A 122,310-nucleotide genomic window follows, 5' to 3' on the forward strand; every position below is an offset into this window, starting at 1 on the left:
TTAGTTTTGTCAGGTAGTCATCAGGAGTTTCAATATAATTTTTGCTCCAAGAACTTATCTTATTGTGAGCTGTTGGCTGTTAAACCGGTTCTTGTGGCGTGGTGACACTGACTAGAGGGGACTAAGGCTCAATTCTTAGTTTGGATCGATCATTAAAATCTTCAATTCAAGATAATTCAAGGAGCTTTATTGTCATTTCACACACGTACGAAATTAGTTTCCCCGGTCCCAGTATAAGCCCAATTGCCTAACAATCTTGCATATATTCAGTCAGCCAGGATACTCTATTTCTGACAGGCCAGATGGTCCTTGTTCTCAGCACGTTCAACATCACTCTCACTTACTGACCCGGATCCGGAAATGTCAAATGCTCTTTCCCAACAGTTCACTGCTGAAGAGAAAGAGCCCACTCCTGAACCAATCCCCCCTGCAGATTTTGTGATAGCTCCTATCTCCTTGGAGATTGAGTGTAGGGAAAGGCAGGCCCAGCACCACCAACCTGACCCAGGTAACAGTACTCTCCACCTGACAGAGTGAGTAAATCAGGATTTGAAGTCTGCACTGCGTTGTCTGGCCTCTATGAATCCTGCTTCCTTGAGCTGTCACTTGGCATGGGTGGAGTATGCCCACCTCACCTGCTCTGCCACCGGCCCGGCTACATCTGAAGACACACTGGGGCATCTTCCTCCTCTGTTTCCTTCACAGGAACAGGAGTTGGTAGTACCTTCTGTGCAACATAATCTCTGGACATGCCAAAAGTTGTGAAAGGAGACGTGTTACATCTGAGAAGAATAAGAAGCTGGCCTATTGTCACTGGGTCCCTGCTCCAGATTACCAAATAGTTCAAGAAATATGGCTATCCTCTGAATTAAACATAACAGTACATAACAGTACATACCAAACATACGTACCTTCTGCTGATAGACAACTTATTTATTTGTAATTAATTATTTTGAATTGCACTGAACAAAAAACACAACAAAACAACATCAATTATAAAAACAGAAATAAAAATCCATATAGAATGGAGCACTTCTCCACATTTGCAATCTTTGATCCATTCTTTTTAGACCAGCCAAGCACACAATCCACAATCTGCTTTCCCCATGCTTTCCCCAGCATTGTTCGTACATCACTGTTTCCATCCTTAGATAATGAGCTATTAATAAGTTAACAATAATAACAACTCATTATCATAAAGAGTTTTTCATGTAATATATTTCAAGTACAGTACTTTCACTTTAGGTTACCAACTGAATTACATTGGTGCTATTAAGTACATACTCACGTTAAGTCAATTGGTGCCAAATTTCAGTACCTGAGAGCACATTTGGGTGAGAACAGTCCACTGCTGTGCTGATGTTCCATGAGTTTCTTCATTATAGTCCAGTTACCCAGGATAAATGATGTGTACAGAATAAAAGCTCTGCTATACTGTATTTTCCTTATTTTTTACAAATGAAATTACACTTTTTAATAATTAATACTTAATAGTACCCAATCAATATAATGTCCAGCCATTGTCAGACGGATGTCCATTTGAATTATCTCACTGGGTATCAATCCCATGTGCACTATCCAGGAGTCCCTGGGGATCTTGTAGCATAAAATGTCAAGAATCTGAACAACCCCATGGCACAACTCTACACAATGAAATTTTTTCTTTGCTTTCCACTGTGAACTAAAGGTAGGAAATTAAAGTGAGAATACAATAACAATAAAAGATGGGGCGACACAGTGGTGCAGTGGTTAGCTCTGTCGCCTCCCAAAAACATGCACATTAGGTTAATTGGCAACTCTTTATGGTCTTATGGAGTCTGTGTAAGACAGACATTGGATGTAGTTTGTTTGTAGCAGTAATTGGAGTGTGTGTGTGTGTGGAGCAGGCTCTTCTGTGGACTCTGCAGTGGTAGATGTCCTGCAGAGAGGGTAGTGGTGTCCTGGTAATCCTGTCAGCAGTGTTAACCACTCTTGTGATCCACAGCACACTTTTGGTCATTTATTTTGGTTATAAACTGTTCTTGTTGACAACACTCAGCTGAAATGATACTGCATCAAGAGTAGTTTGACATCATTTGATACATTGTCAATGTTGTCACAAAAAAAAACTGCAATTAATTTACACAAACTACAGCTGCCTGAAAATTTCACCATGTGAAGCCAGTTTAAGTGATTGCTGGGTTAGATGTGCAAATTTAAGGTTTGTGTCCTTGATTGTCCATTACAGGGAGCTAAGCCACAAATGTCCATGAATCTTACAGTTGCTCCATTTTGTCCATTTTCACAGGGTATGGGGAGATCTATCCAGTTACCCTGCTTGGTAAGGTGGTGTGTGTCTTGTATGCCATGGTAGGCATCCCTCTTATGCTTCTGGTCATCCTCGATGTGGGAGACTTCCTCGCTATGCTGATGTCCAGATGCTACATACACATTCACACCTTCTGCAAAATTCTCCGCTCCCATACCTGGTCACCATGGAAGACTAAGAAGCATGGAGGGAATTCTAGCCACTGGGCCTTGGAGGACGGTAACTTTGTTTTCAGCCATGACATTTTGGTCCGTGAACCCCTTGACATCCGGCAGGTGCTACACAGTCAGGCAGATGTACGGCACAAGTCTATCCAACTGCAAAACAATAAAGAGATCTTTGAGAAGATTCTCACGAGGGAGAACTTACTCAGAAAGGGCCCACTAATGAGAACTTTCTCCTGCCCAGAGCTAGACCAGCTACCACCACCACCCAAAGGATATGCCATATGGGACTTTACAGGGTTGGGAGATGGAATGGAAATGTTGGATGTTCCTTTTGTACTGATTATCTTCATTGTTTTCGCCTACATTTTCTTAGGTGGTTTAATTCTACCTTTGTGGGAAACTGAATTCAAGGGCTTTGACCCTTACTACTTCTGCTTCATCACACTCACTACCATTGGTTTTGGTGACATTGTACCCAATCACCCCAAGTATTTCATGCTTACATCACTCTTCATCATTGTCGGCATGGCCATCATGTCCATGGCTTTCAAACTGAGCCAAGCACGAATAGTGTTCTTCTATCGCCATTTCATCAAGTTTATCAGCAGAGCAAATGTGGAGAGTTATGAAAAATGAAGATCAACATGAGAATCTCTGCCTCATATCCAAGTGTTGTACAAGTTAATAGCTCTGCTTTTGACACAGACCCAAAACTCAAGTCTGGGGGAACTTGTGCTGGCTGTTCATTTATAAGCATGAGAAAAATGAAAAGTGTGCATGTGCCAAAAGCTTTTGCCCTTTGATGGAGGATGATATTCAAAATAATTCTTATCAAAAACTTCAAAGCCTGCATATCTACATACAATATCTTGCCACGAAATGTCTATTAATTGTACTGCAGTATTGTGTGGTACTGTAGCAGTTGTACTGCTTTACAGGTCAGAAATTTGGATTTCTTACTTCCTTCGAGAGAAATCAAATAAAATGCCTTTTAAATTCAGGTTATTTATTCTTCATTATGAACTTCTGTTAATAATATGACCTGCCCACACACTCACCACATAAAGTACTATGATTTCCAGACTGTTGTATACTATTAAAACACCATTCTGATGCCTTATATTTTATTAAACCAGTCTAGTCAATGGTTTCTAGTGTTTGTGACCAGCCCACTGTGGACTGTGGATGGCTGACCATCTTCTCTACCTTGATAACTTATAACCAAGGATGTGTTTCCTAATATAAGTTTGGAATCTAAACAGGTTGCTGGACAATGCACACAAGATGGGAGGCTCCCTGTCTCTGCACTGAGATCATCTAGATTATTTTAACATTTTTATTCATTTCAAGCCCATTTTAGTCTTAATCTTTTTTAATGAGCATAGATCAGAGTAAGACAAATTCTGAGCTACTGAAAGCAACCCTTTGCAGCTACTTGGCGATCTACAAAGGATCCAGGTTTTCAAGTCACCAGGCAGAAATACTGAATCAGATGGAATTTCATTGAACTCACTGGGCCCAGTTTTTGGGCCCATACTGGTATATTAATGTTGTTGTGGGGTCCTCACATGACTGAAGGCTTTCCCTTGTTGGGGAACTACTTATTTTTCAGTCTTAATATTAGTGTAACTGATCACAAAGATTCTCCAAAATAGAAAACTGATCAACAGGTCTGGATATGCATGTAGTGTATATTTATGCTTCATCTTATTTGCTATTATTAATCAAATAAAAATGTATATTAAAATTTTAATGTGCTGTACATGTACATTAACAACATACATGTCTTACTATTGTCATGGGCTTTCCATCATGTGTTTCATGAGCCATCCACTCATCTTGTTGTATTTCTGGTAGCCAATGAAAATGAACAGGATTATAGCAGGTGGTGGTCTTCTCCACTACTGCTCTCAGGTATGATGGCTTTCCACACCCTGACAAAGATAAAGTCTGAAAAAGGTCAAAACCATGTTTATATTCAATATTATGACACTGATATACAGCACATTACAGACAGCAGTGATTGTTCAGTTAAATAATAAATGGCAAGTAAAGTCAATATGATTTCATTAATTTGACATAGTGATGCATATGATAATAATATATATGGGAACAGTGTACATCTATACGTGTGTATTATCATTTTCTTCACCTCACTCTTGACTTCATCTGGTGCAAGGACATCTTGCTGTAATCAAAAGAGAATGAATGATAGGTTTACACTGTGTGCACAATTATCAGGCCAGCTGTATTTTTGAGGATTAATTTTATTATTGTACAACTTGCTCTCAGTCAATCCAAAATGTTCATAAACCTCAAACCTACATACTTAAGGAAGTAAAAGAAAGGTTTTGGATTTCTTGTGTGTGCACAATTGTTGGGTAACTATTAGAGTGCAGAATTATTGCATTGAAAAGCAAAAATAAAAAAAGGACATTTCTTGATCTGTTGATGATCAGCTTTTTTTTCAGCAACCAAAGCCTCCCAGACACTGTTCAGAGAGGTGTACAGTTTTCCTTCACCGTAAACCTCCCATTTAAGAAGGGCCCACAGTAAGGTTTAGGTCAGGTGAGGAAGGGGGGCATGTCATTATTCTTTCATCTTAAGGCGTACTTCGATGCATGAGATGGGGTATTGTCCTGCATAAAAATCATGGTCTTCTTGAAAGATGCAGACTTTTTCTTGTTCTATTGCTTGAAGAAAGCGTCTTCTCAAAACTGGTAGTATGTTTGGGAGTTGATTTTGAGTCCATCTTCAAACCAAAAAGCTCCAACTAGCTCATCTGCTCATCTTTAATAATACCAGTACTCCACCTCCACCTTGCTGCCGTCTGAGTGGAGCTCTGTGCCTGTTACAGACCCTGCAGGTATGGATGGGCCTGCACCACAGGCATCCATCTTGTCCGTCAGAGAGTCACTCTCATCTCATCCGTCCGTAAAAAAAAAAAAAAAAAAAAATCTGTTTTAGATACACTATATTGCCAAAAATATTCACTCACCCATCCATCACTGAAGAGCAACAGATTACAAAGGAAAACAGCGACAAAACAACATCCAAGAAAACAACAAAAAAAAGAAATAATAAGAAAACCAAATTCAGAAAAGCTATTCAATAATAAAACAACAAATACACACTAATAATCAAAGAACAAAAGAAATAAGTCCCGCTGTGAGGGAGTACCGCGGGACTTATTTCTTCTTTGATTATTAGTTTATCATTTTTTTTGTGGCGAAAAGATAAGACTCTAAAACCATGCATTGATTATTGGGGGCTAAATAATATGGTAGTAAAGAACAAACACACCCTTATGCTTATCAGTTAAGTATTTGAGCAATTACATTACTGCAAAATGCCCTCAGTTTGCCGGGCGATGAGTGGGAGATGGGATTTAACACTCCTTTAGGCCACTTCGAATACCTGGTCATGCCTTTTAGTTTAACTGATGCTCATGACTTTCTAATGGCTTATTGTTACTAGCTGTTCATCAATTTAGAACATATCCCGATCTACTCCAGGACTTTAGATGAACACGTAGCCCATGTTCAGCACGTTTTGCAGAGGCTGTTAGAGAGTGTTAACTGTTTGCTAAAGCCAAAAAATGTAAGTTTCACTCTTCTTCGGTTTGCTTCTTAGACTATATTATTGAGCAGGGACAGGTGAAAACTGATCCAGAAATGATCCAAGTGGTGGGAGACAGGCAGCTTCAAAGGTTTTTGTGGTTTGTTAACTTTTATCAGAGACTTTAGCTGAGTTTCTGCCCCTGTGGCTAGGCTAATGTCCTCCAAGTTAGCTTTTGTTTGGGACTCCAAGGCTGAGGCCTCCTTTCAGAAACTCACTTCAGCTCCCATTTTGGTTCAACCGAATCCCACTAAACAGTTTATTATGGAAGTTGATGCCTCTGATTTTGGTGTGGGAGGGGCCCTGTCTCAGTGCTCCAATGAAGACCGGAAGTTGCACCCCTGCGCTTTCTTCTCACACTTCTTATCCCCAATAGAGAGAAACTATGACGTGGCAAACCATGAGCCCCTGGTGGTGAAGCTGGCACTTGAGGAGTGGCAATAGTGGCTGGGGGAAAATGGGGTACCATTAGTCATTTGGTCATATCATAAAAATGTGGCTCATTTACAGTCTGCTAAGAGGCTAAATTCTAGGCAAGCCAGGACATTTAACTTAACTTTCACCTTAGCAATCAGGATCCAGAAATGTTAAGCCTGATGCTTTAACTAATGGGTTACGGCATCCTGCTCAAGGTTTCTTCCTGTTAAAAGGGCGTTTTTCCCTTCCACTGTCTGCTTGCTTGGGGGTTCAGGCTCTGGTTTTCTGTAAAGCACCTAGAGACAATTTTGATTCTAAAAGGTGCTATATAAATAAAATAAACTTGAACTGAATTGAAATCCTGCCACCTGTTTGTTGGATTTCCTTGGTTTCCGGCATTCTGATCTCCCAGACTCAGTGCCACTACTTGAGCATTACTTTAGCCATGTTACCTGCTTTTTCTTGGTTTACTGTCAGCAACAGATGGTGGCAGCAAAACATGAAAGATTAAATTACTTGACCATCAGTGAAGTGCAGCAAGCAAACAAATAATAGCTCTATTTTTTCCCAAAATATTCAGTAAATGTCAATCTAATTAAGTTTACTGTTATTAGTTACAAAGCTATTTGCAAACTAATGTTAAATGGCAGATGTTGAGCTGAACATGCTTGCTAATCATCTATAGGTGCTAATTTTAACAGTTTGTTAATGTTAAAGTTAACTATTTGATAAAGTTTAATGTGCTCCATCTAGCAGCCAATATTTTGTTACCTCAATTATTTTGTTTGGACCTCTTGTGAAGTGAATTTTGTTTCATTTCTAAACTTGTCTTTCTGTGCCACAGTATCCACACACATTTCTCTACCCCTCTGTCCCTTACCTTATTGCAGTCGTTTGCATGTGAACTGTGTGTTTGGTGAGCAGAGAACTGACTGTATCACTGCAACATGCATTATGTTTTATGGCTGTAACTGGCAAGACAGGCGCAACTGCTGAAGCCAGTTCATATGAATATTTGAAAGAGTTTTATAGACAAATCAGTCTGGATTCCAATGGGGAAAAAAGGACACATTTTATGCACCTTGCACTTACTGTGTCAGAATGTCAGTCACTGATTATATGTTTATTCTGAATTTGATGCTGGCAAAAAGTTTCACTTGAGTTTGAAAAGAGGCAACAAAAGACTGGGAAAGTCGTTGAAGTAGTGATGTCTCATGATTGTGTATGAAAGGAGCATTCTCTTACGGCTCAGTCATTAACAAACAAGGGTTTACCACTTTGTCAAAACATTCAGTGTCTTGCTCAATGGCACTTCGGCATGCAGACCAAAGGAGTCAGAGATCAAACTAGCAACCTAATAAGTGAACAACCCGGTATACCCCCTGAGCCACAGGAGCCCAAGATGTACCAATATCTTTTTATGCTGTATTCTTCCATTACGATTAAGTAGGTTGTATGTGATGTTTTCACGTGTTAGAGCAATTCTACTTCTACTTAAAATCCCTGCATGTAACTTGTGAAATGAAGGTAATTGTCCCTGCAAATGCTCTCAGCACTTGATCATAATATTACTGCCAACCACAAGAATTACAATATTTTGGTAGAATAGAAGTAGATGCTAAAACAGCTTATGTGATTATACTGATATTTATTATTATACTTTTATTTCTGTCTTAAAACTATGCATTATTGAATTATTCAGGGAAGTTTGGGGTCAGACACCAGAGATCCATGCAAGGGGCACTTTCATGCATTTGATGGGGATTTTCACAATGGTTATAATTTTACAGATACCAACATCTGTGTAGACTATGCTTTAAATAGCCTATATTTATTGTCATTAATTGTTCATTGTGTTTTTATTGTTCCTTTAAACACTACAGTTTATTTAGTTTAAACCCGTCACAGCTGTGTCACCTGGCACTTGGACGAGCAGTTGATGGTGATTTTCACTGTCTTTTGGCAAAGGCCACGAGGGACACTACAAAGCAAGATGGACACAGCAATGTTTTCTTTGCATGAGTTGGTCTCACAAAACCTAAAACCTCAATCACAGATAATGTCTATTTGGGATTATCAACTTTTTTTAATCCAGGTTTTCACCAGGCTATGTGCGTGTTCAGATAAAATAAAAGAGGAACAGATTGTTGTAATAAAGAAAAAAATTCAGAGGAAAACAACACTTGTGTTTCCAATAATTAATTCCATTTTATTATATAGTATTGTTATTAAATGTGTGTGTGCGTGTGTGTGTGTCGGGGGTGCACACTGTTCTGTAGAAAATTTTCAGAACTTTCTCTGTCTCTGTCCTTTGAGACCTGACTAATCAGTGTTGCTGTTAGTTTCTTCTTAAATGCCTATCATTTATGTCATCAATATAGTACAGTATACAGTATAGTATAGTATAATATAGTATAGTATAGTATATTGTGCCAGTGCTTCTAGCAATTGATACCTTTCCACCTGGTCTCCTGGACACAGAATATCAACTTTCCTCCTCCAGCACCGATGGCGGTCGATGTTAATCTGGGCCCCAACCGATCCAGTATAAACGTCATGTTTGTGATTCACATGTTTAATTTGGCAAAGGTTTTACGTTGGATGCCATTCCTGACACAACCCTCTCCATTTATATGGGCTTAGGAGCGGCACAAGAAGTACACTGTCTTATGACCACCTCAGGCTGTGTTAGGATAGACAGATAAGAAAAAAATAACATAAGATAATCCTTTACTGATTCCCAACGGAGCAATTCAAGTGTTGAATCAGTATAGTAAGAAGTACTTAAGGTAAAATATACAATAGAAACAAAATATTCACACATACATAGAGTAGGCTGTGATGTATTAAATACTAAAGGCCATGTCTTAATCTATTCCTACACTCCTTGATGTCCTTTTGCTGCCTGAATTCACTTCATTTTCCTTTCCTTTAGAAGCATAGAGGAAAGACCAGAAGGAAAGATTTGTTGAAGCTGCTCTAATCAGTAATAGTGCAATAGAACAAACCTGTAATGTATAATGTGTTGCGAGCAACCAACAGAGAATTGTCACCAAACTCTTTCCTTCAACATTAAAATCTGTTGAAACTAATTGTATTGGTTTTCCAATCTGCAGCTTCACTCATCAGCCTCAGTATCAACCTTTCAAAGCTCATGTATCAATACAAGATGTATCAGCAAGTGTGTTTCCAGCCAGTGGTTCTTATATTTTATTTTGTTTGACACAGAAAAAAACTAAGAATGACAGAAGATTTTACACTTGGCTGAATTGGAAAAGTTGGTTTATCTATACAAAAAAAATATGACAAAAAGTAATACAAGTAACCTTCCTCAAATAAACACATAAAACCAACTGAAATGTCGTATTTCCAGCATGATTTTTGCATGGTTTCATTGGAAATGAATTACTTTTGAAATGAATTGCTTTTTTCCCCTTATCTTCTGTAAATTATGGTCAAATTTGTGCTAAAATTGGATGGAAACTTGACTAATTACAGATGTTAGGTACATGTTTAAGCTAACCTTTAATACCAATTCTTCAAGCTGAATTGACTGCACTGAATCATGGGACCAAGCTGCCACTGTAACTACACAAATCCATAGTGGAGCCCCACTCTATGGTAATGCCATGATGCACAGCACACTGCTTCCTGGTTAAATAAAAGCTTACTGAAATCAAAAAAAGCACAGAAGCAGTGACAATGTGATTAATCTTGTGACTGCTGTATGTGTCAAGATAATCAGCAACTGTACAACATTAGTGTGAGGAAGGATGATGTGATTTCCTGCTGATGTTCACTGATATGACAACTTATGTAACCATCTTGCAAATACGCATACACAAATAATAAAAGTAATAATAAACACAAAAATAACTAAGTCATATTTTAACATTTTTATGACTTTTTTGTATATTATTATTTTTGTATTTAAACCTGCAATAGCATGGTATGAGCTACACAGTATCAGTGTTATTGTGGGTTGTTTCCTGTCTTATCGTCTTATTTTTATGCTATTGATTTGTATAGTTGTTTATGTGGCAGTAGTATGGGTGAAGACAATAAAGTTTATCTTATATTATATTATCTTATCTTGTCTCATCATGTCTTATTGCTTAATTAGAAAAAGATGAACGATCTGCATAGCTGGTGAGTTTTGAACTGAACTCAACAATTAACTTTGAAACATCCATGTTACTCATAATTTCTACCACATGGGTCAATGCCTCTTTCCTGCCATGCTGGTTCTGAGAACAAAAAAAAGTGACGTTATGTTATGGTCTAAGTCACATAGACCATGAAAGAGGTCTTGAGTTGAATCTTTCCACAGAGATGTCATACCACATGTTGTCCAGGAGATGTCACCATTTGGTGGTATTAAACTTTCAGTGTTTACAGATCAACTGCTTTTTATTGGTTCAATGCTTCAGAAATCTTTGTCTCCTTCATCACTAATGCATCTCATGTCGCCTGCTATGAACTGAAGTCCGAGTCAGAGACTGAAATAACTGACTGAGACAAACAGACAAAAGATGGACACATATGTACTTACTTACTGAACACAAAAAAAGGGGGATACGGGATTTTATATTATAATATACTGAAATAATGGGGTTTGGGATGGAACTTAATCCTCTATATTCATTTACTCTCTTAGCTTTGAGTTCCATTATAAAGCCTGATGAGATAGTTCTGACAAGAGACAAGACAAGACAAGACAATATATCACCTTAAGACAAAGCAAAGGTAAAATTAAATGGTTTTGCAACAGCTAAACCTCTCCAGAATAAAGCCATAACTGTCTCATGTTTAAACTCAACCCAGTTTCACTTCATGCATGTAAAACATACACTACAGGTAAAAAGTTTTGGAACACCCCAATTTTTTATTGAAATTCAAGCAGTTCAAGTCCAATGAATAGCTTGAAATGGTACAAAGGTAAGTGGTGAACTGCCAGAGGTTAAAAAAAAGGTAATAAAGTAATGAAAAATAATGTTTTTAATTTAAATTGTATTTCAGAATTATACAAAAAGGCCTATTTCAGGGAACAAGCTGTTCTGCAGCCATAGAGGTTGATCAAGCCTTGAAAGTTGGTGCTACCGATTCCTACAGGTGTCCCAAACTTTCCTGATTGCTTCCAACCACCTCTGTGTGCATAAAAGTAGTGTTGGAACACACTGTGGTACCATACCCTCATAAGCATTATTTGAACAGCATTGTACTGCAGAAAGTAGTGTGTTGCTATAGAAATTGTTAGAAAAAGGCAATTAACAATGGAACTTCAAAATGTAAGTCTTTCTTGCAGAGAAATTGCGAAGAAAGTCAAGGTGTCAGTGAGTGCAGTTTCCTTCACCATCAAAAGCACTATGCTACTGGGGGAAACTCTGACAGGAAGAGGTCTGGCAGACCCAAAGCCACAACAGAATCAGAAGACAAGTTACTGAGAGTCAACAGCTTGTGTGATAGGCAGCTCACAGGACAGCAACAACTTCAAGCACAGCTTAATAGTGATTGTAGTAAGCAAGTCTCAGTTTCAACTGTGAAGAGAAGACTTCGAGTTGCAGGTTTGACAGGTCAATTTGCAACAAGAAAGCCATTGCTAATATGTCAGAATAAGAAAAAGAGGCCTGCCCGGGCCATGAAACACCACCAATGGACTGCTGAAGACCAGAAGAAAGTGTTGTGGACTGATGAATCAAAATTCGAAATTTTCGGTTCATCAAGGAGGATTTTTGTATGCTGTCAAGTAGGCGAAAGGATGGTTCCTCGGTGTGTGACATCAACTGTCAAACATGGAGGAGGAAGCGTGATGGTCTGGGGCTGTTTTGCTGGATCCAGAGTCAGTGACTTGTACAGAGTGAGAAGCACCCGGAACCAAAACGGCTGCCATCTGGTTCTGCAGTGCCATGCAGTACCCTCTGGTTTGTGTCTAGTTGAGCAGGGGTTCATCTTACAGCAAGATAATGACCCAAAACATAAGTCCAAGCTATGCCAAAACTACCTTAGGAAAAAGAACTAGATGGTCATCTTGAAAACATGGAGTGGCCAGCACAATGTCCAGACCTAAAACCCATCAAGCTGGTTTGGGATGAGCTGGACAAAAGAGTGAAAGCAACACATTTATGAGAACTTCTGCAACACAGTTGGGAAGAATTTTCTGAAGATTATTTGATTTCCATTGTAGAAAGAATGCCACGAGTGTGTTCAGCTGTTATATAAGCCAAAGGTGCCTACTTTGATGAGCCAAAAGTTTATTCAATTTTCAATTCAGTTGATTTATATAGTGCCAATTCACAACAAAAGGTTAACGCATGACACTTTCCAGTTTAGAATACATTTTGGTTTATAAATTGATTCCATGATTTCCTTTTTAATTTCAGTTGTTTATTTGTTCTGCGCTTTCATTTAAGAGTACAACAAGACATTAAGCTGATAATTTTCAATAAAAAACTGGAAAAATTGGGGTGTTCTAAAACTTTTGACTGGTAGTGTACATCATTTCTTGTTGTTTTTGAACTTAGCTATATTTTTATGGAAGATAATGAATTCTTGCAGTACTTGCTTTTATAGGGTTCCTTTGGCTTTGGCTTTTTAGGGTTCCTTTTTATCCGTCCTTGTCAGTCAGCAAAGAAGCAGGAAAATTTGCCTTTGGTACTATAATTAATGTTAAAGCAGCAAAGGTCAGACCCTCAGAATTAATACCTCTGTGCACATATCCATGGTAACCTGTACTTGTGTATGGAGTGAGATTATCTGGCTTTGCATCCAAGGTTGCATTAGGTCAACACCGATCTTTCCATCCTCATTAAAGTTCTAGAGTGCGTTCTTCGTTATCCTGCTGTGTGCTGTATCACTGTGGTCCTAAATGTTTGAAGGTACAGTAGGTGTGACAGGAACCTGCACGGAAAGGTTGAATGACGTCAGCAGTGGTGCGGTCAGTAGAAAGGCAGCTTCTCCTTCTCCCAGCACTCTGCTGCTGCTGCTGCTGCTGCTGTTGGCCCTTGTGCACTCCAGGTAAGATTTCTACACTGAAGCCCTCACTTCCACGCATTATTTCTGACTCTTCAACTGTTTCCTATAGACCCCGAAGATTTTTTTTTTTTTTTGTCTAAGCTACTGACCCACCACGGCCACTTGTCTTTGTCCAGGAGGACTGTTTTGTGTTGTCTTGCTCTTTTCGGGACTAACACCATGGGAAGATTAGATGCGCTTCGGCAGCTTAATTTGTTGAAATGGCTCAGAGAGGAGAGACAGTCGAGGAAACTGATTCTCTTCATTGTTTTCGTCGCCCTGCTCCTGGATAACATGCTGCTTACTGTAGTCGGTAGGTGTTTTGCTCTCCTTTTACATCTTTACAAAGTTGCTTTTCTTCCCTTTTTGTCTGCATAGCAGGTAGTCTAATTCATCATGTCAGTTCACATCCGGCAGATCCAGCTGATTTTTATGTTATTCCAGCGGAGCCTGTCTGCGTAACACTCTGATCTCTGTGGACTAAACCTTCAGGTGTCCGCATCGAATCCGAATCTGTGCCACAATTAGTCGACTGGAAACATATAATGATGTGTTCAGTGCGCAGTGCAAATGGCAGGTCACCAAATTAGAACGTTCTTGATGGACTTTTTCATTTATTAGATTTAGATTTTTCAAATCTAATAATATAACATTGACCCCCCATTAGAATGGCGGATCGGATGAGAGTTTAGGTCATTTATTAACGTTTGCACAGAGATATTAAAAATCCTTTAATATGCTACTATATTCTAATGCTAACACTTAAGTAAAATCAGTATTTTCTGAAACTCAGTCTGGAGTCTACCATCTATCATCACCCCACACCATAAAACAACAGGTGTTTTAATCCAACAACAATACTTCAAAACATCTTTAATCATTTTTTTAAATACCTCTGAAAACGCATCAAACGCCTTCATCTAAAACGAAAAGTTTGCCAGACACCCATTAATTAATTGTATTAAGGGATGTATTGTATTAATTGTATTTGAAGGGATACATGAGTTTCCCTTTCATTTAAATATCAACTTAAGGTATTTTTTTGATTAGGGATTTTGGTTATCATTTGGGTTGTGAAAATATTTCAGGTACAAATTAAAGATAAGGATGTCTCAAATTTGCTAATGATAATCCAGCTAATTGATTGACTGGAATATATTGATAAGCTTTCAAAAGATTATCTGCACAGAATTCCTTGCTCCATTAAAATAACTCAGTATTTAATTATTCATTCATCAGTTATTCCTTTTAAAATGTTTTCCATCATTATTAATGGGTAAATTAATAGCATTTCAATTTGCAAAATGAATGGTCTCTGTTTTCTTTACTATGAGAGGAGCTGCTAACTGAGACTGTTTTCTTATAGGCACATATTGTCAGAGTGTGTTGCATCTGTTATGCACTCAGGTAGGAAGTCTTTGCTGGATCACATAGAACACATAGAACATACAACACACTGCCAATCACTGCACAGCCGTGCTACCCATGGATCCCCAGCTTTCTGGCTGCCAGAGCAGACTGTCTTTCTCTGACAGAGACCAGATCCTGAATTAAGGCTGTGTAAACCATTAATATAAAAAAGACCTTCATGTAGAATTATTAAAAACAAAGCAAGAACTAAATCATTAAATATAACCTATAAAGAGGAAATAAGGGTGGTTTCTTATACGCAGCCTTTAAAATATAACCCACATCAGTATTCAGTTTTGTGAATCATACATAATATGCAGTATTACAGTTATTTATTTAAATATTATTTAAACTTTTTTTAAAACTTTTTTTTTCCTTAAGTGATTAATTACAACCAGAACACATTTGTTTGACTTTGGCTGTTTTTGTTTTGTTTTTTTGTGACATAAACCACAACCTGCCTGGTTTAAATCCAATTCAGGACCGTTGTTGTCCAGTCCACATAAAAACTCCATAATAAAGCCCAAAATACCTCAAAAATTCTAATTAAAAAATGTGAGCTTTTCAGACTAATACTGAAACATTCTGGTACAAAGCGCAGAATGATCATCCTAAATGATGCCACTGCTTCCAACACTTAACTAAAGCTGTACGTTGTGTACAAAAAAGAAATAAACCCTCCACGTCCTCTGCTGACATGTGTTTCAGCGACATGCCAGCTTGCTAGCAACATGCCAGTGAGCATCAGTCAGTGGTTGTGAGATATTTCATTGTATCAATCTCCTCTTGCCTCTTTATGTCTGCCAGTTCCCATCATTCCCAGCTACCTGTACAACCTGGATGAGTCCACAGATGTAGTGCTGCAGAACAACACCCTGTCTCAGCAGGGTCCTCCAGGAGCTTTCCACAGCATTGTGTCCTTATATGACAACACCGTGAGGTCTTTGAGCTCCAACGCCACAGTCAGGTCTACGCCTACCACCCCCACTATTACAGAGCTGCCACAGAACTCCTCCAAGTGCCCCCAGTCCAACAGCAAGCTGCTCAATGAGAATGTTAAAGTGGGAATGCTGTTTGCCTCCAAAGCCACTGTGCAGCTGATTACCAACCCTTTCATAGGGCCGCTCACAAACAGGTAGGATTTTTTAGTTATCTCTTTTGTGAGGAATTGCTATGTGTAGTATTCACACCTGGGAGAGTTAGGTCGTTTACCATCTTCACAGGACACCTAGAACATACCTTTTGCTTTTGCAATAACGTGCTTCAACATTTTAAAAATGTTAAAAATTTTCTTCTAGCATATAAATCAGTTTACATTCTAATTTTTTAAGTCACAGCCTACACACAGAGGACAACATAAGAATAGATAACAGCACTGAATTGTGATGTAACTGTCCATCTTGGGCAGTATGGTGGTGCAGTGGCTAGCACTGTCGCCTCATAGCAAGAGGGTTCTGGGTTCGAATCCCGGTCTGGGCCCTTCTATGTGGAGTTTGCATGTTCTTCCTGTGCCTGCGTGGGTTTTCTCCTCTTCCCGATCCCAAAAACATGCACATTAGGTTAATTGGCTACTCTACATTGTCCCTAGGTGTGCATGTGTGAGGGTGTGGTTGTTTGTCTTTGTGTGTCAGCCCCGTCTGGCCCCCGCCTCTCGCCCGTAGTCAGCTGGGATAGGCTCCAGCTCGCCTTGCAACCCTGATGGATAAGCGGTATAGAAAATGAATGAATGAATGTCCATCTTGTTTTCCCCTCTACACACCATTAGATATATTCAGTATATACACTCAGATATTCAGTTCACCATCACATAAGTCAAAGTAGAAGCAGCAAATTCTAAATTTTGAGGCTTGGAATTTTTTCTTGAAAAAAAATAGTTTCAGATTGTACATCTGCCAGTTGATTAATCAACCAAACATTTAGCTCTATATTCCATCAAATCACATGCAATTTAAACATAAATACCAAAAACAAATCTGTTAAAAAGTAAAGTAATGTTTTTAGGGGGAATAAACATAGATTCATGCATAGCCGCACTTTGAATTAAGAATGGTTCAAATGCATGTTGTCATCGTCATGAATGTTAAAGATGCGGTAGCAACAAACTTGCAATCAGTTGTGCAGCCTGCAGTGCTAAGTCTTTCAGCTTCTTTGTCCTTATGTCATTGTTTTGATTATCTTAGCTAGCAAACTCACTGATTTTGCTATTTCAGTGAAAGAACTTTTATAAACCCACTGTACAGTACCTACTATATGTTATTGTTTCCCAACTGTTGACTTCAACAGCTTTGTAAGATATATGCTAGCTGTTGTGTGCTTGTTTCACTGCAGAAAATGTGTTGATACAAATTTAATGTGCCTGCGAATTAACAAGACATCAGTCAGATTAATTTGACTATTTTAACACCATAATTCAAACACAAAGAAGTCTAACAATCTGAGTGAGTAACATTGAATTTGTGTTTAAAAATGAAAAAAACAACACAAATGCAGCTTTTTTTCATGAGTCTGATCATTTTCTACACAGGTGTTTTAAGAAGTCTGAACATTTGTGCATGATGATGATGGGTGAAAACTGCCTGATATAATATATATATATATCTACATAACTACATGTCAAAAACCTCAGTGTTTCATCTTGCTCGTTTTGTTTTGTTTTTGATTATGCGTATACTTCACATTTTCAGTCACCTACATCATGTTCTTTCCTACTGGTTTCTTCACAGTGCATAACAAATACACTGTCTCTTCAGTATGTCACTTCAATGTATCCATGCGAGGAACATATTTAGAACGATGGTTTGATCTGTCATTTGATCCAACTCCAACAACACTGGACAGGAAATGATTTCATTTAAAGAAGAATGACAAAGGACAGAGCAAGATTATCACAGTATGGCATGTTTCTTTTCAGGCGACACAAGCTTCCTGCTAGTCCAGTATGCAACGTGGTTCAAATTTTCCAGCCAGCCAAAGATCAATACATAATAATATTTAAGGCAACATCCAACTCATATTGAAAAGAAAGACCAGCAACAGACTCATTTCATGTACAGTAGGAGAATCAAATGCTGCATATGTCAGGTTAATGTAGTTTTGAGGGCGTAATGTCAACTGCATCAGATCTAATTCAAGTGAGTTAAATGGAGCACAATTCCTGATTGTCAGAATCAGAATCAGAATCAGAATCAGAAGCCTTTATTGTCATTGTACAATGAATTTGTAACAGCCTTGAAGTGGTGTTATTCTAAATCTAAATTTAAATATATATAAATTGTCAAGATAAAATAAGAATAAAATAAAATAAGGTGCAAATAAGTAGAAAAATAGTGCAAAACAGAGCTTAATATGAATATAAATAATGCCTATGGATGGATGCAGAGCTGTATTGCACATTGCCGTAGTGCACACATGTCAGGTCAGAGTGGTGTGTGGTTAGTGTATGTGTGTGTTCAGTATGGTGACTGCTTGTGGAAAAAAGCTGTTCCTGAGTGTGTTTGTCCTGGTTCTGATGGACCTGTATCTCCAGCCAGAGGGCAGCAGGTCAAACAGAGGGAAGGCAGGATGGGTGTGTTGTGTGTTTGAAAGTGTGTGCATAGTTAATGTAATGTTATCAGTTCATTTTTACATATAGAAAAGGTCCGAGCCAGTGTTTTAAGTCTGAGCCCCTTCCTGAACTCTTAACACTACTGAAGGTGAAAAATTATTGTAGTCTCAAAAATGAATTAGAGTCAATAACTGTGCTGGAGACAGTGGGAATTTGAAGTAGTAGAGTTTTACACAAAGACTGAAAACAGATCAGCCGTGCGTCCCATTTTATACGAAACTGACGTCTTGGAGAAACTGCTGACTTGCAAATTTCCTCTATCCATATAAGTCATGGTGTGCGCCTGATACCCATGTGTGGAGTTGTCATGCACTGGGCACGCACATATAGCATCCAATGGTATCAGACTAGGCGTGTTATACCTTATATAGATTTTATTTATGTATAATTTGAGTTGTATACTGATGTCACAAGGTGGGCCAGCTGCAGCTCGGTCAACTCTCGGTCATATCTTGGTCAAAGCTATCATGCACATGCCCCATTGAGTCACCAGTTTCTCAGAGAGGCTGCAGTAACAGTAACCTACCTCACTGTTATTCTTTTATATATGTAACATATTGACTAAATAAGGTAATATCTAAAATATTGAGTATAAAAGGTGGTACATGATACGTGTTGGAATGTAATGTACCATAGAGTAAATTTTTGGAGTACATGTTAATACAGTTCATAATGTAAAGCTTTATTACTGAATACATTCTGGGATGTTCAGGATATTGAGTACATTACCAAATACGTTCCAATATAGCTTATGATGACACAGTGTTGTATTGCGTAGTAATATAGTAATAATATTGGAATATAGTAAGTATATTAAAATCTACCACTACGTTGCCTTTACTAGATCTAATTTTTGAATGAAGGCTTGACAATAGGGCATACAATCAACTTAATGAATGTTGTATTCTACTAAGGCTGTGCTGCTGACCATCCCGGTTCACTATGACTGTTACATAGATGATTGATGGAATTGTTTTTCTTGTGACAAGACAACATTTTCTGACTAGTTCACTGGTGGCTGCACATTGTAAAGCTGTATTAATCTATAATTTTATATTAACAGTGGGTTAATTGAATATATGAAAGTTGTTGCTTGTAGTGATAAGCTCATAGAGAACCAGATGGGTACATAGAGAGTACAGACCTATGCCAAGGCACTCTTCTGTATATGCAAATCTGCAAGTGCAAGTGTATTTATTACAGACAATTCACACTTGGTTATGAGTAAGAGTATAATTAGTCATATGATATGTGCATATTTACATTTCCATAGCCGCAAGTTAGTTTGAGAAAAAAAGGGTGTTGTTACAGTAGTGACGATGTCAGTTCAGTTCAATTCAATTTATTTATGTAGCACCAATTCACAACAAATGTTATCTCATGACACTCATGAGAGAGAGATGAGCACTCACGTATGGTGTAATTGAGGCAAAAAACACAGTCCCATCACTGGTTCTTAGTCACCTTCTCTCTTAACAGAGGACAGTATAAGGCAAGTCAAGCATGTCAGGTATCTACAAGAGAATAAAACAATACTGATGTGCATGGCAGCTTTTAGCCTTTTAATGAAAAGATGTTGTCATCCTCTTCTAATGTTCTGGTTAAAATGCCAGGCTGACTCTTGTAACAGGCAAGAATGTGTCATGCAAATGCATAAGTTCCACCACTGCTTTTGTGTTTATGGTGTCACACCACACTTCTTGTCATGCAATTTATTTTCATTGCGTTGGATTTCAGGCGATGAATTCACACGACTGCCATTTTGATGTATCACACAGAGTTGGAGAATATCTACTGCACCCCTAATATCTGTCCTGGGATTTGACTCATGTTGTTATGCATGTTCATAACAATATAATCCCTTTGTGTCTGAAGCATTTTTCATTTCCATCACCAGCAGTCCTTTGCAATTATTTCCTTTTAGATGTCACTGAAACAATATGCTGAGAACAATGCATTTTAGCTGAAATGAAGCCTTTTATTTCATACTTATTTGGATCTCAATCTAATGACACACTTACTGTATAATAATGTCTGCATTTTTTGTCTTTTTGTCCCTTTAGAATAGGATACCAACTTCCCATATTCGCTGGCTTCTGTATCATGTTTATCTCTACCATCAGTAAGTTCAGCCAATGCGTCTTCATTGTCAGAAATTCAGAATGCTTGCATCATGTCTGATGTTTCTTTGTCCATATTTCTGCTTTTGTGAAGTGTTTGCCTTCTCATCGAGCTACGCTCTGCTGTTTCTGGCCAGATCCCTTCAAGGTGTGGGCTCGTCCTGCTCATCTGTGGCTGGTAAGACCTCGTTCTTTATGTTGTGATGTGGTGCTCATACCCAGTCAGTGTATTCAACTATTCACTATTCAGCTCCTCTGAATACATTAACATAAATTTACAATAGACATTGAATGAGTACTATCTGTTGTGTGACAGACTGAGCCTGTTCATTTAAATTAGTGCTGCATTATGACTTGTTTAAAATTTGCCTGCCTTTTTTAAAGTGCCTGTCACAAGGTATTATGTTATAACACTGAATTATTAAAAAACTTGAAAAAAATACAATAAATTTTTCTTACATAAACAGCACTTTGTGAACTGAAATATAAACACAATATGTACTAAATTTCCTAGCATTTTGTGATAAATGATTACATATTGTGATGGTTATTACAAAAAGCACTTTGTTTTGATGAAAATGTAATAATATGGCTTCACCTCACAAATGAATGGGCAAAAACTCCAACATCTTGTGGAAAGCCTTCCCAGAAGAGTGAAAGCTGTTACAGCTGCACATCTCTCTATGTATTTAGAATGCAATATCATTAAAGTCCCTGTGGGTGTAACGGTCAGGTGCTCCAATACATTTGTATATATAGTGTAAAAACATGAATTCCTGGATTTTTTGTACAGGTAATGATGTGGTAATCCTATGTTTGAGAATAAAAGGTTACAAATGCAGAACAATGTTTCACCAGCTTTGGCTCTGGGACAGTGGACACTATAAGTAGTTTACTCCCAGTTGGCCTGACAGGCTTGGCTGGCGGGTACTCCTTAAACATGCCTGTAATGTATTTTGATCTCTTTATTGATTCATAAACAAATAATAATCCCTTAAATTCACTTCTGTGACTGATACAACGCCAATTTAATAATTTGAGGGTGATATGGTCTGGTCTGTGGCGTTTTGGTCAGTTGAATTGCTCAAGAATTCTAGCAACTGCTTTTGGTCTTTTGTGGAATCCTGTCAAAAGACCACTGCAGTAGCCAACTGTGAAATAAAAACATTTTGGCTTGGGAATACGTTATATCTGTCTATTTGTCTATATCTGCTTTGGACGTGAAGTCCCTGAATCTGACTATATTTACAAGATGATAAAAAGATTATCGTCTTATTGCTTTATGAAGTCAGACTAAAATCCAAGTCAACTATAAGGTCATGAGTAAGGGAGCCATCACAGGTCATGGTGGTGTAGTTTAATGTTTTGGAAGTGTAATTTATCTTAATTGTTAAAAACATAACATGTAAAGATGAAGACATCCATTTGACTGGATACTACATAATTAGCTTTATTACATTTTGTTTAGATTAAGCCCTCATTTTGTAGTAATACTTTATTGCAAATGTGAAGAAATGTGTTACATATTGTGTTCAGTCTGTACAAACACAAGCACCAGGTGATGTCATACATAATGTTGTTTGCACATATATTTAAAGTAAAATTAAAATCTGCTAGAGGGAAAAGATCAAATGAACTGTTTAAATATTTACAAGATCAAATGAAGATATTTTACATATATTTACATATTTTAAACTTGTCTCTTGGTAGAGTGCTAAGTGCTAAATAAACCACTAACTATTAAAACACAATGTTGTTCAGCAAAATGCAAGCTGTGGTTCTTTAAATGCACAAAAAGCCCCAGAAGACAATTGTTCGTGCTGAAAAGTGAAGGATAACATCAGGTTTCTCACAGCCTGAGGAAAGAAGCTGCTCTGTAGCCTGGTGCTACAGCAGCAGAGACTTCTGTGTCCTTAACCAGTTAGCGAAGTGAACAGGTTTTGAGGTGGGTGTTGCCTTTTAGTGTCCTTTGGGCACTGGGTAGGCACCTCACCTCACTGATACCGCTGATTTTTTTATTGCTGATATGAACATTCTTGTGGAGAGGAGTAGAGATGGCATCCTATGTGGATCTATTGGTTCTCAATTGGAATTGGTGATAGTGCAGACTGGCTGGGATGTTGTTTTTGCTGGAGAACAAGTTGTTCACTTCATTAGAATGGAGGTGAGTGCCATAGGGTGGTAGCTGCTTAGATTAGATGTGCACTTTTTTGGTAGAGGGAAAATGGTGGCTGTCTTGAAGCAGGTGGGAACAATCTACTATACACAGAACCACTATAGTTTCATCTGTGCACACTTTTTAACTGTTGATTTGACATTTAGCAGAAAGCTGGCAGGAGAAGCAGGGAAATATTATCTGACTGACCAAAATGAGGATGGGGATCACTTTGTAGCTGCCAGGAAAGTTTATATAAACATGGTATGTGGCTCAGGGTATTTTCCCCTCTAACAGGGATGTGGATATTTTTCAATTCAGTTCAATTCAGTTTATTTATATTGCGCCAATTCACAACAAAAGTTTTCTCATGACACTTTCCAATTAGAGCAGGTCTGCACCAAACTCTTTAATTAAATTGTAAATTGAGAGAGCCCAACATTCCCCCTTGAGCAAGCACTTGGCGACAGTGGTGAGGAAAAACTTTTAGAAGGCAGAAACCTCGGAGCAGACCCCGGCTCAAGATGGACGGCCATCTGCCTTGACCGGTTGGGTTGAGAGAGAGAGAGGGAGAGAGAGAGAGAGAGAGAGAGAGAGAGAGAGAGAGACAGATAGACAGACAGACAAGGAGAGGATATGTTAGTGGAAATTATGTAAAACAGGTATGAGGTCTGTTTGATTAAGATTACCAACCACAGTAAAAATACCAGTTGTTCAGTTGTTTTTGTCATGTGACTACTTGTTGTATACACAGAGTCAGCCTTCCCTCCTTACTATAGTCTAGTGTTCTGTACATGGTACTGAGTGCAAGTGATTTGAGATTAATGTAACTGATTAACCAAGACTGCACAACAGAACTTGATGTGAGTGGTTGTGATGGAGCCAGGTCTTTACACAGATGTGGAATTACTGTATTTGATTGTTTTTTGCACATCTGCACGAACAAGTGGTTTTTCTATTGAATCTGTGTGTTTTCAGGGATGGGAATGCTTGCCAGTGTGTACACAGATGATGAAGAGAGAGGTCACGCTATTGGGATTGCCCTGGGAGGTCTGGCATTGGGTGTATTGGGTATGTATGGATACATACAGCACATATGTAGAAGAACAGGAGAAAAAAGGTATTGATTAAAAATGTTAGCTTCCACCTATTTGCATAAATACCTAATCAAAACAATTTTAATATACAAATGACGAAGGTATTCCATAGCTTTAAGCAAATATCTCATTTTATAACATGGCAAGCTTTTCAGAACAAACCTGACATAACTTTTGCAATGTAAGCAGCCTTATGGGGCAAAAGGGAAAATTAACTGTAATGATTACAGTTGATCTCTGTGTCCTCCACAGTTGGACCCCCATTCGGCAGTGTGATGTATGACTATGTCGGGAAGACTGCTCCTTTCCTTATTCTGGCTTTTCTTGCTGTGTTTGATGGAGGTACAGTTTCGCTGTTTCACAAATAGGATCTAGTGTTTCAGATAACGAAGGCTTACATTTGACTTACATTGTGCCTTCCCAGCTCTGCAGCTCGTTGTTCTTCAGCCCACTAAGGTGGAACCAGAGGTGAGTTTGTTTGCCTTCATAATTAATTTCCTGAATGTTTTCTCACTTCATTAAGGTGACCTTTACAGCAGCACAACATTTGAAAGAAATTTTTACAGCATTTTTTTTCTTAATTGTATAGTAAATACAAGATGTATAGAGAGAAATAGTTAAGGTGGATGACATGCATCAAAGCATGCATATCTTTTAGTAAATGGTCGCATAGTGAATTTTCACTTGTTTAGCATGTATTTACTGATATCTATGCTATCTCTTATTTTACCTCCAGTGGCTTTTTTATGTGAGAACCATACATCTATTCTATTGTTTTATAAAACATTAGTGAAAACTGCAATTTGAACATGTAAATGTCTGTATTTGTGATAGAAAGACAGTTGGGGCAGGTAATTGTCTGGGGCCATTATAGACTTAGAGAGAGTGAAATGGGCTTGACAGTGGCTTCAGTGAACTCATTTTTAACACTTATTAATGACTCTTTAAAGAGAGAAAGAATACTGTGTTTATTCTTTACAGGGTGACACATGATCTAATAAATATGTGATGAAAATAACCGAGCAGAACTGCTAATGCAAAGAATGATGACATGAAAATCTGTTTCTGGTTGTTAGCAGCTTCTTTCACCTTTTAAGAATCTTTTATCTCAGGCATTCTAATACTGGCCGGGGCTCTGCTCAGACACTTCCTTAGAGGTCTAAGTCTCTAGTGGTCCTTAGAGACGTGCAGTAAGACACAGTAGTTCTTTTCAAACCACATTAGGCTCACATGGTTTTATTCTGCTTGCATTGAGCAGGAAGTCTGATTCTCAGTTTCATATCTGTAATGTGCTTGATTTTTCATTTGCAACAAATGACATGATAATCCTTTAAGGACGTTTGACTTTGATTTTAGAAATGTTCCGGGGGGTTGCATCTGTCTACAGAATACAAAACTGACCAGTACATAAAAGCAGTACTGTAAGCTAGTTCCGATTCATTTATTCCCATTCATTCATTATCATTACATAGCTGCTTACCAGAAAAGATTGATATTGTGACTGGACAGTTTATGTCTTTGACCAAATTACTATATTAAATATTCTAGATATTTTCTATAATTGAATGCCATCAGTGCTATGACACCCAAAGCATAGATCGATTCTGAAAGGTTATATTTCACTAAGAACACATACTACACGTACAAAAGAAGCTTTAGTTGAGCTACAGTATATGCTGATTTGCATTTGACATGGACATTTGTTACTGTGCCTTTGTCCTTCACAGAGTCAGAAGGGGACTCCATTGTTGACACTGATGAAGGACCCATACATTCTAATCGCAGCTGGTAAGAAAATAATATCAGCACATGTCAAAGTCTTTCCCCTCTGAAGAAGCTTCTGTGGGATATTGCCTTTGGGGAAAAAAAGACACAGAGAAATTTACTCAGATATTGCTTTTTGTGTGGCAGATGTTATGGCTAAACACAAAGCCTACAACTGATTTGCTGGTTCCAGAGCAGAAATATAACTCGAAATTGTGTTGTGAAATGAGTGCTGCATGTGAGAGAGACACAGACAAAACAAAAAGGGTTTTAGAAACAGTATATGGCCATGCTGGCTATCCAGTGGAACCCCTCCTTATCACTGTTCAGATGTTTGGAAGTTCAATAACAGCTATTTGTGCTGGAAGACAAACTACTGGGCAAAAAAGGCAGCCACAGCAGTTATTTTTATTATTTGCAGCAGGTTCTTCTTAAAGTGAGACCACAAATGATGTAAATCATTCCATGATCACAGAATCATCACTAGCACGAAATGATCATGTCCACCTATTCAAAGCTTACTCACCTGGTTACTGATTTTTAAACCAGTCCAGACTGACAGTCAGGGGTGGTTTGGGGACTTAGACATCCATGTCTGCTGCCCCGATGACCCTCTGGCCTTGGTGCTTAATGTCTGAGCTGCAATTTCTGTTTAACATAGTGTTCTCAGTATAAGATAAGATGAACTTTACTGATCCCGCAGTGGGGAAATTCACTAGTATGTTATCAATAGTCCTGTTCCCAACACACGATGTATCATTTTAACTCAACCAAATTTAATGCTGCCTTCAATTTTCCTGCTAGTTTGCTTGCTGTATAATTTTAAAAACATGTTTTCCTCCATCTTAAATTAAATCACTTCTGTAATAACCAAAACATGCAGTCACCTTTTAATGCTTTCGGTAAAGTAAAATATTTGGCTTCTGAAGCTAAAATGTTGCAAGGTGGAGTGTTAGTGAAAGGCAACAAAACTCACAGTTCAACTGGAACTTCTCAGGTTGCAAGAGGTCTTTTAAAATTTATAGAGGTACATATTTTGCTGTTCTACAGTAACTGACGATTTTCGGTCCATCCCAAGAATGGTGTTTAACATTATGAACTTCATCAGTGATCTGCTAACTTTTTTCACATAAGTAATGCCCTGAAGAAATTCAAACCAATTTTACCAAAACATAGGCTCTATAGAAGATAAGACAGAATTTGATGTCAGCAATGGTTTTGAGGCTTGGTATGTTTCGACACCCTTGGCTACTATCTTCATCAGAGCTTATTCGATTTTTGTTGGATGAGTTGTAGGGAAGACCCTTAGTAAGAACATGGAAAGGCTTATGACTTAACGTTATATGAGACTGTGTGTGATGGGGACGACTGTATGGCGTTGAGCTGACTGCATACGTGGTGTGATAAGAAGAATAAATGCTTGATGATGAACAGCCATCTGTAACTAGTGTTTCTCCTCATTTGCCTCCTTTGACCAGCCAGTTAACAGGACATAGTACTGGGTTCAGCATCTCAACCTCTAGTGTGCAAACTTTCCTGTGGGTTTGGATGTTAAACCACCTGTTGTTAGAGAGACAAACAACCACTCTTCTTGCCTGAGTAAATGGTTCAGACTGTATGATGAAAAAAATGATAGATTGACTTCAGAATCAAGGTTGGTCTAAAGGCCTGATAATACAGGCATCCCTGAAAAATGATTGCACGAGGTAACTGGCATGCAGTAAATCCATTTTATTCCGAATGGTATGGTGTGCCCATCTTGAATACACAAGGCCCTCCATCATCACTGAAAACTATGCAGTCCGTCATTTAAATATAAGAAATGTTGACTTGCTCTTGATAAATGATGGGTTAAAAATGAAAACCAGTGCAATGACATGGCTACTGTGATCTAACTTAGATTGCCCACATAAACTGTTTCTTCTCATCTTTATTTATCAGAACATAAATGAACAGAGATTTTGCTCCTCACAAGCAGGGTAATACAAATGTGTGTGACAGTGAAATTGCTGAAGTGTGAGCAAGCCTTCCCCACCATGTCAATTACTCTGAAAACGTAGTAACAAGGAGAGCTGGCAGTTGGCAATGGAAGAGTAAAAAATAAGAGCCAAAGAACAGAAATAGACCATAATTGTCACAGCTTTCACTTATCCTCAATCTTCCTCCCCAGGTGCCATTTGTTTTGGAAATATGGCCATTGCTATGATGGAGCCAACACTGCCAATCTGGATGATGGAGACCATGTGTGCCAGGAAATGGCAGCTAGGTACTCACAAAGCTCTGTACTCACGCAAAAATACACATCAGGCATATTGTATATGTCCTTGCAGCACAAAGCATTTGTAAAATTTTCAGTTCTTCAAAATGTACACACAAATAAGACACATAAAAACATACAAAATGTATGATACAGTGCCAATTAAAAATGCTTTCGTGTGTTAAGGCGCAGATACATACCCAGTGGTCACTTTGTTAGGTCCACTTGTACAATGTGATGGATACAACAGCCCTACCATAAATTCTATCTTTGAGAAACTGATTGTGCTCAGTTTTGTTTATGTTTATATTGATGTTTGTACTGGACTGATGTTTCTAATTTTTTTGTCATAAAAATTTACACAGACGCGAAACATGAGCGTGAAACGCATGAACGCTTTTCAAGCCCAGTCAGTAATTCTCTGCTGAACTGAGACGTGAGCTTTGACTCAGCCGTTCCAGCACTTTCACCCTGTCGCCTTTAAACCATTTCTCTGTAGCTTTCACTGTGTGCTTCAGGTCATTGTCTTGCTGGAAAGTAAATCCTCTCCGAAGTCGTAGTTCTCTTGCACACTGAATCAGGTTGTCCTCCAGGGTTTCGCAGTATTTTTCTGCATTCATTTTACCCTCTACCTTTACAGGCCTACCAGGGCCTGCAGCTGAGAAGCATGCTGCCACCACCATGCTACACAGAGGGGATGGTGTGTTTGTGGTGATGTGCAATGTTTTGCGTCTGCCAAACATAGCATCTAGTCTCACAGGCAAAAAAGCTCCAGGGGATATTCAGCGACTTGGAAATTTTATTTGTATCCATCCCCTGACTTATACTTTTCAATAACCTTTTCTCAGAAATGCCTGCAGTGTTCCTTTGTCTCTGTGGTGTAATTGTAGCCAGAAATACTGATTAACCAGGGACTGGACCTTCCAGAGATAGGTGATCTTTATCCTGTAGTCACTTAAAACACATTCACTGAAATCGTCTTGTGAGACGACTACCACCAGCTGACTGGGCCTCTGCTGAACGAGTACAGTCACTTAAAAGGGGTGAATATTTATAGGATCACTTATATTACATAATATATTTTTAATTAAGTGACATTACTTTGTCACTTTGACATTAAAGATTTTTAACTTTTTTTTCATTTATGTCAGAACTAAAAGCTGGGTTTAATTCTTGTTTTAATTTTTTTTTGTCCTGGAATTGGCACCTGTCAGGCAACCACAACATCCTTTTTCCACTTGCCTACAAGCGAGGTTGAAGCACAAAAGATAGTGCTGTCATGCTTGTTCATCTCATATCAATACCTTTTTTTTTGTTGATATAATTACATTTCAGCTGTTTTCTCACAAATAGTATACATCTAGAAAATGCAAATGACCTTCATCTCCAGTCAGGACTAATATTTGAGCACCTGAAGGCTTTATTAACTCACTTCTGTTGTTGATACTGTTGATTCTACAGTGTTTTTAAAATACTCTGATGATTCTAACTTACTCTCTGCTGACTGTCAGCAATGAATGTGTGTACCATTGTAATGCTGAATAGCCACATTATATGGACAAAAGCATTCAGGTGTGGTATGGGGGCTGTTTTTCCAGGTTTGGGCTGGGCCCCTTAAGTCCAGTGATGGGAAATCACGGCTTCAGCATACCAAGACATTTTGGACAAGTGCCTGACCTCACAAATGCTCTACTGCTTGAATAGGCAAAAGTTCCCACAGAAACACTCTTTCTGTGGAAGGCCTTTCCAGGAGAATGGAAGCTGTTATAGCTGCAAAGCTGTCTAAGTATTCAGAATGCAATCGCATTAAAATCCCTGTTGGTGTAATGGTCAGGTGTCCCAATACTTTTGTCTATATAGTGTAGTTGAATGGTGTGACAAAAAACCCTCTTAACATCAATACTGATAAAAGAGAGAAGATTATTTTTGACCTTCTACCTGATTGTCAGCTGAGTCAGTCTCTTCATACAAATACCTGGGTATTATGATAGATGGCATTCTGTCATGGTCCAGCAGCAGCTGTGAAACCAAACTATGTAATGCAATCCAAAATCGTGCACATACTATTGTCCGGCATGTGGTACACTTCTTTCAGGAAAACTCACAAGAGCAAATTCAGACTTGTTTAACAATATTTCCTCAGACTCTTCTTTTTTCAGCTCCACTCTGAACAAATGAACAGACCCTCCCACTCTGCTCTAAATTCAAACTTGAACATCCCTCTGGATTCCCTTTGCACAATCTGCTTTCTCATTTACAGCCATCAAACACTGAATGTGATTCCAGTTGATCTAAAACGTGCTCACATTTCCATTCTTTTACCCGTGGTGCAAAAAAAAGGAGATTAAAAAAGCAGTCATGCCAACATTAAATTGACTGTGATTCAGATTTTATTCTTAATGAATGATAATTTTATCACCGTCACTGGATGGATGAATGTGATGGTATGTAAATGTTGATGTGTGTTTGTAGATGTACCTGTATACTTATGTATCAGTGTTGTATGTAAGTAGATGTTTTTAGTTTCTGGTGACTGTGTCTTGTGTGTACCTGCCTGGGGACTGCAGATGGAACTTCTGGCATAAATAATCTTTTCTCACTTTGACATTAGTGCTTGGTCAATTCAATTCAGTTCAATTTATTTATATAGCTCCTTATACAATCAAAATTGTCTCTAGATACTTTACAGAGACACAAAGCCTGAACCCCCGAGCAAGCAGACAGTGGCAAGGAAAAACTCCCCTTTAACAGGAAGAAACCTTGAGCAGGACCCGACTCACAAGGGAGAACCATCCTGCTGATAGTCAGCTGGGTGAAGGGGGGAAGAAGAGGTAGACAGGACAGAGAGGATGAAAGAGAGAGAGAGAGAGAGAGAGAGAGAAACAATGGTCATGGTCCTTGCTCAAAAAAGACAACAAAGAAAAACAACAACAAAACAATAACAACAAAAAATGAAGATAAAGACAAATGTGAGCTGTATGGAGCTATTTTCTTGCTCCACAAACAAATAAAACATTTCAACTGGGCATCTGCAGCAGCAGCATCTCTGACAGTGTCAAAGCAACTTTCCAAAGAGGCGTTATGTGGCTAAATTATTTGTCACTTGAAAATATTAAAACTTTAAAAGGACACATAAGAATCCCACAATGACAATTACAGCAGCTTTGTCACCGTCACTGCTGGTGTTCTATACATGCTTTACATGCTACCTATCAAGCTGTGCTTAACCTCCTGGCTCATTTATATTGATTCATATAACCGCCTGCTGTTGCAGAGGTTGAAGTAGCCTACTCGTGACATTTGTGAAAAAATCCCTGAAAAGATTGTGGCAAACGTTCGGTGATTCTGATATTTTCTTTCTGAGCTTTATTTAACAGGGTGGAGATGCCTTAAAGGCAACATATATATCAGAATGCTGTTGATTTCAGAGTAGCATTTAGTTCAAACTCCCCTATGAAAGTGATTGGAAAATGTAACACTCTGAGTGCCATGCTCTGCAGTTGGATGCTTGACTTCCTCACAAACAGGCCTCAGACAGTTTGGATTAGTGGTTAAACTCCTCCACTCTAGAGCTGAACACCGGAGCCCATTATGCTCTATCCTCAGCCCCCTCCTGTTCTCAGAAGAACTCTGTCGTGAAGTATGTGACAACACCACCATCACAGGCCAGATTACAAACAATGTTAAGAGTTCATATCGGAAGGAAATCAGCAGTCTTGCAGACTGGTGCACAGACAACAACTTATTGCTCAGTTTCAACAAAACTGGGAGGGTTATTAGTGATTTTAGAAAAAAAGAAAGCAAAGACTCACACCCATGTCTACATCAGAGGAGCTGAGGGAGAGCAGGTGAACAGTTTGAGCTTCCTAGAAATCAACATCACAGAGAACCTGTCATGGACATAACACATGTCCACCCTGGTAAAGAAAGCTCCAAAAAGTTTCATTAATTTAAGGAAAATGATTTGAAATTGAGTTGAATTTGAAGTTGAAATTTCAATTTTGAACTATGAAAAATACAACACTGTACTCGAACTAAAAATAAGTGTAGGAAAAGTTTCCTCAGCCTTCTTTGTTATGCTGTCACATGATTCCATGCACCTCTAAGCTTATGCCATGTCCCCCATGCCAGATCCGGTCCAAACGTTTCAAAATAAAAAAAATGAGACCTGAAAGTGAAAAAAAGATCTGAAAGCAAAAAAAAAAAAAAAAAAATCTAAAACTGATTTTTAGTTTGAGTACAATGTTGTATTTTTCACATTTCAAAATCGAAATTTCAACTTTCAATTTCAAATCCCTTTTTTAAAATAATGAAACTTTTGGCCCTGATTAACCTCCGTACAGCTCTGCCTTGGGTGATAAAGAACAGGACATTATGAGTACTTCTACACAGCCCCAGTGATATTGGTCAGGTGACGTCCCCGGTGTCGGATGCTCTTTTTTCCTCAGGCTGTGAGACTCTTGAACTGATCCTCCACATTCTACAGTAAAATATAGTATTGTTTTTTATGACTTATTATTTATTTATCCATTAATAGAATTTTCTTTTTGTGGGTAGAATATGAAGTTGCATACAAGGCCTATAACTAGCATTTTGTTGCACAACCCTGTAAAATAATAAATAAATGAACCTTGTATCTTGACAGCTCCAATATATACAGCTCATGCAAACTGATATCCTGAGGGCCAATGATCTAAGTGATTACCAGTTTTGCAAAATATCATCATTGGTCCACATTTTCCCTCGTCTACATGAGCACACTATTTATTTTGTGACTTATTTTATTCAAAAGTGTCACTTTTGCTAGCTACTTTATATACAGAGGTGTCCTGCAGTCTTTGATGTTATTAGTTTGTTCCTCCAGTCTGTTGTATATGAAGTCTAAGTCAGATTAAAAAAAAGGGGCGGGAAAATGAGTGGGGAACAGGATATTAGAGTGTCATATGCTGGCAGGTAGAAGGCACAAGATTTCATTACAGACAATTTAAGATGTACAGCAGCTCTGTGATGAGACACTGATAGAGATCTACTTATCTTGGAAAACTGCCCACACCTTCACTCTCTCTGTCTGTCTGTGGTCCAGGCGTCGCCTTCTTACCAGCGTCCATCTCATACCTTATTGGAACCAACATCTTTGGCACGTTGGCACACAAGATGGGGAGGTAGGGAGGAAAATTATCCTTATCTGCTCTCTGTCTCTCTCCCACTGTGATGTGATATCTGCTTCCGCTCCTTGAAATGAGTTTTCAGTGTTTTTTAGGGTTTGTGAGGCTGCCTTTATTGAAGCCTGGATAATACAGAGCATCCATAATTTCTGTGTGTACATGTCTACCAGTGAAATGATATCTGGGTTTGTCCATTCAAAATGTTCTTTAGTTGTTGAGTATTGCCAATAATATTTTCAGGATCAATCAGATATTGATCCTCGTTAATGTTAAAACAGGATTTTTTAATTTTCCAACAGACCATATTAAACTACTGGTATACTAGTGCTTCTTATGCTACTGCCACTTCAAACCACGTCCACGGATTTGGTGTTACTTACTCATGTTTGTGCCACTTCTGCCATCTCTATTCCTATTGCCAGTGTAACCATTGTCACTACTACTATTACTGCTTTATCTTTTATTTTATTTTAAGTTCAGTATCACATGGAATGTAGTACAAATTTAAAGCAATTCACATTTTTACATCAGTTCTATCTATTTAGATTAGGTCCAGTGAAGGGAAATCTTAATGCTTCAGCATACCAAGACATTTTGGACAATGCTATGCTTCCAACTTTGTGGCAACACTTCTGGGAAGGCCCTTTTCTATTCCACCATGACACTGCCCAAATACACAAAGCAAGGTCCATAATGACATGATTGGATGAGTTTGGTGTGGAATAACTTGACTGGCCCATCCTGACCTCAACCTCATCAAACAAATTTGGGATGAACTGAAACAGAGACTGCAAGCCAGGGCTTTCTGTCCAACATCAGTGTCTGACCTCACAAATGCTCTACTGCATGGATCAATGAATGAAACACTCCAAAATCTTGTGGAAAGCCTCTAGATTAGTGGAAGCTGTTGTAGATGCAAATGGGGGGAATCAACATCACATTAATGTCTATGTATTTGGCATGTAATGTCTTATTGGTGTAATGGTCAGGGGTCCCAATACTTTTGTCCATACAGTGGTTACACTGGCAAGTTCTTTGAGGATTCAGGGTACACTACCTATTATCTTGACTTGCTCCAGAGATTATTAGGACTGCAGTTCTAACTGGCAGTTCTTACACAGAATTAAGTAATGTCTAACACTAAATAATAATGTACTTTACAATATGAAGCTATGTAGATGAATATAATTTATGTTATACACAAGTAAAACAAACTTCTTCATCTTACTGTAGTTAGAGTAAAAATGGTTTCCATTAGATTACACTGATGTTTTCTCTTCTTTACAGATGGCTTTGTGCTCTCATTGGAATAATGGTGGTTGGAATCAGTGTAATCTGTGTAAGTATGAGGAAAAACTTGCAATGTTATAGTGAATTCAGTCTATGATATAACTGATCAGAACAGGTGGATCACAAATGTTTAAAATGGTGCAGAAATCCATCCATCCGCCCATCTTTGTCCACTGGCAGCAGGCTAAATAAAGAATTCCAATCATCCCTCTCCCTTTCAACATTTTCCAGCTCCTCCTGGGGGATCCCCAGCCTTTCCCAGGCCAGATGGAGCTGCAGTAATTTCACACTCACACACATTTTCCCATCACTCCTGAATAAGACCTAAAGGTAGTTTAACTTTGGCAGAAAACCATGGCGTTGGACTTGTAGGTGCTGATTCTAATCCCAGACACCTCTCAGCTCTCTCTTTGGCTATATAGGGACTGGACGGCTCTTGGCTATGGCCCTGGTACCCCATACCTAGCCTATAGGTACCTTACCTGGTCTGTCTGGCAGCCTCTCCTGCTATCCTATTCAGTTCACCACCAGGTGGTGATCAGTTGACAGCCCTGCTCTTCTCTTCAATCATGTGTCGAAGACATATGGCCACAGGTTATCACTACTCAGATATCACCATCATATTTTCGATCAACATTTTGGCCTTAGGTGGTCTGGGACCAGCTATTCTTATGGACCTCCTTATGTTAAAACATGGTGTTTGTTATAGCCAGTCCTAGCACAGAAGTCCAATAACAAAGCATCACTTCAGATCAGACAAGTGTTCCTCCCAGTGAGTGCTTTCCAGGTTTCTCCATCATTGCCCATGGGAGTGTTGAACTACAGAGTCCCCAGGCAGAAACCTTTCCAGGATACCACCTAGAGACTTCAAGAAGGCCAAATATGCTGAGCTGCTGTTCAGTACACAGGCACCCCCCGCAGTCGGAGACTTCTCTTCAGCAGATATGCCTGTTTGACGCCTCTCACGCTAGACAACTCTAGAACAGGAGAATTCAACACCACTAAAGGAGTTTGGTTGCAGAACCTGTGCTGTGTGTGGAGGTGAGCACAACTATATCTAATTGGTACCGCTCCACCTCCCACACCAGCTCAGGCTTCTTCCCCACCAGAGAGGTGACATTCCACAACCCTGGGACCTGTCTGCAATGTCAGGTGTCAGCACTCATAGGTCTATGCTTTTGACTGCCACCCAGCATGCAATGCACCTGGCCCCAATGCCTTTCCTTGGAGGTGATGAGCCCACAGGGCTGTGACACCACCATGTTGCTTTTTGGGGCTTTGCCTGCCGCCAGAAACTTGCTGGCAGCCTTCACTTCCCAGTTTAGCCCCAGAAGTAGTCCCCGGTTTTCCCATTCTGGGCAAGGCTCTATCCCTCAGTTGTGTCATTAGGGTCTTTTCCTGGCCCCTACCCTAAGACCAATCTGCCTTGAGAAACCCTAGTAGGGTCTGCTGCCCCAGACAACATAGCTCCAAGGTTCACAGGGACACACAGACCTCTCTACCATGTTGAAGTCGCAATTCTTTGGGTGTTGGAGCAGAAATGTAACTGTTTAAAATGCGCATAAATTCTGAATTCTAAATAGTGAGATGTGTAAATAGATGTAATTGGAACCACTGTTATAACACGTAACACAGGTATAAATTAAAACTGAATAAATAAATAAATAAATAAATATTTTTTCTGATATTTGTCTTTTTGTCCTAGGTTCCATTTGCCACAAATATCTATGGTCTCATTCTTCCAAACTTTGGTGTTGGTTTTGCTATTGGTAAGTTTGCCAAATGAAATACTGTGTTAAACAAGTACGTGCTCTGCTGAACGTCAAAGATCTATTGTGTGTGATGTGTTACAGGCATGGTTGACTCATCAATGATGCCTATAATGGGTTACCTTGTGGACCTACGTCATGTGTCTGTTTATGGAAGTGTATATGCCATTGCTGATGTGGCCTTCTGCATGGGATTTGCTTTAGGTAAGCAGTATGAAACACAACACTTTAGCAACACTACAGATGCAACTACAGGTTATGATACCTTCAAAGTGAATATCAACAGTAATAGAAAGTGTTCAACCATAGAAATCTATGGCTTGTATTTTTTATCTAAATAAAATTCTGGCCATTGCAGAACCCTAATTCTTGGTTATTACAAAGAAATTAGCCCATGTGTTTCCAAGTAATCTCCCTGACTTTAAGTGTTTCATTAAAATACTCTTGTACAAATGAATTTTCCAGCCCTGATTGACTGTCAATACATTTAAAGTCCCATATTGCCTTTGATATTTGCTTAACTCAACAAAACCACAAGATTAAAGGGAAAGTTTTGGGTCTATGTGTGGTTTGATGAGGCACTTATTCATATCCATATCACATACAGTTGATTGCGGTCAGTACAATTCCAGTTTGGAGAAGGAGAAAGAGTAGATGAGTCTTTTTTATGTGACTAAAATAGCTTTGCAACTGCACCATCCACAGCAGTAGCTGCCAAGCTGGCATTATTGACTTCTTCTCAAAGGCCATGGCATGGCAACCACCATCTACTTTTGGTAATACACTATGGATAAGTATCTCATACAAACATGCTTCAAAAACGTGAATCATCTTTTTAAATAATATTTGGATTTTCCAGCCCTGATTCATTATTGTATTTACAGTGTTTTGGCTTTTTTGACAAAATTTACAAAACACTCTTTAATATCACAGTGCAAACATATTTCTACAAAGTAATGTCAATTAATTAAAAATATATCATGTAAAATAAGTGACTGCATAAATATTCACCCACTTTAAAGTAACTGACCTAATTACCTGAGTGCAGTGAATGTGTCTCAAGTAATTGTAGTACAAAGACAACTGTGTCTGAAAATTCCAGTCACTGGTTAAACAGTATTCCTGGCTACAAATACACCATGCCCTCCAGGCATTTCTGAGAAAAGGTTATTGAAAAGTATAATTCCAGATGGATACAAAAAAAATTCCAAGTCACTGAACATTCCATAGAGTTCAGTTAAATTCATCATTAAGACATGGAAGGAATATGGCACATGTGTAAATCTGCCTAAAGTGAACTGTCCTGACAAACTATATGACCATGCAAGAAGGAGACTAGTGAGGGAGGCCACCAAGACATTTGAGTGACCACTCTGAAGGAGTTAAAAGCTTCAGCAGCTGATATGGGAAAGACTCATACAGCAACTGTTACCCTGGTTCACCAGTCAAAGCTTTATGGGAGAAGGCTACTGCTGAAGAAAGCACATATTAAATCTCGACTAGAGTTCGCACAAAGGCATTTGTGAGACTCCAAGGTCAAGTGGAAGGAGGTTCTTTGGTCTGATGAGACCAAAATGGAGCTTTTTGGCCATCAGACTAGACACTATATTTGGCAGACACCAAACACTGCACATCACCACAAACACACCATCTCCAGTATGAAGCATGGTGGTGGTGGCATCATGCTGTGGGGATGCTTCTCAGCAGTCAGCCTCCTAAGGCTTGTACAGGTAGAGGGTAAAATGAATGCAGCAAAATACAGAGAAATCCTGGGGGACATTCTGATGTAGTCTGAAAGAGAACTAGAGAGGATTTATTTTCCAGCAAGACAATGACCCAAAGCATACAGGAAGCTACAGAAATGATATAAAGACAATCTGTGGCAGGTCTTGAAAAGGGCTGTTCATGCCCATTCTGGGAGCAGCCTCAGACAGAACTTCACCAGATTTGCAAAGACGAATGGAATACAATTGCAGTGCAAGCCTGACTGAGACCTATCCACATAGACTCAGTGCCGTGATTGCAGCCAAAGGTTCATCTAACTAAATACTGACTTAAAGGGGGTTAATATTCATGCGGTCACTTATTTTACATTATATATTTTTAATCAATTACTTTGTAGAAATCTGTGTTCACTTTGACATTAAGAGTTTTTTTTTTAATAATTTTTTGTCAAAAAGCACAATTATATTTACTATTATTCCATTTATAAAAGCAATAAAGGGGGAACTTCCAAGGGGGCGAAGTCTTTTTATAGGCACTGTATGTAGCACTGTATGCTTTGTAAAGTATTATTACCAAAAGAAGAAAGATGGGTTTTTTTCATTTTCCAGCACACATTTTACAACTGCCATACCATATTTGTTTCCAGTTACTGTTTTATTGGCTTTGACATTAAGTGTAAAATAACATACTGTACACACAGATGTTTTTTATGGACCTAATTCATGGTTATTATTCAAAAATTATCAGATGCGTTTCCAACTAATGGTTCTGATATTTGATGGCTAGGTTGAAGTGACGTAATTATAATATTCACTGTTAACAGGTGGTTATCAATCTTGTAGCACTGATTGGTGATTATTGCACAGGAAGCACTGCATGTGTTTCCAGGGAAAAAAAATCATCATCAAATCAACATCATACTAGAACAGAAGTAGAATACTGATTAAGAATATTTTGAATGCTTCTAGTAAATAATAATCTTTATGTCCTGTTACTAAATTACATTATTATCACTTTGCTATTTTTATTTTTTAACACAATATTACCCAACATCAGTATAAACCTGCAGTGACTTGAAAATGTCATTATTCCATTTTTGTTTACCCTGATATAACATTATTACTCTGAACAGGTCAGCCTTTTGTTAGCTCATTATTACCATTTTAGTGAGACTATAACAGACTTGAGGTGTTTTTATCATTATTATTATTACCCTGTTGCAGGTATTACATTTCAGTAATACTAATACTAACTCATGCTTACCAAAATTTTCTAGGTTACTACCTTTGTTTACCCTAATATTGCCCTGCTGTTATGAATGTACACTATAGAGACAGAAGTATTGGGATAGGCCCCTTACTTCTAGTTAAGGGAAGTAAGGGGGATACTAAGACATTTTGGACAATGCTATTCTTTCAAATTTGTGGCAACAGTTTCGGGAACGCCCTTTTCTGTTCCAGCATGACTGTGCTCCAGTGCACAAAGCAAGCTCCATAAAGGCATGGTTGGTGTGGAAGAACTTAACTGGCTGACCTCAAAACCCACCAAACACCTTTGGGATGAATGAAGAATGGAGATTGTGAGCCAGGCTTTATCGTCCAACACCAGTGCCTGACCTCACAAATGTTCTTCTGCATGAATGGGCAAACATTCTGACAGAAACACTCCAAAATCTTCTTCTGCTTACCAAAAGAATGGAAGCTGTTATAGCGACCTTAGAATGCAATGCCATTAAAGTCCCTGTTAGTGTAATGGTCAGGTGTGCCAATACTTTTGTCCTATTAGTGTATCTTGTCAGTGCAGAGCTGCAATGCAAAGTGCTGCCCTCAGCCAAAACAAATTAAACCAGTTTGTGACCTGTCCTCTTCTGATGTAGGTCCATCTATCGGAGGATCCATTGCTGAGAGTATTGGCTTCCCCTGGGTGATGACCATAATTGGAATAGTAGATATTTTATTTGCACCTCTTTGCCTGTTCCTCAGGAATCCACCGGGACAAGAAGAAAAAATTGTAAGATTCAAAATACACTGAAATACAGTCAACCAAATCCCACATGTACACACAGAAATATGAAAACCCTGCAAGGCAAGATCAACAGACTTAACTTTGAAACTTTTACATCTTGAATGCCTTCGCTGTATGAATGTATTAACTTCCAACACTATTTCTTGTATTGCGTTCAAGTATGAATGACATTGTTCTAACATGTGGTTCCATTAAGTCTGAAAGAGACATGATAAAAATCCCAAAGTCAGGTTCTACAGAAGATTTTTCAAACTGCAAATGTCGCTGTGTGAGCCAAAGTGTCCTGTTCACCCCATGACCACTTACAGACAATGAACGTGTCTGTACTGATATTTTTGGGAAACACATGTTAATTATGTATTTTACTTTTAAAGTCTTAAATTTTAATAACATTTTCCAAACAAATGAATAGACACCCCAACCTGCAATAAGGTTAAGGGACAAAAGGAAAAAGGAAGTCTTTAAATAGAAACTAAACTACCTTTTTCAACCATGGAAAAATGTAACACCTCTTTCCAAAAAATAAAAAGGAAGAATACAATAGAACATGCCTCAACTTCCTCCCACTGTACAAAAGTGAAGCCAAAATATACCAAAATATACCAACACCATCTTGCAAATATGGAGCCAGTAATTGCGCAGTACTTATTGGGCAGTGGAGCCGCGGGATCAAGTTCCTGCCCTGAATCATGAGGTTTCACCCTCTTTTTATAATATCAAAAAACTAAATAAAACCAAACTTATCTGAAAAATGAATATATAAATATACATCAGTGTGATAAGAAGGACCTAAAATGATAGAAAACCTATTTGACGTGTAATTTGAGTTTTTAGTTTGGTCAAAGTCCCCTTTGTTAACATTGAGGTTTATAACCTATACTGTAGCCTGGTGGCAACTGAAATGATTTGTCTTCACAACAGCGGAGCTTTCACGTCACCCGGCTTCACGGTTAGGGACATATATACTGGAACAAGAATACGTTTTTTGGCATTTGGCCTCTGCACACCGCCACATTGAATTTGAAATGAAACACTCAAGATGTGAGCAAAGTGACTTTCATCTTTAATTCAAGGGGTTTGAGTGTGGCATTAACCATTTAGGAAGTACAGCCATTTTTATAGATCCAGCTTCATTTTTGGTGGCTCATAAATGATGGGACAAACTAACATAATTACAAATATAAAGATTGTTTTTAATACTTGGATGAAAATCCTTTGCAGTCAATGGCTGCCTGAAGTCTGAAACCCATGGACATGAGCAAATGCTGAGTTTCTTGATTGGAGATGATTTGCTAGGCCTTTTGCTGCAGCTGCCTTCAGCTGTTGCTTGTTTGTTGTTCTTTCTGCCTTCAGTCTTGTCTTCAGTTAGTGAAAAGCTTGCTCTACTGGGATGAGATCAGATGACTAACTTGGCCAGTGAAGAATATCCCATTTCTTTACCTTGAGAAAGTCTAGGGTTCCCTTTGCTGTATGTTTTGGGTCGTTATCCATCTGCAATATGAAGAAGCATCATATCAGTTCTCAGCATTTAGCGGAATCCGAGCACAGAGTCATAACACTAAACATTTCAGAATTCATAGTACTACTTTTATCATTAGTCAGGTCACCTTAACACCAGTGATCCGGTTCCATTGGCATCTATACATGCCAATAAGACTGCTCCACTGTGTGTGACAGATGATGTAGTATACTTCAGATCATGAGCTGTTCCTTTCCCTCTTCATACTTTTCTGTTCCCATCATTCTTGTACAACTTAATCTTGGTTTCATCGTCTTTTCTGGCAAAGTCTAATCTGGTCTTTCTGTTGTTGAGCTTTACGAGTGGTTTTTGCACCTTGTTGTGATGCCTCTGTATTTACATTTATGAAGCCATCTTTTGACTGTAGACTTTGACAATGACACATCGGCCTCTGTCAAGACTTTTTGGTATTGCTGAGGTTTCCAGTTAATTCCTTCTTCTTAAGAATGTTCCAAACTGTTGTTTTGGCCAATCCCAGTGTTTTTGCTATCTCTCTAATGGGTTTTCTCTCAGACCTTTATCTGCTTGATTTGTCATTGGCTGACGAGGGAACAGGTCATATATGGTCATGAAACTGCTTGTCAGCCATTTATCCTGTCATTTATGGGCCACAAAAATGTGGATGGGTCTATAAAAATGGTTATAATTCCTATATAGTTAATGCCACACTTCTGTCAAACTCCCTAAATTAAATTCTTCCCTTCGCTCAGATCTTGAGTTTTTCATTTCAAATTCAATGTGGTGATAGGTGCAGAGGTCAAATGCCAAAAAACTTATACTTGTCCCAATATACAATTGTATGTACCTACCTGTATATACAGTCAATGGTCAGTCCTATTTGGGCCACATTAAATCTCTCTACTCATTTCTTGATTTGACGACACATGGAGGCGTTAACAGCACAAAACATAACTGCATTAAATGTATTATTTCAACATGACATTAAATTACTCTTAACATTGTCACACAGTAGAATTATGGAATTATGTAGACTGAGGACACAATACCAGAATATTAACTCTGATAAAATACTAGTATAATAAAATGATACCCCTTTCAATACCATTAGGTACACAGATAATAGCCTTAGGTTTCAAAATCTGATTGTAAATCTGTTTTGATTGTTTGTCTGTCCGTCTGTCTGTTTGTTTTTTGTTGAACTGAAGTTTACTGAGCAACAAAAAGGAATTTTACTCAGAGACCTTTTACATATGTTGTGGCAGAAACAACACTTTCTAATTTTTGTCATTTCAGGCCATTTTAATGGACACCAACTGTTCAATGAAGACAAGGTCCTACTCCACACAGGGGATGTACTACCAGGGTGAAAACATGGATCCAGAATATGACGATTATGATTAACAGGACACCAGTCATGCAGGTTAACCGTTCAGAGGATCTATTTTGTTGTACAGAAAAAGGAAGAGAAAAGAAAAAAACAGCAAAGAAATTTTAATGTGAATGTCCTGTGTTCAGTCTTCACCGTTCACTGTACTCTTAGCGGTTTTACTTCCGTAAACCAAAGTTGTTCTTGACCTGTGGTTGCTTTGTGTGAGAGATATTTTTTAGCCAACAGCCTTATTCAGGAAAAATGTCAAAAATCACTCTTTGGGTAGTAGTAGGGTGCTGAGCACCATGTTCGCTTTGCTGTTTAATTTGGAATACACGTCTGTCTTAATTCTGATGTCAGCCATTAAAAATTTCCTTTTAATCTGTTGTTCCTGTGACTGTTTAGAGTATTGTCACCAGATCTTGGTGTGCAAGTTAACATTTTAACTGTGATGGATGGACACACAATTATTATGTCAAGCAACTGTTCTTTGTTGGAGAATTTGTTGACTAGGTCTGTGGTCCTTGTTTGCACTGACAGAGTTACAGAAGCTCAACTGTTCAGGCTGAACTGTGTGGGGAAGTTTATATGTACCCACAAAAGACATAAATAATTGGGATGAACTTTTTTTTTCTTTTTTTGTTTTTACAATAATAACGATGGTTAGTTCAACAACAGTTTACTGAATTAGATTGCTCAGACGTAAGGGATGAATGAAATACAACAATTGTTATCATATAAAAGAAAACGTATGCATTGCTATAAGTCCAGATATTGTGGCCAAGGTTTCGCAAATTGAATTATTTATTTAATGTCAGTTTAGTTACATTAACTATAGCTATGATATGATTAAATTAGCTAATTATTTTAGGTGGGAGTGCGTGGTCGACTGTTGCATAGCACTTTTTCTTTATTATTAATATGTTTTTTATATCATCGCATTCTGAAGAAATTTTGAGCATATATGAATATGTGTAGAACGTAATATATCATTTTAATAAGAAAGAACCTTCATGTTTTGTTTTTACATTTTGTCAACTTCAGTGAGGAACTTTCTGTTCTTACTGTTTTGATTTAATAAATCATTAATACTGTGCATTCTCAGATAATGGCCTTCTTTACTTCAATGGCAAGGAGAGGATCAGTGGACTCAATCACAGGGCCAACACACAAAGACAGACAATCACACACACCCACATCTAGTGGCGAGTTAACCTAATGTGCATGTTTTTGGGACTGTGGGAGGAATCCAGAGCATCCAGAGAAAACCCATGCCGGAACCAAAGGGCCCAGACCCAGACTCGATCCCAGAAGCCTCTTGCTGTGAGTCAAAAGTGCTAACCACCGCACAACTGTGCCATCTTTTCAGAAACCATGACCTGGTTATTCAAGGTGGTCCTAAGAACTTGTGAGCAGTTTCATATAGGAACTATTTTCTTTTGGTGTCACCTTGTACAAGGAAGTGTGCATCTACTCATTAACGGTGTATTAGCTAGTTTATATAGCCAGCCTCTTATCAATGAGCAGATGGTAATACTGAAAGAGCACAGAAATTGAAACTCATGTTTTCAGTAGCAGGTACTGCCTGTAGGTTTGAAAAAATGGCTCTGAAAAGGTTATAGTTTTGTCTGTCAGATCAGACACTATAGTATACATAGTGTAAACACTATATACTGTCCATTCACACTGGGTTTTAGTAATCAATATTAAAGGAACAGTTTTGGCATTTTGTTTGACTTTACTAACCAGCTGGTCCCAGCTACATATTTACGATACACATTCCTTTAAGTAATGGTACCATTATGAGATGCTCTATAAAAAACATTTATATTAAAAATGCTGACATTTACATATCTTTGCAAAAAATGAAAAATATAAAAATACTATAAATATTGTTTCCACCACAAATATGTTCTCTGTTGAAGTGGAAAACTTCAACAATATTTTGAGACTTAAATGAGACACTGAGAATAATTCTAATCATAATTTACTTAACTGTGGGTCATTTTCAAATGCCTCACTAGAAACATTCATATTAAGGGTTTTTACACTATCATTTGTACAATAATGATTTAATCATATTGCTGTATAATAAGTATATACTTAGTATATACTAGTATACTAGTATAGTATATACTATACTTTTGTTAATCATGCCTTAAATTGCCGTTGCAATTACTGTACAATAACTGGACAATTAAGTGTTTGCTTGACTCAAATGGACAGTTAAAGGGTACTCAGTGCTATTGAGTCTCTATTTTGAAGAGTCGTACAAAATCCCAATCGTTAATATAAATTTTAAAAATGTTTATCATGTAAAGTGTATGTCTTTAATTAATTTCAGCGGTTAAACTCAATGGACAAAGTCATTGACGACACCAGAGTCAGCAGAGAAAATTGAAAATAAACCAAGAATCTACACTTATAAATGAAACCAGAATTTCCAGGCAAATGACTCACAATCCAGCCTTAGGTCATATCATTATGTTGTGTGTTTTCTCTGCATGTCCAGATGATGACAAAGTTTTAAAATTTCATTTACTTTTTTTTTTTTTCTCTCATGGAGGCTTTTCTGTTTGTGATTTTCCAACTCGCCTGATACCTTTGCAGCTGAAAAGTTGAAAAAATGACATCTGAACAGACTATGCTGGCTAACAGAGGAGCCACTGGTTACAATGACAGTGTAGTTTTGGGTTTGTTTGTTTTTTTTACATGTTCATACATTTCTTACATGTTTACATTTTACATTGGTGGAACTGCTGGCCTCATGAGTGGAGTTCTCAGTTATAGTTACAGCCCTGTAGATCCGGGTCTGTATGGTGCTGTGAGCCCAGCACACTCACTTGACTCAGCCTGATCCAACTGACCCAGATCGGCTTTGTTTCTGGCCATGTTGGAAGTGTTCAAACCCAACTCAGTGGGATCCCTGAGTCCCCTGATGATGAATAAGGTAGCAACCACTGCTAGTACATGCAATTTATGCTATTTGTTGTAACAGTTTTTTGCTAACAACTACAAAGAACAAATGGAGTAGATTATAAAGAAATTATTTTATAATTTGTATTTATATGGGTTGTTAGCAGCAACTGTAGCCAACAGATCCCAGTTTAATAAAGAGTGGTATTCATGAAACTATGGTTATTTTTAGGAATTCAAAACAATTCTTCAAAACAATGTCAGTGTGTCATTAATTTTGTTAGTTTGGTTACATTTTGTAAAGGCTGACAGGATTCTTTTTATGTGGAGAGCTTTTTGCATTCCACCTCAGACTGGTGTTGTGATATAATTTACTGAGTTCTACTTATTAAGTTCTCCTATTCATCTACAATCTCCACAGATAGATAGATATTTTTTAGCTGAAAGAAGCTACAAAAGCTTAGAAAGTGCATCTTTTTCAGTTTGATAACAGAAATACTGACTTGATTGCCTGCATAGTTTGGTGGACGACAGCAGAATAAATTGCCATGATGGGGAAATGTGGGAGAAGACACACTGTAATCAGCCTGTCCATCTCATCACTGGGCTTCTATTACTTTGCAGATGCTCACACAATACCGCCCCTCCTTTCTGTCTTGACTAAGAACCCAGGCAACTGCAGTTCTTACAACAACATACATACAGGGAGGCTTCATCAAATGTTCTTTTTTTTCATCTCTGAAGGCATATTATGCCCTTCTGATGCAATGAAGGCCCTGATCAAATATATAAAGAAGAAAACAGTTAAGAAAGCTGTGAAAAAATGGGAATGTGTTCATAGCATCAGACAGGTTAGGGAAGTCTGACAGCAGTTGATTCAAACTATATACAGGTTTAAATATGGTAATATGTCAAATAAAACCTGAACATTGTCGTCACGTTTGCTGCATGTTTGGTATGAGTTTCAGAAATAATATAAATAAATAATATAAATAAGTTTTAAGTTTTATAAATAATTTGTGATGTATTTTATTGTGACACCTGATTGTGTTGTGAATAATTGTAAATAGCTCTACAAAAAAACACCTGAGGCATTTACTGAATTTTAAGGTTAATAGTTCTTGTTTGCTAAATTTGTACATAATTTTTTGAAATTTACAATTTATATTTGCATCCTAAGTTATAATGGTTTGTTGAATCAGTCATGCAATAAAGACGCGCTGGCACATCCCTGGACTCCAGGGGGTAAGACATCCCGAGGGCCCCTGTTCTTTTGTTGTTGCCCACACTGATTCATTCTTTTGCCCCTCTTAAAGCTCTGGTTAAATATATTCACCTCAGACCCCGCTCTGATTCACCAACACCTGTCTTTTTAACTCAAGGAAATAATCATGTGCGAAAGTCCTGGTTTAACCGTCATTTTAAAAAAGGTTCTCCTCAAGTGCAAATTGTCACATCTGCAATATGCAGGTCATTCATTCAGAATAGGAGCAGCTGACCTCAGCTGCAATGCTAGGAATCTTTTCATCTTCTTTCCAGCAATTGGGCTGCTGGTCTTCTGCCTTCTATTACATCCATCTCTGTTTTCATTCTGGTTGCTCACAGATCTCTGAAACCCTAAAATTCCCATAAATTATGCATATAACTGGTGGTAGTGGCTCAAGCCTAGCTTTTTCTCTTGCATTTGCCTCTATCCTTCTCCTTTTATGATGTTTTTTCTTGCATTTCAACCTCTGCATCATTGTTAGCCATTATACCCTGCATATTAAGAGTTAACAGGCCCATTTCGTGCCTGTTTTTTCCCTGCATCAGCATTTTCCCCAGCATCATATGGCTATTGCCCTGCATTTGTTCAGCAATTTTCCTTGTTGTATTTCCTCCGCATCATTTGCCCTCTTTGTATATAATGGCTTATCCCAGTGTCTTCCATTTGGCATTTTCCTAGTTTCTCTGTATTTCCATTCTCTCATCTTTCCTCTGACACTTGGACTTATTCCCTGGTATTGCTTTCATTCTTACTCATTGTTATTATAGCCTGATAACGTGTCTCTCTTTTTGAATGCTTTAAACTATGCTTTCCCCCCTTGCTGGAAGAAAATCTCATTGTGCATGCTCTTTAAGTCATAGGCAATGTCCCACAATCCTTAACCTCCACTATCTCATCCTCCTCTTCTTCCAATTACAACCTGTTACAGTCTCATTCAGCCAATCACTTGCAAGCTGTCAAATTTTAAAAGTGCTCTGTCTTTTCACTGCCATTTCAGCCCCTTGACACTTTGCAACCCACCTCTACCCCTTCATCACCGTTACCGTGGATGTCTGGCCATCTCCAATCAAACCTTCCTGTTAAAAGTTTCCCTTCCATGAAGTCTGCGTCACTGCTCATCACCACCATCAGTGTCTAGGCGGGGGGGTGGCTCTCGTTCGTATGGAAGCACTTCATTTGGCTGAGTTTCCCATGGTGATCTACTTCCTGCAGGGATGCTTGTATTATCTCTAGTCTTTTTTGACTGAGGTTGTAATAAGTGAGCAAATTTCTGCTGAAGACCTTGACATTATTACAAAATAACATCAGCTTATTTTGACTGAAAATATAGACTTGCTTTCCTTGTGTGTTGATGAACATTTTTGTTGTGAATGAATCTTTAACTTAGATCGAGTGGTTGCTTACTGTTGAGGTTTCAAATGTGTTTTGATTTGCTGATATGTAAGACCACAAATTGTGCCTACAAAGCCCTCTTGTATGAGCTGATTAAACCACAAAGCAGACTGATGGGAGTTCATTTGAGCTTGTTTATTTAGGTTATGTACAATAAAGCTTCTCCACATGAACCTTCTCTAAAACTGTATTCAACACCCCTCACATACATCATGCTGAGCTGCTGAAAGCTGTGGTGGGCACTCATATTGTAACTGCTGTTTCAATAGTCAGGACTGGGTGGGGGTGGGGGGGGCAGAGGCATGTCATTATGAGTTCTGTAGAAGAGCACACTATAACACCAACAGCAGCAGCAAAAGCATTGCTTCTCAGGCCAGAAGAGGGCTTTACAGGGCAAATGCCATCAGGTTCTCTCATTGGCCCCCCAAACACCCTCAGGTTATACGACCAAACATATCAGCACACAGAATACACATTTTTAAAAAGAAATCACGGATTCATTCCTGACAACTGGACTCATTTTCTACAAAAATATGGCACAAAAATACACAAAAACTGAGAAAGACTGACAAGTATAGCAGTCAGTAAGCCAATATCTAAGCCAACTGGTGTTAAATTCATTTTGGATGATTTCGGATATTTGTTGAATTTACCATCAGCTTTTTGTACTTTATTAAAGAATATCTGAAGACATCTCGAGAAAACTGCAGTCCTAGACATAAAGTGGTGGGTCCCACTTCCTGGTAATGGTACCAGGCCATAATTCACCATTCTAATGGGTAAAAAACAAATCATATTTATAAAACATTAGAGGCTACTTTGCAGGTACTTTGATTTTGATGCATCTTTCCCAATCATTCCCTCTTACACTTGCAATTCCATAGGGATTTTGAATGTAGGTCATCATTATGCAAGCACATCAACCACAGAATCACTACCCTATCTGAAAGTGTTGTATTGATGACTGCTGCAACAGCAACTAGCTAGTTAAAAAAGCAAAAACAGTGAGTTTAAAAAAGCTTGAAAGTTTCTTTAGTAAGATAAAAGGTACAATGTTTGTGATAGCCTACTTAATGTTAGGGTTAGGGTTGGATGGTCCACAGCGCCACAAAAGAAAAAATGCTCTCTGGTACTAAGACAATTGCAAAAACCTGCAGTTTAGCCTTCAGTATCCCTCAACTAGTTTGTACAATGCATCATTCAACAGGTCTAGGCAAGAGTGCTTATACTCAACGGTCTCAATGGTTCAGCATTGTCTGTTGTCACAGACTCTCCTCTCCTCAGGGATTCTCTGATTTTTCTCCATGATCCTGACATCTCAATGTCATGAATTGCACAGAGCAGGGCATACACGGTTTCAGTATTTGTACTTCTTTGAACAAAAGCACCTGCATACTGCATTAAGTGGGTGATCGAATTGTCTGGCGGCAGGGAAGTGGATGAACACAGACCCTCAATCAGACAGAAGGTTTTGTTTGTAGGTCTTATCCCTATTTTTCCAAAATGTTGTTTAACAACCCACAGAAAAAGTATATAAAGGTCTTCAGCTATGTTCAGGGCACAATCAGCACTGTGTGAAATGAATGAGGCTGTTTTGGAGGTGCAGCAGGACTGCCTATGGGTCTCTGTCACAAGAAAGAAAAGTTGGGTCAACTTTCGCCTCAACACAATGAAGCACCATAAATCAAAGTGGCGGCCAAACAAATACTTTCAAGTGCCCATTCTTGGTAGACTACTTTAAAAATTAACAATATTTTTCAACTGTTTGCATCAGAAGTATTTCAATCCATGGAGTGTTTTAGTGTTTGATAAACCTCCAAACTTATTGATCTTTTATCCCAAATGGATTCTGGATTGTGTTTCATCTTTTTTTGTTTTTCCTGTGCAGGGATGTTTTCTGTCTCAATACTTCCATTCAATCGAACTGCATGCTTTTTGAAAGTCACAATTCAGATGGACTGTTACCAAAACCTGCTGATTGCTGTTAATATTTTAGAAGACTATAAAACTCAACCTCAGAGATTCTCAGCCATCCAGGTCACCTTGCATAAAATAGCTTAAGTTGGGGCAACTGGAATTTAATTTTCAATTTAGCGAAAAGACGTTTCACCTCTCATAAAGATTTCTTTAGTTCTGATTAACTGGTTGGGAGTTCCAGGTATTAAACTTAGATGGTAGACCTGTCCAGCCAACATGTGACTGCAAGGGGGTTGAATGGATTGTTGTCGCACACAGCCATCATGTGACTCGTGAAGAGTCTCATGTCCAGGTGTGAATGACTGGGGAGGTATCTCAAGGTTGCACAGCAGGTGGTTGATAGGTGGTGGCCTGTGCCTGTTGAGGGGAGGTTGTTCCAGGTAGGCATAGATGGGTTCCTTTACCCCTCTCTCAAACCATCTGTCTTCCCTGTCCAGGATGTGAACATTATTGTTCTGAAATGAATGTCCCTTGTCCTTAAGATGTACATAGACTGCAGAATCCTGGCCAGTGGGGTTGGCCCTCCTGTGCTGAACAATGCACTTGTGAGGCGGTTGTTTGGTCTATCCAATGTACAGGTCATTGAAGCCCTCACTACACTGGATCGTCATGTCTGGAGAAAATGCTCCATAGCCTTTCAAATACTTCAGCCACACATTGGACAGTGATGTTTTTGTCCTTCTTATCTGTGTCTTAACTAATGGTAGTGATCTTGTTATTTCTCTGGCCTTTTGAACTGAAGAAGCCTTTTGGATGAGAGGTGATACATCTTCCCTTTTAAGATGAAATCCAGTTGTCCCAGCTAAAGCTCTTCTACTCAACCTCACTAAGTATCTACAAATAAACTCAACTGTGTTTGAGCTGGAAAACCGAACTGTTCAAAATAACCATCAAAATAAAGAAAGAGAAGGACATCAAAGAAGGTTGCTTTTTGTTTGCTGTTTCTCTTCACAAAAAATAATTTCCCAGTGACTCACTAAGGGTGCAAAAGATAAACAGCATAGCATTATGAAATTGTAGCTGGTTATGATAGAATCACTATAATAGGCTACATGAATTATGATTGATGTTGTGCAAGGAAATGGGGAAAGCAATCGGTTATACACAAAAGCAACTCATCAAGACAAATGATCTGCACTAGAACGCATACGTTTTGAACCATGGAAAACATTTTTATAGACACACCTTAAAGAAAATAACTAACTACTGCAAATTTTACTAAAGAGATGTTCTGTGTAACATTCATTCACAGATCAATCAAACAAGTCGGTTACATGCTTTTCTCACATTCTCAGAAAGTTTTAATCAGTTAGCAATGTGCCATAGTTGAGTTTCAGAAGTTGGGGTGGGATGTTCTAAGCAAAACATGACAGAGAAAGACAAACAAATAGAAACAGTTGATTCAAAATTACAACACAGGCCAATTACCTCCTTGCACCCCCCTAAGAGAAAGAAAATATGGGTTATATATGACATATTTGGCTTTATCAACACAAAAAAGAAAGAGGAAATTTATACATAAAATTTCACAAATAATTATGAAGTTGCTGAAATGAAAGAGTTTTGTGAGGAGGGTAAATAACTTCTAAAATCTAAATATATTACAGTAAAAAGTGCTCAGAATAAAACATATTTATGACCACTCACTGGGTCCTTAGACAACTTACATGTTCCACTCAGATGGATGTCTAAACCTGCTTTTCCTTAGTAAGATTCACACTTCTAAACACAAATATTTCACCTTCATCTAGGCTTTTTACTTACAAAAAAACAATTTAGAACTTTCTGGTAGTTGATGATTCTGACTAGTACACCTCAGAAATGTGCACTCAAGTCCCATTACAGCAGTTGCAGACAAAATAGCAAACTGAATTAAATGCTTACAATAACATTTAGGGACCACAGAAAAACAAAACTGGAGTATACACATGCATCACTACTGAGGGCAAATAATAATGTACCTCTTAAGCGTCCCTTTAAAAAGAGCATGAAAATGGCATCACGTGTGCAAATCTAACAGGTTTACCATGAATCGACTGGAAGAAAATTCCTTTCATCATTCCTGTTTCACATAAATAAAAAAAAAAGAAAAAAAAGTGTTTTAACCAAAAACTGGACCTCAATATCCCCAATATTTAAAACAAACGTTTGACTTCTGGAATTTCAGAATCTCGATAAGCAAATTGGACATAAATTTGCTGAGTGGCCTGTTCCTCTCTCTTCTCTCCTAGTATCAATTAGTGGAGTGCCTCCACACAGATTTGCTCCTCTGTAATGTCATCCAGCAGCTGCACCTCTACAGGGCTGCATATGTCACTGTCATAGACCTCCGCCCCAATCAGGGCCTCTTCCTCCATCGCTTCTCCTTTGCCTTTAAAGCCTTGTTGCTCTGAAGGAGAGGTGCTCTCCACTGACTCCAGGTCTTCAATTCCTGCCCGGTAGTGGATCATTAGTAGAGTAAGGGCCTGGAGTCTTTCCCCAGACTTGGCTAGGGCAGTACTAATTAGGGCCTTACGCCGAGCATCTGTGGCCTCCCTCTCCTCCAGCAGAAGAGCGTTATTGTGCTCCAGCTCCTGGTCAATTTCCTGCTGCAGCTTGTCCAGCATCAACTCCAGCTTTTGGGAGCGCTCGTCTGTGGGCAGTCCTCGGTACAGGTCGCGGCCTATCTCCTTCACAGCAATGAACACACTATCATCCAACCCGCCTTCCTTGCGTACAAGTTTACTGCTGCAACCACTGCCTGCAGGCTGTTTTGAGGGGCTGGCACCACTGGTGTATGTCTCAGTATCACTGCTCTCATTGTCTGAAGTGTTGGGAGTATGCTTGGGTGAGGGTTCCACCATTCCAGGGCCCGCATCAGCCACCTGTTCAACCAGCCGAGTCTTGGGCACCTGACGGAGGTTAAGCAGTCGGGAGCTGGTGTTGATGATATGACGTGTCAGACCAGTGGTGGCCCGGTTTATGGTGGATTTGGCTTCAGGGTCAGCTCCACGACGTTCAGTCGCTGCCACACAGAAGGGATTTTCAGTGAGGCACTTGTCCTGACACTTCTTGTGACAAACGTAGGCACAGACCATACACTGAGATGCTGCCTTGGTCCAAACCTTTTTTTTGCAGTATTCACACCAGGTGGGGTTCTGGAACTGGGTGTCCTGGAAGTTGTGACGCACCTCCACCAACTGCATGGCCAAGTCATCACGTGATGCTGAGGGGACATGCTCTCTCTCTCTCTCCCTTAGATCCTCATCATGGAGACTCCCCTCTCTCTCCCTTTCTGCCAGACCGCCTGGATACTCTAACTCACCCTCAGCTAAGTAACGGAAGTTCAGTGTAACATCTCCATAACACAGCTTCTCATTAAAGCCCTTGTGGGTACTGAGGCTGCGTAGCGCAGTGCGACTAACGTTAGCTCTGGGTTCTGGAGGCCCCAGCCTAAAGGTGCTCTGGTACTCTGCTGAATTTGTGGCCATACATTCCAAGGCTAAATGCTCCAACTGGAGGGTAACATGACCCAGGCACAACAAACTGCCCAGCTTAAAGGGATCTTTGCACCACAGAGCCACATTTAGGTACTTATGGTTGCTCTCTACTTCAAACACCACAGATGCCTTGGGCCAGCATGCTGTCTGATTCCGAAACATGCTTTCAGGAGATTCCCAGAGGCAATGGTCCTCTAGACTTTCCCGTGTGCTGCAGCAGCTCTCTGAAGATTTCTCCTTTGCTTGATCTGCCTTGTTGCTATTGGTCGCAGTGAGAGGGACTGACAGCTCGTCACTGGACTCTGCTGGCCTAGACTGTTTCACCTCAGCATGTCTGACACCTATCTTTTCAGTACCAGCCTTGTCCTCATTGGTTCCTGTGAGAGGAGCTTTTTCTGGAGATCTGTCAGAAGCGCTGATGGTGGTAGTCATGGTAGGAGCAACAGTAGCACTTGTAGTTATAACAGAATCAATGCTTTCCAAATGACTGTTTTCTGCAGAAGCTGACGTTAACCTTATCTGAGGTCTTGGTGGTACTGGGGGTCGTGAAGGTGGAGGTGGAGGAGGGACAGTGGGGCGTTGCAGACCCTCCCCTGGATCACTACTAGTCTTATGTGGTGAGGGCTTTGGTGATTCTTTGGGCTGGGGCTTTAGTGGTGACTGGAGACCCACCAGGTTTAACTTGCGGTTGAGGATAGGTGAGATGGTACCAAGGGGCTTAGAGGCCAAGTTGGCCACAGTCCTTTTGGGGCTTTGGTTTACTGTAAGTAAAGAATCCTCCTTAGCGTCAGTGGTATTTGTGATACTGCTGTTAGGGCCACTAGTCTGGCTGGGTTTGGAGTCCACAATCAATTCTTCAAATTCAGAATCTATGTCCTTGCTGTCTGATATGTCAGAAAGGGTAGTGATAGGGGCTGGGTCTTCCTCATAACCCCCTGGCTGAGAAACAAAACCTGTTTCCTCTAGCTGGCCAAACCCTTCCTGAAGAGTTCCCAGGTTTGCAAAAGAGGGAGTCTGGTGACGCACTGGTCTCTCATAAAGTACCACCACCCTGTCTCCAGCCTGCTTCAACAGTTTGGGCACTTGAACCGAGGATGTCACTTTGACGCCTGTCAACAGAAACAAGAACAGGAAATATGTTGTCTGTCATTAGTGTAAAGAACTGAGCAATGACGGTATCAAAAATTTTGAAAAAAGGTATAGTAACAAATCTTAGACCTCCAATGTCAATGAGGCGGTCACCCCTCTGCAAGTCTGCCAGGGCTGCAGGTGAGTTGGGCATAACCGTCTCGATGCTGACATGTACTGCATCTCCTTCGCTGGCAGGGACATGCCTGAATGTCATCCCCACACTGCCACATGGGCCCTTGATAATCTCCGTCTGATGCATACATGTAAAAAGAGAAAACAGACCAAAGAAAACCTTCATTGATTTCAAGGTTATAGTCCATGTTTATAACTTATCTATATAATGACGTATGATTAATTCATGATCAGGAGTAAGAGGTTTAATCTCCCTTAGCTGCAAATTATGTTCTTTTTACCTCATTTTTCAAGCTACCATGTCTTAAAATTTATGGATATGGGTTTACGGTTATTATACATATATAGTGGGCATATTCACACCTGTAGTTTGGTTCATTTAGGCTGGAAAAGGGGAAAAAAATCATTGTTGTATTTTAGTTCTGGTCCTGTACCTGTACCTGCACTTCTTTTGCCTTTGAAGTTGTGCTAAAACCACTTAAATGCTAACATAAAATCCTGAGGTTGGCTCATTAATTTTCACACTACAAGTGAACTCCTCTGACATGTAGAAGCAAACTAAGACCACCCTTTGTAGGCAATCTCAGACCACTTGCTTTGTTCCATGTCTGAGTGCAACTGCAATGTTAAGAAATCAAATGAACAGACTGTTGTCGTACTAACAAACAGACAGACTCCTACAAATGTAAACCTTCTCAGTCATCACTCTGAGTGCTTTTTTCCTCACTGAGGTGGCTCCTCTCTTCAGTCACTCTCTAGCTTGCTCAACCACCACTCCTCATTCTTTCCATGTCTTGACCACTGAGCCAGTCAGAGGCAGCCAATGGCGAACAGTGGGTTTAACAACAGCAACGACCTGCAGAAAGCGATACTAGGGTGTTAGAGTTTTCTGACAGAAAGACTACTAGGCACATATTCTAAATTCTAAATTCACACACAGGCTTTGATAAGAACAAAATCGAGATATTAAACAGATCTCTTTCAAGGATAAAATTAAAGTTAAATTAATAAGTTAGCCAGAACGGATTGTTAATTTAATGTACAGTCTGAAATTGAATGGACCCTTATATATAAATAACAAAAAATTAAAAAACAATTATATTCACAATAAATAACAGTTACTACATATCTGTTTAGTCCAGAAGCAAAACAATAAGAATGAGAAATAAACTGGAAGTTGACAAATGCAACACTGACATCTTCCTCCAGCACTTTGATGAGACTCAAAATGAAAGTGGCAATTCTGTGGCAGAAGAGAGAGCTGCAATTAACGCCCCATTACCAGCTGCATTAATAACAGCCACTGCACACCGTCAAGTCACATATCCCACAACACACCTGTTGTTATGCGGAGGTGACTTGTTTTATGCCTGACAAGTCATCAATCAAATCAGAGTGCATGAAAAGTAGCAAGTGGTCCATGCATCCTATGCTGATAAAGGTGTGTGAATCCATGTAATTTAAACTGTGATTTTTAGAAGGTGACAGCGTACTGGAGACATAAATGGTGTGGTCTTTCCGGGTACAGAGGAAGAGCTAAATGAGGTGGAGGAGTAGGAATAGAATGACGAAGACAGTACAGGCGTCCTGGTTTAAAAGATAGAAAAAGAAGGCCGACAGGATGCAGGAAGACGGAGACAAATGACTGTAATTTCTCTGCTGTCATTTGTTAAGGTTCTGGTGGAAGGCAGTGATTGAGTTAGGGATGGCCATGAATAAGAAGATGATCTATATAAGCTGGCATGGAGGGTGTGTCTGTGTGTGTGTGTGTGTGTGTGTGTGTGAGGTTGGGGGGTGGGGGTAGGGCAGCTCACTGAAGGCTGAGACACAGTCATGATCCTTTCTCATAGCTGCCTAGTTGGTAGACAACCAACCAAAACTACACTTACCTGTATATGAACAATGATATATTGAGAACTGCGCAGGAAGCAATAATAACGTTTGACAAAAACCTAAAGACCTGCAGTGTTATCGTGACCCTCTTATTCGGGGTGTAAAGACTAACCGATACGTATCGGTATCCATTTTTAACGTGCAAGTGACAACTGTATCGATGCATGATGTCCCTGAATCTAGATAAAATGACATGAACCGGTTGGTGAACCGATTTAAACGTTATGAATCAGTTCAGAAATAATTCTGCAGAGTTTTCCTAAGTCTCTCCCTTACGTTGCAGCTAGAACACTCACTGATCCAACTTTTGATTTCAGAACAATGACAGCCTCTCACTGGCCAAAGCCTGTATAAGCGTATCACGCGTATCCCTATGAATGTGTATGGGACATTCTCATTAGTCATCGGACATGCCAGTCGTTTGTGTCAAAGATGTCGGTCAACACCCAAAAAATATTCAGCGCGTTGTCTAAACTTAAATCCAAAGTCTGGTAGTCATTTGGCTTTTACATGAAAGATGGTAAGCTTGATAAAACTGAAGCTGTAAACTATGTAGTGCAGTAGTTAAGTATACAGGTAGCACCACAAACATGAATACTCAAATTTGGAGATACCATGCTGCTGAAGCTGAACAAAGAATAACCTGAAGGAAAAACTGTTACGTGTGGCAATTACAACCGATGCCTGGACGTCATGTGCAACAGATTCAAATGTGATGATCACTGTGCATTATATTATTCCGGATTGGGAGTTAGCAAGCTATATCCTACAGACTAGAGTATTCAGTGAATCACACACAGGGACAAATATTGGCGCTTTACTGAAAGAAGCCCGCCAGCACTGGTAATGAATAACACCCAATACATGATTGTCACTGGAGTAGAGGCCGAGATGAGCCCACACATTATGTGCTTCGCTCATACATTAAACCTGGCTGCACAGAAGGCCTTTCATATGAGCAATGCTGCGAGGGTGCTTGGAAAAATGAGTGGTCGGATTTTTCCACCGCAACATCAAGGGAGATGAACTCCTTAGACAGAAGCAACAAGAAGTGGCATTGCCACCCCACAGCTCAACAGTGACGTTACCACCCGGTGGAACAGTTCTCACGACATGCTCGAACATTTTTTGGAGCAACAACCGGCCGTGTTTGCTACACTCATGTCAAGGGAGATAAGAAAAGGAGCTTGCTACAACCAATAACTCTGCAATGCTGAGGACATGGTCAAAGTGATGGCACCTGTCAAAGTTATAACAACAGCCATGTGCAAGGATGAGCAATCCCACGATTTCCATGACTGCCCCCTTCAGAGCTGAATTTAAGAAGCACTTTGATGCAACTCCTGAGGACACAGTGCTCATTAAAGAAATGAAGAAGGTGTTCCTGGATGATTTTGAGAAATGGTACAAACAAATTGAGGATCAGTGGTACACTGCATCAGCTTTAGATCCACATTTCAAAAGCCTGCCTTTCCCGAGTCACCATGACACAGAGAGGGTATTCATGTGCATTACAGATGAAGCTACAGCCCTGCATAAGGTAACCCCCCCTTAACAATCTTAATGCAAATATTCTCATAAAATGTTGTTAAAGCTTATTTCTTAATGTATTGTTTTTTTCTTTACTGTCTTATCATTATATTGCTGTCATATTATTGACAAGTGCCAGTCAGTGCATTACACAGAATAGGCTACTGCACTGAACTAGCCAACTGGTAAATGCACATTTTGCCTGGTTAGTGGTTACTAATCATAACTGTTATTTTGTACTATTCTTAGTACTAGAAAGCAGGGGAGAACCATTCCAGTCAGAGTAGTCCTATACATGATCCAGATAAGACAGACCCCAGTCCAGTCCAGTCCAGCCCCGGCCAGGTCCAGGAAGAACCAAGAGGTGTGCTTCTGTATAGCCTACTGCATGCATCAATTACATTTAATTGATTAGTGTTTTCATGACAAAACTAAATCAGTGGCCTAATGTACTGTTATTGTTTTGCATGTCAGGTGGCTGTCCTCCTTCTAAAAAGAAGAAAATTACAGCACTGGACAAGCTCTTTGGAGAAATGTATGAAGAACACCAACAAGAAGGTCCAGGGAGAAGGCCGGCGAGGAAATCCTCAGATACAGAGAGCGAAACCTTCTGCCACTGAATGGCAATCCACTGGAATGGTGGAGAGAACAGATGGACTTACCATTGCTCTCAGAAACTGTTAAAAGATACCTCTGCATACCAGCCATAAGTGTAGCAGCAGAACGAGTGTACTTCGACATGACCATGCAGATCAATTGATTTTCCTAAAGAAGAAACTCGAGCAGAAATGAATTTCCTCTTTTGGTGAGTTTGGGAGTAGTGTACACTTAAGTAGATAAAAAGTTGTTTACACTTAAGTAGATAAAAAGTTGTGTACACTTAATATCTGACCAGAACAGAAAGTTAATCAAAATAGGAAAATGAATGATTGAAAATCGATGTTCATTGTTAATAACATTGAGATTGTACCAGTGATTCATGGCTGGTTCATGGCTGTATGGCAGTTGAGTGTGTTAAACAATAATTAAATAAATACATTTTTGCTTATGGGTGTTAGCTGCATCTTACTGTTTGCAGTCTCACTGTGTTTTAAGTGAAATGTTGCACTTTGTATCACGGTACCTTATTTTATCTTGAACTTTTATGTTTAGACTTTAATGATCTGAAACAAAGGGTCTCTTTCTTTCTTAAATTTTATTTTTGTATCATCCTACCTCCACAGGACCATCACTTGAAACACAGAGCTGTGTGTCTACTAATAAATATTGTTTGTTATCTCCTTATGGTGTATTTGGCTGAAATTTGTGCCATTCTGCCAGAAGTAATACTCTGATTTCACTATCTGAAATAGACCTCAGTTAATGTTGACAGTATTTAGAAGGTACTGCATTCAGAACCAGTTATCCATGGCTAAAAGGCAGCTGTGTGTGTGTGAACAGAATGAGTTATTGGTTGTAGCAAGCACTATTTTATTTCATTTTGTATTGCCTTGTCTAATACATTGAGATAGTTTTGAGAAAACACAACATACTTGCGCACCAAGGATGAGTACCTTTGGGAGAAGAAATTTAAGCCTTCCTGACTACAAACCTTATTCTAACACATTGTTTTGGGGGAACACTTAGTACTTAAGGTTATTATTATTATATTATTTCCTGATTCCTAAGTTCATCATCCTATTGTTGGACCTCAGGATCACCAGGTGTTTCAGACCTTTAGTCACTATACGCCCTCCTCTGAGACAGCCCCGCTTAAGGTGATCTACCCTTAGCGTGTGTCCAGTATCCAATTAACAAAATATAATTTGTGCATGTTCGTAAATGGGTTTTTTTTGCCTTGTTGACAACCATTACCATGATAAATGACAACGTAAAATGAATGTGCACATTGAACAAATGATTTCAGAACGCTTTCAATTACTGAACTGTATCAAATCGAATCTAATCGTGCTGGATCGTTTTTCATCAACATGTATCTTTTCTTGTATCGAATCGTGCCCATGTATCTAGATACAAATCAGATTGGCTTATGCATGAAAGATTTACACCCCTACCTCTTATGTGAAGTTACAAATAAGAGTGTACTTACATGCAGTTTGACAGCAAGACTAGAAATAATATCTCTTCAATGCTCTCCAATCCAACCCAGTTGCACTTTACAGCCATGCGTGTTCAGGCTAGGATTAGCTACTATTCATATCTAAACTAAAACTGAAATTCTCAGAGTTTTTATCAAGTCTATTCCTTAAGACAAACCAAAAAAAAAAAACTGTTATTGTGATTGATTTCAATATTCAGTTCAGGTGAATACGTTCTCAGTAAGCGTGCTATGTCACTTCCTGTTGCTCTGTGTGTGGTACTGGTAGCGTAGTTTGTCGCTTTTCAAAGTTATAACAACAGCCATGTGCAAGGATGAGCAATCCCACGATTTCCTTTCAACAGTCAATCGTCACTCATTTTTATATTTTTTAAAAAATGTTCTTGTACATTTTTAAAAATTGTACAAGAACATAGATACATTTGCTAATAAAATGACAGAAAATTTTATTAACAGAATTTTTGAAATCTGTCTTTGTAGAAATTAATTCTTTGAATTATTATTAAAAGAAAACAAGAAAGCAGTGACAGACGCAGGTCTATGTATTTCATGTCACCAATGCAGTATCTGACCAAATGTCAATTGTGATCACAATCTCACCTTCTGTTACCAAGTTACAGTCTTGAGTAATTACACAGTGATGACTGTTATGAAAATGAATGTTCCAATTAATTTAAAGATTGTATTTTACTGTAGCTCATTTGGGTACATTTTTAATAGACCTTTAGATCTTACTATAAATGTTTCTTGCGAGGACTTACAAGGCTTTTTTTTTTTTTAATTTCGAAGGCCTTATACGTTTAATTACTGAAAGATTCTGCCTCGACATCTGATATGCATGCATGTGCGTGTGTGTGATTCAAAGTTTAATCTCATCTGGCCATGTTACAGCTCTTCCATGAAGACGTCAACAACATTGCAGAGGCAACAGGTTGCTCGTGAGGAGAATAAGAAGGCTAAAGGCCTATTCAGCTTCACATCACATAATGACTTGATGTGCATATAAGTTTTGTTGAAAAAAGCATGAAAAAAGCTGCATGTCAAGGCTGTACAAAACAACAGAAGATGTGAAATCACTGGGGCATTAACCAATACACTGAAAACAAAACAGGACATTTATCAACAAAATCAACTGGAAACAAGTACAAAGATGCCGTTTCAGAAACAAGATGTGAAAGTAAAAACAAAATCCTCCCAGACATTTTTGGCTCACATATTTCACTGGCATTTGGCACATGGCGGGTGATAACCTCAGATCTTCATGCCAGTACTGAGCGTGTTAACTTCTGCTTGGCAGATTCACATACAAGACAGTGCAATTTTGCCCTTTCAGTAAGAACAGCTGAAAGGTGAGTGGAGGTACTGTATCAGTAAGTGGAGCTGCTGTGTGTATACAGCTGCACCACAGCCAGCAATGTAATCATTGTTCCCACAATAGATTTATAAGGCACACAAGTCCATTCTGCTGAAATGCAAATAGTGGCAATCTCCTTTTGAAGCACACTTACACCACCAACATATGCACAGTCACAGACACTCCTATGTATCTAATTATACGTCAGCACACACAAAACTCCAGTGATAGCACTACCAACACTAACACACTAACACTCCAGCACTAGCAGCACTAGTTTCATAGATGTAGAGGTGAAGGTTCACTCCAAGTTGCCCAGTTGTTTTTTATTTTTTTTAAAAAACAACCTAATGCCAGTGCACAAAGGAAGGTCCATAAAAACATAGCTGGAGAACCCGACTGGCCCACACAGAGGCCTGACATCAACCCCATCGAAAATGCAAGCCAGGCCCTTCCTCCAACACCAGTACCTGACCTCGCAAATGCTCTATGACATGAATGGGCAAATATCCCCACAGAAACACTCAAATCTTATAGGAAGCTTTCCCAGAAGCTGTTATAGCTGCAGAGGGGAACCAACTCCATATTAATGTCTATGTATTTAGAATGCAATGTAATTAAAATTCCTAATGGTGTAATGGTCAGGTGTCCCAATACTTTTGCCTACATGATGTTTATTAATATTATTACAAATGTGCAGGGATGTGATCACAACTTTTACTATATCTAGGTGGTTAATACAACAAATGAAAAAAAAAACAACAACAATGTACCAATTACTGTCTGACCTGAACCATAATAATAGTTTTGAAAAAATCCAATCAGGCTTTAAAGCACCACACAGCAACAGCAACAGCCATTGTTAAACTAGCTAATGACCTCCTCCTCACAGGAGAAACGTCAGTCTTAATCCCCTTGATCTGAGTTTAGCCTTTAACACCTTAGATCATGTTATTTTAATTGAGCAAGAGACTGGGTAAGACTGCGTAAGTATCGCAGTTTAAACCCTATAATTTTGGATTTCCTGAATGATTTGCATTTCCAATATTTCCCTTGTATTTCCCTTCACTCCTATTTTTCATAATTTATTTGTTATTATTGCTGTTTATTGTAAACTGTATTTTGGTGATTATTATTATAATTATTATCAATCCTTTATAATCCTTTCTCCCCTGGCTTTCCTAAGAGAAAACAGCCATTTGGTGCCACTCCAAACTGCAGAGTTTAATTGTTGTGTAGTGGAGTTTTCTCTCAGGGCTGAGCAGCAGTTACTGGAACAACCTTGTTAATATCGACTTGGACAGCAAGCAGCTCTTGGTCTTTTGTCTCTGAGCAGAAAAGACAAACAAAGAACGCAGCAATCAAACTGCCCAAATGTGAACAGAGCAATTCACCATCTATTTCAGCAAATCCAGCCTTTCTTTTATCTACCACAGAGCAAATGAAAGGTTAATATGTTCAAACAGAAGCTATCACTGCTTTAAAGTTCTCTCCTTTACCTTGAAGACCAAAACCCAGACAAGACTTCCTCTGATCTCCTGAATAAGACACTCATTGTGGTAAATAAAAAATATTGATTATGCTTTCTGTTACACTTAGGCATTTCATGGGTTTCATCTTCTTACTTTTGCAAATAATGCAACAAACAAGAAATAACAATTCTGAACCCTTTTTAGCTGCAGATGTAATGTTGCTGATACAAATTACACATAAAAACTGGTGTGTTTGAAAATATGACTTAACTCAACATGTTCTTTAATTATTATGAACACACACAATGCAGTTTACACCAACTCTATCCTATATACAAGGCAGCCAGGCTACTAAATCAACTGGTCTGAGTTTAAACTTCTCCTCTAAACATTAGGAAAATTAATCTCTAATGTGTACATTTACATGGCACTGACAATAACTTAAGAAATAACTTTATAAATTTCAATAACTTCTTTAAGACTTTGATGTTTTTGCAGCTGAATTTAAACACAGATATTTCACTGCACTGTAAATAGTGTGGACTTTGCAACGAGAGGGGCGAATGCACTGGATCTTGTGTACACAAACATCACCTGCGCGTTTTGTTTCGGGCAACATCTGTTATGCTAATTCCAGCGTACAGCAGGTGAAAACTTGGCCAGAAGAAGCCATCGCTGCTCTTCAGGACTGTTTTTAGCACTCTGACTAGCACATGTTCACTGAATGTCTACTGACTTGGAGGAATACTTGACACCATTGACCAGCTACATCAGCAAGTGCATTGATGACGTGACTATCTGCAGGTTCATCACCACAAGCAGCAACCAGAAGCCCTGGACGACCGCAAAAGTGCATGTGTGTGAGGACCAGAGACTCAGCCTTCAGAGTTGGTGACCTTCAGGATAGCAAGGGCCACACTGTCCTGGGCCATCAGAGAAGCATAGCATGCAGTGACGGGCCGTCAGGGCCAGCAAGGCCTTTTCTGCTAGCCTAAACACTATCAGAAGCACTGAACTACATTTACAACCTAAATTCTAATATTTGTTCCATTTGTTCCAATTGTATTAATTTATTCCCACAAGTTTATTCTCTTCATTTCATAGCATGTCTCTCAGCTGCACCAGTACATGTATGTGGATGTTCGATTTCTGTCCAATCAGATTTCAGCCTCTATGTGTTGCCATGTGAGCCTAATCTGCCCAGGGCCTTCAGAATCAGTAGTGCTGGCCCACACAATTTCGACTATATTAGCCATTGACTGTTTGTTTAACCAATCAGATTTCAGAATCCTCGCTGTGACGCTAGCTGGCTCTGGGATCTAGACTTGCTCTGATTGGAGAGTGTCATGAGGTAACTTTTGTTGCGAATTTGGGCTATATAAATAAACTGAACTGAATTGAAATCAGCTACCTTGCTTTTATCAGGGTGGATCACCTGCTGTTAATTTTGATGAAGTATTTGAACTCACAGTGGTCAGCAACTCATTGTGTGTGTTCTAAAAGAAAGAAATTGTTGTAACACACAATGAATTGCTAGAGGGGGCAATTAAGCATCATTCAGCATTACCATTGTGAACTGTCAGAGATCTCAATGGCCAAGATCATCTTGTGTGAAGATAGTTACACTAGGCTTTACAGAGTTGTTTAGATAATGTTTCTCTAACCAAATGTCTTGCCTTTCATATACAGACCTGCTCTGAACATCTCATTTATTATTACATCTAAATCCTATGAAAAAATTTAACAAAGACTGTTGAAACCTTAACACACTATATCTATTATCTGACTTTTTGTTTGAGAAAACATTTTGAGTAATTGATGGACACTATACATTGCATTTACTGTTACACCTGTTATACTGGTATACCAACACCAGAGTGGTATCACGATATCTGCAATTAGAAGTGGCATTATAACCCATTTATTATTACTTATTATTACTTTAAGAGTGACTGTTCTGAGAAATTAGGAGCTGCACTTTATTCCTAAACATTCAAACGGTGCTAGCACCAGGCAGGTAACAACAATCAGACAAGAAAAATGCAATGAGGATATTTACTCCCCTCTTGGGAATGGATAACACACAAAGCATCTTGCCAACAGATATGCCAACCTGTTCAAGAAATTCCAGGAGTAACAGTTAGCTAATTTGATAAATAACACAAGTAAATATTCACACAAGTTTACTTTACCAGAACTTTCCAGCTTACTAAAAATATGACACTTACACAACACCAGTTGTAAATGATCAATTCATACTCATAGGTACTAGTAATCATAATAATGACATATACATTTACATCAATAGGTATCTAGATTACTAGAAAATGCATTCAGCAGAGCTCAGACCTCCACCAATTAGGTGTACTGAGCCATTTTCCTAATAGTTTTAGGCTTTTGCCAGGGTATCATGTCAGTAATGATATCCAGACATTTCGAGAGGTATCGAAGTCACGATTTCTGAAGTAGAACAACACTAGTTTTTGAAAGCAACAACACTAACTGTATTTTCAGTGATGACACAAAATGATGATTCATACGTCTCACTTCATTTCCTGCTCATCGTATAGGAAACTACTGAGTGTTCAGTGAATCAGTGAACAAGGGAATGATTTCAGACACAGCTACAGTCTGTTTCAATGCCCAATAAAAAAAGCAGAGAACAGCTATAAAAAAAAAATAATGGAAGTTGACAGCAAGTCCACAACCAATATGGCACTAACAAACACTCAGAAACACTTTTCAAAACCACTTCCAGATACAGACCGCAATATTGCTTCTATAAAGTTAATTCACAGAGTGTTGTGCATTAAAGCAGCTACTTTTTACGTACCTAGCACAAATCACACATTATTAGTGAATATAATCTACCTTACAGGGAGTCATTTTTCTACCAACTGTAATTTACACTTTATCATTCTAAAGTTAGTAAACTGTTGTTGATCTATCACTGTTAATTTTATTGTGAGAACCATTTTAAACATTTTTGTGCGTGTCTGTGATAGACAAGAAGAATTACATTGTAAAAGTAAGTTCAATTTTCAACAACCAGACTCCTGTTTTACATTGTATGACTTAACTTTTACTAGATCTCACCACGTTTCTGGAGACTTTATTAAACTGTGAAAAGACATATGCACATTAGTATATTTTAGTGGAATGGTTGGTACTGGACTGCATGGCATAAATTGTCAGAAAGTTATGTATATACTGTCTGTCTCCTTTGGGCTCTAGCTAGCTGCAGGCTGGTCTGAAACCTTGGCTTGAGGAATAAGTCGCATGGAGCAGCATCTCCTGTTGCTTGGCTGAACATCTCTTTGCTGTTCTGGGAGGGTGTATGTGAGATGGGGAGGTGGGGGTTGAACAAATCCTTTTCCTTGTCACTGTGCTGTGGTAATTTAATCTAATACCACATGTCAAATCGATTTGTGTATGGTTATAGGGTACAAGTCGCTGCGAGGCAAATGCACAGCAATTCCCTGCCACATCAAATTAGCAGCCTCGATGGTGATGGGGATGGAGTGGGCTGAGAGGTGGGGTGCATGGCCAGTAGCTGCTCCTGTGTTTGTGTGGGTGCTTATTAAAACTGGCTAACAGTGATGCATATTTTGTAGTATGTGTTCTCACACATGCTATCAAAGAAGCTGTTAAGTTACAGCATGAAGTGTGCACCGGAACATTTTGTGTCTTCCTTCAAAACTATCCAACAGTGCCATCATAATACCATCTGGGTGTTTGAAATCATTCCTTCAATGAAGCAGGGGGTCACTGGTCCTTCTGAGGGATACTATAAATACGGAACATCTAGTAAGTGCTGCAGTGTAATATTAAAATGATATTCAAGCTCACACTCCCAATATTATATTAGTCATAGGGATCGACCAATGTGGTTTTTCAGGGCCTACCGATTATTAGTAATCAAGACAGACACATAACCAATATTTCAAATCTATTTGTAGTAAAAATAACTCTTTCTATCAGAGTTTAGAATAACCAGTGACAGAATGTATATTAATTAAGTAAAATTTAGCAATATACTGGTGGAAACCCTGAGAAAATGTTAGAACCTGAACACAAACACAGCATTCAGAGAGCCACAACCTTTTAACATCAATTATAATATGGAAAAATAAATGTAAAATGTAACAGTGAATGCCACGTCTTTTTGTAAAATCAGTGTAAAGTTTACTTTTACACTTGTGCTTGTTGTGTGGCTCAATCTGAATTTTCAAGTTGCCTTTTTATCATCGAAAGCAGGTTTCAAAGGCGCTAAGAACAAAGGAGTTGTTATGGAGACCGAGCCAAACAAAAAGGTGCCTTGCCTAATTTGCACTTGTATGCAGCAGCAGTTTGGTCACCCACACAGTCCTCCTTTGTAGCAATACCACTGTCTGGAATTAAAAAATGATTATCTATTTGGACTGTTACATTGTCTGAGTTTATTAAATGACAACTAAATGCTAAACTACTACCACTGGTTCAGAAACGAGTAAGACACAATTTTCCTTATTATCAACTTGGCATTTCAGTCTTCTCTTTTGAACACCAATGCTCGGTCTGTCACACCAACACTGTGCCTATCTCCTCCACAGTGAGCTCACCAGTTGCATTAGACAGTGGGTTTGCCAAAGTGTCATTTTGCTTCTTACAACCCATAAGGAGGGATGTGACTGCTTGACATTTACTTATCATTCATTTAACATTTGCACAATTTCTCAACTAATTTCAGCTGATAGGTAAACAGGCTAGGGGTCTTGGCATTATTAAAATCTTGTCTATGCTGGCCCTTTCAACTCCTATTAAAAAACAACTATTCAATGCAGCTGACTCACATACACTCTCATCCTTCAGTGAGCCAGGAAGGAAGAGCATGTAAAAATAAGTGCTTTTATTTCATTTGGCTGTTGCTGCACAATTAAGTCTATATAATATCATTTTTCTTGAGCAGAAGTAGCAGCAGCAAATACACTCAGTGGTTACAATCACTCTAAATAACACTGACGTAGCCAAAGAAAAACAGACAAACATACAGTTGCCAGTTCCTTCTAGATGGAAAGAAAGGGCATTCAGAGTAATTTCATAAATCAAGAGCCTGTATTATCTGTGAGTTTCTCAAAGATTAAAGGGAGTTTGTTAAAGCAGCATGAATTTACCGTGGGACTGCTGGATGTTGTCAAAGGTACATCATCAAGTCAACGTCAAACCTCAAATTAATCAAAGTGTACATGATGCTGAAATCTTAGGAAATGCTTAATTTTTCCAGTTAATAATTTCCTATGAAATTTCCCTGAAAGACAGAGGTACTTTTTCTTCTAAGTATAGGAAAGATAAAGTCTATTCGCACACTTTCAGTTTCAATGATACGTTAGATCTCTTGTGAAACCTGGAGAGTCTTTTAGTCAGTACATAACAGATCAGATGATTACACAAAAATGTGGAACTTGATTACAGGCAGTAACAGAGCATTTGTGAATTCCAGACCGTAACATAAAGATTTATAAAATGTTTTTCATTTACGCTGTTGTTCAAGAAGAATACTGGTCTAAACAGATCATTTACACTTGGGAACCTTCTCGTGGAAACACTAGAGCTCTGAACTGTGGTAACTGTGGTTACTCCAGTATCCACACTGGGCTAATTACAAATCTTTGCGTCATTTGTAGTTATGAGATTTTGACTATTTTTGACATTCTGCAGCAAGTTACTTTTTTCTCTTATGAGAGACCATAACTGTAAGATGAGAAAAAAAAAACGCTCTCAATGAAAATAGCAAGAGAACTGTAATATGGCTGTGGCTCTGTCTGTCATGCACATAGTCGCTGGTCTATTGAGTTTCCTAAGAGGTGAATTGATCTGTGGAAGAAATGATTAGAAATAAACAGCTTGTGGGACAGACCTCTCATGTCTTTAATCTGCTTTTCATAGCACAGGCAGCCGTCATCTAACAAAATATAAACGGGCCATTTAATTGGCATGGAAAGGTGAAAATGGATGAATAATGTGCTACCTGCCACAAGTCAAACTGTGTATTACAAAAAATGTCAAAAGATGGCACTCAGTCAAAGAGGTACTCTTTGATTAAGTGCTGGATGTACGTGGTGACGGGACAATGTTGTTCAAGCTTTGTTTATTTTGTGTTTTTTTTAGAGAAAGAGAGATGAAGCTTAAGGACTTTTACAGAGCTTCAGACTGTTAATGAACAGCGAGATGTGGGTTGGGAATATCAGTCCACGGTGATAAAAATAAAAATTTGTTTCAGTAATTTTTAGGGCTGAAAATCTAACTTCAGTGCATTCCAGCTACCAACCAGGATGTGCCTATCAAGTCACAAAATAATGTCAAATGATCTAAAGTACTGAGAGAATATTTATACAGATGCATAGATGTGTGTGAACTTTTCTATCTCTGGGTATTATTTTAATTAAGCAAGCTTTTTAATTCATTTTTTTATTTTCATTTAACAGTGATGCATGCAGCAGTCTGATATATTCTGTAAAATGAAAATAAATGGCCAAAAAATCTTTATGTATTTGGAAATACATTGAATTAAAAAAAAAATAGACTAACAACATGTTTGTTTTCTCCATGGTAAGGTATTGTATAGGCAGCAATATCAGTAACCAGCCATAATTCATCATCAGTTTGTTTTTTGTGGGCCTGAAAGTAGTAAAATTGAAACTGGTATTTAATTTATAGGATTAGCCAAAAACAGATTTCCATTTGTTATTGTATCCATGAACAGTTTTTGCATATTTAATATCTAAAATACATAAATGATGGATGATTAATCCATATTGCCTATTCCAAAAAGCCCTGAATGGAATGTGAACAAATGATTCAAACAGCAGATGACTCATTGTAGGGTGTGTGTGTGTGTGTGAGCCTCTTCATCAACCAACTGTCTTTCATCGGCTGTCCATGGCAGATTAAAGACACAAAGACACCCTAAGCGGAACATCAAACAATCGCCGTGATGGGGAGGGATGTCTACGTGTGAGTGAGATGTAGGGCTTTGCGTCAGAGATGCTAAAATCACCTGCATAAAATTGCCTGTTGACCCTAAGTGCGATTGTGTGTATGTTTGAAGTGAATACCGACTACAGTGTAAGAGGCTAAGAAATAGAAACTCTGAGATGGTAAGAAGATAAGGTAAGATAATCCTTTATTAGTCCCATTACTGAGAAATTACAAATAGTTCCATGGGTGACGCTGTGCACAGGATGTGCACTGGCGACCTCTGCCAGCCAAGACTAACTTTCGGTTTAGCCCTCCACTAACTTGAAAATCTAATAGAGGCTTGACTGAGCCATTATACATGGTACGGATCATACATATGGTACACTACCATGTGAGCTACCAGCGTGCCCCTGGAAATCAATTTCTAAACACAATTACAAAGTACAACTTTCACCCAGCCACTTAACATATACTTAATTAATATTAGAATTTTGAATCGCAGGGTTGTTGTAATAATATCTTTGTAAAATAAGAATTACAAAGTGTACCTGCCTTCTTTCACTTCACCGGGGAACTGGATGATTTTAGGCCACAACAATAAGTGGAATGTTGAGCTTTATACAGCCAGAAATACATACATTCTTTTCATACAACACAAAGCCACCCACCAAACACAACCAATGTTGCACACACACACACACACACACACATATCACAAGCCCCTCAGGTCAAGCTGTCAGCAAGCATCAGCACTCAAGATCCACGATGGAATCAACAGGGCAGATGTGCAAACACGCCTGACAGGGTACCCAACCCCCCCTGACCTCAACACACCATAAATGAGTAATGAAAAATAAAAAAAATAAAAAAACACCTGGCCAATCTCATTCTGTAATGGAACAGGGCTTCATTTAGTTCACAGGTGGTCTGTGTTGTGCAGATGTAAGTACACACAGCACAATGAAGTGGATGGAGTAAACATTGACCAATAGGAGACAACAGAGATAAAGGGACCTTTATCTCTGAATAATAAGACAAAGGAGAATCCATTCAGAGCAGCCAGAATGGTGTCACCTCAAAGCCCAAAATGCTCAATGTTGAGATTAGAAAAAGAGCAGCCCTACTGATGTAGTAACTTTTAAAACAGCAATTTTTACAATTGATTATTTTCAAAAAATAGCCAAATATAAAAACAGAATTTGATGTCTACAATATACAATACAATAAATTGATTTCAGTGAATAGTTTCCTGTCTTCACTTAAAGCGTATTTTTACAGGAGTACAGAGGATGGGAGCTTCATTCAGTGATGCAATGAGAATCAACTGAGTATAAGACAAATGAGCTGGTGGTCGACTGCAGTGGTTCATAGGTGTTGCTGCAAAGAAGCTACAAATTTTAAGATATGGATGTTTCACACACATCTTCAATTCGTCCGGACAGTAGAACATCAAAATTAACTGAAATTTCCACTGTTAAATTTTCAAATTGCTTGTTTTTTTCTGATGAATTTCCAAGCTCAGTTTCTTACTGTAAAGTATTACTTTTATAATGCATCACCCCTAACACTGCTTAACAGTATCACTATGTACAGAGGGAAACTGGTTCATTAAGATGGTGAAAATTTGGTTTCTGGGAAAAAAAAGGACAGAATAGCTATTTAATTAGTGTGGCTCTATTAATAAATGCTTCACAATCAAACAAAAAGACAAACAGCAAGCTTACAAAGGGATGAAAAGAGGATACCCAATCAAACCAATGACCCTTTATGACCTCAGCATTCCTCAGATGGTGTCTTGATGGCAGCTCCAGGACAAGTGTTATTGAGCATAAATATAAATGAGCTGTTGTGTTGCACACACATACTTAAGGCATGACCGGGTACTGGTGTGCAAAAAAAGACCTACTGTTCAGAATACAAATCATAGAGCAGTGAGAAGTCTAGAGAAAATCTCGAACTGATATATCAACCTAATACCAAACATATCAGTACAAGTTAAAATAACTATGGTGGATGAATGATATTTGGCAATTGTCAGCAACACTGAGCAAACGGAAAGTCTGTGAACTTGACTGGCTCATTTAAAAGTCTGAGTCTCTCTGATATTTTATGTCAGAGACTAAACATTTTGACAGAGATATTAAACCAGCCCTGAAAAGCATGTTGAACACAGACATATGATGTAGTTAAAAGCAGGAGCAAGTGTCTCACACTGGTTAGAATGAGGATATATTCAAATGGCATGAAAAGCGGCTGGAAGCTCCTATCTGGCAATCATCAGGCGAAAAAGGGAGAGTGAGAGAAAGATGGCCAATTGACCTTTTCCAGATGGTTTAGCCTTTAATCCTTACTAAAAAGTCCTGCTGAGGACATGCAGACTGGAGAAGTCTGATAAATCAGGCTCAAATGCCACCATGAATCTGCATTTCTATGCCTTTATTGACAAAAAAGGGACACAAGTGCTTTGAAGTGGGTCCTTTCGGGGAGGACAGTGCTGATGGCTGTATTGGTTGAGTGCTGGGGGGGTATGGTTCGCATATTCACTGCTTATTGGATTGGTGGCTGCACCTTTAACTGACCATGAGGTCGGTTATAGAGGAACATTTATATGTGTTTGTATAAATGTGTGGTATACATCTACAAAAGCTGTATTTTTGGTGTCTAGCATATACCCATAGCATAAGCACTTTGACAAAGAAAAGAAATGAAGGTTTGCAAGTTTTCAACCAGTGTTGGAAAGCAACATTTGTTCCACTGGTAATGTTTCCAAAAACAAAATCTTTACTACCTAAGGCACATACAAATAAATATATAAACAAATAAATAAAAATAAATAGTTCAGTTCAATAACATAAAAAATCAATCTTCAGATTCATTCCCACATTACATGTGCTTTTTGCAATGCAATGAGTTAGTTACTCTAACTAAGCCACAATCCCTCCCCACTTCTTTACATACTCATTACAAGTTCACTATGGAAGGCTATAGGGGACTATGTTAATGTATTATGATATATTTTTTAAACATTTAAACCCTTATTAAACTAAGATATGTTTTACTATAGCAAGACTAAAGATCTGAAGCATCATCTGAATCTGAATTAAATTTCAGACTCAGACATCTTTCATTTATACAACTCCAATTACAAAAAAAATTGGAATCTGTCAGAAATGAAAACAAACACTACAATACAAACAGTGTTTATCGACAATAGGGTGTCCCTTTCATACCCAATCTTGATACTGTCGTTTGTTACCAAGGAACCTGTTTGCCTGTGGAATGTTCCCTTTCACAGCTTGTTTGAAATGTATGAAGTGTGATTATGTGCCTAATAAACTGGTTATAGAAATGTGAAATTAATGTTATGCTTTAATGGGTATTTCATGTTTGATTTTACATATAACCAGGCCTATTGCTGCTGCAATATTCAGCCAAAGATGGCTGATTTCTACTTTGTACAATTACTTGCTCTGGAATCAAGTAAGACTATTCAATCTGTAAAAACCTGGGAATCAACATTCCACATTCTATGTCTAAAAATGTCAAAGCCAGAATTAAGCCTAACATAAATTTAACCAGTGGTGTAAAACAGCGTAGTGCTTCAAATACTCATCACTCATCTTAAATGTCAGTATAGCTGATGCACAGATGCTGTCACTACCCTGTGTTTTACCTCATTTTGTCTGCAAATGAAAAAGTTTACTGTCCATAAATACAGTACATACATTACACACAACATATACTGTACATTAAGTGGGAGCACAGTTTATCAACTGATTGTATATTATCACACTTCATAATAAATGAAATGTCACAATAAACTAAAGTTTGTACTATTTAAATTTGTATTTTCAATGTAAGTTGTAAATGTTACCTCTGAACTACTGTACTTTATAGCAGAAAAATATGTGCACTTAATGTACCATGAATTGGTATTTTGGATGGAAAAAGAGAAGAGGAAAGGAAGATGATGTGATAAGCTCTGAGAGGGAGACCTGATATTTCACTGCCCCCTGCTGGACAAAGAGCCAACTCCTCCAAAGTCGTTAAACATTGAGCGAAAGCAGAGTGCAAGACAATTACTGTTCAATGGAACACAAATAATCTTTGAGTCACTGCAAATGTCATTGAGTGTGTGGCAAAGGTAGCAGCATCAGGCTTTGCTGGACCCAGAGCCAGTAATTAGGGCTGACATTTCACTGTAAAACGGTCATTAGTCACCTCCAAACAAGCCTGATGTGATAACTGTAATATCTTTAAATTGCGGCAATTACAAAAGGTTTGCCAGAGGGGGCTGAAAATTTTCTTTGTCGCTCAAAATGTCAACAATGGAACAATCTCATCACTGAAATGAAGATGAAAATAAGCTTGTATTAATGTGTCAATAAGACAAGGTGTCCAATATATAAAATTCACAGAGGAAGTGTTGGTGTTAACACTTCTGTGCTCTCGTTTCAAAGAAAACTCAGGTGCTAGACACTGGTAGCACTCAGCAACAGCGACTTTTTCAAAATGAAGTGTGAATTTGCAGTGGTACTATGTTTGGTAACAACATGTTTGTTACAGCTCTTTGAGAAATGGAATATTAGACAGCTTTTTTTTTTCTTTTTTTTATCTCTTGAACCCTCCAGAAAGATTTCATTGCAATACACGAATCAAGTGGTAAAACACAAGCCAGTTTCATTTGTCAGGTATAGTGAAATTCACTGTGCTCAAACAAACTTTTCATCTGCTCTTTTACTGGGTGTAACATGTTGTATCATATATTTACGTCAGTTTGGGCCACTGACATATATAATATTGTACAAATGTCTCTACTTCCTCCAGCTGCACAAAAGTCAAAACATTATCTAGAGTTCCAATCCTTCTGGTATTATTGCTGTTGTTATGCATTGTTTTGTGTGTGAATTGGCGCTATATAAATAAGCTATCCAGAACTTTGTCCCTTCTGAAACGTCATTTCTCATGTAATCAAGATTTTTGTTATTTTAAGCTATCCTAGGTGTGGAGAGTGACCTGCGTAATTGGGCTCTTAGCCTAAGAAATTCATAACACTGGCATGACAGCCTTAAATCATATAGGGAAGACCAGAGCAGCTTATTAGTTAGCATTAAGAGGGGAAAATAAGAACCTCAGCACTGTTGCCAGGCTGATAGAGGGTCATAGCGCTATCGAGATTTGTATTCCTATGACCCTCAGTAGCAATGACTCATGTCTCATTAGAGACAAAATTCATCACCACCTACCCTCCAGGTACCAATCTACCTTCAAACCCAGGAGCCTTAGAAACAGCTGTACAGTAAGACCTGCTTTCCTCCCACTGACCTTCACCGACTAAACTTAATGATCTCTTCATCTAAACCAACAACACGCCTCTTAGACCACATCCCAACTAAGATGATCTAAGTTTTAGTTAGCATTTCTCTAACAGATATGATCAGTATGTTTCTATTAACAGACTATGTACCTGTACCTATGAATTGTTCTTTAAAGTAGCTGTGATCGACTCTCTGCTTATAAAAAACAAACTCTTGATTCAGAGGTTTTAGGCAACTACAGACTTATCTAACCTTCCCTTTCTCTCTAAGATCCCAGACAAAGCAGGTACCATTCAGCTACTTGATTTTCTATATAGTTAATTTGAGGGCAGATGATGCTGGACAATAACAACACTGACAAACAGGTTGAAAAAGTGTTTCAATGCAAAAGCCATAACTGCGCTAAATGCTCCTCAGAACTGTTTGTTGAACAGATGCAATAATATCTTTTTGTGCAATATGCATTATGTGCAATATTAGAGACTATGTCAGCAAAATGTGGAATGTATATTTGTGGTTTTATGTGTTTCACTTTCTTCATTAGCCTCAGCTATTTAATTTATAGTTTTTATGATCTTTTTATAGAGTATTTATCCATCCATTTTCTATATCGCTTATCCGTCAGGGTTGTGGGGGACTGGAGCTTATCCCAGCTGACTACAGGCCGAGAGTACTCACAAGAACTAGTATGAGAGATCATATTTCTCTTGTACTGGCTTCTCTACACTGGCTGCCTGAAAAATCCAGTATTTTTAAAATATAGAAGAAAAGTTACTCAAACTGTATGCTCCCCATCTCTCCCTCAGTCTCTCTCCTTCTCTGTCTCCTTTGCACTCACTCTCTCTCTCTCTCTCTCTCTGCGTTATATAAATAAATTGAACTGAACTGAACTAAAATGACTAAAATGGACCGAACTAAGCTTTTAGTTTGGTCCATGTCCCATCTGCTAACATGGAGATGGAGAAGGCAATCCAGAAGTTTTGACATTTTGGGAACTATCATCCTTTATATAGAGTCAGTGGTTATGGCTATTGGATTTCTCAGTTAGGTTTACATCAAGGATAAATTTGAATAAAAAAAATATAAGAAAAAAAAAAGAAGTACAAGCTAAGTAAAAATAGAATATATAAGCTAAGGACAAATACAATATAAAAAACTGAACATTCTGAGAAAAAGAAATAAATAAATAAAGAAGCCAGTTTTAGCATGTGCAGCATAAATATGCATGTGCAAGTGTGTGCTAGTGTGAGGTAGTCCAGGAAAGTAGTCCGTATTGCACTTGTAGGTATAAAGTGTTTCTAGTGCAGGTCTGTGTTGTCGGGGGGGGGGGAACTACAGGACAGGGTGCAACATTCATTTTGCTAAACCAAGCTGAGCCTCCACATTGTCTGTATTATATCCATGGTTTTGAAACACACAGAAACACTCCTATCATCCTGGCAACTGGACTTTGGTGAGTAAGTCAAAGGTTTTGTTGACTTTTATCTATTCGTTTAGTTTTAGAATTGTGCGCCTTTTTCCGAACCCATGCCAAAGTACGCAAAGCATGCTATTGTGCGGTTTCCTGTAACTTTAAGCGTGACTCTGAGGAATGAGAAAGAAAACCATGACAAAAGAGAAGTAAAATCAGAGAACCCACCCGCTTGATAGAGCTGCGAGTCTTCTCCTTCCACTGGTGGCTGCTCAGCTCCAGGGTGCAGTGAACATGGGTTTCTCTGTCATAGGAGCCCAGGATGAACAATCTGCAGAGACATGAAACAAGACATCAAGTAAATAAAAGACAGCAACTGTGAGATACTGACAACACAATGATTAGAAGCAGCAGAAAGTCAAATCTGTATGCATACGCATTCATAGCCTTGTGTTTCTTAAATATCTGTAAAATTGCCTTTCCCTAGATTTTAATAGTTTCAAGCCAGGAACATTAAAAAAAAAAAAGGTAATTTTTTCCCAGAATAAAAATCCTAAATGTTTAATCGAGCAGGTATCATCTAAACTGCATGTTTACCTGTTCAGTATTGCTCTGACCAGCGACCACAGTCAGTCTCGCAGCATCTCGCACCTTTCCCACCATGTTTCACAACAACCAGAGTTTTAATGATCCTCATCCAGAGACACTTACATTACTTTCATTCATTTATCCATTTTCTATACCGTTTATCCATCAGGGTCGTGGAGGGGAGCTGGAGCCTATCCCAGCTGACTACGGCCGAGAGGCGGGGTACACCCTGGACTGGTCGCCAGTCAATCGCAGGGCTGACACTTACATTACTTGTGACATCATTCCTCATTATTTCTAAATCTCAGATCTGTTCAGTTTCATTTTTTCTAATTTTTTTCATCTAATTTTATTGTCAGTTAGTTGCCATGAAAGACTTTTTTTCATTTTTCACGACTTATTTTTTTACAGTAAGTTATTGGTTAAAACATGTTTCAAAACAGTGAAAAGCAGCGAATCACTACACGACAGAGTGATTCACAAATAAACTGATAAATGCCTTAGTGCATCACAATATTTTTGCCAGACTATGAGGAGTGCATGTCTGAGTGCTTATAGCAGGTTTCTTCTCACTCAGACAATCACTCAAAACAATATTGTGAAAAATGGTGGCACATAGACCTTTGGCCACTTGACTAAGCAATTAATTAGACTTATCATTTTAGACACATTGGCCAGTGATGATATTTTCTTGGTCTCTTACATGTCGACTCCCACCTGCCCCTCACTGATTCACTGCTGTATATAAGTGCAAAAAATAAAGACTTGAAACTGGAAGCATTTCCTTTATCATGGTTGGGCAGATACCTCCCTCTACTGGACATTACAGTATACTACACCCAATATGTTTGGCACAGTAAAACTTTGAGAATCACTTATAGACCAAACGTGTGATATAACCTTTAATGAAATAATCCCCCCAACCCCAGGAAGATAACATTTCAAACTTAAAAGTTCTCCAGACTCATCGTTAAACGTATGTCAAAGAAGGTGAAGTAAGACAGAACTGAAACAAGAGAGATGATTATAATGGAAGGACATGAATTATTAATGGATAAGCCTGATCGGATCATCCTGTGATCTATCAAACACAACCAACCACATCCGAGCATGGTTCAACATATACACACAAACACACACACAAACACACACACACAGACACACAAGTATATGTCTGCGTCTCCATGGCAACAAAGAATAGGGCGCTTCTATCAAGGCGAGTCTGAGCTAACTGATTTGACTCTTTGGCCAATTAAAATTTAAACATGTCAGCTTTACACAAAGAGGGAGTGTGTTTGTGAAAGGAGAGCCGAGGAGATCGAGTGCGGCCAAAACAATCTAATGGGCTTGTAGATGATGCAGCAGCAGATTATATTTAAATCCTTAAATCAGTGTTTCCCTTATGTAGACATTATATGGGTGGCCGATTCAGTTACATATTGTTTATGTTTTGTCATTTTCTCTTTGAAAAATATTCATGGAAGTGTATTTTGAAGTGCCGCTTTTTCAAAAAGCTCAGCCACAACAGCACATTCAGACAAAATAACTTCCCAGACGAGCTTGTCAGTATAATGCTGTTTAATAGCTAAACGCAGATAAAATCTCCCCCTTTGGAGAAAACTGTGCTTACTACATTGTCATAATATGTTCTTTATTATGACAAGCAGGCGGTTCAGTGGGGCAAAAAAAATAAATATAAAGAAATGAATTTACACACCGAATTATCAAACAATTCCCTGAAACATATGTATTGAAAATCAGTGTGGGACTTTAGTGACATTGAATTCTAACTACATATGTAACAATAAGATTGTTGTTCAGGATTTGTGTTGTGACTGGGAACTTTACTAGTGTAATACAGACTGAGTGTGCAGCTGGCTAGAATGGATGTACCCTGATGGTTGTGTAAGCTAATAAAGTTCTGAGTAAACAATGTACAGACTGAATTTCAGAATGAATTTCCAGGTGGTTGACCAGAATGACAGGATCATTTTGCTTGCTTGTCCTGTCTACAGGACAATGCTGCAGATGTTCTACCACTCAGTGGTCTCCAGTGTCATCTTCTATGCTGTGGTGTGCTGGGGCAGCAGGGTGAAGGCAGCTGATGCCAACAGGCTCAATAAGCTCATCAGGAGATCTGGCTCTGTCCTGGGAGTGGAACTGCAGTCTCTGGCAGAGGTGTCTGAGCAGAGGATGCTGAGGAAACTGCTCAACATCCTCAACAACAAGGCACACCCCCTGAATGCCACACTGGAATTCTACCGCAACACCTTCAGTGGTAGACTGAGACCACCAAGGTGCTCCACAGAACGCCACAGGAAGTCCTTCCTCCCTGTGGCTATCAAGCTCTTCAACTCACCCCCTTTCTCCACATAGGACAAAACAATTTAACCTGCACTACAATTAACACTTAAAGATTGTATTCGCATCTTATCCGTTGCCATTCTGCACCTTATCTGCCGTTATCTATATCTCATGGATATACAGTACTCTGTTATTTTTTATATTACTCTGTTATTTAATATTTTGTGTGATTACTTGCTACTTTTGTTTGCTTCTTTGTACTGCAACCCCAGTTCCCAATCCTGTTGGATCAATAAAGTTCTTATCTTATCTCTTATCTTACTTAATGGCTGGATTATTGTAACTCCCTTCTATCAGGCTGCTCCAATAAATCCATAAAGACTCTCCAGCTAATCCAGAACAGAAGCAAGATTACTCACAAGAATCAGCATTAGAGATCATATTTCTCCTGTACTGGCTTCTCTACATTGGGTACCTGTAAAATTCAGGATAGATTTTAAAATTCTCCTCACATATAAAGCCCTGAATGGTCAGGCACCATCCTATCCTAAAGAGTTGGTAGTTCCCTATTATCCCACCAGAGCTTCCTAGAGTATTCAAAAGTAGATTGGGAACCAGAGCCTTTAGTTATCAAGCTCCTCTACTATGAAACCATCTTCCGGTTTCGGTCCGGAAGGCAGACATCCTCTCTATATAATATAATATATATTTAAGAGTAGACTAAAAACTTTCCTGGAGCTCCGGAGATGACGTCAGTTTGTTTACGGAAGTGGTGACGGACTTCATTGTTAAGCTTATAGATGATATCGTTCCCGTGGTGACTGTGAAGGTTTTTCCTAATCAGAAACCGTGGGTCGATAAAACTATTCGTGAGGCTCTGAAGGCTCGAACCACTGCCTACAATGAAGGACTCATCTCCGGCGACATGGTCCCGTACAAAGCAGCGTCCTACGAGCTCCGGCGGAAGGTGAGGACGGCGAAGCGGCGGTACAAGGACAGAGTGGAGGCTACACTGAGCGACCGGGACAGCAGACGGATGTGGCAGGGACTTCGGACCATCACTGACTATAGAGGACGGAAGGATTCACCGGCTGCAGCGGATCCTGCGACAGCGGAGGAGCTGAACTCTTTCTTCACACGCTACAACACCGCTAGCGCCGCGGCTAATGCTTACGCGGAGGAGCCTGGCAGTAACTCCGGTGAGTCCCGCTTGCTGTCCGTCTCAGAGCACAGCGTGAGGACAGCTCTGAGACGCGTGAACAGCAGGAAAGCTGCTGGCCCTGATGGCATCCCCGGGCGTGCACTGAGGGCATGCGCAGATCAGCTGGCTCCCGTCTTCACCTCTATATTCAATATGTCCCTGGCTCACTCTGTTGTCCCTGACTGCTTCAAACGCTCCACCATCATCCCCGTACCCAAAAAGCCCAACCCTGCCTGCAACAACGACTACCGCCCTGTTGCCCTCACCTCGGTGGTAATGAAGTGCTTCGAAAGACTGATAAAAGACTTCATCTGTACTTCATTGCCTGCTTCTTTCGACCCCCTCCAGTTCGCCTACCGCACGAACAGGAGCACCGACGACGCCATCAATCACGTCCTCCACTCCACCCTCACCCACCCGGACAGCGGTCTGGGGAACTATGTGCGGCTGCTGTTCATCGACTACAGCTCCGCATTCAACACCATAGTTCCCCACAGACTGGTCTCTAAGCTCAGGGACCTGGGGCTGAACTCCTCACTCTGCTCCTGGGTCCAGAGCTTTTTGACTGACAGGTCACAGGTAGTGAGGATTGGTAAACACACCTCCAGCCCACGCACCCTCAACATCGGCGCACCCCAAGGCTGCGTCCTGAGTCCTCTGCTTTACTCCCTCTACACCCATGACTGTAAAGCCATGTACCCCTCCAACATCATTGTAAAGTTCGCCGACGATACAGTGGTGGTAGGTCTGATCTCCAATAACAGGATAACGGCCTACACGGTGGAGGTGGATGCTCTGGCATCATGGTGTCTTACGAATAATCTAGACATGAACGTCCACAAAACCAAGGAGTTGATTGTGGACTTCAGGAGGGAGAAGCAGAGGAGCCATCATACCCCTCTCAGGATTTATGGGACACTGGTGGAGAGAGTCAGCAGCTACAGGTACCTCGGCGTCCACATCTCCGAGGACCTGACATGGACCACCCACATTTCCACCCTGGTGAAGAAGGCGAGGCAGCGGCTGTATTACCTCAGGCGACTGAGGAAATTCAGGGTCTCCACAGCGCTGCAGAGAACCTTCTTCACTGCAGCCATACAGTCTGTGCTCACTGGGAGCATCACTGCCTGGTATGGCAACTGTACGGCACAGGACAGGAAAGCTCTGCACAGAGTGATCCGCTGTGCTGAACGGACTACCAGGACAGCATTGCCCTCCATGCAAGAGGTGTATGTCAGCAGGTGTACATCCAGTGCACAGAGGATTTTAAAAGACACAAACCACCCGCACAATAGACTCTTTCAGTGGCTGCCATCGGGGAAACGTCTCCGGTCCCGCATGTCCAAAACTGAAAGACTGAGGAAGAGTTTCTTCCCCCAGGCCATCAGGACACTGAACTCTCTTTCCCCCACTTAACTCACCCCCCCATACACACACATGCATACTTGTATACTATGTATACGATATGTATATTTATGTATATTTACATTCCCTCTGCCACTGAGGTTAGATCTCTATCTTTATATTTTTTATTTTTTATTCTATTCTATTTTTTAACTTTTTATCTTTTATCTCATGTCAATTGTATTTTTATTATTTTTGCACAGTTGTAAAAAGGAGTGTTGTTTTTTCATTTCACTGTGGATGCACATCCACATGTGACAAATAAAGAATTCTGATTCTGATTCTGATTCTGATTCTGTTTGATAGCTGGCCCCTAGTCATGCTGCTATAGGCTTAGACTACCGGGGGCCCTCCCATGACGCACTGAGCTCTTTCTTCCTCTCCCTCTCCTTCTGCACACATTCATGTCCCATTAGTGCATATCACTAACCCAACTTCTTCCCTGGAGTCCTTGAGCTTTCTCGTCTCGCAGGTTCCCATGGATTGTGGTTGGACCGCCTGCTGCAGTCCTCCTCGGTCCTGTTTAGTCATAATCTATTTTAATTCTGTTACTACTCTGTACAGCTACTACCATTATTACTGTTACTAATACTGCTATCATAATCACCACAGTACCTCCTGTATACTTCATGATCATTATCTACAGTTCCAATATTTCTAGTATTACTACTGCGGCTATGCATCTCTGCTTGTGTGCTCCTTCTCTCACAAACACCACCCCCCCTCAACCCAACTCAACCGGTCAAGGCAGATGGCCGCCCATCTTGAGCCGGGGTCTGCTCCAAGGTTTCTGCCTTCTAAAAGGCACTTTTTCCTCGCCACTGTCGCCAAGTGCTTGCTCAAGGGGGAATGTTGGGCTCTCTGTATTACAATTTAATTAAAGAGTTTGGTCTAGACCTGCTCTAACTGGAAAGTGACATGAGATAACTTTTGTTGTGAATTGGCGCTATATAAATAAACTGAATTGAACTGAATTGAATTCCAGGATGAACTGAGTTTCTAGGATGACACTGTGTTTTGACAAGAGAGAGCAGTGATACCAGATGCACTCGTGCTGACATCACGCAACATGTTCACTCAAGGTACTGATTTGTTGTCCTGGCCCAGCAAGGACTACTTGATAACTATTGACTACTATTCCAATTTCTTGGAAGTAGATTATCTACTAGACACAAAGAGTAGCAAAGTGATTAGAAAGTTGAAGCTCACTTCAGGAAATACCAGATGTGGTAGTCTCAGTGGTCCACAATACATGTCACAAGAGTTTAAAAGACTCAGCCAAATGTGGGAACCTGAACACAGAACATCTATACCAGGATACCCACAGAGTAATGGGAAAGCTGAATCAGCAGTAAAAACAACCAAGCGCCTCATGCAGAAAGCTATGGTTGCAGGACAGGACCCATATCATCTCAACACACCAAACCAAGGTCTCAATACAAGTGCAGCACAGAGGCTTTTGAGCAGGAGTACTAGGACCATTCTTCCTACCAGAGACAGTCTGTTGGAGCCAAAGATAACAAACAACATGGAAAGAGTGATACGCAACAGAAAGAAACAGGAGAAATACTACAACTGTATAGAAAAGGATGTGGATAGCAAAAACAGGTGACAGTGTGGGAGTCCAGCCTTTTGAGCCATGTCAGATCTGGAAAGTGAGAGACAGGGGAAAGACCAATGTACAACTACCAAGTCAGGTTGCTGGGTGTTCAGGTATAATGTGGGACTCTTTGGAGGACTCTAAAAGTGATGTTGTGATGTGATGTTGTCCCATCAAGTTCTTCCACACCAGACTCATCCAACCATGTCTTTATGGACTTTGCTTTGTGCACTGGGGCACAGTCATGCTGGAATAGAAAAGAGTCTTCCCCTAAGTGTTGTCACAAAGTTGGAAGCACAGCATTGTCCAAAATGTCTTGCTATGCTAGAGCATTAAGATTTTCCTTCAGTGGAAGTAAGGTGCCTCGTCCAGCCCCTGGAAAAGCACCCCATTTCAATACTTTTGTTTATATAGTGTACATTACATGTGTGGAGAGTGTCTTACCTGCTACATTCAATGAGGGTGACTTTTAGTCGCCCTTCCATCAGCCTGCTGTCCTGAACTGACAGGTCCAAATCACCAGCCAAACCCAGTGGGGAATGCACTTGGAACGGGAAGAAGGGCTTGTATCTAGAGAGAGACAGGAAACATCCATAGTCCATTATAATTCAGAATTTCCACTATGGCACAGACGTAAACTCCCGATTGTGCATTAGGTATATCACAGCACCTTATATACCTTGTGTAACAAAAATAGAGCAGTCACGTGATTCCTCCTTTACTGTCATCACCACACATTCTGTTTTCAGTTTCATTGCAGAATGCACTGCAGAATTTGTGAGAAGAGAGCCGTCATACATGCCCAGTCAGGAACACAGCACCTAACTGGTGGGTAAACTGACAAATCCAACCAAGGGAAGCCTACAGTAGGGCTGTGTGATGGCCAGAATCTGGCAATACAATACATAAGGTGATATATCATTTCATGGGCCTGTGTTCTTTGTGTTTACACTAGTTTTGTGCTTACTCCATCTTGTCTCAGTCAATGTTGTTACGTTGGCCAAAGATACTGTAGGTTACAGCGCTGCTATCTAGTTGTCAGGTGTTTAAACAAAACACTGAATGAACCACACCCACACATCTTTGGATAGAAACTATTACAAATCAATACTCTCAAAAGTGTTTTTGAGAATTGATACAGTATCATAAAACACTGTGACAGTCAAGTGTACTGATATTTTCTTACACCTCTACATCACTGTGCCTCTTAAACATAACTTTTCATTACTGTTTAAGCAGAATTCCCACTTTAATATTACCTTGAATATAAGAAGTCAAATGCTGACTTTCAGTAAACAAATAAGGAGTTAATTTGAAAAAGGTCCACTAACTTTGAAAGGTATGAACTGACATACAGTGGAATGCACCATCACTGGGTTTCATTATTTGTAAAAATGTAAGCAGCAAGTACAGTCACAGTGAATCCTGGTCAGGCTGTCACTACTTGTGTTGAGTGCGGTGTTTGGTGAAGAACTCGCTGTCTAACGCTGACAGGCTTGAGACAGTCTTTGTAATGCATAAATATGAGGACACAGACACGAGAGCACACACCATCTTTCACTATTTTGGGCTCCTGGTGCTCCTTTTGCTGGCCTGAGGCTCCGGTTGTTCAAAGTTAACTAAAAGGACTGGGTATTACAATCCCTGCTAGGTCAGCACTTGCTTTGAATTGGCAAAGACATCCGCACAGCCTCTCGATGGGGTGGCTTTCATAAGACCATGATATTCTTCGCCCATGCGACACATCATCAGTTGTGTATCCCAGCTTCACTGAATGTTTTGGCCATTTATCACAATACACCCTCAGCCAAGGTAGTCCCACCACTGGCTGATCGGACCAGGTTGTGTGTCGCATGGTGGGAAAAGGTTATTTAGCAGCCCATGCAGTGTCCTTCTGCTTCAGCCATAGCCAGTGGCTGCTTCTTTCAGTGGTGGTAGCGAGATCTTTGACGACCTTTCACTGGGAATGCCCTCTAATGCCCACCTCCTTGAGGAGCCTTGTGGTGGACCTCGCCACAAGTCGACTGCAGCCCACTTCCACCGGACAGACCCTAACCTTCCATCCCTGTCCCTCTGCCTCAACTGCAGCCTTCAGCCAAGTTGGTGTTGCTGATCCCAGGCCCAATCTCCCTGTGCCATGTTGTACTTGGCCCACGATGTCTCTGTGCTTGTCGGGAGCCTTTGCTTAACTGCATCTGCCCAGCCTGGGTTCCACTTTCTCCCTGTTTTGAGCGTTAGCCCGTTGTCTCTCACCAAGTGATCTTTGGACTCTTTGAGCGTCACTTCCAACCTTGCTTTGGTGCATTTAAACTCTTCCACAAGGCTTGATGTTGGCAGGGAAAGGAACTTCATTCCCATAGAGTCTTATATTGCTTAGGCACCTGGGGAACCCCTGGGTAAGTCAAATAGTTGACTTTTTCATTTAAATGATCACGGATGAAATTCATGTTACACAAGTATAGAGCACTGTAATTAGTCAAAGTCTACTTTACTCATCATTTTGTTAAAACACAGTATTTCTGCATAGTTGCCAATTAGGCTACACCAGTATTACTAGTACTATGCCATTTGTCGAAATAGACTCTTAGTGTTGGCTGCATAGGATTGTCCCAGGTGTGACATTTGTGAACATTTCCAATAACTCCAGAGCATTCAAGTCAAAATTTATTCAATTAAAGATAGATGTTATCAAAAAAAATGCAATCTGATTTTCTGGTGGTGCCATGTTTTAAGAGACAGGATGACAAACTAGCATTTTTTTAAAAATAAACTGAAACAAGATCCTTAAAACAACATTAGCGGCAGAACATGACTTGAACTCACTAAAACTTGGCAAAGAAAGGTAAAAGAAAGAAAGGAAGTAAAAAGAGACCTTATAAGAATGATAATACATATAAAGGATGTACTGACACAGCAAAAGGAATGCTGCCAGGGATGATACTTGGCAGTGGAGTGAATAAGAATTGAATCTACCAGCCCTTTAATTTTATAAATTTCTTTAACTAAGACACTTACTTCTGAAAACCCAGGAATAGTATAACACATAATATCACTGACAGAAGAGATAAAAAAACATGTATACAGCACCACAACATAAAATAATAACAACATGGCTGTCAAAGAATAACTGGAGTTAGAAACTATATAATCTAATATAACTATAATACAGATATAATACAGAGATACTGAACTATTCATATTGGGTACATGTTGTGGTAATATAACAGATAGAGATTTTTATTTTGCTTTTGATGCCAAAAGAAAACTCTTAATCATAGGGAAAATCATGGCAAGATTGAACTCCCATACCAGGAGTCACTTCTTTTTTCTTTCTTTTCCTTTTTTATTTCTCAGTTACAAATCACTAAGTATGTCTAATTATACAGATATTACATTGCTATTGTTTTAATATGGAAATGTAAAGCAGACTGTGTGCATCGATGGCAAGATTTTAAAACTTCACAACATGTACCTATCCAACGAAATACTCTCCTCCCATACTCCCATATTTGTTGGCATTAGAATTTCAAAAACAACATTCTCACTGCAGTCATAACTGCATACCCATCCACTTGCGGCATACAAAGGGTGGTATGGACCTGTATTAACAAGGCAGTCTAACAGCACAATGTACTACATTGACATAACCATAATAACAAAAAAATCTATTTCGGCTTCAACGACAACAACAAAAATAATATCATGTATCTGTATTCACTTAGGGCTCAGTGCTCCATGAAGACATCACCACTTTCATACCAACAATGACTGTGGAAGAACTTAGAGACTGATTATCCCAAAAATGTCCAGAGCCACTAAAGCAAAGGGAAATTTATTTTATGCCTTTATTGGATTTCTTTGCTGTCTTTGTGTATTGATGTTGATGAAGTTACATTCATTAAAAATAACAGACTAATTCACAATTCAGACTAAGTCAAAACAACAGCTAAACTATAATGACAGTCCACTCAATGCACAAGGCTTCTCCTGTCTGAGGTATAAACTGATCTAAAAGGGAACCTCTGAAATGGCCCGCTGACAGGAAATGACAACCGCTCTTCCTGTCAGAAGCAGCCTCCTCTCAGACGGACAACACACCCCATGATGTAAATGCAGCAAGAGCTGATGCATCCAGTTATATAAAATAAACAGACATATCATGAATTCCAACAGTCCCACTCCATCCTTTATGTTTACCTGATTTTATTAACTCCCATTAGGTTGAAAGCTTAGCAAAATGAGAAGTTTGTGTGTTTTTTACTTCCACCCACACGTGCATGCCAAAGCAGCTTGTGACATCATCCACTTGACTGTTGACATCATCCACTTGACTGTCACAAGACTACAGATGCTTTCATGCTGATCTCTGGAGACTTCAACCCAGGGATGGATGAAGGGTCATGCCCTCTGAAAGTACGCCCCCCTCCTCCAGAGGGGTTCTGGTAGTCAGAAGTCAGGGGACCGCCACCCCTCACCCATCTGTCTATTTCATCTATCTATTTGATGAAAATATATTTCATCGAATTAATACAAAATGTGCAAAAACTTGAAAAGAAATGGCGTTTTTCAAAACTCACTGAATCTCGCTCAACCTGGCAAGACAGCCTTACATCATATAGGAAGGCCCCATGGACTGCCAGAGCAGTCTATTACTCAAAATGAATTCAGCTGAGCGGACAATCAGAACAACCTTACCCGACCTGCAGGACATTTACACCAAACGATGCAGGTCGAGAGCTGAGAAGATCCTCAGGAAGCCCCATCACCCCGGACACTCACTCTTCTCCCTGTTGCCATCAGGCCGTCGGTTCCGCTGCCTGAGAACCAACACTGAGAGGATGAGGAAAAGCTTCTTCCCCCAGGCCATCCGTCTGCTCAACAGTGAGCGTTAATCTGGACAATCCCACTCCCACCTGCACTACATGCACTAGTTGTAAATACCACTCATGTAAATAATGCACATTTTCACTTTTTTTAAATTTAATTTTAATTTTATTATTTTTTCTTTAAATGAAAATTTTTAATTTACCTATTTTTTGGTAGCAGGGACACAAAGAATTTCACTGCACATTGTACCGTGTATGATTGTGTATGTGACAAATAAACCTATCTTGTATCTTGTAGGATATCAAGCATAACCCCAGGTTTCTTTGCAGGATGATGTACCCCAGTTGTAAGGCTGACAGAGAGCCATAGTGCTATTGAGCCTTGTATCCCTGTAACCCTCAGCAGCAGTGACTTTATGATTTTTTTAATTACAAGACCTAGTGACCTCAACAGGTACTGATCTACTTTCAAACACTTTAACCTTAGAAACAGCAGAACAACCAGATAATTATTTTGACTGCTTTTCTCCCATTCTCTTCATTAGTTAAATTCACTCATATTTTCATCTAAACCAGCAACATGCATCTTAGACTCCATCCCAACTAAGCTGCTCAAAGAAGTCTTACCCCTACTTAGCACCTCTCTACTAGATACGAACAATCTGTCCTAATAACAGGCTATGTACCCCAGTCCTTTAAAGTAGCTGTAGTCAAACCTCTCCTTTAAAAACACACAGAGGTTTTAAGCAACTATAGACCGATATCTAACCTTCCATTTCTCTCCAAGAACAGTCGCCAATAAGCTACGTAACTTTCTACATAGTAACAGCTCCCTTGAGGGTTTTCAATCTGGCTTTAGAGCTCGTCATAGCACAGAGACAGTATGGATCAAAGTTACCTCTGTCCTTGTACTGTTAGACCTTAGTGCTACATTTGACACCACTGACCATTCCATCTTATTACACAGATTGGAACACCTAATTGGCATTAAAGGAAGTGCATTAAGTTGGTTTCAGTCCTATTTACCAGATCGATCTCAATTTGTTGATGTTAATGATGCATCATCCATACTCACAAAAGTTCCCCAAGGTTCTGTCCTTGGGCCAATATTATTCACCCTTTATATGTTCCCTATCGTTGATAAGAAGGAAACACACCATACATTTTGATTGTTATGCAGATGACACACAATTGTGCTTGTCAATTAAACAAGATGAAACAAATAAGCTAGCCAAACTTCAGGCATGTCTTAAAGACATAAAAACCTGGATGACTTGCAATTTTTTACTTCTAACTACAGAGTTCAAAGTTATTGTCCTGGGCCCTAGACAACTTAGAAACAAATTATCCAATGATATAGCAATGCTAGATGGCTTAGCCTTGGTCTCAAGCTCCACTGTAAGGAATCTAGGAGTTATGGAGTTATCTTTGACCAGGGCATGTCCTTTAACTCATACATAACACACAAAGACTGCATTATTTCACCTCAGAAATATTGCAAAAATTAAGCACATTCTGAGTCAGAAAGATGCAGAAAAATTAATCCATACAATTATTACTTTCAGGCTGGATTACTGTAACTCCCTGTTTTTTATGAGGCTGACCCAATAAATCCTAAAAACTCTAAACTCTAAAAATCTAATCCAGAACACTGCTGCACGAGTACTCACAAGAACCAGCATTAGAGATCATATTTCTCCTGTACTGGCTTCTCTACATTGGCTACCTGTAAAATTCAGAGTTTTGGAGTTTAAAATTCTTCTCCTCACATATTAAGCCCTGAACGGCCAGGCACCATCATTTCTTAAAGAGTTGATAGTACTCTATTATCCCACCAGAGCTTTACATTACCAAGATGTAGGGTTACTTGTGATTCCTAGAGTCTTCAAAAGTAGATTGGGAACCAGAGTCTTTAGCTATCAAGCTCCTCTACTGTGGAACCATCTTCCAGTTTTGGTCTGGCAGGCGGACACCCTCTCCACATTTAAGAGTAGACTTAAAACTTTCCTTTTGATAAAGCTTATAGTTAGGGCTGGCCTAGGCTGGCTATGCTGCTATAGGCTTAGACTGCCGGGGGTCCTCCCATGACGCACTGAGCTCTCCCTTCCTCTCCCTCTCCTTCTGCACACATTTATGTCCCGCTAATGCATGTTATTAACTCAACTTCTTCCCTGGAATCCTTGTGCTTTCTCATCTCGAAGGTTTCCATGGTTCGTGGTTGGACCTCCTGCTTGAAACCTACTGCGATTACTACTGTTTAGTCATAATCTATTTTAATTGTTTTACTACCCTGTACAGCTACTACCATTATTATTGTTACTACCTTGTTATCATAATTACCATAGTACCTTACTTCATCATTATCATAATCTACAGTTCCAATACTTCTGGTATTATTGCTACTGCTACGCATCTCTGTGTGCTCCTTCTCTCACGCCCCAACCCCATCTCCCTCTCTCTCTCTCTCTCACACACTCTCTCACACACACACACACACCCTCTCCCTCTTTTTGTCTGTCTCTCTCTCTCTCAACGCAACTGGTCAAGGCAGAGGGCCACTCATCTTGAGCCGGGGTCTGCTCCGAGGTTTCTGCCTTCTAAAAGGGAGTTTTTCCTCACCACTGTCGCCAAGTGCTTGCTCAAGGGGGAATGTTGGGTTTGCTGCAATACAAAATTGAATTAAAGAGTTTGGTCTAGACCTGCTCTAATTGGAAAGTGTCATGAGATAATTTGTTGTGAATTGGTGCTATATAAACAAACAAAATATAAATAAATAATATAAAATAATAAATAAAACAATGGTGTGAAAAGTGTGCTGGGGAAACAGTAGCAACAAGAAGGACACCTTGTGGCTGGACAAGCTGGTGAGGAAGGCTGGCTCTGTAAGTGGGGGCAGTACTGGAATCCTTAACATCTGTGGCCGAGGACAGGACTTTGAACAAACTGGTATCAGTGATGAACAATGTTCATAACCCTCTGCACAACAAGTAGGTAGAGGAGCACATTCAGCAACAGGCTGCTGTCTCTGTCCTGCTCCATGGACATGTTGAGGAGGTAATTTGTCCCTCTGGCCATAGGGCTTTTCAACCTGTACCTTTAAGCGATGACTAGTAGTTACAATATAGTAGTTCCATATATTCCATACCTATACTTTTAATTTTTAAATATTCCACATTTTTATACTTAATTATAGTTTACATTTTTATACTTTAATGCCTGCTGGTTTGTGTTTGTTGTATTCGTACTGATGCTACTCGATGCTGAACATAATTTAAATAATCTATCTATATATATCGCCCTGTTAAACCAGCAATGAAGTAGAACAGAGATGACATCCCAGAAATGCCCAGTTTGGAATATTTTGACGGTCTACATGATGACATTCAATTGGAACGATGTGGAACCACATTCAGCACAGGCGTGTGGACACTTCTCTGCAAGAAGAGCATGCTGCTGATGCTAGCCAAACTCAGTGAACCCATATGTTTACTACCTCAACTCGCAGATGCTGAGATCCTGCTCAGTTTGAAAAGACAACAGTGCTCATCTATGACTGTGCAAAATATAGTTCCTCTCAGCTTTGTTGAAGGCAAAGGCTTTCCAAAATTAATGGAATATATTGAGCCCAGACTGGAACACCACCAGAAAAAAAAAATGGCACAAGAGATTAAACTGAACATGAATAAGGCAGAAAATGTGCTCATACAGATGGTTGGGCATCTGTGACAATTGAGTCATAAATGAGAATAACGTGTCATTTTATAACTGAACGAAACCAAGCTGGTAACATGCTTCAGACATGCAAATTACAGGAAAGACAAATTGCTGAAAATCTGGCAGGAGGCGGAAACAAGATAACAAGGTAATTACCTGTGTCCATGACAATGGAAGTAAGATGGTAGTGGCAAAAAACGACCTGCTGGAGTGGGAGTGAGTGTCTTGGTTTACCCATACTCGGCAAAACTGACTGAAGGCAAATGAGTCACCTGATTGGTGTACAACATTCATAAGCCATCTCCACCTCAGTACTGTTGCCACCATGGTGCTAAAAAAAAGGTGCAACAAGATCTTCTTGTTCTATCCTACACAATGCTGCAACACATGCTGGAATTCCATAAAGAACATGTTGCAAAGCATACACAGGCAGCAATGGGCCATCACTGTTCTGTATGAGAAAAAGTGGCATACCAAAAGGTGGCATCCTGGTGTCTAAAGGACGTCGGAGTGGTCAGACAAGAACTGGCAGACAAATGAGTGCATGCTTTCTGTTCTGGATTCCCTCAAAACTGCCACCACTGCTTTGTGTGCCTACAATTATGCATCAGAATCAGTGGTCTTCCCCATTTCTATGAACAGGTAAATAAATAAAACAGGCAATATTTATGCAAAAAATAGGCCTATTAATATAACTGTTAGATTAAGGATATTAATAACAGGCTAATAGCCAAATGATGACAATTAAAATGTGAATAATGGGTATTCATCAATTACTAATTATGCCAATTCATTCATTAAGTTCTCCACTAGGCATCTAAACTGAATTCAAGAGGAGGGAGGTAGCATTGCTGGAGAATGCGTCCGGCTGACACGGAGAGACACATTTGTGTAGTACTGCTTGCCTCTGCTCTCGATCCCTGCCACATACATCTCAGCTTTCTCCAGGTCAACATGTTGTTGGCAGCAAGTGAAAATCTTTCTGCTCATCATCACAGCCTCCCATCCAATGATAACATGGCAATGATAACAAAGATTATAATGGGCCTATATGACTCAACTTAGACCTCCACTCAACAATTCAACCAAAAACTTGGAGAGATGCTATTTTTTATAAAACTGTACTGGCTAGCTAGACATTATCTCTGCATGCCTGCATGCAACTTGTGTACAGTTTTTTCAGCTGCTGGTCTAGATTTAAAGTTACTGGGATTCCCCTGTCCAGAATATGTTGATTTTGCTGAACAAAAATGATTTGTGAGTATCCCGACAAAACTATTAATGTAATGTCATGTCCATCAATCACCCTAATTGTTTTGTTTTTTTTTAATCTATTTTGGGTTTTTTTTCTTTTGATTTGTTTTTTTCAGTCGCATTTGCAATGTGATTGTGTTCACCAATTGAAAATGCCTTTGTCTATGGTCCCTGAAGATTACTGCTGCATTCATTTGTTTCTTAGGATAAAGTTCAATGTTCATAATATATGGCACAAAGCGCTACACATTTTAGCTGTATTTGAAATATAATTTGGATTACCGTTTGAACAATGTTACCAATGGTTTTAAATGCCTAGTAACATTCACAATGTTCAACCATTATAGATTAAATTGTGCACAATTTTGACTGTGTTTTCTTAGCCAACTGGTTTAAGTTTAAATGTCAGGGAAATTAGTCATCAGGAACATGGATGAACCCTCACCAGCTGGCATTCAGAACAAACAGATCCACAGAAAATACCATCTCCACTGCTTTCCACTCAATCTTTACACACCTCGATAATGATAAAACCTACATCAGAATGCTGTTTGTTGACTTCAGCTCAACACCTTAAAAGTTACACACACAGCTGCCAGTAGCCATTAAGCACCATGAATTACCAAATTATTTTTTCTAGTCTATTAGCTACCGTTAAATAGTATAAATGAAAACAATTATTTGTTATTGTCTTTTGCATTTGCACAGAATAATTACAAAGCCAGCCTGTTAAACTCAACCTGTTTGTGCTGTTCCATCCACAATGCTTACAGGAAATAGCCATGCCCATTAGATGAGTTTGACCTCTGTCTGTACTGCAAAATGTGGCTTGCTCAGCACAAAAGTAAGCTAAGCAGGTAAGTCAGATCATTCAAAACACAAACTACTTATTTTAATTTGTCTATATTGCTTAATGACATACTATTTACCCATGAACCAAATCAGACCGAATCAAACAAGGGTATCTGGAGATAGTTTTGCATGGCATACTAACTTAATAATCTCTATTCGGGATCACAAGAAAGAGCAACAAAGAGTGTCCCCATTCCTGTAACCATAGTAAATGATGGTTGTTCCTGCTCTGTGGAAAACAACATGCCTGGTTCTGGTGCCAAAGAACAACCACCCAAACTCACACAGTGACTACAGACCCATGGCCTTGACATTACACGCCATGAAGTCACTGGAGAGGCTAGTCCTGAAGCACTTCCGATCAGTAGTGGAATCTGGACCCCCTACAGTCGCATACCAGCCACGTGTTGGAGCTGACGACACCATCATCTACCTGCTGCACAGAGCCTACACGCACCTGGACAGGGCAGGCAGCACTGTAAGAGTCATGTTCTTCGACTAACACCACTGCTCTACTCTGCAGTAAGCTCCTGGACATGCAGGTGAATGACTCGCTGGTCGCCTGGATTGGGAACTACCTCACTGACCGGCCACAGTATGTGAGGCTGCAGAATACCACCTTGGACACCATACTGAGCAGCACAGGGGTTCCTCAGGGGACGGTCCTCTCGCCCTATCTGTTCACACTATACACCTCTGATTTCAGGTACAGCTCACAATCCTGCCATCTGCAGAAGTTTTCAGATGATTCTGCCATTGTGGGCTGCATCGCCGGTGACCAGGAAGCTGAATACCAAGGTGTGGTGTACAGCTTCGTGGAGTGGTGTGGACAGAACCACCTGCAGCTCAACATAGGGAAAACTAAAGAGCTGCAGGTGGACTTCCAGGAAGACGAGTACCCCCCATAATTCTATCAACATCAGGGGTACTGAGGTGGACATTGGATGCTGAGGAAACTGCTCAACATCCTCAACAACAACTCACACCCCCTGCATGCCACACTGGAATCCTACCGCAGCACCTTCAGTGACTGAGACCACCAAGGTGCTCCACAGAACGCCACAGGAAGTCCTTCCTCCCTGTGGCTATCAAACTCTTCAATTCACCCCCTTTCTCCACATAGGACAATAACAATTTATACCGCACTACAGTTAACACTTTAAGATTGTATCCGCACCTTATCCGTTGCCATTCTGCACATTATCTGCCGTTATCTATCTATATCTCACGTACTCTGTTATTTTTTAAAGTACTCTGTTATTTTTTTATATATTATTATATTTTGTGGGGAAATTACTTTCTACTTTTGTATGCTTTTTTGTATTGTAACCCCAGCACAACAATTTCCTGCAGGGTCAATAAAGTTCTTATCTTATCTTAAATCAACCTTCCCACACGGTGGGAGACACTGTTGGTATAAAACTCTTGCCTGTCCGTCTGCTATCAGTGTTCTTTGTGCCAATATGAGTTATAAATTGTGTGTGTCATAGGTGCACGCTCTGGTACCTAAACACATATGACTACACCTCTGACCTGAGCTGAGTGCTCAACTCCAACCTGTTCACACTGTACTGTGCAATGCCAGACATGGAGAGAACTCTGTTGTGAAATATGCAGATGACACCGCAATCAGCTAGATTACAAACAATGATAAAAGTTCATATTGGGAGGAAATCAAAAATCTAGCGGTGGTGCATAGACAACAACTTGATGTTCAACATGAATATAACCAAAGAATGACAGCTGCTTTCAGAAAAAAGGAGACAATCGCACACCCCAGAAAGAAAGTTCCTATATATAACAGCTCAACAAAGAAATTGGAGAAGGATTTTTTTTTTTTTTTGCTGCTTGATGATGACATTGATCAACGTTTTCATTCCCCGTGTGAATGAGTGAGAGAAATGGAGTTAGCAGCAAAAATGCACTATTTGCTACCTAAACATTTCCAACATGCCCAACATTACGAAAAGCATGAAAATTCATTCTTGATCTGATGGTTTGACAATTTAAGATCACTTGTTTGCTTTTTTTTTTAAGGTCTATCAAGCTCACATGTCAGCAGATCCAGCTCAATGGCAACTTTGAAGACTATCCAATGAAAAAGACAGTGTGATATGGTTACAAACTCAGAAAGAAGCAAAGCCTGTCCATCTTTGATCATAATCATAATTTGCTCTTGGTGGGAAACTGTTGTCAGCTCGAGTAATGCTATCCTCGCTTCACCTCTCTCCTCTGCTCTGTTCCATATTTCTGTTTATTCATACAGTAATAGAGAGCAAGGTAGGAGAGCAAGTTAGTTTTGATTTCTAATTTTTGAAAGTCTTTACCAACATTACGTCGGTACAATAAATACACACAACAATGACATTAGAGGGCAAAATCATGAAATACAGAAAGAGAGTCAAGGTAATGTGCTGCATGGACTTGTAGCAGTCATTCTGGCACCGCTAAAGACAGTAAGTAGAAGGAAAAGGAAGTAGAAAGAGAAGGAAGTAGAAACAGACCTATAACTTCAAAATAAAATTTCAACAAAAAGGTATGGCAGGTAAGGTAGATATTTTGCATCACTTCTGGCAGTAAAACATATTTTTTCCCATTGCCTGGTGACATGCTAGGCCTGTATAATCACAGGGGAAACACTGCCACATCTCAAATACGCATGTTTATCTGCTCATGAAGATGCTGTGACAAAACTGGTCACCCATTGGTTTTTTTTTTTTTGTTGTGAAATTATTATTCCCAAAATGTTCTTCATCATGATTCCCAAACTAATGACCAAGGAAAGAGGCCAACAGCTATACAAATCACTGTCGGTTGTTTACCGATACTCAGTAAAACATTTTTAAAAAATAGCAGCCGTAATTGGTAGTGCTAGTCTATGCACATGCTGTTTTCCAGGCTTATCTCCTCTCCAAGTTTACAGATGTGTACAAAACGAAAACAAGAAGCTGCAGTGATGAATGGAGCAATGTCTAAAGAAAAAAAAAAAAAAAAAAAAGAATTCATAGAATTTGGCTTTGAACATGGTACTTCCCCATAATTGGAGTTGTGACTCTACATGGGTGCTGTAATGCTAGGATTATCTCCAGTGGTCCCAGCCCTCCCCTCCACAGAAATGCCATCTGTGCCACTCAGCAAATCCCAGGGTCCAGCTTTCATTCTTTGAGGCTGCCCTTCATTACATCATCTTATCACACTCGTTCACTTTGCATGATTGTGGGTAATAGAAACTGACAAGCACATTTAGGGTCATTCTGTTCACTGCAGTGATCTCCTACGCAACTCAAAAAGCAGTGAGCCTGTGGCACTAAATAAGAGTTTAACACTTATTTAACAGTTGCATTTAACATTGTGTTTAAGTTGAACTTGTGCACCCACAGTCCAACTTCCTAGATTTTGAGCTCTCCAAATGGTTAACAGAATCCTTTCAGCCTTTTTTTGACGATAACTGCTTTGACAGTAACTGCTCAGATATTGTTTTTTTCTTTTGTAGCTTTGCTTTCTCTCATATCCACTTTCTACTTCCCTTTTTCTCCCTTTTTTTCTGTTTTATCTCAGTTCATTAAACTTATTTCCCACTTTCAGCTAGGTACAGAGAATGTTAAATGTGTCTGTCACATTTAGACATTTTTTATGTTTCATTGTGCTACATCTCTGAATCATAGATTCTATTTGCCCATTTTCTAATGACACAATTTGTCTCGAGTGAACAGCTTAATATTTTGTAGGTCCCCTTTGTGCTGCCAAAACCGCTCCGGCCTATCAGAGGAAGGGACACAGGACCTCTTGGGGTATTTTGTGGTCACCAGCATCAGAATTTTGGATTTTTGGGGGGGGTTTTCATGACGGGGTTGGTTGGTGTGGGTCAAAGTATACCCACGTGACTGCCAGAACCTAAGGTTTTCCTATAGAACATTGCACTGTAAACAGCATTAGTAAGGACTAACTGCCTTTCAGCTGGAAGAAACCTCGGAATAGACCCAGGCTCTTGGTGGACAGTCATTTGCCTTGACAAGGATACAAGATCATTCCCACAGCTCTGTATGGCACATGCGGGGTCAGTTCTCAAAGAACTGCAAATAATACAGCACAGTGATAAAAGGTTGTGATTCATGCCTTCTTCAAACTATCTGCATGCTTTGAGGGGCTATAGGGCTGAATGAGTAAAATGGCAGGTAGTGTGCACATCTGTTGGCTGGGCGCTCTACCACTCATAAATTTATGGCAGAAAGGCAAAGAGAAGGCATCTGTTGAACACATCTCAAGATCTCAAGACTAATGTTTAAAACAATGTGGAAAACTCTGACACAAAGTAGAAGCAAGCTCATGCAAAGCTCAACACCAGAAATACGCTATTATATAACTGAAATAATTAATCAACCACAATAAAGAGCAACTGGACATTCCTGAAGTGAGATCCCAGGTTACTTCAATAATTTTGCAAGAACACAGTGAGTTAAATGGCAGTTAGTATAAACACCATATCAAGCTGCATTTAGTTCAAACACAAAGGTTTGAATCCAGTATATCTAAGAGACGCAACCTTTGTCATTGAAAGGATAGAGGCCCGAAGGTTCTCACTACTGAAGTGAAATGCAGTTACTGCAGCTTAAAAGATCTGGTCAAGCCCTGTTCTAATGATCACATGGTGTTCTCAAGCTCAGACATAGTGTAATGGATGGTATCCCTGATGGTATCCTGGTATCCCACAGCTTACACCCACTTCTGGACGTACAGCTGACAAATCTGCAGCCACTGCTATACTGTTAATATACACCAAAATCTCTGAGGTCACTGTGTGAAAAAGATCAGGGTCACTGTCTGTAGCGCTAGAAAAACACCCACTAATATCCCAATAATATACTTGTGAAAAATAATCCCCCTGTTACCCTCCTTTGGTGGTGTGTGTGACTTCCTCAAGCTTGGGTCCTCTACCAGAGGCCTGGAAGTTTCAGGGTTCTGCGCATTATCTAGGTTGCTCCTAGGACTGCGCTTTCCTGGACTTAGACTAACAATGTTGTACCTGGAATCCGCTAGAGACACTCCTCCAGTTTGGATGTCACAGTCCCCAGTGCTCCTACTGTCACCACTGTTATTTTTACTCGCCACACTTTTCTAGCTGTTCTTTCAGACCTTGGTATTTTTCAAGCTCATGTTCCTTCTTCATGTTGCTTAGGATTTCTAAATCTATCACCACTGCCTTCTTCTGTTTGTTGACTACCATACCTCAGGCAGCAGAAACCGAGCAATGATGAACGCTATAACCAAGTGGCTGGCATAGTATACAGCAACATCTGCACTGAGTATGGACTGGAAGTCCCAAGATCACAATGGGAGACACCTCCCAGGGTGGTTGAGAAGGATCAAGCTAAGATCCTGTGGGACACTCAGATCCAGACTGACAAAATGGTGATGACAAACCAGCCAGACATTGTGATGGTCGACAAACAACAGAAAAAGGCAGTGGTGATAGATGTAGCAATCCAAAGAAACAGCAACATTAAGAAAAATTAAACTGAAAAGCTCAAAAAATACAAAGGACTGAAAGAAGGGCTAGAAAAGATGTGGTGGGTAAAAGCAACAGTGGTGCCAGTGGTAATTGGAGCACTGGGGGCTGTGACAACCAAACAGAAAGAGTGGCTCCATCAGATTCCAGGTACAACATTGGGGGTCTCTGTCCAGGATAGCGCGGCCCTAAGAACAGATACTGCACTAATCCCTCAAACTTCCAGGCTTCAGCTAGAGGACCCAAATTGAGGAAGACACACACTACCCCAGAGGGTGTAAGAGGGAGATTTGTATATGCACAAAGGTGTGACAGGACTCAATCAGTATTTTTAGATATTTTTTTTTCATTCAGAAAATGACGTACAAAAACTACCATTCACACTAATATTATATCTCATACCGGAATATCTGTCAATATACAGTATGACTTTAAGCAGCAGTTAAGCCCACACAGACTATTTAATGAAAGAAAACTAATCTAAAATTTCCATGAAAAACAGGCAAACACTGTGGTAAGATTTTGTCACAAAAGATCACATTTATATAATGTTTTCATTCTGTTACCCAGGTTATTACAATCATACACCAGCAGCAATTTCTAATGAATTTATGGCACAACATGTGTCCAATTGCAAAAATATAAGGTATACATAAAAGTTACTATATGTCTACTTGATGTTTTTAATATGATGCCAATAAGACACTTATTCAACAACAGAACTAAAATTTAATTCACTGCTGGAAAAATGGGGAAAGAATATTGGAATTGGCGCACCAACTGGAGACAGCTCAGAAAACAAAGAATGGAGAAATAATTGGTGGAAAATGAATTTTGACTTTTATTCCCTCATTTTACTTGGGCAGTATTTTTTTTTCTCTTGCAGATGCTGTTGTTGTTCAACAATTCAATTTGCTCATTCTGGATGAATCATCAGAGGAATGAAAGTGTGAAATGTGAGTCTTAAATCCTGGTGCAAAAAAAAAAAAAAAAAAAAAAAAATTAATTAAAATAAATCTAGGCACTTGTAGCCTGCACCAGTTTATAGTTGTGGTAGTCAATTTTGGTTCCTTGAATAAAAAATATCCTAAGATTGCACAGTCAGATTTAGTACATACATATTAGTATACACTACAGAACTCTGACATATTCAGGATTTATTCCCTAGTCCTCCAAATTTTGGTGATGTTTATGTTCTGCTGAGTTTAGGCTGGTGTTTAATCAGCTTTAGGCAGCCCATAGATGGTTATAGCTCGGTGAGGTCTTTCTTCAGCCATCTAGTTAATTTGTTTGTTTGCTTGTAGATTTGTTTGACAAGGTGAGCAGTGTTTTTCTTGACCCTACCTGATTTTGTAGTTTGGCAAGGTGTGTTTCTTTTTGATGACCCGTTTCAGCTGGTTAACTATGATGGAGGTGAGCTGAGGCAGCGGCCTTCCTTCAAACTGCGACTTCGCCTCAAAATCAACCAGCGGGTCCTCGAGGAAGGAGAAAGACCAATGGGAGAAGGGCATGCGTGTGAACTGCAGCCTCAGTCTACCTACAACGCGTTTCATCTTAACAAACAGGTAGGCAGACTTCCCAAACACTAGGTCGACGTCAATGGCGAGGTGAAAGCCACCATTGTATTCAATGTCCACCTCAAAGTTGAGTTCCTCGGGCATGCCGTCCTCGTTTAAATGCAACGGTTTCATAAGTTTGGCCGTTTTAAAGATAGGCAAGGAGTTGCCCAGGGAAATATCTCTGAGACTGAGTCCCTCCAGGAGCCGTCCTGCTGTCTTGGTCTGCAGCAGCTCCTCAAACTCCACTTTGATCTTTTTGGTGAGCCAGTGTCTAACGACAGGGGTGTCTCTGAGCTCTCTAAATAGGAACAAAAATATAGCATTTAGGAAATTGCACGTTTCAGGTTTGGCCGCATCAACGGGCTCGCTTTGAGAAGGCGGTGGCGGCTGTGGTTTGGGGCTTCCGCCGGTGACAGTCGCTTCCTGCTGCCTTGTTGAGGCGGCCTCTTGCTGTTTAGATGCGCCAGATGCTGTGCTGTCCTGCTGCTGTTGCTGACCTGGTTCAGCATGCTGTGTATTAAAGTAATCCTTCAATGTGTTATCAGGCACTACTTTGACATACTGCACTGTCCAGCCAATGGGCTCGATGTTTCTCCGGTATATTAGCAAGAACTGTAATAGCAACGTGATGACTGCTCCAGAGAACGCGGAAATCAGAATTAAGTACATCATTTCGAACAACTGTCGTCTCTGACTGAAAGCGTCTTCATAATCAAACGTTTAGTCGTGTTAACAAAGCAAGTTCCACCTGGTCGCTCTCAAACCTGCCATATCATCTGCTTCTTCCCTAAGCTTCGGGCTCTTCATCTGATTGGACAAACGGGTTACGTGTCCGTGCGTAACGACGGATGCAGTTTTGTTTTTTATTTGACGCGTTCATGGTATCTCGGATTTATCACAGAAGCTTTGACCTGTTCGAAAAGGGGAAAACCAGTTTGAATTGACCTTTTTAGCAGGATATGCAATGCGTTATCTCTATCTATCGTGGTGGAAAAGTGTGACCGCTAACGACACAGCAGCAGATTCTATACCATTTTGTTTAAATTTGGAATTTACTTCGTTTAAAAGACAATTAACCTATTTGATTATACCAAAAACGTTTCTTCTTTTCACAAGTAGTTTACTAGCTATATATTTTCCTTTATTACTACATACAAATTTGCCCAATTTTTAAGAGAAATTTTAGAAAATCATTATATCTTTCCAGCTCATCACAGCTACGTTATATATATATATATATATATATATATATATATATATATATATATATATATATATGTGTGTGTGTGTGTGTGTGTGTGTATGTATGTATGTATGTATGTATATACACACACATAAATATATATATATATATATATATATATATATATATGTATATAACTTGTTGTAACAAGTAGTCGCCTGTTAAACAACTTCCGAAATGGTGATTATGGAATTTACGAGGGGACCTGGAAGGCGGCCCTGGTCCTGGTACCTTCATGACTGAGGTGTTTCATTTGTTTGAGGCTCCGCCGCCGGGCAGGCACGAGAGCTTCCTCTTAGCTCAGTGTGAAGAATTACTGTTTTAAATAGATTAACGTTTGCTAAGCTATACAGAGAGTTTGTATCCCAAGCGTACAGGCTACATTTCCCTGCATGGGAGACGTTACAGTTACAAAAATGAGCAGTCTGAGGGTCTGTAAGGAGCCATTCGGTAAGTGAACTACCTCGCTTGTTTGGTTAGTTGTTTTATTCCAGATCGCTATTCATTTGTTTTAAATTTTAAATCAACATAAACTCCAAAATGTACCTCTTCATGTTTTATTGTTGTTCTTGTTTCAACAACTTAAATAGCCTACACTTTTATAATTTAACATATTTTTAGTTTTTCGGAATTAACAGATACATTCAGAGCATCGTAAATTTGTTGTAACTCGTTTTAGCACCGTTAGTGTGGAGAAAATAAAGTGTTTCCTGGTTAGCTGTCTGCAACCACAACCACAACAAGTTTCCATAATTTAAAAATTCCCTCGACCTAATAATGGAAAACCCGTTATCTTTTGCACAGGGGTATTTGTTTTCCAGTGAACCTACTTACTATAAATGAGTGATGTTCAGTCATTGATTTGAAATGAATATTGACGATAAAGAACGGTATCGCAGGTCAAAGCGTTAATATCTCGCAATGGCCACAACGTGTAGGCTTGTCATGAGGCGACTGATCATTGTTAAAGAATATATATAACCTAACCTAACCCTTATATATTATATTCTCATGAATACAGCATAGTTACATTACCCTACTTTAAAACCTGTCAACTAGTTACAATAACTTTTAACATAATAATAAACAAAATAAGACACCTTATAACTGTTCAATAGGCTGTAACTAAAGTATTTTTTTAATAAGGTGGATAAGATAAGAGATTGTCATTACACAGTCATCTATACAGTATGTTTTTAAAGATAAGAATGGTTGATGATGTTTAATAAATAATTTACTGATGCTTCGTGGTGCAGTTCTGAGGAAGCAATAAATTAATATGGTGTTTCCTGCCTGTGAAAAATGCCTTTAGCTGGTGACTATCCACCTCCATTATGTTGCTTGTAAGTTACTAACTTTTACTGTTATCTTAAACAGTAAAGAAATGAGACCCATGATGAACTAGTGTTCTATTTTACAAGTGTCACGATTCTACAGAACCCAAAACTGTACAGGGACCAGAATTTTAGAAACACTTAATTTGGTTTTTGCTTAAAAACAGTTATCTTATCTTATCACCAATTTTTCTTAGCTTTGAGAATTCTGTTTCTGTTTGGTGCCCAAATTTTTAAGAAAATTGCAAACATCAATATTGCTCTCTGCCTATGGACTGTTTCTTTGATACAAAGTAGGTATGTGCGCGATTAGTTGACTAATTGAACTAATTTTTGAGCTGTACGCTGGAAGAACGCTGCATTGTTGTATTGGCAAAATGTTTGGCTGTAGAGATTATATAGGGTAGTTATGGATACTTGTATGTAACACAGGGAAAACACTAATGGCGAGGAACAAATATTCTATCTAAAACAAGAAGCTGAAGTCGGACTTTAAGTTTGGGTTTAGCTGCTATTGTACACATTTACATTACATAGTAACTTCTGAAATGTCATGTCTTCATAGTCGGATGTTGCCTTACAAAAACAAACATCTGTTACTAATGTTAACAACACTGGTTGACTGTTATGTCCAAGATTTTATTGATTCACATGGCTCTTAAAATATACACAGTCATTTTCTATGGACAATGATTAACCTTGTAGATTAAATTGTGCTCACTTTTGACTGTGTTCTGAATGTTTTCTTACTTTTAGACCAGTCAGCTAAGTCTAAGATTAAACTTCTGGTTTAAATGTCAGGGAAATTAGTAATTAGGAACATCCCTAGTAAAAAGTGCGGCAGATGTAACATGTTCACACTTTGCTATATGGTTAGCCTAAAGTAACGTGGATGGAAATGTTGCCGAAACAGAAACAGAAATGCAGTGTTTTGGGGGGGTTACATGCTGAAACTATTTCTTGATGAACAACAGTTTAGACTTAAATTCAAATTTAGACTTAGACTTCATTTTATTGAAGTTTATTGTTTATCCATCCGCACAGCACTTCTGTTCAACATCTTTGAGTGTAATACATGTTGTCAGATATGTAAGGGGAACACAGGTTTTGGTTTGGTCTCTGTATAGTTATGATGGTACCAAACCAAGAAACTTCACTGTTAGAGGAAGTGTCTTGGAAACAAAGTCAGTTCACAGTGCAGTCAATGTACCCAGCAGTAGTTGGTCAAAATATGATTTCAGCACGTAACTCCACCACTGTGATTTTCAGATTTCTCTTTTGCTATATTTGATAACTGGGAGAATGGCTGTGAACTAGATAAAAACGTTGGACAAAACCAGGCTAGCTGTTTCCCTGCTTCCAGTCTTTATGCTAAGCTAAGCTAACCACATTTGTTTCAAAGTTGTCATCTAACTCTCCGACATTAAGTGAATAAGCGTAATTCTCAAAAATGTTAAAGTATTCCCTTGAGGCCAAATTAGCCACCGCACCTAGCCAGCGGTACAGATACTTTGTGATACTAGTGTACATTAAGCCATTAAACGCATGTCTTCGTGACTGATCAGGGAGAAACATCCATTTTTGATTAGGTAATATGTCGATAAAGAGGTAGTATAAGCATTATGTAGTGCTCTCTCTCGCTCTCTCTCTGTCTCTCTCTCTCTCTCTCTCTCTCTCTCACACACACACACACCCACACACACACACACAAAGGGAAAGACACGCTTACAACCCGATATCAGGTATGCTACACATGAAGCAGAGAGTTTGTACAAGGAGTGTGTGTAGCTGTTTTCGGTCTAGCCTTCACTGTGGCCTGGGTCAGGTACTGGCATGCCATTCATCTCCATTCATGTGAGGAAACAAACTTATGCTAGAGCAAAGGCCTTCTATGGAGGCTGCTTCTAAAATGTGCTTTATTCTTTCATAGCAGACATGGGTGGCCAAAATAGCGAAAAGCTGGGTTCACCTGCATGGAATTATGGCCCTAAGCAACATATTATGATGTGGCTTATATTTCATCTCTTGAGCTTTATCCAGAGCATGCAGTTACATGCCCCTGCATTCCCAGAGAGGAAGAAACAATGCTCAGTGGATCTGGCATCTGACTTACATTTGATAACTGGGAGACTGGCTGTAAGTCCTAATACAAAAAGCACTATATTTAAAGGGGAGTACTTACCATCTATTCATCAACACCATATTTATGGGTAGTTTTGCATGTTTGTGCATATTATCCAGAAATATTGTAATGTTATTACTATGCTTGGATGGTTTTTGAAAACTTGTTTGGTGTGAAGCGTTCAGATTAGAGAGTCGGTTGCTTTTCTACTGCAAATAGTTCACCCAGCCAGATTTCTTTTTTGAGGTCTAAGGTGATGAGTTTGTATGTTGAATTATTTTAGAACAGAAACAAGAAATCCATTGATCGATTTGTTAGTTAACATTAAATATTTCTTTCAGCAAAAATGCAAAATGTTTCAGCTTCTGAAATATAAGGATTTGTTGCTATTCTTTGACAGTGTTAGTGAAGAAAACAACTTTGGGTTTTGGCATACTTGGACCAAACAAGATATTAGAAGCCCCTGGTCTCTGGGATGCAACAGTGGGCATTTTTTCACAATTTTCCAACTTTTTATAGAACAAACACTGATAAAACAGAGACAAAAACAGACAGTCCTGATATAGTGTGAGGAAATTTTGGATTATTGAAGTCAGACATTTTCAAACGTTTTCAAAGTAGTACAAGAGGGTCAGGTCATCAAGGACAGTGTCCTTACTCATTACATCCACATCGGACTATTTCACACCTCATGATTTACATCCAATGGCAAAATTCAGCAACTCCAGGTGAAGTATGCTATTTGAGTTGTGAAGTTAAAAGAAGGAATTCGGGGGTTCGGATGATGGATAACTAGTGTCCCCATTTATCAGACAGGAAATCACAGTTCATGTCTTCTGGCCTTTTCAGCAACTGTAACCTCAGTGTTTCTCTAACCTCCACCATAGTGGAGTTACATGTGGGTATTGTTGCAAGACCAGAATAAAAATGTCTGCACAAGATGTCATTTGGGGTTTTGCGGAATCTTTTGCTAGGGTTTGGTCATCAGGTTTCAACAGCTATATAGAACTAGGTGTCATCTGCATAGCAATGAAAACTGATTCAGTGCTTACCAACAGTATTTATTTTGGTCTTGTTGCAAGGCAAAAAATAAAAAGGTCTGCATTTAATGTCGTTTGGGATTTTGCAGAATATTTTGTTAGGGTTAGGTCATCAGGATAAACAGCTATATAGAACTGGGTGTCCTCTGCATAGCAATGAAAGCTGATACAGTGTACAGTTTTGAGGTACTTGTATGTTCATTGAGTGTTCCCACTTTCTGTCACTTCATAAGTCAGCTTCACTATAATCCAGAGGGAAATATTGTATCAATAACTCCCCTACACTTATTTGACCACTTTAGTCACTAGTTTCTTTCCAAAGTTGGATATATGCAATACACAATAATATTAACAAATAAATTATGATACATTTAATAAAACTTTACTGATTCCTTGGGGGGATTCACAAACCTCCCTACTGTATATATTAAGTTTATATATAATAAATTAATATTAGCCCTGCATTTACCAGCTCCAGTATTAAAATGATGTAGACCTGAACGCACTTAAAATCATTATCCAGTTATATTAGAGAAAAATACATGGACTAGCAGTGGTTGCTACCTTATTCATCATCAGGGGACTCGGGGAGCTGACAGGTCAGAAAAACTTCCTGCATGGTCAGAAACATAGCCAATCCGCTTTATTTGGATCAGGCTGTCAACTCCCTTGACCCAGTCAGTTACAATCACCAGTCCCATGTGTCCAGGGTTTTTCTGGGTCCCATCATGATGAATAAGGTAGCAGCTGCTGCTCGTCCATGTAATTTATCCTATCTGTTGCAGCAGTTTCTTGCTAACAACTTCTTAAAATAAATAGAAAAAAGTCTAAAGAGATTATGAAAGGCGCAGTTTATAAATTTGTATTTGTATGGGCTGTTAGCAACAAGTGTAGCCAAGGACTCAACGGGTCCAGGTTAATGAAAAGGAGGATTAGTGAATCTCGGTTATTTTTAGGAGTCGAGTGAATTAACTGACTGACCCAGGACTCGTACTTGTCTAATACATACTGCTCTATTTCCTAAAGGAGCCACACTACTCTGGTAACACTCTGATTTCTGATCACTCAATCAGGGTCATGAATTCCATAATTTTCCTCATAATTGCTTTGGTCTTTTCACTGCTTGTACCAAGGCAAGATAGGAGAGGCTGCTGCCTTGTGTATGGCACTGAGCTCTAGCTAGCTTTATCTTTAGATGAGATTAGATTAGATTGGAGACAACTTTATTGTCATTATACTTGTAATAAGTACAGCCGCTTTTCCTTTGCTTGTGTCTCCTTCACTCATGGTGAGGAACTTCTTTAGCTTGTGGCTGCAGGTTAAGACCTGCGCCGCTGTGCATACAGCATGTGGCACATGCATAAAACAGATCGCCTTTGAATTGGATGTATGGGAGACTGAAGGGCCAGTGAATGCAGAAAACCAGCCAATTCCTGGTCCCTGGCTGGTTGATCAGTGCATCTCCACTTATTAGAGAAAATGTTTCTATTCTGGTATTGCCAGTTTTACTGAAGTAAATAATGATCTGAGTACATCTTCTACCACTGATAATGAGTTACTGGGAAAAGAGAGACAGAAAGCAACATGCAAGCAACAAAGTGCAACGTTTATTCATTCATTTGTTTATTTGACAGGGGCAACACACAGCTAATTAGCTGTATCAGAGTTAGCTGTAAGCTTATCTACATCTGTGGTCCCTGGGCAGGAAACAAATATAACAGTGGTCTTATGTGGATTAGTCTACCATGGGTGGAGATTTATTTTTCGCTTCACCTCTGATTATACTGGTAGACACCTCCTGAAGCCTGTGGCTGTTCAAAAATTAACAAGTCACATTTAATTCCATAATGAGAAATGCACCATCACTGCAAGGAATAAATAAATAAATAAATCATGTTCAGATGTAGAATCACTAGCAGCCAGGAAATGCATCACCGTACACTGTGAAAAACACCACTCTGACTTATTAAACCTACAGTATATAACACTTGATAAGGCTTATGGTAATGTGCTGTTTAGGTGTTTTTGCACTCATCGGTTTTGACGTCAGACCTTGTACAGAGGAGTTTAAATATTTTCTGTGTGGGGGGTGTGTGTTTGCAGAGGCATAGTACACATGTACATGTGAATCCAAAAAAAGTGTCTGTCAACGTGTATGTAGGAGGTTTGTCAAAGTAACTGACAAATGAAACCTTAACCTCCATATCTGTCTCAGGAATGTTAGATATTCTTGCTAAACTTGACTCAACTCTACGTGAATAACCATAACCTGGATAACTCAGAATCTTCACTGACATCTTTAATACAGTGTCCAGAAGTGAAAAAAAAATAACAGAAGGAGACAAAGTAGTTATTATGTGGAAATGATTCTAGTGTGTGTGATGATTTGACCACTGTACCAGAATGTATGCTATGTGTCCTTTAACTGTGTCGTATGATGGTATACAGGCTGGTTACACTCTGCCTTTTTGCCATTTGCCATTTTGAAAGCTGTATGTAGAACATACCAGGTGACATAATCCTAATTCTAGTTTCCCATGCAAATTTGACAGGATTAAGAACACCGACTCTGTATAAAAACAGGGCCAGAGCCACCTGTGCAGGCTGGGGCATTTAACACCGGCTGGACGATGCTTAGGATGTTTTGTGGTTCTTTAGGGGCCAGTAACAAATCCAATTTCCCCCAGGGACCAATAAAGTATTTCTGATTCAGATTCTGAAATTAGTTCCATCATCATCAAGTGTAAGTCAAGAAAGACCAAAGCAGTTGTTTATTTGGAGTCCTTTGGATACAGTGGCTTTCAGGTGACATAGTCTGCTGAAGGCCTACGTAGCCATGTCTAGGTATTTTCTGGAGCTGAAAAGCTACCTTTATGCTGTTCTCCCAGCTCATCTTAGAACGTGCTTGTTAAAAGTATTCCTTAATGGTGGCAAATGGTATTTTCACAGGTTCTGAGAAACTTTCTTGAACTAATATGAGCTGCATTGTTTTATTCAAGAATGACATGGAGGGTAAACACAACTAAACTCAGACTTCAGAGACTGACAACACTGATCTAGCTTTAATGAAAGAATATATGTGTTGGTAGGAGGATGTGGTTTTTCTGTGCATCTCTGCGGTTGAAGTGGAAGTGTATTAAATGAGTAGCAGGCAGCATATATCCACAATATTTAGGTCTTTTTCTCTTTGTAACAGACAGAACCATCTCTGAACCTGTGGAGGACACAGACACCACCAGCTTTGTGGCAGAATTTGTAAGCACCTTTTCAGTGTTTTTTCCCCTTCCATCATGTGTTTAACTGTCTCATTATCTTGACTTGTCTTCTTTCCAGTTTGTTCTGTGCTGATTTCTCATTGTTCACTCTTAGAAAGCAAGGTCTAGCAGTAATCTCCTAAAAATAACTGAATACACGGTACCATGATTACTCACGCCCGAGGGCTCATCAAGGAACAGGTTGTAGCAGGCAGTTCCCTGTCTTTGCACACAACAGTCGTTTTCTTCCACATTAAGGGACTGTGTCTTGAACATTGCCTCAGTCTCATGAACAGACTGAATATAAAGCTCTAAAGAAGAGAGTTAAAGAACAGTCCAATGTGTGTTTCTCAGGTTTATTAATTGTACTTTCTAATATTATCCTGTCTGCTCTTGTCTCTCCTACAGTCCTTGGAGGCCAATCATCCAGTACAGGTGACAGATCCCCACGGTAAATAAGGAAGACAAAACACTGTGGTTCATTTTATACTGCATATATGGATGTACTATTATGTCAGCGTTAATACATAGTATAATTTCTTACGTAAAAGCTGGTGTTTAAATACAAGTAAAAAGGTAGAAGGGTATTTGACAGAATACGAGTGGTGTTACAGCAGCTAAGTAACATCATTGACCAGTGCTGTAAGAAGTAAACGTAACTAGTAATAAAATTATTAAATTAATTAAATGGAGCAAAAAAGTAAAATATTTGTCTCCAAAATGTAGTGGATTGAAAGTATAAGGTAGCAACATGTCAGCATCTCTAAAGATAAAAGTCTGTCTCTTGTTTGTACTAAATAATTGCTCTGGCTATGGCTCTTTCTGCTGTTGAGGTTAATGGCCTCTTTCATTTCATTTGATTTCTAGTTTACAGCACAGTAAAGCTATTTGTCAGTGATAAACATATTCCTTCAGAGTAATTATTAGAACACCCTGATGTCAATATTTTTTGTTGTTTTTGTTTCCTAAAAATGAATGAAGAGTTTGGTCTAGACCTGTTCTAATTGGAAAGTGTTATGAGAATACTTTTGTTGTGATTTGACGTTGTTGTAATTGAATTGAATTGAATTGAATTGAACTGAATTGAATCAATAATCTTTTTCCAGCAGACGCTGTGACACTCCACCTGAGCTCCATGCCATCTGCTTACCTGAGCCCCTCCTCAAACAGAATAAGACAGGTCAGTATTACACCCACTTGCACTATACTCCACCCTGCACTACCTCACTTTTGGTCTACCTCCAGAAACATATTTATTTTACTTAACTTATTTTATTTTGTGTTACCTTATTCTATTTTATTTTATTTCTATTATATGTTACGTGTTACATTCTATGTATGTACCAATCACCAAGACAAATTCCTAGTAATGTGAAATCTCTTCACTTACAATGGCTTTTCTGATTCTGATTCTGATACAGTAAACATTATTCCTTTTTCATCATCTGCTGCAGAGACCAAACTCTTAGTGTCACAAACGTCACTAAAAATGGAGAGTTACACAGGATTGTGTTACCAAATAAAGTTTAGCTTCAGTTTTATTTTTGCCTTCTGAACTTTCCTTTTCTGTCTTCCTTAGACAAATCAGGTAGGTCAAAGATATTGAGCATTTAACCACAAACTGTTCCACCTGTGGGATGCAAACACAATGAACTTTTGCTAACAGCTAGTACCATGAAAGGTAACATGAACATTTAATGTATGTATCAATAGAATTATCTTTTGTGGTCGTTTTAAAAAAGAATGATGTATTGTTAAAATGAATTGCAGTATAATGCATAGCAAAGCATACAACTGAAACCTTGCAGAATTTGTCGCAAAAGTCTGACAACCCAACAAATAGCCCATTTGTTTTAATTTAAGCTTAGTCCAAGTCTATTGATACCTTATGTAACAGCAAGAGCTTTGAATTATGAAACTATGGTAAATGCTGAAATGGTGATTTACAGTAGCACAAATGGAGATAAGCCATAGTTAGCAAGCTAACTCAGGAATGCCATTTTAGGAATTACGAGAGGTGTAGACTGGAGTCACATGACTTGAACTTGAGACAAACTTGATGACTATTGAAAAAAAAACTTGCTGCTGACTTAACCCTGTTGACTAATATAGTTTCCCCCATGCAATTATTTGTTAATGCCATGGGTCCAAAATTTACACCTGCCAAGCACCACATGCAGGTACATTTTCTGTTTGTTGACTAAATCTCAGATTGCTATCTGCCACGGTAATTGTTTGCACCTAATAGTCATATAACAGTAAACTATACTGACAGTATCTGGTGTGTTTTGGTGCAAACCACTGGCTCTCTGCTTTTATCCTCTGCAGTCTGTGTCGGCGCTGATATACACACACAGGGACAGGGACTTCATGGTGCATTCAAATACATCGTGTAAATTCTGAAGAGCGTGTTATGACCTGTTTAAGATTCAGAACTACAAAGACTCAAGACTTACTTGTAACTTGTGAGACCATGTCTTGGTCCCACATCTGCAAGTCATAAAGAAATTGTTTGCTAACATTTGCTAGCATTCCCATTAGCTACTGGTCATACTAGACCATGTAAGATTGTATCTATAAAACCAGAGTATATATTGGATTAGAGTGTATGCTTTAATACTGAAGTGAATGTTACAGATTAATGAGTCAAGAGGAGTCAGAAGATTTACTGAATAATACCAGTTAGCAATATAAGACAAGATAGTCAAACTCAGACTCAGTAAGACTAACAGCAAAGCTCAGTTCAGATTTTCAGTTGTGAAAGGGAGAATATGAATTCAGGACGGTAAAACTGTTGGCATTAATTGATAGCTTGATGAAACATTTTTGTATTGGATAGGACAGCTCCATGTTGTAAATTGAAAGGGGAAGAGAGAAGGGATGACAATAAGGCAAAGGGCTACAAGCAGAAATCAAACTTGAGCTGCTGATTAAGACATAGGTCACATGTTCTACCAAGTGAGCTAACAGCAGTAGGCCTTGAGTGACTTAGTTCATTGTGTAACTTTCTAGTTCACACTGTGAACATACAGGATGTGGTTTGGTCCCACTGAACTAGAAGGCGCAGCTGTGAATATTGCTAATAACAGAGAAAGAACCTTGTGTCATCCTTTGTCATGCAGCTTTTTAAAAAACAGTGTTGTTTAAAATAATAATACAGGACAAGTTAGAAATGGAAATTGAAAAAAAGAATTTGTCCATTCCAGCCTATCCAGTCATTCCTTGTAACATGTACACATCCCTCCAGGGGTTGTGTTTTTCTCTGTCTGGCTTTGATGTACTGTAGTGTGCAACGCGGCTTTTGTTGAGACATGTTATGTGGCAGAAACCAGTGAAAATGAATCACGTCCACAGTTTTAGGTGCACAGCTTGCATAAGAGGAAACTTGCACCTGCCATATTCAGAGTTTGAAAAACAGCTGGAGAAAGGCACGGATGTGTTTGACGACGTGCACAGTATGTGACAACCTTCTACTGCAGATAGTAAAATGAGTATGCATGATTTCAACATTAGCAGCACGGCACAGTGGAGCAGTGATTAGTACTTTTACCTTACTGCAAAAAGGTTCTTGATTCATACCCTATCCAGCCTCCCACCCACCTCTATATGGAGCCTGCATGCTGCATGACAGCTTCCTGCCACAGTCCCTAAGATATGCAGGTTAGCTTAATTGGTGACTATAAATTAGGGGTGAATCTGAGTGTGAGTGATTGTATGTCTGTATATGTCGGCCCTTTGACAAACTAGCAACAGGGTGTAACCCACCCAGTGTCAGCTAGGATAGGCTCCAGCTCCCCACATGACCCTGCAAAGGATAATGTTTAATATAATGCATGGATAACTGATGATTTCAAGATTAGAAAACTGATGTATGCTACTGATTTAAAAGACAACCAATAAACCACACAGGTACATGCTGAGTTTTCAACATTACAGTATTGCATTGTTGGGAAGAATGTACAGCAGTACAGTTTTTACCTTAAAATGAAAAAACAAAATGCAGTGAGTATAAATGATGAATATTTTGAGTTAGAGATATGCACCTCAAGAGATTTGTTTACAATCTAAGAACACAAAGAAATACATCTGAAAATCTGGTTGCTCAAAATATTCCACAGACCTTGTGTGCAGTTTCATGCATGAACTATTTTATTTTATTCTTTATTCTATTCTTGGGCTCGGGACAGAGAAGGATGTAAACATTAATGGTTAATGTTAGCTAGTTTACTTAGCTTAGTTAGCTAGCTTCTCTTCCATGCGGGCCACTAGACCCCATTTACTGGGACAAGTGCCCCAGTAGGTCTAATTATTATTGGAATGTAGTATCTTCATATATTAATAATATATTTCTTCATTTTTACCTTTACCAGTAGTTGCTTCAGTCAGAGTATGGCAGTCTCAATGACAATGAGCTAAGCAAGAGAAACTGATGTAGCAGATACTATAGTAGTATAGCTCATTTCCTATGCAGCAAGCTTGAAAAAAAAACAACATATGAGTAATGGCGTGTAGGCTGTACCACAGTAGAGCTGTATGTCCCACAACGTATGTCCCGCAACATTTCCCCAGAGGGAAGTTGTCACAGCAGTACTTAAATTACTACATAAGATAAAGAGATCGAGAACTCGTCCGTTTCAGTGCTCAAGGATCTGGTATGAGCAGATGTGTTATGAAGCCTGAAGGCACATGAGTTCCTGTATCATTCCTTTAAGCAGCGGCATTGAATGAGCCTGTTGCTAAAGCTGCTCTTATGCTTGTCAATATATAAGCAATATCTCAATCTCACTCTCTTTTCCTCTCTCTCTCTCTATATATCTACATATATATAGACATCAGAATCAGAATACCTTTATTTATCCCCGAGGGGAAATTCTTTTTCGTACAGACATTGCACTTGCACTTTTCCCAACCAAGAAAGAAAGTGAAAGATATAAAATAGGACAGAAAACAAGATAAGTATAAATCTAAAAATACAGGTATTTACATGTGTACGTATATACACTGTATATATAAAAGTATATGTGTCCCCCCCCCCCACCCACCTCCAGGTATTTGTACTCTTCCACCACCTACACATTGTATTTTTTAGTTTGCGTTTACATTTAGTTGAAAGCTCTGCCTAAATAAAAGGAATTCTTAGTCCTATTAGGTATTTATGTCAGCAAAAATGTATATATTGTGGCGTGAAATTATGTAGAATTTGCTAATGTACAGTAATTATTTGTGTTTCTCTGTGTTGTAGCCAGTTGAAGATGCTGAAGAATGCACCTGCCCAACATCTATGTCACCAGGTATGTTAATTCTTATGACAGGAAGATCACTAAATCATCCTGTATGAAAATAGTATTCATTTTTGGTGGATTTTTTAACCTGAAATACTGCCAAAAAAAATGATATATATATATATATATATATATATATATATATATATATATATATGTAATTAAATATATAATATAGCAGAGGAAATTGTATTTTGAAAAGACACTGAATTTGTAAGCTGTGTAATAACAGCATGTTAACAATGATGATATTAAGTAACACAGCCATTACTACAGTCATTATTAAAACTACTACTAGTACAACTTGAAAAACCTGAGAACAAAAAACAAGAACACAAGCGCTTGACACAATTTAAAAAAAGTAGTCCAAGCATCTAGAAGCCACTTCAGCCTATATTTCATTTTACGTCACATCTGTAAAGTTTTAAAACTGTTTTTAGAGTATGTCCGAAAACACTGTATGTTTATGAATGTAGTCACAAAGCATTGTGAATGCATTACAATATACTATAAGTGACCCCATCACACACTATGGATGTTGTCTTCATAGAGAGTGTTACCAAATAATCATTTGATAGTTGACCATAGACACAGATGAGTGAGACATGGGGAGGTGGGGGAGCTGGTATGTGCCTTTGCCCAATAGGGGACAGGGACACCTTTCATGGCCATACTTTTCTATGCCAGGAGGCAGATAGTCTAAGTAATGATGAAATGAATGATTGAAAAATGAATTAAATTCATCTCCTTTGTCCATCTCTGAGTTCAGACTACCCCAAAGAACTGCAGTTACTAAATAGCCCCTGTGAAAAGTGCTACTACCCAGCACCTCCACCCAAGATCAGTGACCTCATGAATGACAAAGATCTCCTGGACTTACTGAGGCTCAAATTGGATCCAAACCATTGCACCATCAAAAACTGGAAGAACTTTGCAAGTCGCTGGGGGATGAGCTACGATGAACTAACCCTGTTGGAGCACCGGACTCAGGGCTCCTTGTCCCACAGCCCCACCCAGGAGTTCCTGTTGCGATACAACCAGAAGACGGTGACTGAGCTCACTGAACTTTGCCGCATCTACCAGCGCATTGATGTGCTGCGGCTGCTGCAGAGCTGGATAGAGAAGGACTGGCCGTCACGTTGGCAGCAGACTCTTTAGCCAGATTGATTCATTGTATATTTTTCCCATGTCTCTTTTCTTCTGTCAGGGTTGTATTTGTTAGGGACTTCATAAGCTTGAATACATTTTACCAAAGTTTTATCATCAGTAACTTTAGCAAATGATCTTCAGAAAGCTCTGATCTACCCTGAAATGTCTCAGCAACTGTTGGATAACCCTGTACATTCATAACCTGATATTTGTAATTCATGATCCCAAGAGAATTTTCCTCTTGCACCACCACCAGGGTCATTTCTGTTTAGTCACTGACATCTGTCATCTTGATGGGGTTTTTTTTCCCACAGGTGAACTTTTCCACTAGCACATCCTTAAGGTTTGTGGATCTGTGGATTTGAGTGAATTGTTGGATGTTTTGCCAAGAAATTTGGTATAGACACTCATGTTCCCCTCATAATGAATTCCCATAAATTTGGTGATTGTTTTTTTTTTTATCTGCTCAAAATTTTAGTTTGTCCAATATTTTTTAGGATCAGATACCTGAAAAACTGATATTCCTGTCATCCTCAGTTGTACTTTCTGTTTAGCGCTAATTATCAAATACTAGCATTCTCATACTATTTAAAATGGTGAACATCATAGATATTATACCTGCAAAACACCTGCATGTGAACATTGTCATCATGTGCACGTTAGCATGCAAACATAGCATAGCATTCAGTACAGCCTCACAGACTGGTTAAAGTACATTTAATTACACATATCTGGATAACAATACATTGACAATATCCCTGGAATAACAACTGTATTACTGTTGTTCTGTTGTTGTGGAAAGGCGCTATTTAAACATCACAACAAATTATAAATACAATAGATCAACAAGAAAGTTAATTCTTTCACAGGTAACACCTTAATTTGTTCAAAGCAAACAAATTATTTTCCTCTTTGTTAAAGTAGCAAAGAAAAATATTTAAGCAGTTTTAAACAATTAAAACTTTTAATGCTCTCATTAATGTCTTTGTCATTTCCATGTTTTTTATGCTTGAGAAAAAACAGAATTTTTTTTTTTTTTTAATTTCTTTGTGTAAAATAAATACATGTCAAACTATAAAAAGCTTTTTGTGATTTGTAAAGGAAACTGAGGAGCAGTATATTAAATATAGACTATTACAACCAAAAAAGGCTCTTTAATTATATTTATCTATCTTTTTTGTCTGTGACATTTGATATTACCACACGGTAATTTTCGAATATTTTCCCAGCTATGGCCTTTCACCAAACCAGTTTGTCTAGGGATGTCAGAATGGGTCGGCGTCGCTGACGCAGAAAAAGAGCTCAGCCCCGATGCAGAGTCTAAGGAGCAGGCAGGCAGGTCCAAGCAATAGTCTTTAATTAATAATAACAAAAAAACCAACCAAATAGCAATAAACCAAGAAAAACAAAGTCAGTGATTCAGCCCGGGTGCAGGGCATAGACCCGGTCCGAAACCTCGGGCGGGCGACCCCAGTTCAACACCCAGGTGGGACTTGACGCGTCAAGGGGTCTGCCCAAATGCTGGGCCAGGACACAACGTGAGGCCTCAGGCGGTCTACCTGAATGCTGGGCCGGGGCCAACAGCCGATCCAAGAGCCGCCTCTGTGGCGACCTGACGAGTCATGGAGACCTGACGAGGCGTGGAGATCCGGTGACCTGACGTGGTGACCTGACGAGACGTGGTGACTCGGTGACCTGACGTGGCAACCTGGCGAGAACGTGATGAGAAGGCAGGCGGACCCAGCCCGGAGATGGTGAGCTGCGGCCCCTCAGCTGTGGCGTGGCTTGGTGTGCTGGCGGACCCAGCTCTGGAACTGTGGACTGCGCTCCACCAGCTGAAGCATGGAGACCTGAGACGGCGGGTGGCCTGGTTCGCGGGGCCAGAACAGGAACGCAGACCCCCGCGGTGGCGGGAGGCTTGATCCGCGGAGCAGGGACAGGAACAAAGACCCCCGCGGCAGCAGGCGGCCTGGTCCGCGGAGCAGGGACAGGAACTTTGACCTCCGCGGCGGCAGGCGGCTCGAGTCTGCACCGGCAGTGGGGAGCCTGTCGCTGGGTGCAGGCCTCCCCTGGACCTCAAGCGGTACATGTGCACCTTCCAGAGGTGGCCCAGACTGGGAGGGGGCCTGATTGCCAGTCTGGTGCCCCAAAAAGGAGACTCTGCGGGGTTCATTTTTGGTCAGAGCGTTCTGTCAGGATGGGTCGGCGTCGCTGACGCAGAAAAAGAGCTGAACCCCGATGCAGAGTCTAAGGAGCAGGCAGGTCCAAGCAATAGTCTTTAATTAATAACAACAAAAAAACCAACTCAAAAGCACACTCTAACCATGGCAGAAGAACTACAAAAAACTGTGGTTAAATCTCCAAGCAAAAACAAGACATGGCAAGGCAAAACTAAACAAATGTTCCTGGCATGACATGGAGAAAACGCAGACGCTATGACAAAGGTGACTGGGAAGACAAGGACTAAATAGACATGACAACGAGACACAGGTGACATACATTAAGAGGGAGAAAGCAATCAGGAAAACCAAAAGCAAAGTTACAAGAAAACAGGACACACAGGGGAAGTGACGCTTTTCAAAATAAAAGCGGACATGACAAAAACCTTGAACATAATACATGGAAACACATGACAAGACAAACATGAAACATGGCACATGAACTGAAATCAAAAGACAAAGCATAATAAAAACCAGGCATGACAAGAGAGACCATACCAGGCTGTTGACCTTGACAACAACTTTTATTTTCTTAGGTGGAGGGGTATTGTTGCTCAGAACTGTTGTGCAGTGTAGGGGCAATTTTGGACATCACTAATAATTAATAATTTACAGGGATAATTATGAATTATGGAATAAACAAATGAAGCTTATTAACCACAATGAATAAGACACAGGGGGCACCACCTGGAAAGGTGGGACCAATAACCAAAATAATTGAGTTCAGTCTCAAGTAGGGTGTTCACCTAAAAAGGTCAGCACCCGGGAGATATTGGTATTGTAGGGTGAACAGAGAAAGTGTGAATATGAACACTTACCCTGTCAACCAGCTATTTATCACAACACACAAGCAAAACTAGGACCACTTCTCTTTCATATGACAGGATTTATTGACATAGGCAACATTAATTATAAATCAATCATTTCTGTTCATAAGTCCTGTCCTATGATTATTAACTATAGCTTTAAACATTGAACAAGCTGTGTGCATGTATGTGTGTGTGTGTACAAGTAATAAAAGCAAGATGGTAGACATATCTCATGGAGAGAGTTGACTGAGGCAAGATGGCTGATATGACCTTAGCTCCTCAACAACGGGAGGCAATTTCAACAGGAGATTGCACTTCCATTCTATGTGAACACTTGCATAAGAGTAAGGGTATGTGGGTTAGTAAGGAGCAAGAGGAAGCGGGAACAGAGGAAGAAGTGCTCTGCAGCACACCTCTTCCAGTCCAGGAAGAGGTACAGTAGCATGTTGTTACACCAAACAAATCAAGCTCAGCTGATGAGCAGAAATGGTCTTTGGATGTCTAACCAACAACACGAATACTGGTCTTGATCATGAGTGCACTGTAATATTCACAAGCTAAAATGTACAATGTAAATGGTCTGGTAAATGGACTGTACTTACACGGTGCTTTTCTTGTCGCACTCCAAGCGTTTCTACATTACTGTCGCATTCACCCATTTACACATACATTCACACGCTCATGGAAGAGACTGCCATCCACCAGAAGCAATGATCGAACCATTCGCAAACATTCACACACCTTCATTTGCCACACACCTTCATAGAACTAAAAGACTCTTCAGTACTTTTCCGCATGTTAAATTGGTGTGTGTGAATTCCCGTAGTCATCAGGTATGGATGAGGTGGTGGATTCATAGTGTTAATCAGCAGCTACAGGCAGTCTCCAGCTTCAAGTTCCTGGGGACCTACATCTCAGAGGACCTGACCTGGACCACCAACACCTCCAGCCTTGTGAAGAAGGCTCACCAGCACCTCTTTTTCCTGAGGACACTGAAGAAACACCATCTGTCTTCAGCCATCCTGGTGAACTTTTACCACTGTGCAATTGAAAGTATCCTGACCAGCTGTGTCACAATATGGTATGGGAACTGCTCGGTTGCAGACCACAAGGCGCTACAGCGAGTGGTGAAAACCGCCCAGCTCATCACAGGGACTCCACTTCCAGCCCTTGAAGACATCCAGAGGAAACGCTGTCTGCGTCGAGCTCGCAGCATCCTCAAGGACTCCTCCCACCCTGCTCGTGGTCTATTTACACTCTTGCCCTCTGGCAGGCGCTTCAGGAGCCTCAAGGCCAGGACCAGCAGGCTGAGCAACAGCTTCTTCCCCAGGGCTGTCTCCTCACTGAACTCAGCCCCCCACTAACACCCTCACCCTATCCTAACTGAGTACTGGATACACCTTAAAGCACATATCCATCTGTATAGTATGTTCATAGTACTTAGAAACCTTGCATATTATGACAACTACCCGTATATCATGTTTATAGTTCATCTGTAGCATAGACACCTGTACATACCCTGTACATACTGTAAATACTGCATACCTGGCACTTACTGCTTATTGCACTTCTGGTTAGATGCCAAACTGCGTTTCGTTGCATTGTACTTATACATGTGTAATGACAATAAAGTTGAATCTAATCTAATCTAATCTAATCTCCTCAGTCTAAGTCGAGTTGACTTGGTGAAGAGGAATAGATCCTTCTTCATCTTGGAAAGATTTAGAGCAAGCTGGCTACCCATTCCGCATCTGCAGGCATCTGACGGTCTGACGGGACAATCTGTGGCACTTGTTGTAAGGAATTCATTTAGTGCATCTGTTTCTTCACACGTACAGGGCTGGGACATTTGCTCATCCAGGCTTCTTAGGCTTATTTTACATGCACACGTGCTTCTAAGTATGACTAGAGCATTCATGATGTGGGACGAAGTTCTAATCTTGGAGCTGGTTATTACAGTCACTTCTGCTGG

At 39.4% G+C, this 122,310-nt stretch overlaps 4 protein-coding genes across 5 annotated transcripts in view; 3 read left to right on the forward strand and 1 right to left on the reverse strand.

Annotated features, from left to right (window-relative positions):
* kcnk18 (potassium channel, subfamily K, member 18) overlaps positions 1 to 4,955 on the forward strand; it is a 16,941-nt gene extending 11,986 nt beyond the window's left edge. Inside the window, exon 3 of the mRNA XM_046402022.1 lies at positions 2,288 to 4,955. Coding sequence (XP_046257978.1) covers positions 2,288 to 3,111 — 824 coding nt within the window. The 3' untranslated portion in view covers positions 3,112 to 4,955. The remainder of the gene's footprint in view (positions 1 to 2,287) is intronic.
* Positions 4,956 to 13,660: 8,705 nt separating this feature from the next.
* Positions 13,661 to 43,978, forward strand: slc18a2 (solute carrier family 18 member 2). Its single transcript, XM_046402023.1, has 15 exons — positions 13,661 to 13,834; positions 15,739 to 16,066; positions 20,599 to 20,657; positions 20,750 to 20,833; positions 23,789 to 23,881; positions 24,160 to 24,249; positions 24,332 to 24,375; positions 25,635 to 25,695; positions 27,842 to 27,937; positions 33,012 to 33,090; positions 34,381 to 34,432; positions 36,089 to 36,152; positions 36,237 to 36,356; positions 39,754 to 39,887; positions 42,676 to 43,978. The coding sequence occupies exons 1-15, from the start codon at positions 13,702 to 13,704 to the stop codon at positions 42,781 to 42,783; spliced, it is 1,545 nt and encodes a 514-aa protein (XP_046257979.1). The 5' UTR covers positions 13,661 to 13,701; the 3' UTR covers positions 42,784 to 43,978.
* Positions 43,979 to 48,440: 4,462 nt separating this feature from the next.
* pdzd8 (PDZ domain containing 8) lies at positions 48,441 to 102,709 on the reverse strand. Its single transcript, XM_046402024.1, has 5 exons — positions 101,672 to 102,709; positions 84,620 to 84,745; positions 77,307 to 77,409; positions 55,001 to 55,163; positions 48,441 to 54,891 (listed from the first exon to the last, which is right to left on the reverse strand). Exons 1-5 carry the CDS (start codon positions 102,556 to 102,558, stop codon positions 52,541 to 52,543), a joined length of 3,630 nt encoding a protein of 1,209 aa, XP_046257980.1. The 5' UTR covers positions 102,559 to 102,709; the 3' UTR covers positions 48,441 to 52,540.
* A 658-nt stretch (positions 102,710 to 103,367) lies between these two features.
* Positions 103,368 to 118,458, forward strand: edaradd (EDAR-associated death domain). Of its 2 annotated transcripts, none has more exons than XM_046402026.1 (6): positions 103,368 to 103,579; positions 110,822 to 110,880; positions 111,288 to 111,330; positions 111,989 to 112,059; positions 116,122 to 116,170; positions 116,931 to 118,458. In XM_046402026.1, the coding sequence occupies exons 1-6, from the start codon at positions 103,522 to 103,524 to the stop codon at positions 117,317 to 117,319; spliced, it is 669 nt and encodes a 222-aa protein (XP_046257982.1). In that variant the 5' UTR covers positions 103,368 to 103,521; the 3' UTR covers positions 117,320 to 118,458. The 2 variants fall into 2 exon arrangements, with proteins under 2 accessions (XP_046257982.1, XP_046257981.1); XM_046402025.1 differs by having other exon boundaries at positions 103,369 to 103,579; positions 111,986 to 112,059.
* Positions 118,459 to 122,310: the final 3,852 nt, after the last annotated feature.

Source organism: Scatophagus argus, chromosome 10 (genome assembly GCF_020382885.2).
Source record: "Scatophagus argus isolate fScaArg1 chromosome 10, fScaArg1.pri, whole genome shotgun sequence".
In the NCBI taxonomy this organism is placed as follows: Eukaryota; Metazoa; Chordata; class Actinopteri; family Scatophagidae; genus Scatophagus; species Scatophagus argus.

Bases quoted from the DNA above. Each gene is read 5' to 3' on its own strand.
- pdzd8 (XM_046402024.1), bottom strand. From the start codon at position 102,558: ATGATGTACTTAATTCTGATTTCCGCGTTCTCTGGAGCAGTCATCACG. The intron at 84,746-101,671 runs GTAGGGTCAAGA...GTCTCTCTCTAG, and splicing joins TTGCCAAACTACAAAATCAG to ATACAAGCCCTTCTTCCCGT. The intron at 54,892-55,000 runs GTCTAAGATTTG...TTCTGTTGACAG, and splicing joins CCGCCTCATTGACATTGGAG to GCGTCAAAGTGACATCCTCG.
- edaradd (XM_046402025.1), top strand. From the start codon at position 103,522: ATGGGAGACGTTACAGTTACAAAAATGAGCAGTCTGAGGGTCTGTAAG. The intron at 110,881-111,287 runs GTAAGCACCTTT...TCTCTCCTACAG, and splicing joins CCAGCTTTGTGGCAGAATTT to TCCTTGGAGGCCAATCATCC. The intron at 111,331-111,985 runs GTAAATAAGGAA...ATCTTTTTCCAG, and splicing joins ACAGGTGACAGATCCCCACG to CAGACGCTGTGACACTCCAC.
- slc18a2 (XM_046402023.1), top strand. From the start codon at position 13,702: ATGGGAAGATTAGATGCGCTTCGGCAGCTTAATTTGTTGAAATGGCTC. The intron at 20,834-23,788 runs GTAAGACCTCGT...GTGTGTTTTCAG, and splicing joins GTCCTGCTCATCTGTGGCTG to GGATGGGAATGCTTGCCAGT. The intron at 23,882-24,159 runs GTATGTATGGAT...TGTCCTCCACAG, and splicing joins TCTGGCATTGGGTGTATTGG to TTGGACCCCCATTCGGCAGT.